Below are 100,951 nucleotides of genomic sequence, written 5' to 3' on the forward strand. Positions count from 1 at the left end.
GGGGGGCGGGCGGGGGGCTTCCCTGGTGGCGCAGTGGTTGAGAATCCGCCTGCCAATGCAGGGGACACGGGTTCGGGCCCTGGTCTGGGAAGATCCCACATGCCGCGGAGCGGCTAGGCCCGTGAGCCACAATTACTGAGCCTGCGCGTCTGGAGCCTGTGCTCCGCAACGGGAGAGGCCGCGATAGTGAGAGGCCCGCGCACCGCGATGAAGAGTGGCCCCCGCTCGCCGCAACTGGAGAAAGCCCTCGCACGGAAACGAAGACCCAACACAGCCATAAATAAATAAATTAAATAAATAAATAAATAAATAAATAAATACTTAAAAAAAAAAAAACAAGGAAAAGGGTACAGTACATGTGGAGAGCCACACGGGCGGGCTCAGAGAGGGAGTCACGCCCTCGTGGCAGTCTGAATCACTTTTATGGGGCATTTCTTCATGGTTTCTTCTGACCAATCATCTTGCTTTGCCTGGTTCTGAGACCGAATTTGGTATATCTCAGGGTCCTCACCTGTGTGGGTGCGCATCTCTTAGCCAAGATGGATTCTAGTGAAGAGGCCTATAGGTAGTCGACGTCACATACTAGGAGGTGGCGCCCCCTCCCTTTTTGACCTCCAAGGAGCCTTTCTGCACATGTGCAGTCGGGGAGGTCTCCTTGACTTTGAGAAGGAGGAATATGTGGTCTTTTATCTCTTATCTGGGCAGGGCCCAGCCTCCTCCATCATCCTGCTTTTATGGAGTTTCTGCTATTATGGAGTTTCTGTCGGCAGGGGAGAAATTGTTCAGCCTGGGGCCTATTTACCTCCTGCCTCAGTTCCAGCCAGACTCAGGAGGGGATGTGTTAATTTCCTTTTTCCTGCAGCCATTCACAGGGGGGCCTGGTCAGGATGTTTCCTGTGAGCTAAACAAAGGTATTTTAGCTTAACACTCAGGCATGGGAGGCAGAATTCCTCGAGTTTGGCCATTATGTATACTTTAAGCTGTAGGCAACATCCCTTTAGTGATTAACTTGAAGCAAAAGCAATAGAATACAAAGGTTAAAGTAAAAGAAACAGATCCAATGTGGAGTCAGATTTATTCTTCTCTTTTACAGAAAGACATAGCTGTTTTTTTTTTTTAACCAAACATTAAGAAAAAATCATTTGCCAAAAATTTGCTTGACTTATTTGAACCTGGATTCCTAGTACTAGAAATTACTGTAAGAAGGATTTTTTTAAATCTAGCACATTAATGTATTAGAAGTTTAATTTCCTAATTTTAGGAATAGTGAATTTTAGGAATAGTTGATTTATGTGACTGTGTAGTTATCTTGATAGGCATTGGGAAGGAAGAAAATTTCCTCCTTCCTTCTAGGTTCTTCTGGCTGGCCTAAGAATTAGATCGACATGAGACAGATTAACAGGAGAAAATGAAACAGAAATTTAGTAACATGTATACATGGGAGAGACCTAGGGAAAATGAGTAACTTGCCAAAATGTTTTAAGTCCTCACCTTAAAAACCATCCTCAGCTAAAGACAAAAGAGGATATTGAGGGTGGGGAGTCAGTTATGGGAAGTCACCAGGAAAAGCACAGTAAACAAGGGTAAGGTTGTTGAGCAGATTTAAGTCACTGGCTTCTCCACTGATAACTTTATAGAGATGTGGTCATCCTCTTCCTGGTACAGAGAGGGAGACAACCTACAAATGGAGATTTCCCTTACAGATGTAAATGTGTCTTACAAAAGGATAATTCCTACTTGGCTAAGAGTTTTTTCCACATCTGCTGTTTCTTAGAAAATAACCAGCTTAAAATAATTAATATGGCAAGAGGCAATGAGAACAAAGCTTCTTTAAAAGATGTAATAATCGAATTTGTTAGAACTCCCTAAAGTTAGTAAACCATTTCACACTCTTACAACAAGAGGTGAAGACCTTTGCGATTACAGCCATGAAGGCATACAGATGCACAAACACAGAGAGTGTGAAACAAAGAATGTTGTCTGCCATCCAGTTCTATAAGGATCAAGTCGTGAGCCACTGCAGCCGCTGACCTACAATACACGCTGAAAGGAATTCAGTACAAAAACCAGGATGAACCATTCAGTGTTTTGGATATAGGGACCCCTAGATATGCTAGTGAACACAAGTTGATGTGCCTGACGCAGAGCGAGGCCAAACAATATTGAAACGTCAGGGTTTAGAGCAGAGAAAGGTTTATTGAAGGGCTGTGCAAGGTAATGGGTGGCTCATGCCCCCCCAAAACCCGGAAATGCCCCGAAGGGTTTCAGCAAAGCCTTTTTTTTTTTTTTTTTTTAAGAACTAGTGTTTGAGTCCTAATTTTCTTTTTGTTTTTTGTTTTGTTTTTTGCCATGCCGCGCTGGTATTGACTGTTATTGGCTGATGTTGACTATTCTATTAAGAACTGTTTTGAAATCAGGAGCCCTCAACAAAGAAAACGGGTTGTGTTCTGCTTCTTTGAAACTAAAACATACTTTTCTATACAAATATCAGTTAGTCTAGGTAAGAGATAACACATTCTGGGCTGTCACAAATAAGGGGGGAAAACGGAAGCGCCAGTAAGAGGCAAGTGAAAGGTGACTTACAGCTGCTGAAAACCCGCAAGGTCTGTCTGCGGCTGCCCTGTGCAATAGGGAACCAGAGGCTCAGTGGGTGCGCGCTTGGCGCTCCGGAACTACAATTCCCAGAATGCCACGGGCAGGTTCCCAGGTCGCGCTCTGAGCGCCTCAGGTCGGCTGCATTCATGGCGGCGCCCTGCAAGGCGGTGATCGTCCCCGGGAACGGGGGCGGGGATGTGGCCACCTACGGCTGGTACGGCTGGGTGAAGAGGAGGCTGGAGCAGGTAGGAGACGCGCCTCGCTGCACTGGGAAGTCGGCCTGGCGCGGGAGAGGCCGGAGGGCTCCCCGCTCCCACCCGCTTGTGCAGAGCCCTGCCGGGAACCCCGTCTTAGACTCTACAAGTAGTGGAGGAAGTTCGGCTTGTGAAGCAGCCCGGAGGGCTCCTCTCAGGGCTCAGAGTACAAGCTCCACCTCTAGAAACTGGAGACCGAGCCCGCTCCCCGTATCTCCTGCGGGTTCAGATCTGGGACTCCCAGATAATTCTACACCAGTCTTCTCTCTGTCTCGGATTTTTAAACATTTTAATATGTAATATTAATATTTACAAAGGATGTATGTAACACGTACGTACATTATGAAGAATAATGTAATCAATACTTGAGGGTCCCTCACCAAACTGAAATCTAGAACATTATCAATACCTTCAGAGCCACCTGTATGTCCCTTCATCCCGTTTCCCTGCCATATGAAATTTTTAAAATTTGTTTCGCTTTTAAAAATTAATGTACTTTTCAATCTATGTATGTATCCTTTAAGCAATATATTGTTAAATTTGGCCTCTTTGTGAGCTTTATAAAAATGGCATCTAACTGCGGGTTGTCTTGTGCATCTTGATTTTTTTTTTTAAACCCTCTTCCATAACTAGGCAATAAGACTGTTTCCTGAGTTGCCAACCTCTAGAGCTCTAGACTGGGTCTCTAGAATAAAATTCCAGGCTTGTGGCTGAGAGCCATGGCTAGAGCTACAAACCAAAAGGTCAGGGCTGCAGCTGTCCAAGAGGATTGGATCTCCAACTTTCTGTACCACGTTTATGAACCACATTTTACCTACTCCCTGGAGCATAGTCTGATTGGCTCCAGGTCAGTTTGTCTAGAATCTATTATGCCCTCTCTATATGTATATGCCAGTGGTGATAAATGTACATGTGCAGATGCACATATAAAGAGATCTACAGATCTGGCTAGATAGAGAACTACAGACAGATGGAGTTGATGAGGAGGGATTGTATATTCATATGGAATCCTGTAGCACTTACTCACTTCATTTCATGATATAATCAACTACTTACTGAATTGATAAAGCTCATATCAGGTGTCTCATTTCTTATTAGCAAAGTATTAGTTGTAATTAAGCTCTTTATTATAGCTTTTTTTCTCCCCCTCATATCATAGATACCTGGTTTCCAGTGTTTGGCTAAAAACATGCCTGACCCAAGTAAGTTTTTTAAACGTGTCTTTAAAAAGCCTCCTCTTATTGGGTTTTGATCTTGCCATTTTCCGGTAGAGAAGAGGAATATCCTAGCAGAGAAGCCTAAGGGAATACGTACCTCAGAGTGAATGATGGCAAGTATTTGGGGGAGGAGGGTGCAAACCAAAAACCATGATAGAAAATTCTAGAAAGGATCAAGAAGAGCACCTGGGCTCAGAAGAATTTAATTTTCAACTTTGTAAGCAACGGATTTTCCCTTCTATAAGTCAAATATTTTCAGGCAAAATTTATGGGTGTTTCATTTGAGGCAGAGGTATGACAAAACTTACAGCATCTCTATGAGATCCTAATATTAGAAAATGTAACATGGCCACTTTTGTTCTGAGTGTGCCTATGACTTGTCTCAGGAATTTCCTTTTTGGGAAGAAAGAATATAGATGGACATGAACTTGAGAGACAATATTGTCAAGAGGATTTTTGTTTTTAAGTTGGAAAGTTTACATTAAACTTCAGAGTTATATTTTATTTCCTTAGTATTTCCTTTCAAGATAATGCTAAAAAATAAAAACAAAACTATTTACCAAAACTACAGATTTCAGTCTTTCAGACAGCAACACATAGAACTTTGGCCCTATTAAAACAGCCGCATCCCACATTGTGGCCCTGCGGTTTGGAGTGGTCCTCTGTTAGAAAGGTGGGCAGCGTTGGACTGAGACTGTCCCTGTTGAGTGACGGACTCTTTCTTTCCCCTGAACCTTAGTCACAGCTCGAGAGAGCATCTGGCTGCCCTTCATGGAGACGGAGCTGCACTGTGACGAGGAGACCATCATCATAGGCCACAGTTCTGGGGCCATTGCAGCCATGAGGTGTGGTCCTTATTGAATTGTCACCATCCCCCCTACCCCTGTGGGCTCCAGTCAAGCTTGCTTGGGAAATACTTCGTGCACATCTTAAGTTTCCACTGCAGAGGGGACAGTGAGTGGTAACATGATCTGTCCTAATTCCTTCCTGGTTTGGTTAGTGGATTAAAAAGATACTTTGCTCTTACTGGGATACAGTGACCCTTTTAAAACACAAGTGCCTCCAAACCCCAGCGGCTCCCGTCACCCTCAGGAGAACTTCTCGGCCTTCAAGCCCCCCGCCCGCCGTGTCGTCTCCGCCGTCTCCCCTTCGCTGTCCCCAGCCTGGTTTACAGACCTCAGTGCAGTTCCTTGAACACGCCGAGCGTGTGCCTTCCTTAGGCCTGTGCTTGCCGCTGTTCTCCCTGGACTCTCTGTCCCCAGACACCTGCATGGCCTTCTCCTCTCTAGGTCTCTGCTCCAGTCGAATGTAAGCTCCATGAGGGTGGGGCTTTGCTCACTCTGACACGAAACCCCGGTGCCTGGCAGAGTGTCTGGCATATGGTAGGCGCTGATAACTCCCCGTTGGAGGGTGGAGGCTGTTACCCGCACTGCCCTCCACCCCCCTCCCCCCTGGCTGGCCCCAGCCCCCAGGGGTCATGGGCGCCTCCCTGCTGCTCCCCATTAGAACGTCACCCTGCAGGCTTATAAGGCCTGGAGTGTAAGGATGGAGCTAGCTGAATAGCCTGTTAGGGTTGGGTTTCCTCTGTATTTGTGGGACTGGATGACAAAGGATTATGGGTTTTTTTGTTTCTTTTTTTAAAATTAATTAATTTTTGGCTGCGTTGGGTCTTCGTAGCGGTGTGCGGGCTTCTCATTGCAGTGGCTTCTCTTGTTGCAGAGCATGGGCTCTGGGCATGCAGGCTTCAGTAGTTGTGGTGCGTGGGCTTCAGTAGTTGTGGCACTTGGGCTCAGTAGTTGTGGCACACAGGCTTAGTTGCTCTGGGGCATGTGGGATCTTCCTGGACCAGGACTCGAACCTGTGTCCCCTGCATTGGCAAGCGGATTCTTAACCACCGTGCCACCAGGGAAGTCCCAGGATTATGGTTTTTGTGTGGCTTCTTGTCCCCAGCAGCCCCTCAGGATGTCACATGAATCGATAGAGAAATCTTGCCAAGTTCCATAACCTTTCAGCCACACCTGTGGAAGCTACAAGAATAATGCTTTACGATGTGGACCTACAGAATTATGGTACATAGTGTTTACAAGCTGCCAGGGGTTGTCTGGAAAATGAAGAAAGCCCTTTATGCTGAAATCTGTGCTAACCCAAGGCCAACTGAATTTTTCGCAGGCCGCTGGCTAATAACGATGTAGCTTCTTTTAAAGACTCCTGAAATTTACTGTAGGATTGTCAGGAACCTTCTAAAAATTAACTTCTAAAGTTAAGGTGGGCAAGGAGAAAACCAGATGCTAAAGCCATGGGACCTAAGATCATAGGGGAACAGGATACAGAGGACTACCCCACAGTTACTTATTAATCACAAGGGGGAATTGTGTCTTTACAGTGGAGGGATCTGAGGGGTATCACCCTAGGGAATCTGACAGTCTCAGCAGTAATGGGACAAACTGGCATCGTGTGCCCATCATTGTGGAGGAGTGGGAAGGACACAACTTTGCCAACATAATGGTCTTGCCAAAACTGTTTCACCTCAGCCTAATCATGAGGAAACAAGTTCAGTTTAGGGGATAACGTACAAGAAAATGGGCCTCGAATTCTTAAAAGTCATCAATCTCATTTAAAACAAATTTAAAAGTGATTGAAGAGTCATGAAACCAAACGCATGATCTTTGACCAGATCTAGGATTGAAAAGATGTTTTAAAGAACAGTTTGGTACAACTAGGGAAAAATGAATACAGGTAATGTTACTGTCTTGGTGCTAAATTTATTAGGTGTAAGAATGATACTGTCGTTACATAAGAGCACAGCCGTGTTCTTAGGGGATACGTGCTCAAGTATTTAGGGGTGAACTGTAGCAAAATTAACGAATCTGGGTGCTTGTTGTTCTCACTTTCCGGTAAATTTGACATTTTTCAAAGCAAAAGATTGGGGAAAAAGTTTAGGCACAAGAACAAAATACCAACCCTAAATCTTGCCTGGCACCAAGGCCTCCTAGAGCTCTTACCTTTCTAGGTCCTTCCTTAGCCTGGCCTTTGCTCAGTGAGGGAACTGTCAACAGGTAGCTGAGTGTCTGTTTGCGGGGCACTGTTCTAGGGAACAGGGTCACAAAAATCGAGAAGGCTCGGACCTGCCCTTGAGGGATGACCTTGGGGGACAGAGGTAAGACAGGGCAAACAAGCGTGTGTGAGAGAGGCACAGTTCTGGGATGGTACAGTCACAGACCACTTGCGTCTGTCATCTGGGTTGGGGAGGTGTCACGCCTTAGAATGCAGATTCCTGTGCCTCACTCACAATCCTCTGAATCAGATGCTCTGGGCTGAGCCTGGGAATCCACATGTTAACCAACCAAGTAATGCCGACGAATGCACACATCAAAGGGAATGATTACACTTTTAAGTTGATTCAGAAAGAATTACGGAAGAGGTTTGCACTACCTTGAAAACAGAGTAGAAACTCAGGTAGCCCAGGTGAGGTGATTAACCACCAGGCTCATATTTCTGCATTTTCCTTGCTCTTTTTCATACTAACCTCAGCAGCCTCTAGCACGTGCTTTCTGTAAGCTAAATCAAATGAGTTTTGGGTGGCTTACTGACTTTCTGGGACCAGATTTAACATTAAACATCAGCTACACCCTTCCTCTCTCTCCAGGTATGCAGAGACCCACCGGGTGTATGCTATCGTGTTAGTGTCTGCGTACACGTCTGACCTGGGGGATGACAATGAACGGGCAAGTGGTAAGTCTGAAGGCAGAAACCAGAAGAGCCGTTCCTGTAGCCACGGGGCTGCACGCTCAGGTAGTAAAACAGCACTGTCTTCCGACAGGCTAACACAAAATCTAACAGCACATGAGGAATATTTACCACCCATCTTGAGGTGTAAGTTAGGCACTTAGAGAGGGCGGTGAGCCACTATCTAACCCGTAGTCTAGAACTGAACCCCTGAGCCCTATCCTCCCCCTTCACCAGTAGCTATGGTATCAAGCCCTATGGATCTGAAAACTGAAGAAGGGCTTCTAACTCACACTTGGGCTCTGACTCTCTGCGTCTCTGCCATGGTCCTCACTAGAGTGGCGAGAACGGAAAGCATCCACGACACTGACAGTTTGTGTGTTCCTCTCATAGGATACTTCAGCCGCCCCTGGCAGTGGGAGAAGATCAAAGCCAACTGCCCTCACATTGTGCAGTTTGGCTCCACCGACGATCCTTTCCTTCCTTGGAAGGAACAACAAGAAGTGGCCAACAGGTTGGAAGCCAAATTGTACAGATTCACTGACCGTGGCCATTTCCAGAACACAGAGTTTCATGAACTGGTTAGTGTGGTCAAGTCCATGCTGGAAGTGCCAGGATAGCCAGGGTGGTTCCTGCTGTTCTACGTAACAACATGGGAGTAGGGCCACAATCAGATTATTAACAGATGATGATCATCTATTATCAGATGAATAGCGGGCATGCAAACCAGATCAAATTAAGGTCCAAAAAACACACACGTTTCAATGTTCAAACTAAATTACAAACAGTATTTTCATTTTCCATAGAATCTACATCTCAAATTACTCTGACCTAAAACAGTATTTTTCCCATTTGATAAGGGACATGGGACAGCTTAACCACCCTTACCTATCCAAAGTGAATAAGACAGAAACGAAACCCAGGTTTCCTGATCCCTAGTCCAGACTAAAACTAAACAGGTTTCATGTTATGCTGTAGGAGTTGCAGCATAACATGTCCTTAAACATGTTGGGAGAGTGACACACAAGGAGGTTGAAGCAGGGGTCTGCGGGGTCAGGCAGGGATCGGTCTAAGACCAGACTGGCAAGGATTAGGGCGACGGGGAGAACTCCTGCTGGGCCCTGTCTGGATTGTTGCCATGTGGGAATTTGGCAAGGCATTGCCAGTTTTCTGATTTTCAAGGAAAGAAATTAATACACTTTGTATTTAGGGACCATAAGTGTATGTATATATAATCCACATGTACATGAATTACGTTCAGTCTACAGACATATGGGTTATGTTAGTTGGCAACTACAGTGTAAATAAAAAATCTGCAAACACGGCAAGACACAAAGTCCAAGCCATCCATGTGTGACCTCTGCTGTAAGTATTCACTTAGCCAGTGCTTTGGAGCTTGAGAAAAGCCTGAGAAATAGACATGACGTCAAAGGATGAAATCATGGGAACAGTTTGGATTTTGTTACAAAGTCTTAAATATTTTTAAAAATGATCTTTCCATATCTCAAATTTTGTTCTGTAAAGTGTTCTACCTTTTAATTTCCATGGTCCTTTATATCTCTTTCAGCATCATTCCATGATTTTTCTTCTAATCATACTCCCTCAAAAAAACCCTTTTTCATTTTCCAACGTTTTTTGGCTATTATTATCCCCAAGTAACATCTCAAAACAATTTCCAGTAAATGCACACCTGATATTTGCTGCAATAATGTGAATTCCCACACTGTTCATACCTAACGAAAATTCAAAGCCATCATTTGAACCTGAAAAGGCTTTTGATTTCTAAATGTGCTCAAAGAGTGTCAGGAGAGATTCGCTAAATTTTTAGCAGCAATTATCTTAGGGGATGGGAATTTTGGTAGTTATGGTGTGGTGGACATCTCCTTTTTACATTATACACCTGGGGATTATTTGAATTTGTGCACTGTGTCTTACTTTTATAATTAAAAATAAAGATTAAAAACAGTTTGACAAGTTAGTGAAAAACAAAGTAGATAAATCCATTGAATACTTTTCTTAGAGAAGCTGTTTAGCATTGACTTGACCAAGCCTATAATCAAAGCTTGATTCTATTTGAATTATTTGGAAGTAGTCATTGTTCTACGTATTCTCTGCCTTGTTTTCTGAAGTCCTTTCTTAAAAAAATTTACAAACTTATACAAATAACAGTTCATAATACTTTATTGTCCTCTTCCTCTGTAGAAAAAACCAAATATATACAATTGAGAAGTAATTTGATATTCTTCATTCCTATAAAAATAACTTGAATATAGAGGCATACGATGGTTGAGTTGGGCTGATAGTACGGTAACCAGTAACCACAGGGCACCAGCAAAGAAAACGTTCAGTTCTTCATTCACAGAAGCCACGGTTCAGGTGCTCACCAGCCACGGCTGACTAGTGGCTTCCTTACTGGACACAGATATAGAGCATTTCCATCCTGATAGAAGGTTCTATTGGACAGCATTGCGCTAGAGCGCGTGTTACGTGCTTCCCTCACCCACCACCAACGTAGAAGTGACTCAACTTGAAGTTACTTTTGAAGTTACTTTTGTTTGACTAGTTTGCTTAGTTGATCACCATAAAGATTATGATCCCATACAACTTACTCATCACCAAACTAAGAGATAGAGGAGTTTCAGGGAAGAATCCCACATGGACTATTCATTTAAACCGTCAAATTATGGCCTTTCATGATTCTCTGACTCTCTACAGATCTTTATAAAGCAGAGAGGGGCCTTGATAGACTCTAGGGAATATCTATTTTCAGGTGAGCAAAATACCTTACACTAAATGGAAATCAAGTGTAAGGTTAGGACTTCACTTACAATATGATTTTTTGGTGGTGTTGTGAGTCTAGAGCACCACAATTTGTTTCGGTCAAAATTTACTCCTGTAGGGTAAGTACCCATTTAATGGTCAGCAGAGGTGCTGTATTTTAAAATTATTGTCTCGGGGCTTCCCTAGTGGCTCAGTGGTTAAGAATCCGCCTGCCAATGCAGGGAACACGGGTTCGAGCCCTGGTCTGGGAAGATCCCACATGCCGCGGAGCAACTAAGCCCGTGCGCCACAGCTACTGAGCCTGCGCTCTAGAGCCCGCGAGCCACAACTACTGAAGCCCACGCGCCTAGAGCCCATGCTCCGCAACAAAGAGAAGCCACCACAATGAGAAGCCCGCGCACCACAACGAAGAGTAGCCCCCGCTCGCTGCAACTAGAGAAAGCCCGCACGCAGCGACGAAGACCCAACGCAGCTAAAAATAATTTTTTTAATTTAAAAAATAAATGAATTTTTAAAAAATTATTGTCTCTATTCTTCTTTAGTTAATATTCAGAATGAAAAACATGCTAAGGGAAAAAAGTTTATAGGGGCTCTTTATTCTGGTAGGCAAGGAATACTTTTGTTTTAGCCACTGATTGTAAACTTTTTAAAAAAATCTCTGGCTGTCAAGATATAGTACAAGTCTGTATTTAAAACACAAACTGCTTCCTTCGTTCCACTTCTAAGTCTCCTCCAAGCTCAGTTTTGTCATTAAATAAGACGAGCGCCCCTGTGACAGGCCAGGTCCCAGGAAGGGCAGATATTGTTCTTAGCATTCCAGCTCTCACTGAGAGTGGATCAGAAACCCTCTGTAGTTTCAGGCTCCCAGATTCTTCTGGATCTTACACATATTAGTACTTGAAATGATCTTTGTTTCAAAGCACTAGTGTCATCAAATGCTAATTCTGTACAGCTGGCCACAGAATTTATCTGGTTCTTAAAAATTGGATACTGAGCCGAATTTTATTTTACTGTTCATCTCAAAATAACCCTTGTGTTGGTTCTCCAAACCTGGTGTTTGAACTCAGGCCCCAGAAGAGCTTTCCTTTCCCTCGGTCCCCCGCTTTTGGCCTGGACACAGAAACTTTTAAGTGGTGCTACAAAGTGAAAATATGACAGCTGAGATCCTAAAAAGGTCTATAGCTAACTTCTGTGTAACAATACATCAAGTAACCTATTGTTTTCTGTCTAGCTGAAGATTGGGACTGAAAGTGCTATTAGAACTGAGGACAATTATAATGGCTTCCTGCTTAGTTTAGACCTATTACACCATGAATTTTAGAACAGAATATGGAAAAAAATCTAAAACAGGATAAGGAAAGAAGAATGATAATCCCGCCCCCCCCCCGGCCCAGTAAAATGAATGGAGGGCAATGGATTCTTTTTAGTTTTAATTTTAGTTAAATAAGAATCTAGGGGAAAATTCTAGCAAATAATACAATTGAGCCACAGAGTGAAACTTGTAAGACTTTAACAAAGAAGAACCAGTGAAAATATTCCATTTAGGATGAGAGTAATTAATATTTACGCACTAAAAAGACATCCTTGACAACAGCATCATTCGGGTTTGGGGTAAGTACAGAGGCATAATCCTCTGAAAGAATATTTCGGACATAAAAAGGCATCAATAGTGTGTAGAAAAGGGATGTTCCACTGTGTCCCCCACTCATGCCCCAAGTCTGCGTTCTCCCCTGCTATTCCTGCCTTCACCGCTTTTCATTTCTTCTCAATGAAACCACTGAGAAAACAAAACAGAAATGGTGACACTGGGTCATATATAAAAAATTCCCAATGAAGACCTTAATAAGTAACTTTAAAACAGGCATTTTAAAGCTCTGGCTGTTATCACCGTACTTGGTGAATATGAACATATTTGCTTCTTTTCCCGTGAATCATCAAAAGTCTTGAAAGCTTCAGAAGGTGGTCTCCCAGGAGTTCAAAGTATTTTACTTATGGAAGAATGGATTTCACTACTAACCTTACCTGTTTCATATCCTGTTGCCTACTCTACCAATGTAAATTTAGTCTTCATAGATTAAAAAATTTTTTTTCATAGCAGCAAGTTTGTATCTTGAAGTTTGCTTTCAAGGGAATTTGATGTTCCATCATGAATCAAATTATTTGTTCCCAAAGTAACTTCATTTGTAAAATGTCAGTAAAGTTCATAGCTCTCTATTAAAATTCGAGCCACTCTGTCATGTAAATACAGTTAGATGGTGAAATCTCACCACCTTCATGGCAGTCGTCAAAAACCTTTAAAAAAGAAAAAAGGTTATATTCAAACTGAAGTTTTAAAATTATTACATTATAGGTAATGTCTTAAATATCAACTACAACAAAATTCTAACAAAATATCCAAGACCCAACCATTTATTTAAAGCAATATTAAAAACAAAACTTTCAAAGTGAAACAGGTTAGGACTGTAAATAAGAACATACTGGAATAGGACCTGCTCTGTGATCACAGAGTGAGTGAGAGACCTTTCACTGTAGCACTAAGCCGACCATATCCACCTACCCACTGGGCAGAAGGCAGGTAACAAGAGTCCAGGAAGGGAGGTCTATACACACGAATGACTTAATCTTAACTAACCAAATGTTTCATGTTTAGCCACCTTCCTTTTTGTGAAGGGTGCTAAATAGAATTCCCAACAGGTTAGCCTTTTTTCTAGGAGTTGAAACCAGGGCATAGAGAGCTTAGGCATGTAGATAATAAAACACGGACTAACAGCCCAAGAATATAAATGCCACAAGGGCTGGCATGGTGCCTGCAGCACACAGGTGGCTTTCAGAGACTATCTGGGAACAAAAGAATGAAGAGTGTGGGGCGGGCCTCGAGGGAAAGCACATCACCTCTGGGTGTGAGTCCTGGTTGTCCCGTCTCAGCTGAATGCTTAGGTCTCCCTCAGCCTGAGTTCCCTCACACTTAAAGGGAAGTAACACCACTAGCTCCAAGGGACGTAAGGAGGATTAAATGAGACCACAGAAATCTTCAAGAACATGTCTGGCCCATAGTAGGTTCTCAACAAATCTCATTTCCCTCCCTACTTAGGTGAAATGATTAGCCCTCATCAAAAATCGTCCATTTGGGGACTTCCCTGGCAGTCCAGTGGTCAAGACTCCACGCTTCCACTGCAGGGGGTGCAGGTTCGATCCCTGGTCGGGGAACTAAGATCCCACATGCCATGCGGTGCAGCCAAAAAGAAAAAAAATGTCCATTTTGGGGCCAAGAGCAGAAAACAAATTTCCTTAACATGGTTATTCTAAGAAAGAATACAAGGTGATGATTTGTTCATTAAAGCTCTGTCATCAAGGTTACATGGAGGTTTCAGCAGTTCTTGGTCAACCCTGAGTTTGAGAAAACTAGGGTGTGCTTGCTGGTATCAATACATTATGTGGCAAAGGGCACTTGGTGGCAGTAAAGTGTAAAGGGAAGCCATTGTAACTCACCGGGCAGAGTCCGCAGGGGGCCCGGACCAATCCTGTGGGCGGGATGATCGGATTGACTGCCCTGTACAGTTTCATGTGTCCGTCCACACTGCCTACGGTGCCTTCTTTTGCAGCGATGATAGTCATCTCCACTTTCCCATCATAAATGAGTGTATTCAAGATGGTCTCAATGTCCTCCATGGACAACTCTACCTACAAAAGGGATACGTTAGAAAGGACCCAAAAAGGACAAGGAGACATCCTTTTGGAGGGTGTTAAAAAACGTGACAGGCCACAATTCCTTGGTGAAATGGGGAAGGATTATGCTGGAGAGTAAATGAAAGCACAAAGAGGCTGAACAATGGCCCAAGTGAGCGCAGACCCTCCAATGCCAGGGGCAGGGCTCTGAGCTCGCACTGAGCTTGACACTTGCTGATGTCTTCACCCTCCCAAGGAAAATCAAGACATCTTGTAACATTTCTTTGGCAAGAATTTGATGGAGATTTATAAAATGCTTGAGCAGAAAGGTACTTTAGACAGCAAATAGCCCAAATTCCTGTTTTTTTATGAAAGAGAGATCTGGAGCCCAGGAAATGAAAATGACTTGTCCAAGTGGCCACTTCAGCTTCTTCTCTGATGAGGAAAAGCATCAAGCACAGTGTCTGTCTGTACAGATCTTCAGAGAATGTGCTGACAATGCCACTAACATCTCGTAAGTAGGAAAATACCAATAAATGACAACTGCTATGATGATGGATGTTTGGCACATATAAGGAAATGTCCCCAAGAGAATCAAGAACTTGTCAGAACAGACTTTTGAATCTGGTAGTGAAATGCGCTGCCAGGCCTCCACTCAGCTGCTCTGTAGCCCAAGCTCAAGTACATACAGTTCAGAAAGTGCCCGACGGCAATGACCGCCGTTGCCTGACTGCCTTAGGACAGTACTTCCTCAAAGTGGGTTCTGCAGAATGTACATGGGTATCACCAGAAAAAAGGGTCTGGGTCAGCTGTGTTTGCAATACATTGTAAACTATATCCCTATGATGAAGAATAAGTTTTTAAAAATAAGATGAAAATTAGAAACCGAGTTCCAACCTTACTGATCCCCAATTCACAGATATACTTCCACACTTCATGTGATGAAGCAAATGAACTATTTCTTTGTATCATTGGATTCTGTTTGCTTTCTCGTGCTGTTTCTGCCTATAAGGGTAGAAACATAAATTTCAGGAAGAATACTGGTGCCTTCTGAATACAATTCATATAGAGTGAGAACAACAACAGGACGTATTTTGTTTAGTAAAAATGACCAATTTCAATGTTTTCAATTCCTGTAAGATATGATACACAAGATTAAACATTCCTTATGAAGAAACTTTAAAAAATTGTACTTGGAGTGATGTTTCCTCAATTATGCCTCACCTTGGTTTGTAGGAATTTAAAACACTGTTGGTTAAGCACCTCTACAAATTCAGATTCAAAATCCTGGTCACTGTACCAGGCTCCACCGGTCACAGAGCGGTCTGGCTGCAGGTTATAGAGCATGTACACCTTCTTTTTTGAGGCCTAGGACAAAACACGCACAGTAGATGGTTAAAAGGTAACAAAATAGTCTTCCAAAACTAAGACTTAAAAACCCCCAAAGCTTCATATTTCAGAGCAGTTTGGGATTTACAGAATTACTGTGAAGATGGGACCTTGTGCTCAGCTTCCTCTAGTACTAACACCTGACATTACCAGAGTACATCTGTTACAGCTATGAAACAATATTGATAGGTCAATATTAATTATAAAGCCTATACTTTGTTCAGATTCCCTTCGTTTTTCCCTAATGTCCTTTTAATGGTCCAGGATCCTATCCAGAATACCATATTATTATACATTTATTATACATGAGGCAAATTTTGGTTGTGACAGTTTCTCAGACTTTCCTTGTTATTGGTGAATTTGCCATTTTTTAGAATTACTGGCAAAAAATTCTGTAGGATGTCCCTTAATTGGGATTTGTGCGAGTAGACTGTAAAAAAGACCACAGAGGTAAAGTGCCCTTCTCATCATGTCATATCAAGGGTACCTGATCATCACTAAATGATGACTGATTGTCATCAATATAACTTATCAGCCTTGACATTACAAATCCATCACCTGGTTTGAGGTAGTGTTTCTCAGTTTTCTCCACTGTAAAGTTACTTTTTTTCCCTGCCCTTTCCATATGTGGAAGGAAGCCACCACGCACAGTCCACACTTAAAGACTGGCAGTTCGCTCTACTTCCTTGAGGATAAAGAGTCTACACAAATTATTTGGAATTCTTCTGCATGGAGACTTGTCTATTCTCGTCCATTGATTTATTTATTCAAACATTTATATCAGTATGTTCTCATGAATATTTATTTTATACTTTGGGTTACAATCTAATACTACTTTAGTTTGAAACTTTGAAAACATCATGCTAAGTGAAAGAAGCCAGACACTAAAGACCACATATTGGTAGTTCCCTGGCAGTCCAGTGGTTAGGACTCGGTGCTGTCACTGTCTTGGCCCAGGTTCAATCCCTGGTCAGGGAACTAAGATCCCACAAGCCACACGGCATGGCCAAAAAAACCCAAAACAAAACAAAACACAGCAACATTAAAAAGGTATAATTTAAAAAATTAGAACATTGTGGTGACTGCAGAACTCTGTGAATATACTAAAACCCATTGAATTAAATCTCAATAAAGCTGCTACTAAAAATAAAGATGTAAAGCATGATTGGCAAAATGAAGCTAGGCATGGGTACATGGGGATTCATTTTGTTATTTTCTATACTTTTGTATACATTTGAAATTATCCAATAAAAATGTGGAAGAGAAATAATATTCTAAATGAGGGAGTGGTAGGACATAAATACCATTGATAAATAAAACCACTGATGACTATCAAATTCTTATTTGCTGAATTTTGTGTTCAAGCACACTTTAATCTAGGAGTACCCCAGCTCCTCTGATGCCTCAATCAGTGAAGTCAGCAATGTGTCTGCTGGAGCCAGCTCTGGATCCTGGAGCCCCTGGAGGATGTGACGGGGTGGCTGCCAAGAGGAGGAGGAGAAATACCATGCGCTGGAACAGATGCTCCACCAGGGCCAGGGCAGAGAACTTTCTGTGACTTGCTCACTAACGTATTCCAAGCCCCCAGAACAGTGCCCAGCACATAGCAAATGCATGACAGGTATTTGTGGAATGGGTAATCTCATACACCAGGTTGAAATAAATTATCTTACATACCACAAAATCCAGGAAAAATGTTCGTGATCCCCAAAATTCTTTACTGAAGAGAGTAAAGTAGTTTTAGATTTTTGAGTGGGTAAGACTCTAAGAGTTAACTGGCAGTGACATATCTAAAGCAGCATCTCCAAAGCATCTGATATGGGCTAAAATTTTAAAAATCTTTTTTGACCAGTTGTTTTAAATCATGACATAGCTTAAAGAATAAAAACCTGAAATATACTTGGAGCAATATATGTACAGTGAACATTCAGGGGAAGAAAAGAGATGGTTACTCACTGCCACAGACTTAACAGCTTTAATTAGCTTTTTACTTTCCAAATTCTTTAGAATTTTGTTAATTTCTGTTAATGGCAAGTTGCTTTTGTATCGGATATCTCTGCTCCATATTCCTATAAGAAAGTAAAGTAAAATAAGTTGAACACTATAGGATGTGTGTTTCTTTTCCCATTGCTTATATCTCATTATAAATCTAGCAAAATATGTATATATTCCTAGATCATAGCTATAGGAAAAATGAATTAGAGGTAAGAGTCTCAGCTAAAGTAACAAAAATATGCAAAACAATACGTAAGTTATATGTTCTATTTTCTAACTGGAAATTTCTTGGAATGCCAGTGTGGCACCTTTTAAAAATCACATGAAAAGGACATTTTTGTAATGGAAGAAAAATCTTGAATGTCACTGAATTAACATATATTGCCTTTTCCATGCCCCCCTACATCCCAACCTCTTTTTTTCTATAAATATTACTTTAGACTGTATATGTGAAAAACAAACTTAAGTTTGGGTCAGGGTTGGCTGCCATCCTCGATGAGAGCAAAAAACACTTTATGAGAGCATCTGTGTGCATGTATGTCCATTATTTATACAGCACTATATTTGGAAAATAGAAATATTATAGTTCCCATAGTCACTAAAAGCCTGTGCAGAAAGCTATGATTTTTCTTTCAAAGAAGGAAAGATGTGTTATATGTATAAAAGGAATTTATGTAAAAACATTTTGCTGTATTTTCTTCCCAACATGAAGGCATAATAAGATAGGAAGATTTTTTAAAAATAGAGAATGACTTCTTCATATTTATTTTTAAAATGTTAATTTAACTTCCCAACACATATAAAAATTATATGACTTCAGATTACATTGTAGTTGTTAAAGCTAATATCAATGACTCAAACAGATCTTAAATTGTAATAACAGCAATTTAGATAAAGTTCTTTAAGGGCAACAGGAGAGGAACTAAATAGCTGTTGAGGGAGCTACACCAGACACTGCCACACTGCACTAGGCGTCCCTTGGGTTTTTGCAAAAACCAGAGAGATGTTATTATCCACAATTTACAGTTAAGAGGAAGAAACGAAGCCTTCCAAAATTTAGCAAGTAAGGATTAAAAAAAAAAAAGACTCTTAAGTTCTAATTTATTTATTTTGAATAGATAATACATTCATATGGTCCAGAATTCAGAAGTCTCTTTCCATCCCTGCCCACAGCCATCTAGTTCCTATCTCCCTGAGGCAACAACAGTGTCACTCCTGGGTGTCCTTCAAATGTATGTACATTATATATTTATATATATATATATGTGTGTGTGTGTGTGTTATATTTTCTTCTCCTTTTAACAAATGGCAGCATACTGAACTGACTGATCTATACCCTGGAAAGCCAGGATCTCAGTCCCCACTATCTGGTCCTAAAGACAATGTTGTTTCTGCTGTTCCTCTACATGCTTACCTTTATTTCCTGCATCCTCTATGATTTGATATACTAGTTTTTCCTGGTTATCTGATCCTTTCATTTTACTGCAGGGAAATAAAGTCGAATTAAAAAGGCAAAGAGGTACAGGATAATCTAATAATCTACATGACTACTTAAACGAATGAGCAGACAAGGTCATCACATTGACTTATTTACCAAAAGAAGGGCTTACCTTAAAAAGAATGAGACAGGGCTGTATGTACCAAATGAAAAGATGTCCAAGATATAGTAAGTGAAAAAAAAACAAGTTGCAAAACAGTATGGATAGCATGATCCCATTTTTGTTAAAATAAGAAAAAAAAAAAAGAGAGAGAGATTATATATAAATATATGGTATATAAATATATAATCATCTATATGTATTTATATATACTTATAAGAAAGGATATATACCAAAATATTAACAGCAGCTATCTCTGGGAAATGGAACGCATGTGGGAGGTGAGATGATACACGGGCCTGGTTTACGTGACGCAATTCTGTACTGGCTTTTTTTCCCTAAACATATATTACTTTTATAATATTAAAATTTTCTTAAAATAAAAAATTAGGTGCTTACCCAGCATTCTGAGACTCCTTTATTCTATACAGGAGGCCTGTATTACTCCTTAAGAGATCCAGCTGACCCTAAAGTTTTTTTTTTTAAAAAAGAAAATAACAGTGAATTATTTTGGAGATATATCAAATCCAATGACAAACATTAATGCATTCTTCAATATTTTACACGGACTAAAATAGCCTACCTCGCATAGTTGCCAGTTCTTCACTTGAGTACTTAAGTTTTTTCCTACATGTCACATGTGATGTACTTTTTAAAACTGAGCTCTTTATCTCGCCATTTCCCCAAATATTAATACCTAACAAGTTTCTACATGTTAGATCCTGGCTTGGTTATATGATCAATGTGTAAAGAATTTTAAACAAGCAGCTTTAGAATAATAAATAAAAATCCATACTTAATTCAAATAAATTCAATAAATAGATATAATATAAATAAATATAGTAAAATGTAGTTTGTCTAAAAAAGTTCAAATAAAGGCTACTCATGCAAAAATATTCTATGATACAATGATTAAATGAAATTTACAATGTTAATAGTAACATTTACTGATATGTGCAATTTCTGTAGTGTTACATGAAAATTAGGCAGAAAGGTAAACCAATGAATAAAAGGCCTGTAGTAGTTCTGTTTTTACACAAGTCACAAGTAAAACAAAGCATGTGTGCCATGCTCCTGCATTTCCTTGGGTCTGAACTTAGGAGAACCCAGATGGCTGTACCACTGGGCTTCTGGCAGTTCAGGGAAGCACGGCTAAGAGAGGCCCCATTCCCACGAGTTAAGGCTGGGCAGACCCATGACTTGGAATTAGGTTGATATATGGATGAACAGCAATACTTTCCCTCCCTCCCTCAAACCACGAAGCCCAATTTGGAGGCTCCATTCAGTTGTTCATCTCAGCCTATGAACATTTACTGAACACCTGTACTGTGATATATGTTTGGGGGGGACAAACCTGGATTCTGAAAGAGAATTACACAGCTAACTTCAATACCATCGGGTTGGCATTAAGACAGAGCTAAGTAAAGGGTGGGACAGACTCTCAGAGAAGCAGCTTTGGCCCAGCCTGGGGGGTCAGTGAGGATCCCTGGAGTCGACAGCAGAGATGAGTCTTGAGAATAATGAGGAGTCAGTCTGTGAGGAAAGGGAAAAAGGGCCTGCTAAGCAGGAAGACAACATGAGCAAAGGAACTGAGGCATGAAACAGCGTGATGTGCTAGGGAACCAAAAATTATCTGTTCCTTCTGAAAACTGACTTTTGAGTTGGAGAGGTGGAGGGAGATGAGGTGGGTGCAGAAGGGAGGGGCTCAGTGTGGTAAACCCAGGAGTGTGGACTTGAATCTCTAGAGTTGAGAGAAGGGTTTTTGGTGGGAAAGTGACTTGGTCAGATCTGTATTTAAGACAGAGCAGGCTGGTTGCTCTGAGGCACATGGAGCCAGGAAAGCCCGTTAAGCTGCACTGTAATAGTCCAAGTAAAAGCCAAGAGCCTGAACACATGCAGGGGCAGTAGGAATGGAAACAGTGGAACAAATCTGAGAATTGTTTAAGGCTAAAATCAGCAACACTCGTGATTTATTAATAATTACTCCCTTGCTTAAAATTCTTCAGTAGCTCTACCACTGCCTACAGCCTGTAGCTGACAGAACTGGCAATAGGTGGGGTTGCAGAGGTGGTGAAAGAGAGTGAGGTGCTGAGGATAATTTTCAGACAGAAAGAAAAGGCTAAAAGGGGGGGGTCCGAGAACAAAAACATTTTTAATTGCCACACTTCCCAGCATCCCTTGCTCTATCCATCCTGGAGTTGAAGACCTTCACAATGGTGAACTGACTAGAAAAGACCAACACTCCTTTTTTCCTTTGGCTAGAACAGGGTTCAGCAATCTGGTGCACTGCTTTTTTTTTTTTTTTGAACTGAAGTATAGTTGAGTTACAATATTATATTAGTTTCAGGTGTACAACATAGTGATCTCATATTTATAGATTATACTCCACTTAAAGTTATTATAAAATATTGATTATATTCCCTGTGCTGTACAATATATCCTTGTAGCCAATTTATTTTATACATAGTAGTTTGTACCTCTTAATCCCATACCCTTATCTTGCCCCTCCCTCTCCCCACTTGTAACCACTAGTTTGTTCTCTATATCTGTGAGTCTGTTTTGTTATATTCATTCCTTTGTTTACTTTTTAGATTCCACGTATAAGTGATATCATATGTGTATTTGTCTTTCTCTGTCTGACTTACTTCACTTAGTATGATAATCTCTAGGTCCAACCATGTTGCTGCAAATGGCATAATTTTCTTCTTTTTTATGGCTGAGTAATATTCCATTGTATATATGTACCACATCTTTTTTATCCATTCATCTGTTGATGGACACTTACATTGCTTCCATATCTTGGTTATTGTAAATAATGCTGCCATGAACATTTGGGTGCATATATCTTTTTGAATTAGTGTTTTCATTTTCTTTGGATATATACCCAGGAGTGGAACTGCTGGATCATATATGGTAGTTCTATTTTTAGTATTTTGAGGAACCTCCATACTGTTTTCCACAGTGGTGGCACCAATTTACATTCCCACCAACAGTGTACAAGGATTCCCTTTTCTCCACATCCTCACCAACATTTGTTGTTTGTGGTCTTTTTTATGATAGTCACTCTGACAGGTGTGAGGTGATATCTCATTGTTGTTTTGATTTGCATTTCTCTAAAAATGTTGCTACAATTTATGTCAGTGTCCTGCCTATGTTTTCTTCCAGGAGTTTTATGGTTTCCGGTCTTACAGTTAAGTATTTAATCCTTTTTGAGTTTATTTTTATGTATGTGTGAGAAAGAGTCCTAATTTCATTTCTTACATGTAGCTGTCCATTTTTCCTAGCACCACTTATTGAAGAGACTCTTTTCCCCATTGTATACTGTTGATTCCTTTGTCTTAGATTAATTGACCATAAGTGGATGGGTTTATTTCTGGGCTCTCTATTCTGTTCCATTGATCTATGTATCTCTTTTTGTGCCAGAACCATACCGTTTTGATTACTGTGGCTTTGTAGTATAGTCTGAAGTCAGGAAGCATGACACCTCCAGCTTTGTTCTTTTTTTCTCAAGATTGCTTTGGCTATTCAGGCTCTTTTGTGGCTACGCATACATTTTCGTATTATTTATTCTAGTTCTGTGAAAAATGTCCTGGGTATTTTGATAAGGATCACGTTAGATCTGTAGATTGCTTTGGATAATATGGACATTTAAATAATATTAATATAGTCTTTATTTTTTATTTATTTATTTTATGGCCACACCACACGGCATGCGGGATCTTAGATCCCCAACCAGGAATCAAACCCACGCCCCCTGAAGTGGAAGTGCGTATTCTTAACCACTGGACCGCCAGAGAAGTCCCCATTTTAACAATATTAATTCCTCCAGTCCAAGAACATTGGATATCTTTCTACTTCTTTGTAGCACCTTCAATTTCCTTCATCAGTGTTTTATAATTTTCAAAGTTAGGTCTTTCACCTCCTTGGTTAAGTTCATTCCTAGGTATTTTATCCCTTTTATGTGATTTTTAAACAAGATTGTTTTCTTGCTTCCTCTGATAGTTCATTATTAGTGTATAGAAAAGCAACAGATTTCTGTATATTAATCCTGACCCTGCAACTTTACTGAATTCATTTATTAGTTCTAACAGTTTTTTGATTGAGATTTTAGGGTTTTCTATATATAGTATCATGTCATCTGCAAATAAGGACAGTTTTATTTCTTCCCTTCCCATTTGTATGCCTGGGCCCTGGCAGTGAAAGCACCAAGTTCTAACCACTGGACTGCCAGGGAATTCCCGTCTTCCTGATTTTAGAAGAAAGGCTTTCAGCTTTTCACCACTGAATATGATGTTAGCTGTGGGTCTGTCATAAATGGCTTTTATTATGTTGAAATATGTTCCCTCTATACCAACTGTGATAAGAGTTTTTATCATGAATGGATGTTGAATTTTGCCAAATGCTTTTTCTGCATTGATTGAGATGATCATGTGAATTTTATCCTTCCTTTTGTTACTGTGGTGTATTACACTGATGGATTTGTGCATATTGAACCATTTTTGCCTTCCTGTAATAAATCCCATTTGGTCATGGTGTATGACCCTTTTTGCATATTGTTGAATTTGGTTTGCTAATATTTTGTTGAGGATTTCTACATGTATATTCATCGGAGACACTGGCCTCTAACTTTCTTTTTTTGGTAGTATCTTTGTCTAGTTTTGGTATCAGAGTAATGGGAGCCTCATAGAACGAATTTGGGAGTGCTTCTTCCTCTTCAATTTTTTGGAAGTGTTTGAGAAGGACTGGTATTTGCTCTTCTTTATACGTTTGCTAGAACTCCCCTTTGAAGCCATCCAGTCCTGGACTTCTGTTTGCTGGGAGTTTTTTGATTACTAATTTAATTTTACTACTAGTGACTGGACTGTTCAGATTGTCTATTTCTTCCTGATCGTCACATGTTTATCCCTTAATTGTTTATTGTAGTTATAGTTGATTTTTCCATTTTTGTCTTTTAATCTTCATACTAGCTTATTTAAGTATTTGATCCAAAGCCTTTACTATGTATTTGCCTTTACTAGCAGTAAGAAGCAAACAGAAGGTGTGAATAGACTATGCCCATAGGTAGTTGTGTGCCATTATGTAGCTTAGTGACAATTAAGTTACTAAATATAACAGTTAAAATACAAGTATTTCATTTGTCTTGTAAAATGCATATTACTTCTTCTTTCCTTAATTCAGGCAGTCTGAGCTGTTTCCTGGTTTGGAGTCTTATCAGTCACAACCTAACACACTTTTGAGAATGGTTTCATGACTACATAACAGGAAGTAATGACAACCACAACATTTAAGTAATTACATGAACTAGTTGGATTCACCTTACCATGGACAACAGTCTATTGATGGCCACTGCCCGCTGCTGGGCTTCTATATGCGGCATTTCATTCTGAATTACTTGGTCTGTGATTCCATGAGGGAACTGGTGACATAATTCTATAATCCTAGGAACAAAGGCATTAATGATATTCATGTTTCTACCTATTTCAAGAGGTGGTAGGGGGAAAAAATACAAGCAGAACAGTTTGGAATTGTGCCTTTTTTCACATCTGATAGATAATCTAGGTTTCTACAGTGGTTCTGATTCAAAGCATGTCAAAAATGAGGACGATGCTTTTGAAATACACGTTTACATTTTTATTGTATTTAAGAGAAGCATTTCTTTTCCTTATTCATATGAACTTTAAATTAGAACAAAAGTCAAATGAAAACACAGAAAAACATATTAAAGCTGAGGCTTCAGTTTTCTCAGACGGAACAAGTATGACAAAGGGAAGATACAGTGCCTTGGATAGCCATAAGTCTGTGAGCAGGAGGCAAATCAAACACTTCTGGTGGGAAGTCAAAATTTGTTACGACAATTCACCACAACTGGGACCTGCTTTTAGAATTATCCCTAAAAAACAAAAATAAACCCAAATTTTCACCTTGTCCTAGGATCATCATATGCGTTATTCATAATAGTTTAAGAAAGTTGGGGTCCTTTAAAACTATGTGGTAACCTAAAAATTGCAGTGCACGGTAGAGAATATAAAATAGGCAGAGGCTTTGGGTGCCCTAAAATCTTCACTTAAATACTACACTAAAACCATCTGGCTTGTGTTGCTTCATAACAGAAAACTGCACCCTAACTTCGGCTAAACGTTCTGCCACGGGAGTTCCCCTATTGACAAGGGCGATCCTGGATCAGAACGTGTATCCACAAGTACTACGGGGAAAACGCCGAGTCTTCACCGAGCGTGTATCACCTTAATGTGGGAAAGAAGCGCATCAGTAGAGCTTCCCGAACAGCACCAGGGAAAGGTCAGCTACACAATCTTGCAAACTGTCCGACTCGTTTCGAATTTAAGAGTTCTGTCTTCCGGGGATGGGAGGAGGGTTCCAACACCCGCGATCCCCTCCCTGCGCGTCCACTGAACTTGCGAGGGTCCCGGAGACGGGGTCCAGCGCCTCGCGGGGGCTCCCGAGCCGGGAAACGATTCTCACTCACTGATTTACCTGTTTTCGATTTCGACCGGATCCGCGTCGGGCGGCTGCACCTTCACCTTCACCTCGGCCATGAGGGCGCAGGTCCCGGCCCCCGGGGGAAGAGACGCTCCGGGTGGCCGGACAGCAAGCGGGGGAACCCTGGAACCTATGAAGACAGCGGCTGGCACAGGGGCCTTCTTCCTCGTGTCGCAAGCGGTCCTTCTTTGCCAGTCGCCTTGAGGTGGCCAAGCCACGCCTGCGCCGCTCCAGATTCTTATTCTGGTTTTTCCAGAATGTCAGTGCCTGTCGGACGAACGAGCCTGGTTCCCCTATTCTGAGTTGGGACGCCACCTTGTAGCACTTTCCAACCTCTGTGAGGGCAAGTTCTTGGTCGCCTACGGTGAAGCCTGACGAAAGGAGCTCGAGGCGGGTACCAGTCTCCGGGCCAAGCGCAGGGGCGGGGCTAGTTGCTAGGAAGCCGGGTTCCTGCCAATCACCTGCCCGACTCTCAGTTGGCGGGGCGCGGCTCGCAGCGTCTTTGGTAACCCGGACCGCTGTGAAGGAGAGGACGAAGGGCAGTGAGCGGTGGGCTGCCTGGGTGGGGGCTGCGGAGGTACTCCGGGGTTCCCAATCGGGTCCCGGTGGCCGGAGGAGGAGGAGGAGGAGGACGGCAGCCCTCACTCCAGCTGAAAGGTAGCGGACGTCCTTGGGTGCACCTGAAGGACGGGGACAAGGACCAGACGCGGTTCCGGATGCGGGCGGTGAGGGGGCAGTCTGGATGGAGGGGTTGCGGGGTAGGGGATGCTGTTGACGCCACACTGCCATTTGGGCCTAGCGGATCAGTCTACTGACTGATCCTCTTCGCTCGGGGCCCACTGGCCTACCCACTGGCAGCCTTCCAAGGGCAGCTCCTAGTCGCCGCATGACTTATTCCCTCCCAAATGTTTTTATTTTGAACTAGTTTTTAACTCTTTTTATTTTAACTGTCTCTCACTTAAATGAAAGTGTGAGGATGGGCAAGCTCCAGAGTCCATCCCTTCTGTAGGGGCTGTTGCTCCACTATCTATATATGTATCTGCAATTTAAATTCTTAGCCTCCGAACTGGAACTGTCCAACCAGGCATTAAGTTCACTGCTTAAATTTAGTTATCCCACCTTTGGGTTATATTCTGTGACAAACCTCAAACCACAGAGATGTTATTTATTTAAACATTATTTATTTAACATTATTTATTTAAAAAAAATTTTTTTTTTGGTCGTGCCGCAGACTTCTGGGATCTTAGTTCCCCGACTGGGGATGGAACCTAGGCCCCCTGCAGTGAAAGCGCGGAGTCCTAACCACTAGACCGCCAGGGAATTCCCAGGGCAGCGTTATTTAGAATAGCAAAACCCAAAACTAAAAAGAAACTAGTAAATGCCTAAATGCCCAATCACAAATTGATAAATAAGATTAGATAAGTACTTGGAAAATTGTAAATAATAGTGTAGGGTGCAAGAAGTACACTATAAAATTCGAGTTTTAATATAGATTTTAATTGAGTAAAACCTATGCATCCATTATCATTGAAATTTGAACAGACCATCGGAGATGTAAATGGTTGCTGTATTAAGGTGTGGGGGTTTTTTCCCCCTTAATCCTTTATGTATTAATAATTATGAGGCCCCCCCACCCCCAAGAAAAAGATCACTAAGGCCTCCATACTTGTACTTAATTATTTATAAATACAGTAGATGGAGTGGGAGACTTTTGTGTTTTTTGCTCACTGTTTATATCCATGCCAGCTTTCTTCTGGCTGAGGTGTGATCCTCTGCCATCCTTCTAAAGTTTCTTTTGCAGCTTTCACATGCAAGAACCAATTGGTGACAACTGCAGGGCTTTGAACCTGGAGCTCTCCCAAAGGAGTTGGCTCTAAATTAACATTTCATGCTACATACAGAGTTACTTCTGTTCCTCTTGTGTGCTGACTTGCCTGAAACCAAGAGAGGTGGCAGAAAAGTGTGGTAATGACCCAGGGGTTGCTCAGGTCAGGTCATCAGTGGTGGTCTCTGCTCTGATGAGTTCACTTAATTTGCCCATTTAAAAGAATTTTGTTCCCCCATCCCATACATTCATGCTTTTTCCCCCAAAGTGAGGTAAATATTTAGATAATCAAAACCCCACACAAGATCTCAACAGCAAAAATACAGCTGAAACGATAGTTATTTCAATTAAAAATGATATTTGTATTAACACAACATTGTAAATCAACTATACTTCAATTTAAAAAAGGCAAAAAAAACCAAAGAACTGAGATGAGTCTCCCAAAAAATAAAAAATAAAAACGATATTTGTAGATGATAGATTAACAGTATTCTCTTTAGTTTTTACTGGTCTCACTGTATTTGAACGAGGTGCTTCTCTTCAATGTTTGTGTTCAAATATAGGTGCCCATTGGAATTTATTTTCATCCACTGTTTTTTAATGTAAGGAGGGGAAATGACTGCTGGTTCAGTGTGTGTCCCTCAAATCATTCCCCTGCGGGTGCCTCAGCCTGGAAAAGCCAACCATGAAATTGATAACAATACGCTTTTGGAAATGAAATCAGGTAAGAATCAAATATACATGAAATCATTTAAAATAACAGTGCCATATTCTTTATATTCATCTGGTTGTTGATTTACCTCTTTACATGTTTTCTATAATCAGGATCTTGGGAAGTTTGTAAAACTTCCAAAATTTGAAACAATGGTGGTTTATAGAGTGGTATTTATATAGATTAAAACGGTTGGCTCTTGCCAGCCTTCCATTTGTGTGGGTAATAGTTGTAACAATGCCTTGACTCACCTTAGCCAGGGGAGGATTTCCTGATGCTTCCCCAGACTTTCCCAGGATTCTCATTATTTTTCTGGGATTTCAGTTTGACCTGCTAACACAGGCTTCCCAGTCAGACAGGTTGGAGAGTGAATCCTGGCTTTGAGAACTTCTAGTGACCTTCAATACATTGCTGTGCCTTTATAAGTCTCAGCTTCCTCACTGTAAAAGAGTGATAATATTATCTACTGTTTACAGCCATTGTGAGGTTTAATGAATCGATATGTGATGTGAGGGGCACAGGGTCTGGCACATGGTAATGCCAAAAGAAATCTTAGCTATTTCTGCAGAAATAAAGCAGTGAATGCATTTCCTATTAATGCCAGGAATACACACACACACACACACACACATATACACATATACATATATAATTAACATAAGGAGAAGGAAAAGTTTTATAGATAGAACATATGAACAAATACTTGTTTAAAACAGGCTCTGACTTGCAGCCACATGGATGGACCTAGAGATTATCATATTACATGAAGTAAGTCAGACAGAGAAAGACAAATATCATATGATATCACTTATATGTGGAATCTAAAAAAAGTGATACAGATGAACTTACTTACAAAACAGAAATAGACACACAGACATAGAAAACAAACTTATGGTTACCAAAGGGGATAGCAGGAGGGGGGGAGATAAATTAGGAGTTTGGGATTAACGTATACATACTACTATATATAAAATAGGTAAACAAGAAGGACCTACTATATAGCACAGGGAACTATACTCAGTATCTTGTAATAGTCTATAATGGAAATGAATCTGAAAAAGAAAAAAATAGTATACATATGTATAACTGAATCACTTTGCTGTATATTTGAAACTAATACAACATCGTAAATAAATTATACTTCGATTTAAAAAAACAGGCTCTGAGACTCCAGCTATGTATTTTAATAACTAATGTGCATACAAACTATTTATCTGTATTGATGGTGTGACACCTGGGCTTCCTAGACTAAGAGTTCCAACTAAGAATATATTACTTTATACTGTGTCTCCCTTTATCTTAAAAGCCAATATTATTTTCAAAAATTCTCAAACCAAAATACAAATCTTAGTATATGTGCCCATAACCCTCAGGAGAAGTTGGGTGATTATTGACAAATGATGACAGGATATCCAAATTCTCTAGTATTTAAAATGTCTAATAAATGAAAGATTCTACAATTCAATGACAAAAATAATAATAAACCAATAGAAAAATGGACAAAGGATGTGAAAGAACATTTTATAGGAAAGGAAATACAAATATCTTTTAAACATATGAGAATATGCTTCTACTCACCCCTTCACCAGCTTGCTGAGCAGACCTTTTCCCCTGCTTTTTTTTACTCCCTTACATTTAATCACCACTTAACAGATTATATGTTATTTTTTGTTTGTTTACTGCTTGTGTGTTTTTCCTAAAACGGAAGCTCTATGACAGCGGGGACTTTGGTCATTGGTGTATCCCCGGTGTCTGGAACAGTGTCTGGCGTGTAATAGGTACTTGGTAAATATTTGTTGAATGAATGAGTGAATCTTACTCAAAATGTAAGAAATGTGAGTTAAAACTATGAGATACTTTTTTTTTAACCTAGGAAAATATAAAAGGAATATTGGCAAAAATAAAAGAAAAAATGGTCACACACAATATGGCTGAGATTGTGGGTAAACACGCACTTCCGCGCCTTGCTGATAGCAATGTGAATTGTTTCACTGTCTGTGGAGGGAAGTTTGGCACCGTTAACCAAAATTACAAGTGCCCATAGCTTTTGACTCAACAGTACTAGTTCTACACATTTTACAGATGTACTTATAAAAAGAACTCTTTATAGGGTTATTCATTACAATGCTTGTAATAGCAAAAGAAAAACAAAAAGAAAGAAAGAAAAGGAAAGAAGACAGTTTAGATGTTCATCTGTAGGGATTGGCTGTTTGCCAATGATTCATCCATAGAAAGACAGAATACAGTGCAGTGTAATGAAGAATGGGGATGCTTTTATGTACCAATATAGGGCAATATCCAAGACAGATTGTTAAATGAAAAGAGAAATGTGTAGAACAGGGTATGATAAGCCACCATTTGTATATAAAGAGAGGGGGAAAAAATATGTACATATATGCTTGTGTGGATGTAAACTATTTTTGGAAGGATAGTTGATATTATCGGTTGCCTTTGGGCAGCTTATGTCAGGGGTGGGAGGGAGAGTTTTCATTGTATATCCTTTCTGACCTTTTGAATCTTGGATCATATGAGCTTTTTACCTTTACAAATGTTCTAAGAAGTGTAGGAATCATTTACCTAGTCCAAATAAAATATAACAAAAGCATTTCTTAAACAATGCTCCAAGAATGAAAAATTAGCTTCTGCTTTCTAAGTAGGCATTGTAGTTTTAAAGTTCACCCCTGCTTGATTTGTATCATTGCTGTATTGGGAAGGCAAAATACCATAGTGGTTCAAGAGCATGGCCTATGGAGCCAACCTCCGATAAGTCAAACCACAACTCTGCTGTTATTTAACAAGTTTCTTAACCTCTCTGGGACTCAGTTTCCTCATCTACAATGTGGGTATGAAATAGGACCTATCTCATAAGGTTGTACTGATAAAATTAGCTAATTCATGTAAAGCACAGTGCCTGGCACAAAGAACTCAATTATTGTTAGTTATTGTTATTCATTTCTACAGTACATTAAAAAAAACTCATTAAATAACTGACCCATAGGTGTTATTCAGGGACTTGCTACTTTAATGTTAATTCCAGATATCCTCTTTTGGGTTTTTCAGACACCCCAGATGTCAACATATATTATACCGTGGATGGCAGCAAACCTGAATTCCTAAAGAAAATTGGTTATGGTGAAAACACTACGTTTAAGTATACGAAGCCTATTACTCTGCCTGATGGAAAAATACAAGTTAAAGCTATCGCAGTGTCTAAGTAAGTTAAGAGCATAATGATTAAGATAATTTGTATTTATTATGTTTTAATTTTATTAATTTCAATGAGAATCAGTTCTGGATTAGAAGTACACTAAAGAAAAATTATCTTAATTTCAGCGCATATCTATAACTTTTGTGTTTTGTTTGTCCTCTGTTGAGTTATACTGTAAAGTACACAAATCATAAGGGTACAGCTCAGTGAAGTGCTATGTATATTAATACTGCTTTTAGTTTGAAATCCACATTGGGATTTTGGGAAGGAAGAGCCTTTTCAGGGTTTGGGACCTCCGAAGAGATTCGCCTGGCTCTGAGGAGAATTCTGTTTTTAGTTAATGGTTCTTTTATTTCCCAGGATGTGGCCACTGTGGTTCTCTCTCTGATTTTGTATTGACTTTATTGGCCTTCAAAGCTACTGTCATTTCAGTTTGTTAAACATTAGCTACTTCATTCTTTTCTTTGTCCTTTCTTTCCTAGTCAAGGATTTTTTTTTTCATTTTCAAATATAGAAACACCACTTAATTTGGTAAACTTCACCGTGGGTTGTAGAGAAGAAAACCCTCAAATGCTTTGCAGATTTGTGTGTCTGTGATAGAAGAATTATTTTCTGCAGCAAGACAGGTTTGGCCACATTTTTGGAAGACTTTTAAGCCCCAAACCAATACCTGGCTGGCCCAGGTAATTTAAACGAGACTCCAGGCTCCCCCTGCTGGCTGAACTACTGCGTGGCTTTTTGACAAGAGCTACAAGTTCTACACCAAAGATGATTGCTTAGGCATTAAAAAAAATTTTTTTAATAATAAAATAAAAGTAAAACCAAACAAAACAACCTCTTTACACATTATTATTCTTTACTAAAGATTGGAATCTGTGTCTTTTCCCACTTGCCAAACCATTTCTATTGAAACAAGTCATCTCAATTATTAAAAATTAATAAGCTAATTACTCTGGTGCCCAATGCTGCAAGGCAGGCCCCTTTATAAGCTGCAGGTGGTCATAAAGTGAAGTAGTAGTTAATGACTATGTAGTTCAAAGGAGTTAATAAAGCTTCCAAAAGAGTCTGAAAAATAAGGGCATTGTTAATGCCTCTCACCATCTTGCTCTGTGCCCACTAAGTGTCTGCTCTGAAAAACTGTTAGTATTTCAGATGTGCTCAGCTTAGGGAAAGTATCTATGCAAAAAATTTTTGAGTTTTCAAGGCAGAAAATTAGTGCTTGTATCCATTTGCGATAAAATAGTTCTTGAAAGGAAATGAATAAGAGCTTTGCCATACATGTGCTTTCATGTTCCCATATGTATGTCTATGACTTTCACATCAGAGAATGGTCTGGTAAGGAACACAGGTGGGCAGGAGGGGCCAGGGACTCGGGAACATCTCAGCAAAGGGAGAGGGCTTCAGGTTTGATGGTGTGTGTATTGATGGTCTAATCCAGGGTCTGCAAACTTTCTGACATCTGCCTTGATTCTTTAAAATCCTCCTTTGTGGTCAAGAGCTTTCTATCTCTGATATCATCATTTTGTAGTGTTTTGGCAATGAACTTGCATGGTTCTCCTTTTTCTGTCAATGACCTTATATGGTGGCCAAGAAAAATCAAGCCTGGCTGAGGTAAAAGCTGCTTCAACTGAAGGTAGGTAGCTGGGGGAGTCAGAGACCCCTGAGAACAATCATTTTTCTTCAGCAGAACCAAGAGGGACTTCCCCGTTTGGCAGCAATGATTAATAAAGTAAACGTATCCGCAGGCTACCAGGGCATCTCACAGGCATCCATCTACCGCCCCTGGACCTAAAACCTTGTGTTTGCGTGGATGACAGATCCAAATGCCATCTCCAGAGGCAGCGACAAAGGCAAGAAGACGCTGCTTGGAGTGTGAGAAAGAGGATGGAGTTTGTTGACCTGCAGATCTGGATTTTAATCCCAGTTCTATTGCCTCCTCTTCGTGTGACCTTGGCTAAGTTATGTGGCCTTTGGCATCTCAGTTTTTTCCTTTGTCACATGAGGTTAACAGGACGCCCTTGGAAGCCATTGTGAAGGGCAGAGGTGATACACTTGGGATCAGGCAGGTGGCAGCTGTAGTTATTGTCTTTCAAATTCTTAATGAAGGGCTAACAGATTGCTGTCATGTGACCCACCTCAAAAGGTCAGCCTCGTATTTGAAAAGTTCATGCCTGGGTGAATAAGCGGTTTCTACTCAACCCCTTCATGTTCCTAAACCAGAGGTTCTCAGTTGGGCATAATTTTGCTCCAAAGGGGGCATTTAGTAACGTGGGGAAACATTTTGGTCGTCACACTGGAAATGGGAGTGTGTTAGTGGCAGCTGGTGGGTGGAGGCCAAAGATGCCGCTGAGCGTTTTACAGTGCACAAGACAGCCCCACAGCAGCGATTACCCAGCCGCAAATATCAATAATTTCCAATAGGTTGAGAAAACCTGGCCTGGACAAGTTGCAGAATTCTTCCAGATCCAGTTTTTTTCACTCCCTTGCAATCATTCAAGTAATTATGGTGTTTTATGGAGAGGATAATGATCTTTACAGGGATAGAGCTATGAGTAATTTTTTTTATGTCTAGTGTACCTTATATTGGTATTCCTAAAGATACATATTTATGGCATCTGATTCCAATCCTAGCAAAAATTTATGTGTGTTCAAATGAGATTTGGGCTCTGAGTAGAATTCCTAGCTCCAACCCCAAACCTAAGCCTTTTTTGGATTACCATCAGAAAATCCTTCCACCTAGCAGGCAGTCTGAGCTGGTTTCTGGGTGACAAGGTCTATGGGAGGGAGCCCTGGCTGGGTCCCCAAGGAAAGGGATAGCTATGGTGGGGAGACAACCTAGACCTTAAAAGGGGTAGAGCAAGTGGGTGGGAACCAGGCTTCTGCTCAGAGTAATGGGGCTGGTATGTGCACATTCAGGAAGCCTGGCCATTCGCCAGGATTTGAATGGTCCCTGGATGGAGATGTTTGTGAGGTCCAGGAAGTGTCTAACTAGGAGGACGACTGTATCTTAGATGACAGACCATGGGCCAAAGATGAGCATTCAGATGAGATGGATGTTGAGGTGAATGAGTTAAGCAAGCAGTTCATCTAAAAGACTGTCTCTATCTGCATCCACATATCTGTATCTGTAAATTTGGTTTTGTTATTAAATACAAAACAAAACACATGCTTCCCCAAAGTTTAGCCGCCCATAAGTCACTCCAACCAGTGAACATGCAAGTACCCACTGATCATGTTATTTCTTAAATATTGTCACTCACTGATAGGTAGTGGCCGTTTAGATCAATTGTGTATTTCTGAGAATTTTCTTCTCCTTCTAAAAATGTGGCTTACAACCTCTGCATTGCTTAGTGTTAAACATTTCTCAACTATTTTGGAACTGATGTATATTCATTTCTGAATGTTTACTTAAAGAATTTTAAGCATTTTGGGACACATACTTACTTGAAGCTTCAAGAATTTTAAGAAATATAAAAAACCAACATGTAAGAAATCTGAGAAATTGCAAAAGAAATGATAATGAAACAGATAAAATAAATCAAAAGCCAATATGAAAATCAATGAGCAAAGCAGACAAAGAAACACCAAAGAAAGAAGACAACTGGCGATGTAAACAGTATTAAGTTTCTGGGCCGATCAAACAGAATCACCTGTGTTCCAGCTGTGAGCTTTCAGTGCAAATTAGCGGGAGCGAGAGTTAAACATATCAAACAAATACACCAAAGTGTGTTCACCATGATGCGGCAGGGGCTGCTGGCTCTTCCCAATGTCTGTGTTTCTCTTCTTCAAGAATCATAGAGCCCATGATTTTTAGCCGGACATGTGTTTCCTAGAAGAAAGATATTTCCCAGTCCTCCTTGAAGCTAGCTGGAGCCATGTCACCAGGTGTGGCCAGTGGATGCATGTGGAAGTGATATGGCAACTTCTGGATTGTACCCTAAAGGAAGAGGTGGGCTGTGGTTCCTGCTGGCTGGAATGTGGCTGTGGTGGGCAGCCACATGGGGTCAGAGGACATGTGCAATGTCCTAGATATGGTGGAGCAACACAGTGGAAACTTGACCCCAGACCCTGACACCATGGCTCCTCTGCACAGCTCTGGGTGGATTACAGCCCGTTGCTGCCCTCTTGTTTAAGCCTCTGTTGTTTCGGTTCTGTGTTACAACAGCCAAGCCTGCATCCTAATACACTAGGGACACATCTCAAGCAAATACCTACAGAGAATATATTCAAGAGTACAGGTGATCAAAAAAGGCTGACAACATCAAGTGTTGGCGAGTGTGTGGAGAAACCGGAACCCTCAGATGATGCCGGTGGGAATGCAAGATGGAACAACCAAAAAGTTAAACCCACTGACCATATGACCCAGCAATTCTGCTCCTGTGTATCTATCCACACATGGGGCTGGACCGGGCCTTGTTCTTATTATGATTGCAAGAGGCCCTTAGCAATAATCATCAGGAAGACTTGAAAGAGATGAGGCTTATTACTTACAAGTCCTGGAAATTACATGGCCCACAGCGAGGTCACAGGTAGAGAGAGAGAGAGACAGAGGGAGAGACGGGGATGGAGGGAGGGAGTGAGGAAGGGAGAAATCACAGGCCAGAGGTTCTGCTTTTATTGGGGTTGAGGGAGGGGGCTAGGGTTCCATGGGCTCACTCTTTATTGGTGAATTTTAAACGTAAGAGTGAGAATTTAAAGCAGGAAGAGAAAAAACAAGCAACCCAATTGGTCAGTCATTGAAACCAACCAAGATCTCTAAGATAAAGGAGCCTCCGTGGGGGGAGGTGACCTGGATCTTTATCTAGCCCTGTGGTCGGCAGTGTGTCTACTCAAGATAGCCGCCTTTGAAGTGGATGCCTCAGCAAGCAAAGCTTAAGTCAGGCACTTGTTTGTTACAAACAAGAGAAGATCCAACCTCCAGGGCTTATACTACAAAGACTTATATGTGAATGCTCATAGCAGCATTATTTATAATAATACAAATGTTGGAAAAAATCCAAATGACCATCCACTTGGCAATGGATAAACTATGGTACATCCATAAAATGGAATACTACTCAAGAATAAAGATGAATGAACTATTGATACATGCAACTACATGGGTGAACCTCAAAAAAAAAAAAAAAAAGAAGGATGAATGAAAGCAGCCAGATATGTAAGACTATATTTGTATGATTACATTTACTTTGAATTTCTAGAAAAGGCAAAACTATGGAGACGGGAAGCAGATCAATGGTTGCCTGGAGTAGGAGGTGGAAGCCAGGAATGACTACAAACAGGCACGAGGGAATTTTTTGGTGATGGAGCGTTCTAAAACTGGACTGCGGTGGGAGTTGCACGATTGTGTAAATTTATGAAATATCATCAAATTATATACTTAGAACAGGTGAATTTTATATGATGTACATTATACCTCAATAAAACTGTTTTAAAAAATAAAAAGTATAGATGAGCTTCTGGTTCTGAGATGAAATCACTGCCAGAGTTCAGTTCTGGGCCCCTCTACATTGCTTTCTCAGTGGACTCCTATTGTGTCCGAAAGGAACAAGATTCATTGTGAAATATTATGAATAAAGTGAAAACTTGCTGATATTTGAGGAATAACAGTTAAAATCTCCCAGGGCAGCATACATAGTGCTACCCACAACTGGGGTAAGGAAGATCCCCATGACTCATGTGGAATGAATGATATATAGGTAACCCCATTCTTTGTTTTAGAATAGTTTGAGACTTAACATATGACATCTTTATGGTGAGTGCGGTAGATGGTCCCCCAGAATGGCCCCCCATGAACCACGCCTCCCAGGGCAGCCCTTCCGCTTGGACTTGGGCTGGCCCTGCGACTTACTTTTGACCAAGATAACGCACCAGACATGATGCTAAGGCCAGACCACAAGAAGTGTTGCAGTGTCTGCTCTGGTCTCTCAGAACATAAATGCTGGGGGAAGCCAACCACCGTGTAGGGAGTCTGACCTCCCTGACACTTCTGTACTGTGAGGAAGCCCAAGTTCACCACCTGCAGAGGGAGATGGACAGAGAGGGAAGGAGAGAGCTGAATGGCCAGCCCAGACCAGACTTGGAACATGAGGGGAGAGACCATTTTGGACCTCCGGCTGAGTTGGTCTTTGAATCGACTCCGGCTGACACCTGACTGCAGCCACACGAGAGATGGCAACTGGGAGCACAGATGGCGAACCCACAGCTTTGTGTTTTAAGACATTATGTTTTGGGGCGGTTTGTTACATAGCAAGAGATAACCCAAATAAGAATAAGGTAGGGAAAGATTATAGAAGCTGTATTTTGGTTTCTCCAAATTTAAAATACAATAAATTTAGTCTCTAGACTAAGGGACTTTATAGAGTCATCTTAATTGCTAGGCACCTTGTCTTTGAATCTTTGTGTAACACACAGACCTTTTCTGTTCTGAATAATGTTCAGAGACTGCAGACAGAGTGCCATGGTAACAAAGGTGTTTCAGGTGGACTGTGTACCGCCAGATACGGTCCCTTCAGAAGACGATGTGGAAAATGTTCTCAAAGACCCTCCAGAGCAGGTATGTAATGACGCTCTAAGGCATTCGTATCCTCACTGCATTCTCAGCTCCCATTCTCAGTGGTCGCATCTTCCCTTTCCTTTACCACCACAGTCATTCCACCCATTTTCAGGTCCTTATAGTTGGGGTCAGTATCAACCATTGCAAAGTATCTTTGCTGATTTCCCACCCTTTGGCCAGTCCCTCCTCCACCCTGCCCATTGGAGACTCCTAGCAAGCATCCTTGTCTCCTGTGTCCTTACCTGTCGAAGAAAGCAGGACCCTTTAGCCTGGCATCCTAAGAAGCAGTTTCTGTCCTCAGTCATTCTTTGCCTTGTGACTCCCCTGTTTATATTCCAGCCAAACTAACCTGGGCATCGGTGCTCCGTCTCTGCTCCCCTAGTACCAGGTCTTCTCCTTTTATAAAATGCTTTGATGCTGTGAATACTTTACTCCCTGTCTGTCTCCCTCATGCACTGTAGGCTCCCAGGTGTCAGAGAGCGTGTCTGCCATACTCAGCATCTTGCACGGGGGCAGGTAGGAGAGGGCAGAGGGTGTATATTTGTTGACTAGATGCATCAGAGTAGTAGAAGCCCTCAGTGGGCATGGCCTTCAATTATGTTGAAACCTTCATTGCCAAATAGCTGCAAAGCCTCATCTCTTTGGAGAATAAACTAGACCCGTCTTGAAAGGACGTTTGGGTTCTGGGCGTCAGTGAGCTAGATCCCAGGGTCAGAGGATGCGCCAGCACATGGCAAGGCAGCCAACCAAAACGTCTCAGTCACGGAGGTCTCGCTGGGGGTGACGGGAAGCTTTCTGGGAGTCCCTTCAGTCTAATGATTGACCAGAGGCCGGAGAGGAGGCTGTGGGAGCAGAGCAGTGGGTGCAGGTGTCGTGTGGGGCCCACGTGTGGTCAGGGGTCTGCACTGGGCAGGGGCTGAACCCACGTGTAGCAGCAGGCGCTCAGGCTTCAGCCAAGCACGAGGGACTGAGCCCAAGGAGAAGGAAGTCCAGAGAGAAGCGTGTTTATGTTTCAGGGCCATGTGTGGGCAGGTAGTGGGCAGAACTACTGTCCTGGCCTGACCCCAACCTGTCTTTGCCCCCTGGGTCTGGTGTCCCTCTGTTATTACTCTGACTCCCATGATGGTGACATCCTGCCTGTATATGCAGCCACCTGCTTCTGGTCTTGGCCACTCAACCTGGTGGGGCTTCCCAAGCAGACACGCTGCCCGCCAAGCAGCCCAGGTTCAAAGCTGTGTGTTTCCAGGGAAAGGTGAGACAGAGGTCACTTTGTGAAAACGACTGTAAACCCTTTCCAGTGAGAAGTGCAGGCTATGTCACTGTCTCTACCATGGAACTTTTAATTTTCATATCTAAATGGGCAGAATCAAGGGATTGATATGCAATCTCTTCCCTCCTAGGAACTGAAAAATGGATTTGTTGAATCAAAAGGGAGGAAGAAATATAAGAATGTTGAAAATAAACTGGGTTGGAATGTTAACCTTGGAAAGTTTCCAGGTATGATGTGACAGGACGAAGATAAGATTTAATATTCTAAACCACCAAACAGGTTTAGTGCTTGTGTTCTTGTCTGCAGAAGGGTTGGATAAGAAACACCAGAACAATAAAGTAAGCTATAATTTGACTTTTAATGCTGTCCTAGCCAACAGCTTAAGACCATGAGGGATAGTCCAGCTGTCCAGCAGAGTCAGATTTATCGATTCATTGCAACGTGGGAGACCACACACCAGAGGAACCATGGGATCTCATCAACCAAAGCACAGACTACAGTTATAGGGGGAAGGGTGGAGTTTGGATGAAATTTAAATGAAAGAAGAGTTTTGACAGACTCAAGCAAAGCAGGGCTCGGTGTGAAATGGTCACCATGAGGTATGGACCCGAGAAGGGGACCAGGGTTCTGTTACCTTGGAAACAACAAAGATAAATGTGGAATGTTGTGTTCAGAAACCTTTCTCTGAAGCTCTGCACCAGGGTTGGAAATTGAAGCTGCTTCTCTATGTCAAAGTGACTTGGGTCCTCCAGGCAAGAGTTGGATGTTTCATTCTTACTGATAAGATTTCAAACAGCAAAGTTTCTGATAATCTGATTTCAGAGAACAAGGTTTCTTGGCAAGTAAGAAACAGTAGTCACTCAAAGTGGGGGCTGTTACGACATGTTACAGCTGCAGTGTGTCCTTGGGACACATGATGTTTCCTGCTAACCTTGCAACTGGATTTATCCATTTTCCCGGCCTGGTGTGGAATGTTGTGGAATGTTGCAGGGCAGATTTTAATTTTCTCAGTCTGGGCTAATTCTTTTCTTTATTGCTATTAATTTAACTGAGTGGGAGCTTCTTTTTATAATTCTACTTTAGAGAAAGAATGTGACAACAGTGGTCCCTTATTAAAAGGTTCCTAACTATGAAGACACAGTTGCATGAATGTATATATAATTATAGATATTCACAGAATGACTTTTTGATATAATTGTAGACGTGGGTGAAAGAACTGACCCTAAAACTTTGAAAGATCTTCGGTTCTCAGAAAGCCCACGGGAAACCCCAGCTTTCCGTGAAGAATCAGGCTCTCGACCAGCTACCCAGCAGCCCCAGGTAACTTCTAAAGACAATCTTCAGGGTACTAAATGCCTACTGTGGTTTTTTTTGGGGTTTTTTTTAGTTTTTTTTTTAATGAATTAATTTATTTCTTTTTGGCTATGTTGGGTCTTTGTTGCTGCGCGTGGGCTTTCTCTAGTTGTGGCGAGCAGGGGCTACTCTTTGTTGCGGTGCATGGGCTTCTCATTGCAGTGGCTTCTCTTGTTGCGGAGCATGGGCTCTAGGCACACAGGCTTCAGTAGTTGTGGCGCACGGGCTTAGTTGCTCCACAGCATGTGGGATCTTCCCAGACCAGGGCTCGAACCCATGTCCCCTGCGTTGGCAGGCAGGTTCTTAACCACTGCGCCACCAGGGAAGCCCTTTTTTCTTTTTTTTTAATTTTATTTTTTATTTATATATTTTTGGCTGCCTTGGGTCTTCGTTGCTGTGTGCGGGCTTTCTCTAGTTGTATCGAGCGGGGGCTACTCTTCGTTGCTGTGCGCGGGCTTCTTATTGCCTTGGCTTCTCTTGTTGAGGAGCACAGGCTCTAGGCGTGTGGGCTTCAGTAGTTGTGGCACATGGGCTCAGTAGTTGTGGCTCCCGGGCTCTAGAGTGCAGGCTCAGTAGTTGTGCATGGGCTTAGTTGCTCCGCGGCATGTGGGATCTTCCCGGACCAGGGCTCAAATTCGTGTCCCCTGCATTGGCAGGTGGATTCCCAACCACTGCGCCACCAGGGAAGTCCCACAATCAAATTAAATTTTGATGCACTGTGGGGACCAGTATGTATGGGCCAGGTGAAACTCAGTCAATGGCAGACCAAATTTGGCCAACAGACCGCCACTTTGCGACTTCTGGTCTTGGCCGTGTTAGATCTGACACAAAAGGCAACTGAAAACCCCAGGGTGCTTCCCATTGTCTGCAGCGTCAAGTCTGGCATCCTGAGCTCGGCCCACAGGCATTGTGGTTGGTAGGGAGCCTACTGGGGTCAGATAGGCCTGAGGATGTGACCCCACGCAAGTGACTCAGACTTTCTGAGACTCAGCCTCATCAAAAATGGGGATTATAGGGAACTTCCCTGGCGGTCCAGTGGTTAAGACTCTGCGCTTCCAATGCAGGGGACATGGGTTCCACCCCTGGTCGGGGAACTAAGATCCTATATGCCACGTGGCAAAACAAAAATAATAATAATAATAAAATAAAGTGGGGATTGTATGCACCTCCTAATATGAGAAGGACTTGGTATTTCTCTGGCATTTGTGCCAAAATGCATGACTCACTCCAATCATGAGAAACATCAGACAAAACCAAATTGTGGGAGGTTCTACGAATGAAGATCACGAAAGATAAAGAGAGACTGAGGAGAGATTCCAGATTAAGGGAGACAGAAAAGACATGACCACTAAGAGCAAAGTGTGATACTGAACTGGACCCTAGTCCGGGAGGAAATTATAGCTGGGAAGGCCATTGCCGGCACGACTAACGGAATGTGAACAAAGATATGTGGATTAGATGCTAGTATTGTATCACCGCTGACTTTTCTGGTTTTGATGTTTGCACTGTTGTGTAGGAGGACGCCCCGTTCTTGGGAAATGCTGTAGTGTTTGTGGGGGGAGGAGGGGAGTCATGACTGCAGGTTATTCTCATGCTTCCGAGAGAGAATGGAGCACCTGGGGCAAGATGTCAACACGAACAAAGGGGTTAGTTGTACTATCCCTGCACCTTTTCTCTATGTTGGAAATTATATCAGAAGAAAATGTTACAAAAATAAAATAAAATGGGGATAATGTTGCCTATTGACCTTAGGAGGTCACTGTGAAATGTGCCAGGCACGTTTTCCTACTCTCAGACCCTCCGTAAGTGTTAGCTTCTCTCCCCCAGCCATCCTTTCTGTTCCCTTCCCCTGCCACTCCGACCCCTGGACCATATCCGACAACCAGGATGGGCCATCACTGCCCTGCCTGTGTCTTCACACGTGGGTTTCCTCTACTTGGAATTCCCTTTGTCCTTCTGTCTACTTAACAAACTGTTCTTTACTTTCCCAGGCCCAGCTCAGACATTACAGCCCTGGGGAGCCCTTCTCCCCGAGCAGGTGAATGGGATCATAACCTCCCCAGGTTCTCGTGGGACTCAACACAGATGTGTTATGACACTGAGCCCATGTGTTTCAGTACTTTGTATGTACACCAGTTCAGCTCCTTGAGGGCAGGGACTATGTAATGTTTATCTTTGTCCCCCAACCCTGCATCAGATACAGTGCCTGGTACAAAGACGATGCTCAAATTAAAATATATCTAAGTGAGTTAAATGTTTCTGGATAACAGCAGATGACTGTTCTCTCAGGTGAGTCCTTTTCCTAGGGATTTAATCTTTGACAAATATGGATGATCACTTGGGTTTCTAAATTCTGAAATCTGGTCTGTCTGATGGTAATTCAGATCTCTTTTCTTGTAAACTCTTGTTTTTAATGAAATATACGTGTCTGATGATGAACATCACTTTAATTTTTTAATTAAAATTATTACTTAATAATTCATAATTACTTAAGACTTTCCCCATCATGGTTTTTAAAAGATGGCTGCTGGATATGGTAGGACAAAGCACTGAAATGAACTCTTAATGTAATTTTACTGTACTGTAGCATGATTTTATACATATTCTTAATTTTAGTTCCCTGGTTTTGCACATATAACTGGCCAGAAGAGTTTGACAAGCACAGAGATCATGAGGATTCAAAGGGAGACAGACTTTCTCAAGTAAGTACTGCATTCTCTTTACTGTTTCTTAAGTCCTGCTAAGGCACAGTGTGGTCAAAAAGAATTTGACGATGGGACATAACAGTGGTATTTGCCCCAACTGTTTTTTATTAAATTTTTACAATATTTAAAGGTTCAAATGACATAACAATAAACTGCACTTAAAGAGTACAATTGACATATACATATAATCTTGAAACTGTCACCACAATCAAGAAAATGAACAAATCCATCACCTCCAAAACTGTCCGACATCGCACCCTTTTGAAATCCTCCCAAGTGTCCCTCCCTATCTCCAGGCAACTGTTGGTATGCTTCTTGTCACTGCAGCTTAGTTTGCATTTGATTCCGTATATAAATGGAATGATTCGGTATTTACTCCTTTGCCAGGCTTCTTTCACTCCACCTAATTACTTTGAGGTTCACCCATGTTGTTGCATGCATCAGATGTTTATTTCTTTTTAATGCTGAGTAGTATTCCATGGTACGGATACATCACAGTTTATTTATCCTATTTCCTATTGATGTACATCTAGGTTGTTTTCAGTTTGGGGCCGTTACAGATAAAGCTGCTATGAACATGTGTATACAAGTTGTCCTTGTATATGCAATGAAAGTGCATATATACTTTCATTTCCCTTAGGTAAATAGCTAGGAGTGGAATGGCTGGGTCATATGGTAGGCATATGTTTAACTTTTTAAGAAAACTGTCAAACTGTTTTCCTAAGAGGTTGTACCATTCTACATTCCCACCAGTAGTGTACGATGTAGGAGAGTTCCAGTCTCCCTACATTTTCACTAACACTTTTATTTTTATTTTTGGCCATTCTACTGAGGTGGTAGTTGTGGTTTTAATTTGCATCTCCCTGGGGGTTGGGAGGGTGGGGGAAACAGGTGAAGGTGGCCAAAAGGCACACACTTTCAGTTGTAAAATAAATAAGTCCTGGGGATGGAACGTACAGCATGGTGATGATAGTTAATGATACTCTGTTGCATATTTGAAAGCTGCTAAGAGAGTAGATCTAAGAAGTTCTCAACACAAGAAAAAACATTCTGTAACTATGTATGGTGACGGATGTTAACTAGACATTGTGGTGATCATTTTGCAGTATATACAATTACTGAATCATTATGTTGTACCCCTGAAACTAATACAATGTTGTATTATTTAAGTCTTCTCTATCTTTACTGATTTTGTCTATTGTTTTATCAATTATTGAGAAAATTATGCTGAAATCTGTGACTATAATTATGAATTTGTCTACTTGTCCTTGTATTTCTATCGGCTCTTGCTTTATGTACTTTGAAGCTCTATTATTAAATATATAAACCTCTTGGAATCTTATGTCCTGTTGCTGAATTGACCCCTTTATCATTACAGAATACCTTTTTAAAAAAAAATTAATTTTTATTGGAGTAGAGTTGATTTACAATGTTGTGTTAGTTTCTGCTGTACAGCAAAGTGAATCAGTTATACATATACATATATCCACTCTTTTTTGGATTCTATTCCCATACAGGTCATTACAGAGTATTGAGTAGAGTTCCCTGTGCTATACAGTAGGTTCTTATTAGGTATATATTTTAAATAATAGTAGTCTGTATATGTCAATCCCAATCTCCCAATTTATCCCTCCTCCCCCCCGAAATAACCTTTTTTAACCCTGATAATATTTTTTGCTCAGAAATCAAATTTGTCTGATATTAAAATAGCCATTACTGCTTTCTTTTGATTAGTATTTGCATGATGCATCTTTTTTCATCCTTTTATTTTTAACCTATTTGTGTTTCTCTATTTAAAGTTGGTTTCTTTTAAGCAGCATATGTAATCAGGTCTTGCTTTTAAAAAATCTAACAATCTCTGCACTTTAATTGAGCTGTTGAGAGTATTTATATTTATTCTGATTATTGGTATGTTTGAATTTGTCAGCTGTCATGCTGTTTGTTTTCTGTTTGTCTTATCTATTCTTTGTTGCCTCCCCCCTTTTTTTTGGCTTACTTTTGGATTAATTGGGTATGTTTTATGATTTTATTTTATTTTGTATCCTTTGTTGGCTTATTAGCTATAAGTTTTCTTCTTAGTGGTTGCTTTAGGGTTTATAGCACACATTTTTAACTTATTACAATCTGTCTTCAAGTAGTATCATGCCACTTCATTTATAGCCTAAGAACCTTATGACAGTATACTTCCAATAACCAGATAACTACAGCCTTTGTGCTCTTGTGGTTATTTATTTTACGTCTACAAATATTATGAACCCCACAATACATTATTACTTTTATTTGAAATAATCAATTTTTTTTACAGTCCTTTATACTTCTATTGTGGTAAAATATACATAAATAAAATTTACCATTTTAACAAATTTTTTTTTAATTTTTTTTTTTTTTTAAATTTTTATTTATTTATGGCTGTGTTGGGTCTTCGTTTCTGTGCAAGGGCTTTCTCCAGTTGTGGCAAGCGGGGGCCACTCTTCATCGCGGTGCGCGGGCCTCTCACTATCGCGGCCTCTCTTGTTGCGGAGCACAGGCTCCAGACGCACAGGCTCAGTAATTGTGGCTCACGGGCCCAGTTGCTCCGCGGCATGTGGGATCTTTCCAGACCAGGGCTCGAACCCATGTCCCCTGCATTGGCAGGCAGATTCTCAACCACTGCGCCACCAGGGAAGCCCTACCATTTTAACAATTTTTAAGTGTACAATTCAGTGTGTTAAGTACATTCACAGTGTTGGGCCACCATCACCACCGTCCATTTCCAGAACTTTTTCATCATCCCAAACAGTACTCAGCTCCCATTAAACAATAACTCCCCATCCCCCTATCCCTCCGGCACCTGGTAATCTCTGTTATATTTTCTGTTTCTATGAATTTGCCTGTTCTAGTAACCTCATGTAAGTGGAATCAGACAATATTTAACCTTTTGTGTCTTATTTCACTAGCGTAATATTTTCAAGGTTCATCCATGTTGTAGCATGTATCAGAATTTCATTCCATATTAAAGGTAAAAAACATTCCATTATATATATATATATATACTGCATTTCATTTATCCATTCATCTGTTGATAGACATTTTAATTGTTTCTACCTTTTGACTATTATGAATAATGCTGCTATAAACATTGGTGTACAAGTATCTCTTTGAGTCCCTACTTTCAATTCTTTTGGGTATTTACCTAGGACTGAAATTTTTGGATTATGTGGTAATTTTATGTCTAACTTTTTGAGGAACTGCTAAACTGCTTTCCACAGCAGCTGCGTACTTTACTTTCCCACCAGAAATGTTCAAGGGTTTCAGTTTCTCCACATCCTCACCAATACCTATTTTCTGTTTTTCTAATAGTCATCCTGACGGGTGTAAAGTAGTATTTCATTGTGGTTTTGATTTGCATTTCCCTAATGGCAAGTGATGTTGGGCATCTTCTTTGGAGTAATGTCTATTCAAGTCCTTTGCCCATTTTTGAATTGGGTTGTTTGTTTTTTGGTGTTAGTTGCAAGAATATTTTATATATCTTGGATATTAATCCCTTATCAGATATATGATTTATAAATATTTTCTTCCATCTGTAGGTTGTCTTTTCAGTCTTGATAGTATTTTTTGATATTCAAATTTTTATAAAGTTCAATTTATCTATTTCTTTTGTTGCCTGTGCTTTTGGGATCACATCCAAGAAATCATGGCCAAATCCAGTGTCATGAAGCTTTTTTCTTAGGTGTCCTTCTGGGAGATTTATAAATTTACCTCTTACATTTAGGTCTTTGGTCCATTTTGTATTAGTTTTTGTATATGGCATAAGGTATCAATCAGTCCAACCTCATTCTTTTTCATGTCACTATCCGGTTTGCCCAGCACCATTGCTGAAAAGACTATCCTTTCCCCAAGTAGACTCAACTACACAAGCTAGTGATTGTTGAGAGGCCGTGGTAGAGACTGGTGCAGGCAACCAAGCCATCCATAGCACAGTATGCAAACGTCATAGATGCTGAGCAGTTCAGATAGGTCACAGGATCGGGGCCCCAACCTGCCTGGAAATGCCTGGCAGCAGCAGTGTTATTCACAGGGGAGCCCGGTTCCTGGAGTCCTTTCGCTTTGGCTGATATCCAGAACCAGGTAGGTGGGTGAGGGCTGAAGGATGGGACCCAGCTGCCTAGGAAATGGGGCCAGACGTTGCTGGGGCAGAGCCTCGGACTCCACCCAGGTGAGTGAAGACAAAGGCAGGGCCTGACTGACAGTGACTCCAGAGTGCCAGGTAAGAGGACCTCTCGCTGAGGCTGGGCTCAGTGCTCAGGTGGGGAGTCAGCAAAGTGCAGCGTGGACATGCCTGGAATTCCCGCGGCTCACCCTCACACACGCCAGATCCAAGGTGATGGGACGACTGGGGCCCCACTTGGGAACTGGGGTCAAGGTGGCTGATAAACTGCTGCCACGGCGGGGAAGTGAGATGGGCCTGGCCTGCAGGTGAAGGGCACCGTCGGTCCCAGCTGTACGGCCACTTTGTAATAAAATGACTAGAGAAGCATCTCCCATCTTGAACTTGTTCCACAGGCTTTGAGTGTGTTCTGCTTTCTGTTTTATTTTATTCAAAAAAACGTTTGAATGCTTGTAGATTGACACTTGACTTCTCAATGTACACTCCTCAGAACGTGGCCAGTCAGGACCCTCTTCTGTTGCAGGTGTGCCCACTGCCTTGTGTCCCGCCCGTCTGACCCCTTTGCCCGCTACTGTCTAGAATGTGGCTCTTCTGTCCCGCCCATATTTGGCTGTCGTCTCCCACCCCCAGAAGGAGCTCAGGTGAGCAGCAGAATCCTAAAATCTTCTTCCGTTGGTTTATCTGATCTTTGTTTGCAGCAGGAGCAGAGCACTTGGCACACGTGAACCACAAACATAAATACTTGTTGAAAAAATTACTGGCAAGTGAATCTTGTACTATCCAGACTCCTACTTAGGAATGAAAAACTTGTTTGCAATACCGTCTCTGTTGTGTGGCCTTGAAGAAGCATAGGCTCAGAAAAAGACTGAAATCTTTTTATTTCAATGATTCACATATGGATAAATACATGTTTCCTACTTATATGATATTTCTTTTCATAACCTGGGGACAATAAGGAAATATATTCTAGAAATAAATGACCAGGAGTACTAATTACAAGTCTGTATATCCATAGGATACTTCATTCTGTCCAAAGAAGCTGTTTATATAAGCTATAGATTGATCAGTATATCTAAATTTAAAAGTTTTAGCTAAGTGTAGATAATAATTGATATTATCCTACCATTAAGTTTGTAGTTAGTTAGAAAACATACTTGGCTTACTAAAGATCAAAACCTTCACCAAAATGTGTTCATCTTTTATGCACGTGATACTTTGGGGTTTTTTTGGACTAAGGTTTACAAAATGATATAAAAGGATCTGTGAAGTTGACTGAAAATGACCATTTAAAAAAAATAGTCCCTGAGAAAAAGTCACTATTCAATAAATTCAAAGTCCAGAGTTTTAGGATTGAGTTATGCATTTAAGCAAGTGGCCAGATACTAAATGGATATGCTGTAGAAGTCAGTTTACTTCCATGATATATTTTGAACACCTTGTAAAAGATGGTACAGCAAATAAAACATGAACAGGTCTCATTGGTTTGAATTTTCCCTGCTTATATTCGTTGGTGCGATGTCAAAGTTATTTTTTACTGGCCTGCAAACGGATTTTCAAGACTTTCTTTGTTGTTACAGGGAGAAAAGGTTATCAGGGATTATAAATATTCAAAATTATGACATTTGCAACATCTATACTGCCTGCAAATGATATTTATTAACGTGCTCTAATGTATAAACAGCTTTGTAATTTGACCTATTGAGTTACTGTGTCCTGCTCTCAGCTGGGTTTCTGGTACTCAAAGGGGCAATCCTACTCCTAGGATCCCAGGCCCAAGACACTCAGGGTCTCATTAGAGAGATGCAGAGGGGTGCCTCTTCATCCTGCCTTGTGGATTTCTCCGTTGCCAGCTGGCTTGATGTTAACTTTCGTCAGTAGAGGCTTAATGCTGGGAGGGACACGGCAGGAGAATGGTCTTGACTCCTCATCCTGTTTCTGCTGTGCTTCCCTCTCCCTGTGCTCTGACGGTGCTCAGCTAACCTGCAGGACACCTGGTTGTGCTGAACCCCGGTGAACTGCATGGCATCTCATGAACAGCTTCTCAGTGGGCTCCACGGATACCCAGCCAGCTTCCAGAAAGTCTCTCAGGCATCCCAGGGGGCAGTTTCCCAGCACATTTCATCAGCAGCCTGCACGTGGCTTCCCAGCATGTCCTGCCAGCTCCCCAGGGGGAGAGTCCTCATGAGTTTCACAGGATCCCGCCTGCTCTGGGGCCAGCTCTGGTCTGTGTGTGTCACCCCAGTGAATTCTCTGCCATCCAGTGGGTGACAGCCACACCCAGTTCAGTAAGTGCCTCTTCCAGATTCGATCCTCTTCAGGTCCTCTGCCTCAGCCGGAGCAGCAGTGGCTCTCCCCATCCTGGGTAGTCCTGTATCCTTTAGAGTTCACTTTACCCGCTAGTAGTTAGTCCTCTGTTATTAGTTAATAGCTATTTATATTAAACTTTCCCTGTTTAAATTACCCTGAGGTTTCTGTCTCCTGACTGGACTTTGACTGATACAGAGTTGGTACCAGGAGCGGCCCCAGGAACTAGACCTGCAAAGAAGGGGTTTGGGAAGTGGTTTGGTCCTTCCCTTTGCTCGGGAGCAGTGCTGAGCTCCTTGCCCATGGGAAACAGGATGCTAGTAATTCATAGGATGAAGTGGCATCACAATAAATCAAGCTATCACATGGGTCTGGTACTGAGGAAGCATCACCTAAAGCAAGCCTCTTGGGTGGCCAGGTGGCCGCTGCACTTGACGGTTGTGGCAGCAATGATGATACCAGGGCTGTGGTGTGGACAGTTCTCCTGAGCACCTGGGAGCATCACAGAAGCCGACAAGCTCAGGACCTTTCACTCATAATCCAAGAACCAGAGTGCTCCCATGGCAGCCCCAAAAGAACCTATTTCTTGTAGCTCCAGGGATTTGCTACTGAAAGCAAACACAAACTTTAGTTGAATATGTTGGTGAGTTACAGCATAAGCTGAATTCACTTTATCACCACATTTCTTTTGTGAAAGTTCGGGTTTGTATTGGGACAGAACAGGATCCTGAAACTGGGAATGGAGATGTTGGCTTGGACCCAGATGAAACGCACATTCTTGATTCCCTAAATTACTCTGCCAGTGGATGAGCTGGCCCACCTGTCTGAGGATGCTAGCCTTCCTTTCCTTGAGAGCTCTGTGATAACCTCGCCTGGGGCAGTGGCCTTGAAGGGGGATGTGTATTCTCATCAAGACTCACCGTAGCCATCCTGTAGCATGACTACGGTCCAATCCCAGCTGCTCTAGAGGGACAGGTGTACTCTGTGATCCAGGACAAAAAGCTTACACATGAAAAGAAGAGCACAATCTTGCTAACGTATATTGGCAGAATCTTGGGGGACAAGTCTGGGAGTGGATTTTAAATGAGGGCAGAATATAACACTAAGTTGGGCCTAATTCACTGATATGCATGCCTCTTTTATAGATACTGGATTGATTTAATATGTTAGCTAATGAAGCTGGCGGTGGCTCCAGCTGCTTTTTGGGTTGGCTGACTAAAACTTGGACTCAGTAGTAGCCTATGGTTAGTGAGACTCGATGCTAGGTCTTTCCTGATATCATGTTGGAGTAGGTTTGTCAGGTGTCTCCTGTGTGCCCCCAACTCTCACCTGCGTTTCACAAGAAGGCCCAGAAGACACGTCCTTCACTAAGGCATAGAGTGAGGAGTACATATTAGTGAAAGGAGCGCCTGCATCCTTGAAAAGTTCCATGGCTGCTTTCCTTGGAGGCCAGACATGATCATGGGGCGATGCCACTCTTGAGATGGGCTCCCTGATTTCAGGGAGCTAACGGGATCCCAGAGGTCAAGTGGCAGCACTTAACTGCCAAAGACCAGGTGGGCACATCTACTGTAAAAGGCTGCAGCAACATATCAGTAATCAGAATCTGATCGTGGTCTTCCTAAGAATGAAACAGATGGGCAGCCTACTAGTGTCTTGCTTGATTTATGTAATAGAAAAAAAAAAAAAAATCACATGTTTTGTAGCCAAATACGTGACTTGAGCCACCACAGTGGACCATCCAAAGGTGTCACCCAGTTTTAAGACTTAAGTCGATTTGCAAACCCACAGCTCCCTCACTGAAGGGCGGCTGGGTGTCCTTGAGGATGGACCCTGCATCATTGCAAGTACATGTCATAAGTCCTTGAAGCCTCCTCCAGAGGGACCTGTGCCTTGAGGAAAAGGAAACGCCTAAACCTTTGGGGGATTACTAGATACTAGCTCTGGGTTGATGCTGATTCTTAGAGTTCCAAAATGCCACTGTGGTCCACCAGTAAAAGTTGGGGCTTAGAGTCGTCAGGTGATAGATGGAGCCTTATCTTAAGGCTGACTCATAGTTTTCGCTCCATGTATTCTGGGGACTTGTTGTTATGTTCATGTACACGTATAATTGCTGTGTCTTCCTGATTTATTGACCCTTTCATCATCACAAAATGTCTCTCTTTGTCTCTAGGATTATTTCTTGTTTTTAAAGTCCTTTCTTCCTGATATTTATGCAGTCACTCTAGCTCTCTTACCCTTACTATTTCCATTATATACCTTTCTCTATACTTGTATTTTCAACCTATTTGTATCTTTGAATCTAGAACATGTCTCTAGTCAGGCATGCCTCTCGTTTTTTAATCCCATCTGACAGTCTCTGCCTTTTGAACGTGGTGTTATTGTCTATTCACATTTAATGTCTTTAATGATATGGTTGGATTTACATATGCTGTTTTGCTGTTTGTTTTCTATTTGTCTCACGTCTTTTTTGTTCCTCTGTTCCTCCTTTGCTTCCTTTGTGTTAAATAAATAACTTTTAGTATGCCATTTTCATTCCTATGTTTCCTTTTTTTTTTTTTTTTTTTTTACTATTTTAAAAAGTTCTTCTCTTTTTTAAAGTTATTTTCTAAGAGAACACTCGGGATTACAACATACCCCTTAATTTCTCACAGTCTATTTCAGAATAATTTAACTGAAATCCAGTAATACACAGAAGCTTTGCTCCAATATATCTTCTTTTCCTCCCCTCAGAGACAATTTCTATTGACTGTTTCCCCTGAGTACTGGTCACACTTCCTTGTTTTTTGCACATCTCACAATTCTTTCTTGAATTTTGGACATTTTAGATAGTATAATAAGTCTGGATTCTGACTTTTTCTCCTTGTGTTGTTGTTTTGGTTTTTTTGTTTGTTTACTTGGATTAACTCTTTCAGGCCTGTCTTCCCTGCAGTTTTCAGCCACTACTATCAGGTTTTTCCCCTTGTTTTATTTTTTTTTTTATTTTTTTTTTTTTTTAATTTTAATTTATTTATTTATTTTTGGTTGTGTTGGGTCTTCATTTCTGTGCGAGGGCTTTCTCTAGTTGCGGCAAGCGGGGGCCAGTCTTCATCGCGGTGCGCGGGCCTCTCACTATCACGGCCTCTCTTGTTGCGGAGCACAGGCTCCAGACGCGCAGGCTCAGTAATTGTGGCTCACGGGCCCAGTTGCTCCGCGGCATGTGGGATCTTCCCAGACCAGGGCTCGAACCCGTATCCCCTGCATTGGCAGGCAGATTCTCAACCACTGCGCCACCAGGGAAGCCCCCCTTGTTTTATTTTTAAGCCTGGGATCAGCCCTGGGTGTGCATAGCTTAGAGTTCAACTGAAGGTTGGCCAGAAGTTGTGCTCAAACACCTTGGTCCTCCAGGGCTTCCAGTCTCTGCTGAGGGATCTGTTGTGGGCTGGGCGGAACATTCAAACTTCAGGCTGTTTTCAGGTCTGCCCCAGCTCTTACTTTATGCTGAGCTCCCTTGTACCTTCATGTGCAGCCAAGGATGTGTGGGTGGCTTGGACCCTCTTAGGTCTAACGTTGCACATGCGAACATCCTCCAGTCAACTGAGGGTGTGGGAGGAGTTTATCAAGCCCCCTAGAGATGACCTACCTTCTGGAACTCCCCGTCAAGTCCCTGGCTAGTTGCTGGTTCATCAGTTGCCCCAAACAGGACCGTGAGCTCAGGCTAGTGGATCCACTGTCCTCGCTGTTTGCTTGCCACTGAGATCATCACCTTAACCGCGCTCCAAATCACACGAGCCCTGCCCGTCAGCAGCCGCAAAGCTGCTGCTTTTCACAGCCCTCCCTGCTCTGTGGAGCTTCCACGCTGACGGAGCTGGAGGAGGATGGGGACAGCCCAAGCAAGACCCAACAGACGTGCGGTGTCCTTGCCCGAAGTTCACTACTTTTCAGTTTGTTGTCTGTCTTTGGTTGACTTTCAGAATTTTTTAAGTTTTACCCACCTTTATAATTGCTTTTTGGAGAGAAGATGTGTCGATTTCCTCACTCCATCATGCTGTAAGCTATTTTTTCTTTTCTTTACACCTCTCTTTTCTACAATAAACATGTTTTTACTTTAATAGGAAAGAAATAAGAATAAAAGTGGTAATTATTTAAAAGAAATTTTTACAAAAGCAAATTAAACCTTACATTTTAAGATCTACTTATACCTTGAGTTTTTGCCAACCTGACCTCTTTCTTTGTGCAGATGGGCTTATGTGCAGAATGTGAAAACCTGGTGCCCATGAACACGCCCATCTGTGTGGTCTGTGAGGCTCCTCTCGCTCCACAGCTGCAGCCACAGGCCAACCCCCGCTTGAAGGTAATGAAATGTGGATCTGTAAAAGTGTGAATAAAACACCTAGAAATTAATGTTCGAACCATTAAACATCTTTCTTCAGCTGATGGAATTGGCTAACAATTGATAAGCTAATACCTGTGAACAAAATCCACTCTCACTTTTGGAAAGGCATCTGCCCAAGAGTTTAACTTGCCAGTAGGATCTAAATATCAAGAGATACACAGAAATGTGTTCCCTGAACATGGATTTGGAGGACAAATTGCACTGCAGCTAACACAGACCGTTGTTTACTTCATGTATTTAAACTCGAACATTGTAATTAATATTGACTCCTCATCTTGTCCTTAAAGTCACTTCATGTTTTCGTTTGCTTTGTTTGATTATCGGTCTCTATTACGTAAAAAAGAAGGATTACAGCTAGTCACATGGATGAAAAAGTTAAGTATCATCATGAACATTAAAAAAATCTTGTTAGACAAATGACGTCATGCCATGAAAATTTTTTTGGTAGAATTATTGAACATACAGCTGTATCTTTTCTCCATTTTTCAATTTATGGTCCCATTCACCTCCTTTTTACTTGACCTCAAGTAAAGGTCACTAGAGGATGAAATAGACTTAATAAAGATAACTTTGGGGATTAAAAAAGCAAGAATTTTTATCAGTAAGGGAAGTGCGTGGACTTAACGTACAATTAGAACTGTAACACTCCGAAAATGACCTTGTGGAGTCTATGTGGGCAAAGTTTATGAGAGAAAAGGTAAGTCCACTTTTTCTTGCATGTCCCAGCTCCCCTTCACTGTGAAAAAAATGTTCAAAAGTATCCCAGGCTAAGTAAACCTTCAGAAGTGAGATTTTGAAGAACTGGCTGGGCCAAAGTCAGGTAGATGAAAATTTACTAATCTTTTTGTCTGATGACTATTTTCAATCTTGAGAAACTTTAGAAGTCACTGCAGGAAGCCACCATGCAGCCCTGGAGGCCTGTCTCCAAACTTCTTATACATGAGAATGAGACAACAGCTTCTCTCTTGTTTAAGTCACCATGATTTTGGCTGTTCTGTCAATCACAGCAGCACCTGTTCTCACTAATATTTACATTATCCGGGATATTTGAAGATAATATCATTTCCAACCCTTTGAACCATTCAAAACAGGAGGAATAGGGGTAAGTGTTGGCTGAGAGCCAAGTTCAGTATATATCATGCCACCTTCAGCATTTGAAACCCAGAGTTCTTCCCATGTTGTGGAAAGACAGGGGGTACAAAGGTATAAGTAAGTCCTCTGTTGATGATAAACGTAGGACTTCTATAGTGATTAGGAGCGTCAAATCCAGGAGTGACCCCCTTTTTTTTTTTTTACCTTCTCTCTTTTTTTTTTAACATCTCTATTGGGGTATAATTGCTTTACAATATTGGGTTAGTTTCTGCTGTATAACAAAGTGAATCAACTATATGCATACATATATCCCCATATCCCCTCCCTCTTGCATCTCCCTCCCACCCTCCCTCCCTATCCCATCCCTCAAGGTGGTCACAAAGCACCGAACTGATCTCCCTGTGCTGTGCAGCTGCTTCCCACTAGCTATCTATTTTACATTTGGTAGTGTATATATGTCAGTGCTACTCTCTCACTTCGTCCCAGCTTACCCTTCCCCCTCTCCATGTCCTCAAGTCCATTCTCTACGTCTGCGTCTTTATTCCTGAGAGTGACCCCTTTTTAAAGTACAGTTTTGATGAGAGAGAGACAATCACTTGAAACTGATTTCTACTCTATCAATGGGCCACAGGCAGAACATATACCTTATAATGAGGAAATCAACTGATAATTCAAAGATGAAATTTAGAAAATCAAGCCTATTTGACTTCTGATGTTGAGTTTTCAAAGGGAATCATGAAATTACTGAGTACCCAAGCTTCATATTAGCTAAAAATGCCTCAGATAGGCACAGCTTCAATAAAGGGCTCTCTGAAACATTAACTTTCTCAAGATCTTAGGAAATAATGATTTAGGGTACATTTATCATTATCTCCAGAAGTGAGAATCTCATGACCATTTCTGTTGGCACGGTGTTTTTTTCCCTGGTGTTTTGTCTGTTTTAACATTGGACTCATACGATTTACTATTGTTTTTAATAAAGACATGACTTCAACAGCTGTACGTCTTATACTATTAGTTATACTGCTTTAGTTGTGCTGCTTTTACCAAAGCATTTGGGTCACTCTTGGCACTCCATCCTCTTCTTTTTTTTGTACTTTACCACGTACACAATACATTCTGCACCCTAAGAATTTACTGGAATAAGTCTGAGCTCCCAGCAGTGCCAGGTGGCACAGGCAATGGTGTGAGCCTGAGAAGCAGTCGCTGGACACCTGCTCTAGGGTCACTGAACAGGGACGATTAGGGGAAGGAGCCTGAGGAAGGAGCGAGGTCCCCAGGCAGCTGGCATCCCTCACCCAGGCGCAGCCATAAACCTTCCTTCAGGTTCACCCAGTTTCTCTGGGTTCCACCTTGCCCCTCCCATGCCAGCCCTCAGGTACTGAGGAGCTTTTTCAAAGGCACCTTTTGATGTGGCTTCACCAGCTGCTGCTTCCCGGACCACCCTCTAGGGCTCTGCTCACTGCATTCCCCGGGCTGTGACCCCTGCACCCACTGCCCCAGTGATCTGGGCCCCCGCTTGCCGTGGTGGCAGGGGGCACAGAGGAGGATTCGTCAGCTCTTGTCGGGGGCCAGGGCCAGGGATAGCTTTGAAGAAGGGGTGTCATCTGAACAGAAGTTGTAGGAGGCACAGGCATTTGCCATATGGAGGGTTAAAAGCAAGGACGGCTTTTAATCAGACTTGATTTTTAGAGAGACCTTTGTCACCGTAACATCTGATCTGGTGGGAAATGCCTGATTTTTACGACAGGACATCCAGTATTGCTGCTACACACAGAAGGACCCTGGTTGGAAATCTTCATCCCAGTGGCTTTCCCAGATGTTACAAGGGCGACAGATTTTTAGATCACATTCTCACCCAGAGAGCCTCCTCTAAGGTCAGTGGGAACACCTGTGTAAGCTGCTCACGGAAGCCAGCGTGCCTTCCCTCCCCAAAGCGCCAGCAAGGCCAGTTGATGCCTCCCTCCCATTTCTAGGTTGGTCTCCATCTCACTCCACAAAGTGCACAAAGCACCATCGGGCCTCTTCCTGCTGTGATGCAGACAGACCCACCTGCTGTGGCAGGCTTCTCTCGTGTTGATGTAAAGCCCTTGTCAACGCTGAGGAATTTTGCTGCATCAGATACTTTTTTCTACTGCCAGGATTAGAAGATATAGTAGCAGGAGTTTCTTCTTTTATCCTCTGGCCTGTATTTCAGAATAGGAGAGGATTTTATGTTTTTTGAAATTTTCTAATTTTCAGTAACACGTGAAATAGTCCAAAGATACACAATGAAGTGTGTAATTTCCCCACCCCACCTCTATTTCTTTTTTTTTCTTTTTTTTTTTTTTTAAATTTATTTATTTTATTTATTTTTGTTTTTGGCTGCGTTGGGTCTTTGCTGCTGTGTATGGACTTTCTCTAGTTGTGGCGTGCAGGGGCTACTCTTTGTTGCGGTGCGCGGGCTTCTCATTGCGGTGGCTTCTCTTGTTGTGGAGCACGGGCTCTAGGCTCATGGGCTTCAGTAGTTGTGGCGCACGGGCTTAGTTGCTCCGTGGCATGTGGGATCTTCCTGGACCAGGGATTGAACCCGTGTCCCCTGCATTGGCAGGCGGATTCTTAACCACTGTGCCACCAGGGAAGCCCCCCACCTCTATTTCTATCCCCTGAAATAACCAATGACAGCAGCTTAGTGAGTGTCCTTCTATGTATTTTTCTAGATGCACAGAAACATATTTATGTATATTCACACATTTAAATTTGGTTTTGTTTGTTTGCCTCTTCCTGCCTCCCTCTCTCCCTTTTCTTTCTTTTTATTTTTAAACAAATTTATTTATTTATTTATTTATTTATGGCTGTGTTGGGTCTTCATTGCTGCCCACGGGCTTTCTCTAGTTGCGGAGAGTGGGGGCTACTCTTCGTTGCAGTGCGCGGGCTTCCACTGTGGTGGCTTCTCCCTGTTGCAGAGCACAGGCTCTAGGCACACGGGCTTCAGTAGTTGTGGCTCGCGGGCTCTAGAGTGCAGGCTCAGTAGTTGTGGCTCACAGGCTTAGTTGCTCCAAGGCATGTGGGATCTTCCCAGACCAGGGCTCGAACTTGTGTCCCCTGCATTGGCAGGTGGATTCTTAACCACTGCGCCACCAGGGAAGTCCCTCTTTCGTTCTTTCTTTCTTTCTCTCTTTTACAAAAAACAAAGGCATCCCTTTGGCCATTTTCTACAGTTGAAAACTAATGTCAGCATCTCCCCTTTCACCAGAACACATGAACTCTTTTAGAAAGAGACCTTCAGCTTCCTTCTGGCTCTAACTAGCAACACATGTTTTACCTCCGGGACTCCCCTTGTGTCTGGGGTTCCTGGAATCTGTGAGGCTTAGGGCTGGGATCCTCGTGAAGTCATTACTCTGAAAGAGATCTGGTGACTCACACAGCAAGGGCACAGGTACCTCCTATGAGACCCAGCCCCTCGCCCCATGATTCAGGGCTAATGCCAGTGTAACCACAGCTCTGTGTCAAGTTGACCTTGGCATCTTACAAAATCCGCTTTGAGATTAAGTTTGCCACTACCTACTGGTTTGTGTCAATTAAAGCTTATCATTTGGGAGATTAGAAAATTGTTCTCATCTTCCAGCTGCTTTGTAAGGAAAAGTTTTACCTCAGTGACTAAGCCAGGTCCCCGAAATTGCTTGGAACCGTTCAACTGGTCATTGTGTTGCCAATGCTGTGGGTGTGGCAGCAAATGAGGGTATTGGCTTTTTATAAAGTGCTTGTTGTAAATGTTTAGGATCCTCATTAAGGCTGTCTGGTGGTGGCCTGAGTCCCACATCGTCCCTACGGACATACATGAATCTGTGATGTAGTGATTGTGATACAAGGTTTTTATCTGTGGGTCATGGTCACTGCTCTTCAAGAAGTGAGCCACGTGGTGTCAAAAAGCCACCCCAGAAACCATGAGGAAAGCCTGTCGACCAAGAAGGCTCTGCTTACTGGACCTAATACAGTGAGATAAACCACCACTTTGACCATCTTAGCAGCATCTCAGAGGAGAGAAGATGGGGAAGGGTATTTATAGGGTTTCAGTACTGCGGTTGGGCGATTTTAAAGAGAATTTGACAGGAATGCAGCCTAAGGTAAACTGTGAGCTTTGGGAGATGAGGATGTGCCAGTGTAGGTTCATTGGTTGTGACAAATGCACCATCTGGTGCGGGATGTTCATAGTGGGGGGTTGTGTGTGTGGACAGGGGTGTATATGGGAACTCCCTGTAATGTCTGCTCAGTTTTGACGTGGACCTTAAACTGCTCTAAAAAACAAAGATTATTAAATTCAAAAAAAATTTTTTTGAATTTTACTTTATTTTTTTATACAGCAGGTTCTTATTAGTTATCTATTTTATACATGTTAATGTATATATGTCAATCCCAATCTCCCAATTCATCACACCACCACCACCACCCCCGCTGCTTTCCCCCCTTGGTGTCCATACATTTGTTCTCTATGTCTGTATCTCTATTTCTGCCCTGCAAACCGGTTCATCTGTACCAATTTTCTGGGTTCCACATATATGCATTAATATACGATACTTGTTTTTTTCTTTCTGACTTACTTCACTCTGTTTAAAGAGAGTTTTGCAAGGCAGTATTGGGACTGGGCAGAGTTAGTTTGGATTGGGCAGAGTTATGTCATGCTAGTTGTTTTTTCTTTTAATAAATTTATTCATTTTAGGTTGCATCGGGTCTTTGTTGCTATGTGCAGACTTTCTCTAGTTGCGGTGAGCAGGGGCTACACTTTGTTGCGGTGCACGGGCTTCTCACTGTGGTGGCTTCTCTTGTTGTGGAGCACGGGCTCTAGGCATGCGGGCTCAGTAGTTGTGGCGCACGGGCTCAGTAGTTGTGGCTCGCGGGCTCTAGAGCGCAGGCTCAGTAGTTGTGGCGCACGGGCTTAGTTGCTCCGCGGCATGTGGGATCTTCCCCGACCAGGGCTCGGGCCCGTGTCCCCTGCATTGGCAGGCGGATTCTTAACCACTGAGCCACCAAGGAAGCCCCTATCATGCTAGTTTTCATTATTTATTTATTTATTTATTTATTTTCATAAAAATTTCATCTTTAAGGTGGTGATGTTTTGATATACATATACAGAGTGAAATGATTATTTCAGTCAAGCTAATTAACATATCCATCTTTGTATACTGGAAATTTGCTAAGAGAGTAGATTCCAGGTGCTTTCACCACACACACACACACACACACACACACACACACACACATACACACACACACACGTACACAAATGGCAGCTATGGAGGACATACTAGTTTTATTTATTTTTTTATTTTTTAAAAGTTTACCCATTTATTTATTTATTTATTTATTTATTTATTTATTTATTTATTTATTGGGTTGCACCAGATCTTAGTTGCAGCACGTGGGCTCCTTGGTTGTGGCGAAGTCTTAGTTGCAGCATGCATGTGGGATCTAGTTCCCTGACCAGGGATCGAACCTGGGCCTCCTGCATTGGGTGTGTGGAGTCTTATCTTCTGAGCCACCAGGGAAGTCCCAGGACATACTAGTTTTAGATTGTGGGCCCTGCAAATTGAGGGCCGTTGGACTTAATAAGTAAGCAGTTTTACTTAGTTTATAGTTTTCTCTTTCTAGAATATTTCCTGCACCAAACAGATGGATTATTTTCGTTTGATCTCACTGTATTTTAACTGAGGGACAGGAAATTTGTTTCACTTCTCAGTGGATTCTACCAGATCAGGAAGATCACTGCCTTAAATCTCACAGAAAAGCTCTGATGATTGCAGATTACGCTTTGGGGACCTTAAGCAACTGGGAAGAAAGCTGGAACCAGGGGGTGTCAGGACCCACGGAGAGCAAGTCTATGGTTCTCTGCCATTTTGAGGAGCAGTGAGTCGGCCTCTGCCCTTGAGGCGTTCTCTGGGCTGGGAACTGTGGTTTCCCGAGCTGGCTCTGGTTCCTAGGAAGACCTTGGGGTCTTTTACGTAAGTGGGACTTGAGAAAGACTTGGAAAGGACAGGGGGATTCTGCAGAATAGTCCAGTGACTAAACAGATGTTAGTTGCCAACCTCCCATGGCCGAACTCTGGCTAGGCTGTGTTAACCATCTTTTCTTTTTCTCTTGTTGTTTTCTGTATTGCAACTTATCCCCAGATTCCTGACTCAGAAGGTTTGAACTTATGACCCATTTTCTAAGACGGTCTTTTTACTTTTCCATTTCTAAGTGAGAAACTACAGAGCAAATCTAATTCACATTTAATATAAAGCCCCGTGGGGTAGACCCCAGGCCAAGAACTAGGTTACTTGTAAACATATACTCTTTTGCTGGTCTTGGGCCTTCCTGTTTATTGTTGAAGCCAGGAGATGGAGCCTACCAAGTAACACAGTTTCCACAATGAAAAAAATAATAACTCAGAAGCAGTGCAACATAGTCAATTTGCCTTCCTAAGGCCAGATGAATACTCTTTTTCAGTTTTTTCATTTTGGGGTTTGTTTCTTTCAAAACTATGTTCATTTGTCTGACACTATTTATGTTGTAATAATTCCTAAATCCTAAATCCAATTTCAGGGTCTGGGTGTTAGTGTAGGGTCTCTAGCTGGCTGATCGGCTGGAAAGACTGCTTAGTGATTTCCTTGCACAGCTGTTTGCTCGGAGGAACACCTATTTCTTTCTTTCTTTTTTTTTGAACAGTACTTTGATTTATTGGACTTGAAGAATTTACATACTAAATACTGAATAAGAGAAAGAAAGAAAAAGCATGATTAAATAAATATGAAACTTCTCAATTCTGGCTTTCATGGCTTTCAGAGTATCATGCCTTGAAATAAAACCTTAAACTTGAATCAACCTACAGATGCCACTTCAAATCAGCATAGCTACATATGGTTTCCCTTTTTGCATGGTGTGTGTGTGTGTGTGTGTGTGTGTGTGTGTGTGTGTGTGTGTGTGTATTCAAACTTGTGTTCCATGTAAGTTATTTTGAAAGATAAGTTTTAGATCGTGAAATCATCAGAATATCGACTGCTAATCATCATGGTGGTAGATAAAGTACCTCTTATATTATTACACCTTATTAACACCCTTTTGTCCTAGTATGCTATACTATGCAGATGAATTGGCAGGAAAAATGAATACATTTATCTGTGAAGAAATTAGAGAGCCTCCATGGAAACACATATTTCTCATTCTCTGTTTTCAAGGAGAAAGTGATCTGCCGCACCTGCGGCACAGGGAACCCTGCTCACCTGAGATACTGTGTCACCTGTGAGGGTCCCCTGCCTTCGTCACAAGAGGTAGGTTGACTGCATGTGCCACTCCTGTATTTTAATGGCTGATAAATGTTCAGTGTTAGTGATAAGAAATATAGTCTGCAGAGGGGAGAGGAAGTTTGTCGGGGAGGAGAGGGGAGAGACCAAAATAAGCTGCTCATGGTAAAGTGAAAGCAACATTTCTATGTTCACCAGTACAAAACTGTTTTCAAAGTCTTCAGGGTGATTCAATCAAGTCAGCAATTCCTTACAATTTCATTTAGTGTGACTGCATTGGAAGGCTGGCGGCAGCCAGTGGGGTAGGGGCCGTTCACATTTCACTCACAGGCAGGCACGTCTGTGTGGACTGTGCCTGCTGTGTTTTTTGTTTTTGTTTTGCTTTTTTTTTAAGAAAAAATTTAAGCTGTATTTTGGTAAAACATTTCAGATTCCCTCAGATCACAGCATATCAATAAGCAAACTGTACACATACTGATTTTATACTACATGTCAAGTCCCAAATCCCGGATCCTACGAAAGCAAGTTGCAAAGTACAAGTGCTGGTAACAACTATAGGTAGTATGTTAAACAAAACTAAGTGAGTTTTCAGCACTTAAGTGAAATGAGGCTTTAATCAAAAAGAGACTCAATTCCACAGTGTGCCTGCTGTGTTTTGAAATTGAGAGCATGGTGGGCACCCATCGTTGGGTTTCCTGCCAGCCTAACTTGAGTGTTTAAAATGAAGGAATTTAAATACAGTGAATAGGTTCCGTGTAGCTGATCTGTTTTATGTTTATGAAATGTTCTGATGAAGTTTAAAATTACTTCCTGGGGGCTCTTGCCCTGGCCTAACAATCCCATGAAGAAGTCGGCATTTACTAGCCAATTTAGAAGAAAAATACTTGCTTCCTTGGGGCCGTTGTATAATATTTCTCTCTGTTTGGGGGGCTTGTTCTCATCTCGGAGCAATTACTTGGGAAGCTGGACGAGCATGTGATGATCAGTGTAGTCAGCACGTTAGTATCAGCAGGCAGGGGGTTGCGATCCCGGGGCCGCCAACACAAAGTACCGCAAACCGAGTGGCTGGAAACAGCAGAATTTCATCGTCTCACAGTTTTGGGCACCTGAAGTCCAGAATCAAGGTGCTGCCAGAGCCCTGTCGTCCATGACGCTCTAGGGAAGGAACTCTCTCCAGCTCCCTGTGGAGTGCATCACCCCAGTCACGTGGCCGCCTTCTCCTTGTATGACTTCACACCCTCTTCCCTCTGGGTGTGTGTCTCTCTGTCTCCCTTTTTTATAAGGACACCAGTCATACTGGATTAGGGCCCCCCCTAATGACCTCATTTTATAATAACTTGATTACCTCTGTAAAGACCCTATTTCCAAATAATGTCACATTTTTTTAAGAAAAAATTTAACCACAGGTGCTGGGGTTAGGACTCCTCTTTGGAGGAGACACAATTTACCTTTAAAAAAATCTTTGTTTTTCATATACTTGTAACTTCTTTTCTCTGCTTTTTATTTAAATTTTTCTTTTTAATTGTTGATTTACAACAATTCACCCCTTAACAGGTAGGTTGGCCAAGATATCTTTTTTTTTTTTTTTTTTATTGGCCACACCGTGTGGCTTGTGGGATCTTAGTTCCCCGACCAGGGATGGGACCCATGCACCCCTGCTGTGGAAGCGCAGAGTCTTAACCACTAGATGGCCAGGGAATTCCCCAAGGTATCTGTTAATGCTGTGTCTAATTACTGACAGTCCAAGACTACCTGATCTGAAGGAACTCTTTTTGTTCCAAGTTTTATAGAGGTATTGTTTATAAGCAAGAAAACTCACCTATTTTAATTTTACAGGTTAATGACTGTTGGTAGTTATATACAGTCATTTAAACCACCACCGCCGTAAAGATACAGAACAGTCCTGTTACCGTAAAAAGTTTCCTCATGTTCCTTGGCAGCTGAGCCCCTCCCATAATCACCAGCCCCAGAAAGTACTCATCCCTTTGGACACTGTGGCATTGCCTTTTAAGGAAGTATGTAGCTCTTGTGTGTGTGTGTTTGATTTCCTTCACTTACCGTAATGTTTCGAGGCTCATTCATGTTGTATGTATTAATTTAAAAAAATTTTTGATCATTGAGTACTATTCCACCGTATGGATATGATATGACAAATTCATCCATTCATCAGTTAACAGGGACTTGGGTTGTTTCCAGTTTCAGGCTATTGTGAATAATGCTGCTGTGAACATTCCACGTGCAAGTTTGTGTGTGGACGTAGTTTTCATTTCTCTTGGGTAAATACACAGGACTGGGATTGCTGGTTCCATCTAAGTTCCTCTTTAATTTTATAAGATGTTGCCGTACTTTTTTCCCAAAGTGTCTATACTGTTTTACATTCCTACCAGTGAGATATGGAGGTTCCAGTTTCTCTGCATTGTCACCAACACTTGGTATTATCAGGCATTTTTTCATGACATCCCCTCTGCACCATTTTAATGTCTGTAGGATCTGTAGTGCGACTGCCTCTTTCGTTCCAGATGTTTGTAATTTGTGTTCTCAGTTTCCTCTCTCTCTCTCATCCTCTCTCCCGCCTTTTCTCTCTTTTTCTCAGTCTCTCTCTCCAGCTAGAGACTTATAATTTTTTTAAAATTAATTAATTAATTTATTTTTGGCTGTGTTGGGTCTTTGTTGCGTGTGGGCCTTCTCTAGTTGCGGCGAGGGGGGCTACTCTTCATTGCGGTGCGTGGGCTTCTCGTTGTGGTGGCTTCTCTTGTTGTGGAGCACGGGCTCTAGGTGCACAGGCTTCAGTAGTTGTGGCACATGGGCTCAGTAGTTGTGGCTCACGAGCTCTAGAGCACAGGCTCAGTAGTTGTGGCGCATGGGCTTAGTTGCTCCTTGGCATGTGGGATCTTCCCAGACCAGGGCTCGAACCCGTGTCCCCGGCACTGGCAGGTGGATTCTTAACCACTGCACCACCAGGGAAGTCCTGTAGAGACTTAAAACTTTTATTGATCTTTTCAGAGAACTAGCTTCTGGTTCATTGATTTTCTCCATTTTTTTTGGTTTCATTTTTTGGAATTTTGCTCTTTATTGTTTCCTTTCTTCTCTTTGTTTTAGATTTTATTTAATATTCTTTTTCTGATTTCTTAAGGTGAGAATTCAAATCTTTGATTTAAAGTTTTTCTTCTTTTTAAAAAGAGACTACAAATTTATCTCTAAGAACTTCTTCAGCAATATTCCACAAATTTATGTAAGTTGTATTTTTATTATAATTCAGTTTAGTTTTATTAAAATTTTATTAAAGTATATTTTCTAACATCCCTTGTGATTTCTCCTTTGACCTATGATTTATTTATAGGTTGGTTCTTTAATTTCCAAATATATGGGGTTTCCCTTATCTTATTGTTACTTATTTATAATTTTATTCCATTATAGTCAGAGAACATACCCTGTATGATTTGAGTTATTTTCAGTCAATGAAAATTGTTTTATGGCCCAGTATATAGTCTAACCTGGAAAACATACCAGCTGCACTAAAAAGTGTGTTCTGTCGTTGTGGGTATTCTATAAATATCAATGAAGTCAAAGTGTAATGTTGCACAGATCTTATATGTCTTTGCTGATCATATTCTAATTGTTCTGATAAATGCTGAGAAAGGGGTATTAAAACCTCCAACAATGATTCTGGAATTGTTTACTTGTGTCTTTAATTCTGTCACTATTTGCATCATGTATTTTGTTAAGCACATAAACATTTTCTATTGTTACGTCTTCCTGGTGAATCTAACCTTTATTATTATGAAATTTCCCTCTTTATCTCTTATAATACATTTTTCCCCCTAAACTTGTTTCATCCTATATTGATACAGAACCACTCCAGCCTTCTTTTTTGTTGTTTACATGGAATATTTTTATCTATGTATTTACTTTCAGCCTATATAGTTGGACTTTGTCTGTGGCTTCCATATAGTTGTTTTTCCTTTTTATTTTTTAAATTTTTAAATTTTGTTTTTTTTTTTTGGTTTTTCCTTTTTTAAAAAAAATCCATTGTGATAATTTCTGCCTTTTAAGTGGAATGTTTTATCCATCAAAGGTTAACATAATTATTGATATGTTTGGTTTTTGATCTACCATTTTATTATTGATTATTGATTTTTAGTTTTCCCATCTGTTTTGTTTCCTTTGTTCCTACTTTCTTGCCTTTTGGGGGTTTTTGAATACTTTTTGGAATAATATTTTAATATTCTTGTTGGCTTTTTAGCTGTATTTCTTGGCATTATTTTTTAGTAGTTGCCCTAGTGATTAAAATATACATTTTTAACTTTTTAGTCTAAGTATTTATTATTGTACCACATCAGGTTAAATACAGAAGTCTTGCAACTCTATAGGTTCATATCCTTTCCCCCATCCTTTATGTTACAGTTATACATTTTACACCTTTATATATCATAAACCCTTCAAGAATGTTGTGGTTTATGTTTTAAACAACTGTATGGCTTATAAAGAAATTAAGAGAAAAAAGAATATATATATATATATATATGTATACATATACACACACACACACATATACGTATGAATGTATATATGTATAACTGAATCACTGTGCATTTCAATGAAAGGTCTGAAGGCTTTGTATTTAGAAACCCAGATTAGCAAGTTTTGTATCAAAACCCTGCTTTAATAGCAGGATAAATTTAAGTCTGAAGGAAAAGTTTCCAAAGGGTTTCTCCTTTGATTTTATCCCAAAGAGTCTTCCTTTAATTGCACATAAATGGGGCGAGGATAAGTATATACAAAAGGGGTCTTCTTTCTCGGAATCTGTGGATGTTGGGAGCTGGTGTAGCCTCTTTCTGGATAGATGTCTGTCTTAGGACAACAGAACAGTCCCTGAAGTAAAACAGGATACACTGGGCGCATAGTTTTCTTTGAGGAAAAATTATCCTTAATAAACACTTTCTATAACGTGTGCACACATTCCGTGATCAGTGGAGTCAGTTATTCATTGATCGATTGATTCATTCAGTAACTACTTGAATGGCGCCCAGGTGCCAGTGTCCCAGGTCCTGTGCTTGTGGGGAGAAGTGTGAAATGAGAGTCCTTTCCCTTCAGGAAATCAGGTCTAGTGGGAAGGAAGCTGACACAGGGAGCCTGACCCTGTGCTGAGCCCTCCTGCGGACTGCGCTGCGCCTAACCAGGTGAGATCCCGCCGCAGGAGCGCCCCCGCGAGGAGCCACTGTGTTGAAGGGGGGCTGCATGGAGTCGTGGATGAAAGCCAGGCTATGGCGTAGAGTCGGCTGGCCTGGCTTCAGATCTCGGGGCTCAGCCCCTCGGTGCCTCGCTTTCCCTCATCTGTAAACAGAGCCGACCAGGGCGCCCGCTTGCCAGCTCCGCCGTGGGGTTTAGCAGCGGGAGCAAAGATTCTAGTTCAGGTCCGCCTGCCGGAGTCTCAGAAAGTCTCACGAGACAATCCCAACTCCCTCCCCCAAAGAAAATAATACTTCTTCTCCTGTGTCAGGAGTGGCAAGTAAGTTGACGTTTCCAGATGGAAACCAGAGTCCGAAGGAGAGAGGGTGAGCCTCAGCCGTGACCCCTCAGGCCGCCCCCTCTCCTCGGGCTTTTTCTCAAGTAACATCCTCACAGCGAGGGCGGTGGGCACGCTGCCTTTGGCGTGCCAGGTAACGGGGGCTTCAGGATATGTGAGGTACCAGTTTCATCGACTTTGCGTGAAGGAGCGCATGCTCTTTGTTCTAATTCATTCACTGGTGAAGCTCATCATAGTTTTACTCTTTGGGGCAGAAGTACCGTATTTCCAGGGTTTGCACTGGTTTGGGGCTTCCTTCTCTTCTGGATTGGGAGGGGGATTGGAGTACTGACCCGCCTGTACGGCCCTGTGTCCACCCGTCCACGTGCGAGCAGGGGAAGCTTGCTTCTGAGTTTGATAGGGAGCCTCCATGGGGGTTTTAACACAGCTTCTCTGTGCCTCAGGGCCGCCCCAGAGCCAGGCTCCTCCCTTCCACAGCCTTGCTGAAATCGCTTCTTGGGATTTGGGTCCTAGTACCAATTCGCTAAGAATCTGCAGACAGAGATCATTAGTTCTCTCACATCGAGAGGGTCTCTCATTGCTGTTTTCATCTGCATTTTTTGAGGTTAAACCTTTTCACTCATCTATTGACTCCTGGTGTTTTCTTCTTTTATGAGTTGTCTGCTTTCCTTTTTAACGAAACGCTCAAAATTATTTATGGGTGTAAGGGTCACATGTAAATAATGCAAGAGGTTTCGTGTGAAGGGTTAGTCTCCCTTCCCGTCCTAATCCCACGGCTCCTACCCCCAGAGGTAATCACTGTTACCCACTTTCTGAGGTCTTCTTTCAGCCATTCGATGCCTTAATAAGTAACTGGTAGTTTAATACGAACACAGACCCGGTTCTTTGCTCCTAGCCGTGTATCTCGTTAGTAGCCTCCTCATTTTTTCTGCTGTCTGTATGTCCCGTGGTGCGTTTAGACCATCCCCTGGCGCTGGACGTTTAGGGCTGTTTCCAGTTACTTCCCATAAAACCACAATCCTGCAGGGAATGGTCTTGAATATACTTATTTGTGAATTTGTCCATCTGTAGGATAAATTCTAGAAGGTAGAATTACAGGGTCAGAGGGTATGGGCCTGTGTTCTTTGGATGGCTGCAGATTGTACAGTATGGGCGTAATTTGTATGGGAAAACTGTGTCTCTGATATTCGTGAAAATATAAAAGTATTTTCTATCCTCTAGCCTGGCGTTGCAACTTGCTACTCCGTTTGTTATAAATGTGGAGCCAGCAATCACCCATCTGCACGATTCTGTGGCTCCTGTGGTATTTATGTGAAGTCCTTGGCAAGACCTAGTGTGGAGAACAGCTTGGCTCCAGCTGCTGGAGAACCTGGCCCTTTTGCTGAGGTGAGGCCTCCATGGTACTAAGAACTGGACCCAGGAAGGGGTTGTGACTCTGAATTTGTGTTCTCGACCCTGTGGGCCAACCCAGGGGAAGAGAGCCGAAACACTGAGACCTTTCTCATGGACTTTCAACTGGGTGTGTAAATAACTTCAACCACATTATGTTTTAAACACTCGAGTGATTTCTTCAGAATTCAAAGATGTAAATATGCATTTATCTGTAGTAAATCAAGGTCTAACTGCGTGTGCAAGGTAATAGATGTAATGTCATTAGGGAGCTTTAAAATACATGGGATAGAATGTACTCTCGTCTCGTGAATTTCTTATGTAGCACGCCAAGAACTTTCCCCCTGCTCTTTTATATTTTAGAAAACTTATATTGGGTTCGTAAAATTGCTTTCGCCACTTATAACAACTGGGCATATTTGAGGAAAATCTCACAAGGTTATTTTCAGAAGGACTTAGTCTGTAACCAGCTTTGTGTTAGACTTTTATGAATTTGTCTAAGCTACAGAAAGACTTTTCGGGTTTCTTCTCTCCTTTAGATTCTTCAAATCTCTTCATTAGAAGAATTTGAAGATTGATGATTGTTAGAGAGAATGCACGTGCACTCAGCAACTTTGCATTCATTTTTAGGGAGTTCATGGTTTCTTAACCCAAATGAAAACACTTACAGATCGCGGGACTGCCAATAACCGAGGTGGCACCTTTGTGCAAATGAGACATGGTGTTTTTTTTCTCAAGACAATTGACTGCCATCTGTTGGAAATTGCTTGTAATTTACTAATTTTGTTAGACATTTTCTTTTACCATAAAAATTGTCCTAATAAATATGCAAACATACAATGTCCACTATGTGAATATTACCCCTTTAGATGCAATGCTTTCGTGCAGTGTGCAAAGTACACATCCTTACATGGTGGTCCTCTCAGGTCCCCAGGCCCAGATGCAGGAGAGTGTCTCAGAGAAGATGTTGGTGCCCAGTAGTTGAGTGTGGATGGGTAGTAAAGTCCATGCTCCTCTGGATTGTAGAGCTGAGAGGATAGATTTCCAGACCTCAGGCGGCAGGCCAGGGAGCATCAGTTGATTTGCCGAATTTGAGACAGTCAGTGGACAAGGGGCGGGGCTGGCTTCAGGGCTCAGGCTGGGAGTTGCTGGGAAAAACAAGCAAAGAAGGTGAGGCAAGGCCTGAAAACCCCTTTTAGTTCAAAGTACAGTGTTTTGGAGATACTTTTACTCCTGATTAGAATTGTTTTCTGTGATAAAATGGAGAATTAATTAATTTACGTTATAGTTTTTGGTTTTTTGTTGTTGTTGTTGTTGTTGTTGTTTTTTATGTTTTCTGCCTTGCTCATACAGCCTCGATCTGCCTGGCAGCCCCTAAGTGCTCCTTTGCCCAAGCCTGATGCTGGGCCTAAGAAGGATGTGGGCACACAGACCACTGGCCTGTTCTACCCATCTGGGACCCTCCTGGCAAAAAAAGAACTGGAAATGGCTTCTCAGAAGCAGAGGCAGGAGAAAATGAGTGACCATAAACCTCTCCTCACAGCCGTCAGCCCAGGGAGAGGTGAGACACCCTCTCCTCTCAGAAGGGAACCCACTCTTTCCCTGAAAGAAAATTCCGTTTTTTATCTTCCTTTCGATTCATTTTTATGTACAAGAAGTGCCTTTATTTTTCTTTTTTCAAGTAATTTTGCTTTGTGTGAATAATAGCACTTCCTTAAACTTTTAGCATGTTTTGACTCTCAGCCCCGTTGTCGTGTTGGTAAATGAAGTCGCACATAAGAACGTGTACGACTAACACAGAAATGTGCTTAGTCTGCGTCGTTACTGCTGGCTGCCATAGTCTCTTTTTCTATTGTGGCAAAATTCACATGACATAAAATTCACCATCTTAACCATTTTAAAGGGTACAATTCAGTGGCATTTAGTACATGAGCAGTACAACCATCACCACTGCATTTCTAGAACCTTTTCATCCTCCCAGAAGTAAACCCTGTACATCCCCCTCCCAAGGGTGTAACTATCACTCATCTACTTTCTGTCTTTACGGATTTGCTTATTCTGGACATATAAGTGGAAGCATATAATATGGTCTTCTGTGACCGGCTTCTTTCACTTAGTATGATGTTTTCAAGTTTTGTCCATGTAACGTGTTTTCAGTACCTCATTCTTTTTTTTTTTTTTTTTGTTAATAGCTCAGTGATATTCTACTGTGTGGATATATGACATTTGTTTGTATGTTCATCAGTAACAGACATCTGAGTTGTGTCCAGCTGTGTGTGTGTGTGTGTGTGTGTGTGTGTGTGTGAACAGGTTCGACTGTTAAGAATAATGGTGCTCTGAACATTCACGTAAGACATTTTTCTGTGGCATATGTTTTCACTTCTCTTGGGTATGTACATAGGAGTGCAATTGCTGGGTCAGATGGTAACATGTTTAACTTCCTGAGGAACGTCTGGACTGTTTTCCAACATGGCTGCGCTGTTTTACATCCTGACTGGCAGTGTATGAGGGTATCGATGTTTCCACATCTTTATCAGCACTTGTTATTATCTGACGTTTTCATTACAAGCGTCCTAGTGGGTGTGGAGCAGTGTCTCCTTATGGTTTTGATCAGCGTTTCCCTGATGACTAATGATGCTGAGCCTCATTTCATCTGAGTTACCTGATTTATTAGCATCCAGTTGTCCACAGTGTCCCTTTACAATCCTGTTTATTTCAGTAAGTTTGGCGGTAATGTCCCCTATTTAATTTCTGACTCTAGCAATTTGAGTCACTTCTCTTTTTCTTGGTGAGTCTAGATAAAGATTTGCCGATTTTGCTGATCTCTTCCCAAGAACCAGCTTTGGGTTTTGTTGACTTTTCTTGTATTGCTTTTCTGTTCTGTCTTTTGTTAATTTCCACTCTAATCTTCATTATTTCCTTATCTCTTCTTGCTTTAGGCGGAGTTTGCTCCTTTTCTAGTTTCTCAAGGTCGAAGGTTCAGGTCTTTTTTTTTTTGTTTTTTTAGGTGAGATTATTTATTTATTTATTTATTTCGTGGGGTTCAGGTCTTGATTTGAGACCTTTCTTCTTCTTTAATGTAGGCATTTACAACTATAAATTTCCCTGTGAGTGCTGCTTTCACTGCATCCCATAAGTTTTGGTGCTGTATCTCCATTTTCTTTCAACAATTAATTTTCTAGTTTCCCCTGTGGTTTCTTCTTTGACCCACCGGCTGTTTAAGAATTATTTAATTTCCAAATATTTGTGAGTTCCCCAAATTTCTGTCTGTTATTGATTTCTAGTTTCATTCTGTTGTGATCAGAGACATACTTCGTATGATTTTAACCCTCTTAAATTTATTGAGACTTGACGTGGCCTAACATATGATCGATCTATCCTGGAGAATGTTCCATGTGCCCTTGAGAAGAATATATATTCTCTTGGGGGTGGAATATTCTGCAGATGTCCATTAGGTCCCGCTAGTTTAGAGTGCTGTTCAAGTGTTCTGTCTCTTGCTGACCTTCTGCCTAGTTGTTCTATCCATTTTGAAAATAGGGTATTAAAGTGTCCAACCATTATTGCTGAGTTGTCTATTTCTCCCATCATTTCCCTCAGTTTTTGCTTCATGTATTTTGGTTATCTGTTATTAGGTACATACTTATAATTGTTTATAATTGTTATACCTTCATGATACCCTTTTTCATTATAAAATGTCCCTATTTCTATCTAGTAACATTTTATTTGGTCTTAAAATTTATTTTGTCTGGTATTAGTATAGCCAGTCCAGCTTTCTTGTGGTTGCTGTTTGCATGATATATATATTTCCATATTTTTTACTTTTAATCTCTTTGTATCTTTGAATCTAAAGTGTCTAAAATCTCTGTTTTTTGATTGGGTTGTTAAATTCATTCACATTTAATGTTATTGATAAAGTTGAATTTGTGTCTTCCATTTTACTCATTCTCTTCTAAATGTTCGTGTCCTGTGTATGAATCACAGTTTCTTGTTTCTTTGCATTCTTTTTTTGTCTCTTAATTTTTTCTTTTTTTTTTTTTGGAACATGGACATTTGAAATAACATATTGTAGCAACTCTGGGTACTGACCTCGCCTCCAGGCTTGTTACTGTTATTTGCTTGTCTGTTTGTTTAGTGACCAGCTGGACCAGGTTCCTGAGCTCTGTCTCACCCCCACAGTGGGAAGCCTCTGAAGTTGCTCCTTGGAGAGTGAGGCCTTGGCCATGCACCCTGTCACCCTGGGATGACCATGATTTTGGCGAGGCTCTCTTTGACCATCTCTTTCCCTGACCATAACCAGCCTTTAAGTTCCACTTATTGCTGACTGATTGCTTTATTACTTTCCACCACACTCTGGGGGTGTAAATTGCTCTACAGGCTGATCCAATTAATTTTTTTTTGGGGGGGGGAATGTGGGCAAATCTCACTTTAATTGCAAATGGCTTCATTTACAGCACATTCAGTAATGAACAAGTAGGAGAGCTGTGACTTTTGAACATATGAATATATAAAAGTCCCTTGAAATTCAGGTAGTCAAGATAAGGGCATTTCAAAAGGAAAGCACCCCCGCCACCTCCCATTTTTCTGAAGTCTGTTTTACACTCATTTTAAAAGATGATGAGGCATACTCAGAAATTCAAAGTAGTAGGATGTGCCTTGCAGGGAGAGAAGAAAACCTTTTTTCAGATAGTTGGGTGAATACATATCAGCAATTCCACTTGACAGAAGCTGATGGATGTCCTCCCTGAGTCAGGCTAGGCTCTGAGTGGGGATGGGAAACTCTGAGAAAGGGAGAACCTGATACAACACAGTACCAACCGGTTCCCCTCTAACACACCGTGCTGTGACCCCAGACGTGGGTTTACAAGAGCAGCCACTGGGGTGGTGACTTGACTGTCCTCACTGCCGGGAATTGACAAAGGGTCTCAATTTAGCCCGTGGACAGAATCCTTGACCAGCAAACTCAAATTGTCACTGAATTTAAATCATAAAGGATCTAAGGAAATTCTTGTTTTATTTATGTGTATATATGGACTCCTTACACGATTAACATTCCTTTTCTCCTAAGGGTTTGTTCTATAAACTGGAGTGGCCTAAGAAAAGCATTGTATAATTTTGATTTTATTTTACGCTTTCAAAAGAGAAAGGAGGGAATGGAGAGAAAAGTGTCACAAATCCTTCAGCTCTGGGGCTCAGCACGTACAACAGCCTCCTTGGACAAAAGGTCCACCCGGATTGTTGGTTAGTTTCAATGCTGAGTGAGAAGACTAGGGGAGCCCACCCCAACCCCACAGAAAGAATTCTACAGTTACTCTATCACGGTGCTCTAGCTAAACCATAGGTTTCAAACTACAGAGAGTTTCAACTTACCATCTAAAATTTTTAATTGTAGCCTTTCAGCAACAAATAAGCTCAGAGAGCTCATCTCAGAAGTAAAATTAAAGACCTATTGCTCTGATGTATGAAAGTCAAGCCGTCGCTCCCAGCTATGCCACACTTCCAGGCTTAGGCAGACACAGAAGGTGGTGGCGGCTCCTTGGCGGCGCCATTCACAGTGGCATCATCGTACGGGGGTAACAGCACCGCAGTGTCATTGCTGGTAACATAAACCAGGACATCGGAGGAGTTCCTGCCATTTGATGTATCGGTAGCAGTTTCAAACACAGCTAATCAAGTAACCCTTAAAAGTCAAGATAATGCTGATAAACAGAAGAATAATAAGGACCAAACAGGTAGGATTCACTGACATGATATCATCTGTGTAAGGAAAATCAGGAGGCAGCTGTCGTATGTATTCCTGGATGGAGTTTGGATAAACAAGCACAGTGACTGCAACCAAGGTGTTCAGGGCAAAATCAAAGATCTGGTAACAGAAGAATGGGATGACCCAGGCCGCGTGTTGCTTGTATGCTCCATAGGTAGCCATTGCACAGATCAGGATCATGAGAAGAGAAATCGCGATAGCAATGCACGTGTTGGCATCATCCATGAGCTCCAGGTCACCTCCGAGTTCAGAACTTGAAAAGCGATACTGATCTGGATCAGCCAGGGCGCTCAATAGAATCAGCAGTGCCGTGCATTGATGATCAGGTACCAGACGCCGAGCAGGATGGTGCCAGTGCGGACATGGCAGCACAGGCAGCAGCTGTTGGAGTAGAACCGCGTCCAGGGGGCCACCATCTTCATCGCTCGGGCCGCCGGCGCAGTGGCGCGAGCGCGCGCCCAAGTTTGCAGGAGCTTCGGCCGCGTGGGTCCGGGCCCGCCACGCGGCTGCTGCCAGCTCCCTGATCCAATTAAATTTGAGATTCTTTACAGAGATAGTTTTTGAGATCAGTGTTTGAGATATTTTTCAGACTTCAGGAGAGCTCTTCTTAGCTGTTCTGTGGTTCTCTTTGGTAAGCTGGCCAGCCTATGGTTTAACTCCTATCTCTAGGCTTCTTTTCATTGCTTTTTACCACATCACTCATCGTTATCCTTAGGCCTGAACTTCCTCACACTCTTGCCAAAGGAGTGGGTTCCTATGGAGATTCGGAGCTCTCTGTCTTATCTTCCCTTGTGCAAAATATCTGAGCCAATGCTCTGGATCAGGGGGTGGGGACGATGGTGTGTTTCTCTTCAGCAGCTGGGCACACAGTGAAGGGGGTGCAGCTGTCACCTCTGGTCTTCTTGACTTGCCTCTTCTACTATGAGACCTCTGCTTTACAAATAAGCCAGGACAAGGATGACCTGGACCGCAGTATTCTCAGTGTACCAGACCCAAGGGAGAGCGTCCATCCCATAAATGGTGGCTGGACAGAGGAGGGGGGCCCCCACTCTTGACTGCATTTGCCCAGAATTTGGTCTCTGCAGCAGGTAATTGGGGGCGGGATGAGAAACACTGAATCCCACTTCTTCTGGGAAGATTCCGTAGCTCTCCAGCTGGGAGCTGGGAGGTGGGAGGAGAGGGAGCTGTGTGTTTATGGTTGAACCACATGGAATGAAGTTTTCATTGTGCTCAGCTGAGAGAGGAGAGAAGGGGGTGGGTCATGGTTCAAGCACCACAGACTCTTGCTGTTCTGGGTTTTAGCACAGTTTCTTCTTCAGATGTTTCTGTATTTGCTCTATGTCCCTAGAACCATTTCCAGACACTTTAAATGTTTATTTTATAGTTCCATGGGGATGAGGTCCCCTGAGTTCCTTGGGCTGCAGAGCTGGGAGTCAGTCATTCCCAGCTCTTCTCTTGCCTCGTGGATTTCCCAGCTGGGCGTCAGGACCCAGTCCACTGTCTTCCAGGCATGAGTGTCCTGGTCGATCGTCCGCAGAGATGACCAGAATGACCCCTCCCATCCCTGTATGCTGTTTCCCTTCCTTTGGAATCTAGACTGGCCTTTGCGAGTTGCTTTCATCAGCAGAAGTGGCAGAAGAGACGCCACGACAGTTCCGGGCCTGGACTTAGGAGGGCTGGGAGCTTGCACTTACTCCCCAGGAAGTGAGTGCCGTGTAAAGAGGTCAGGACAGATCGCTGAATGAGGACAGATGCCTCAGGGCCCAGCCAACAGCCACCACAAAGACTGCTGACGTTTGAGCGGGTGCAGGCGGCAGTCACGGGAAGAGAGAGGCCAGGCGGCCCCCAGCCCTGCGCCATCTTAGCCAAGGCCTCAGCCACAGGGATGAGACCATCTCGGACCCCCAGCCTCAGCTGATGGCTCGGCTGATACCATGTGGGGCGGAGATGAGCCATCCCTGCTGGGCACTGGCCACACTCCGGACCCACAGAAGTGTGAGGCCTCAGGTGGCTGACATTTTAAACCACCAGGTTCTGGGGCGCTTAGCTTGGCACCAACAGATAATAGACATGGGACCTCAGTTCCCTATAGCAGAAGGCAGCCCCTGGAACCCCCTCTTTCATCCCGAGCTGGGAGGGAGCAGACCTCACCCCCCAAAAGAGGACTTACGGTCTTGCCAGGACCTTTTCCAGAAGACCCCCCTCACCCCTCCCAGCCTTTCCGTAATGCCCTCCCTGGAGGCTCTTTTGAGAGTTGACATTTGATCTTGGAATTGTACATCTGTTGTAGATTCTCAGTCAGATCTTCGTGTTTAGCATACTCCTGCCTGAGTATTTATTTATTTACCTGTATTTTCTCTGGGTCCACCTGTGAACTCCTCAGGGGCAAGCACTTTGTTCACTGCTGTATCCCCAGCCCTCAGATAGTGCATGGCACACAGGAGGTGCTCGGTGACTGTTTGTGGGATGAATGTGCCTACTTTGTGCCAAACCCTGTGCTGGGCTCAGTGCTCCCTCTGGTGTTATGTCAGCTACTCGCAGCCGACTCTCGTGATGCCCAGACCCCTCTGCCCGCCCGATCCCAGCACAGCGTGGTGCTTGGCTCTGCGCATCTCTGCTCGCGTCCCTCGTCAAACGTGCCACAGCATCTCTTTGCTTTGCTGCCTCAGAGCAGCAGAAGACTGCCGGTCCACAGGCGGGTGCAGTTCAGAAGTGCCGGAGCTCACACACGGGCCCGGGGCGGAGAGTGAATGCCTCGGTCCCTCTGTCCAGTGCACAGACCTGGGGTGTGTTCTGCCGGGTTCCTCTCAGGTCCCAGCAGGACGGAGCCCCGCTGCCCACGGCGTTGACCAGCTTTTAACGGATGCTTAATTGGCTTCCCTTCCTGCCCTGTCCTGCTGTTTCTGCTCCATCATTCGTGCTTCCCAGGGTCACCTTCAAAAGAAACTGCCTGTCCTAAATATTCGTCTCAGGCTCTGCTGTCAGGGGAACCCAAACTAAGACACTGAGGTTCTCTTATTTGGTGTCACAGTAACGTATGAGGTGAGAGGTATGAGTCCCATTTTACAGGTAAGGAAAGTAAGGCTGAGTAAGATTTAGATGTCTGGATGACCTTGCAAAGGCCACCCGATTGCTCTCAGCTTTAGTGTCCTCACTGGTAAAATGATGAGGTGGGATCCGATGCAGGTTTTCATACTCAAGTGGCCACAGGGCAGAGCCAGGAAGTCAAGGCAGGCAGCCAGGCCTGCAAGGGCTGTGGCCGGCTGGAGCGCCCTGCCCCGTCCAAAGCGGGCAGCCACCCCTCGGCCCCAGGCAGCCGGGCCCGGCAGAAGGGCAGGCCCAGTGCTGCTGCATCGCCCACCTGCGCACGAGAAACCAGACTCATGTGAAATCTCTCAAGCCTTAAATGGTGGCAATGAATTCGAATTATTTTAAACCCTGTGCAGACTGAAAGGGGCACAGGAAGCTTTCTGGAGTGATGGGAATGCTCTCCATATCGATGGGATGTATACACTTGCCAAAACTCAAAACGGGGGCACTTGCCTTTAAAATAGGGGCACTTTATTAGTAAGTTGTTTCTCAATATGGTTAATTTTAAAAGAATAAAAGAAAAAGACCCCAGATATGGCAATCAAAATACACTCCTTTGGAATTCTGTAATATTCATGGAACTTATTCTGGTACATAGCCAAGGTTCAGAAAGCAAAAACCATCACAGAGTTTGGCAAAGAGAAATGAGCTCTCTGAAAATGCATGTTGCATGCTGACACTTTGCCTCCTTCACCTCAGAAGAATCATCCGTGTGTTTGGGTTGCTCTCCTTCTTTAGGATACTGGAGAAAACAGGTGGACCATATCTCCGCTCACCTCCGGTCTTATGCTCAGAACAACCCTGAATTCCGGGCCTTGATTGCAGAGCCCAGGATGGGAAAGGTGGGTGGCCTCTGAGCAGGACTTCCTCTCTGGAGCATCCCGTGGGATCAGGCTGAGGTTGCCCCCACGGACTGTCCTGAAATTGCACTTTGCTTGCCCTTTCTCTTTTTCCTGCCCCGCTTTCCATGCCTCCTCACCTTATTTGACATCCAGGAAAACTGGCTCAGAGAGATGTGGTGACCTGCCAGAGACTACACTCTGGGTCTCAGGGGATTCAGGACTTGAAGCAGGTCTGTCAGACCCCAGGGATACTGCTGTTATAAAGACACACATCTGTGAGAAGACGTTTTCCTCTGTCATGAGACTAAAAGAACCTTTCAAAGTTAGCCCATCCACTCCTCTGCCACCAAGTTAGGCCAACATTGGAACTGTGTCATTGTCAAGTGTTGCTCAATTTCCTTTGATAATCTATTTTGGTGGTTTATTAATTCCTTGGCCTAATCTAGGGGTCTCCAAACTGTGGCCTGTGGGGCAAATCTGGCCTGCCACCAGTTTTGTAAATCAAGTTTTATTGGATCACAGCTACACTCATTCATTTACTTATTGTCTGTAGCTGCTTTCGTACTGCAATAGCAAGGACCATATGGCCCACAAAACCTAAAATATTTACTATCTGATCCTTAAAGCATTTGCTGAGCCCCATTGATCTAAATTCCTCCCGCTACTTACAGAGACAGCTGCTCACCTGAATACTTGGCCCTTGATTGCCAAGGCCTGGCCCCCCCAGGTCACCTTTTGCCAGGTGATGACCTGCAGCCATGTGGCTTCATTAAAGTGTGTCTCTTGTAGACAGTATCAATTTGGGTCTTGCTTTCTTAACCAATCTGGCAGTCTCTGCTCTTTGATTGGAGTATTTAGTTCATTTATAATTAATGGGATTATAGAGAAGGCTGGATTTGTGTCTGCCATTTTGCCATTTGTGTCCTATTTCATCTAGTTTTTGTTTCTCTTTTCCTGCCTTCCTTTGTGTTAATTAAATGTTTGATTAAATGTACAGCTTAGCATCTCAGAATTTCTTGGCTGTGGCTCCGAGCTTTGAGTCCCACACTCATGGTTGTGAATTCTCTCTAATACTTTTTTACAAGCTCATCTCTGCTACCGTCCGTGAGGATGGCTATGAAGTTAGCATCAGGCTGAATTATATTCAAGTCTCAAACAAGGTGAGTAAAACCGCCGGAAGTTATTCATTTCAAAATTGACTGACCTAGTAAATGGTAGCTTATGATTTATTGAAATGCTTCTGCATAATCCATAGAAAGGAAGAGTTTAGAATATTATGAGACTTAACTGGAGGCCAGCAATTTCATAGAATTAGATCAATAACTGAGCTAAACCTCAGAGAAGCCAGCTTTCAGGCACATAAAGATGTCGTAAGAACAGAAATTATCACCCACCCTATTGGTCCTGTAGTTCTCAGGTTTATTTACACCCACTGAAGTCTGAGTATAGGCGAAAGACTGGCAGAAATGTTTGCTGATATGTACTTTGACCTATTTGCCTATAACAATAAGCCATACTTTGTGGCCATGTCTCCCTTGATCTTCCCTCTCATTTGGTAACTGGAACATTGCCATGGAGCCCATAAGTGTGTGACAAACATTAACTGATACAGGCAGCTTTAGTTTCATTGGACAAGAAGTCACAACATACAAAAGAATAATTCATGGATTGAGAAGAAAGTGAAGAAGGCAAGGAAAAGGAGGGGAACTCGGGCCTGGCCGTGACCTGGCAGGGTGCTAACGATGTCTCTAAAACTGGGACAGATACCTGGGCCCTGCCTGACCCACAGGGAGGCTGGGAGTGTCCAGTGGGAAGATACACGTGAATGTGCTTTGTAACCAAGGAAAGCACTAAATGCTGTGTTTTCGGTTGTGTGGCTGCAGCAGAGCTTGGGCAGGGAGGTGCTTCAGGAGAATGGGACTGAGGGACGCAGAACACGGCGTCACGCCACACAGTTGTCCCCACTTGAGGCTGGGGGGGAGGGGCATAACCGCTAGGGCAGGTCAGCCCTCACCTACTGAGGGCAGCTGGAGACGGGGGTCAGCTGTGAGCTGTTAGCAGCCAGCGTGGCAGCTGGGATGGTACCTGACTGGTTAAGGGGAACTGGACAGACACAAGAGCATCTGCAATAAGCTGTCCATCACGTAGAAGTCAGGGATGTGTCCCAGGTTCTGTGTGTGTTTTTTCTTAGCCCACGTGTTCTGTGCTCAGGAAGTAGCAGGTGGCTCCCGATGGCAGGAGCAGGGTGCCACGCTGTGGAACCGGTCCAGGTGGATACGGAATCCCGGGTCTGGCCTGTGTATCACCCATCCTCATTTTATAGACATCCATGTAACCTCATTTTGCTTTGACAACATCTCTTTGAGGCTGGTCATAATATTTCCACTTTACGGGTGAGGAAACTGAGGCTCAGAGAAGTTAAGCAACTTGCTCCCTCCAAGGCCCCTAAGCTACTAAGTGACCAAACCAGGATACAGACTCTGCAGCCTGACCCTCCCCGTCAGGCCACCCTGATCCCAAGACACGGAAGGGTTGTAAGCACAGAGGGACACAGTTACGTATACATTCATTGTATAAAGGGGCTGGGGCAGCCACAGGGAAGGTGGGCTGGCAGGAAGCTGTTTGGAGGCTGTTGCAATGATCTCGGTGTGAGAAGAGGGGCCAGAATGAGGAGTTGCGTAAGAGGCAGAATGGACGGAACATCACGGTGAGGTGAGGGAGGTGTCTGCAAGCACGGTCACGCTGCAGGCTTGACTGTCTGGGTAGACAGGGCTGTCGTTAACAGAAAGAGGAGCAGGTGAAAAGGGAGATCATTCTGCTGGGACGCGGCGGCCTCATCTTTCATGGTGCTGGAATTTTTTCATTGGCCAGAACCTTTACCTGAACAAGGAGGTGAATTTCAGCGACCACTTTCTGAGCAGTGTCACCGAGGGAGGGAACGGGCTGTTCGGCAGCGGGTCCAACCTGGGTGAGTTGTCCCCTTCCGGGGACCTTAAAACGGTTGACCAGTTATATATGGATGTTGTTACAGGAAAGTAAATCCTACACGTTCTCATCACGAGGAAAAATATTTTTTTCTGTTTCTTTCATTTTGTTTCTATACGAGATGACGCTGTTCACTAAACTTCTTGTGGTCGTCAGTTCATGGCGTATGTAAGTCAGATCATCATGCTGTGCCCCTGAGACTCATACAGTGCTGGATGTCGGTTACATCTCAGTAAACCTGGATGAAAAAATAGTAATTAAAAAAGAAAAACCTAAAGAACCGTTGACCAAAAACAACACAGTGACTTGGCAAGGATGGAGAGAACTGCTTTAAATTTGCCGGCCCAGCCAGGCCTCTTACTTTCACATTCCACCCATGTTATTCCTCTGGCCTCCCCAGAGTCAGGCGTGAGACCTTTGCAGTCTTTCACAGGAACTGGGGAGATAAATTGGGGCAGGGGGTACTCTTTGGGGCCTGAGAACTGTAGCCCCTTTTATTCCCCTCCCTCCACCCCCATCCTCTGGTTCTGGACCAAGAAGGACAGCCCCAGGAGTCCTTCGGGCCAGGTTTCATCAAATAGAAATTTCAATAAAAGCCTTTTCCTCCTTCCGACCTCTTGAGGGGGGCATGGCAGGAGAGTGGCTCTTTACATGATGGGAGTGGTGGGGGGCTTCACTTTGGTCCTCGACTCCTGTCATTCCAGTGAGTGACTACAGCCAGAGCACCCCAGACACCACGGAGAAAGTCACAAGGACCAAGAATTTCAAGACCAAAACGTTTCAAGAGAAGCAGCAGCAGCTTACGGTATGTGTTCTCCTTGATCCTTAGAGCTGTCTTCTTCAGCTGTGCATCTAATGTTTTATTTTGAGATTGTTTAAAGGGAAGAATACTTTTTCATTTTCTGTTCCCTTTTTTATAGCAGTGTGTTTTTATTTTATGGAGGCAGAACCTTTAAAATCTCTCAAGATTATTCACTGGAATTATTTTAAAGTTCTCCTCAGTCTCCTGAATCACCTGTTTCCTCTGGGGTCAGTTCTATCTGCTCATCTTTCTCTTTCTTGCTTTTGGTTTGTCTCGAACATGTGATGATCCTTTGTTGTTAGGTCACGTTGACAAACGAAGGGCTAGCTTGATTAGCACGGGTGCCCAGCTGGGTCTGTGGGCCTGCGGTCTCTGTGGGTGGAGGGTCCCCGAAGTTGCCAGCGTGGGAAGGCCTTTCCTCTGCTGGTGAGCGTGGTAGTGGGAGTGCCGTGGTGGTTTCCGCTCCTTCCTGGCTCTCCAAACCCGTCCCGTGTCTGGCCTCTGCCCTTCGCCCTTCTCAGGCCCAGTGCTCCCAGGAGAGGCCTCTGTTAGGCAAATTGTGAACTGTATGGAAAATAGTATCAGGGTTTAAGCAGGGAGCAAAAGCTTCCCGCCCTTCTACTCGGGAGAGCAGGGAGGATGCCGGCCATCCCCGTGATTCGTGGTAAAGCCCTTTAATAACACGCTGTGGATTCAGCCACACCCAACGCCCGCCGCCCTGCTGGGCTCCCTGGAGAGAACACGCTCACATGACTGGGGTCTGCAGCTGGTTTTCCTCTTGGCTTTGATTTCCCTGTCAGTCTGATTCCATCTGCTTTCAATCTTTGGGATTCTTCACCATTTCTGATCCATGCACGGTACCCTTTCCTGGTTTCCCTCAGCTGTTAGAGTTTTGTTTTTCACAATTATGGACCATGAATAGTTTTAATGGGAGCTTTGGAGAGACAGTGGGTGCCTTTGCTCACCCACCACCTTGCCCTCCGGTCGGCCTTCTTTGGCTGTGGCAGCGAGCTGGAGGTGGAGGTGGACACAGGGTCAGTTCTCCCCTCCAGCCCCACCACTTCAGTCACGGGGGGCCCCGGGGCCTCCCGGCACGTACACGGACACCCAGCCTGGTCGGGGGCGGGGTTCTCCGCAGGCAGGTGGTCACACTCAGGCTGATTTCGAACACCTTATAAAGCATGCAGCGTAAACTTTAGGATTCACCTGGTTGCTTTTCCTCGAAATGTTCATAATAAAACTAGTGTGTGGTTCCTGGGGTTTTATGAGGTTTCTCATTGCATCCCCGTCCTTAATAACACGAAAAAATGTCAGTGTGGTGTCCTTCCCCCAGGCAAGGCCTCAGAGACTGGCTAGATTTACATTAGATGTGTTTATCTGTGCTGCTGGCCGTTGAAGACCACACACAGACACACGCACACACGCACACACATACACGCACACCCCACACACACATCACACACACACATACACGCTTGTGCTCACACTCACCTGTCCCTGGGACTCAGAACTTATCCAGGAGAGGAAACATTTGCCCTGAGGGTTGAGCCTGGACAAGTGGGACGTGACAGTAAAAAGATTTTGCGGCCGTGGAAACGACCACCTTCTGTGATCCCGCAGCCTGAAAACAGGCTTCTGCTGAAGGAAGTCGGACCAGCAGGGGAAGGAAGAGTGTCTGTGATGGAACAGCTACGTGATGAAGTAAGTGCAGCCCAAGAACACGCCTCCCTGAGGCTCTCAGCCAGGCCTGCCACCCCATCTCTTTCAGACGGAAGTTTTGTTCGATATTGTGATAATCACAGTGCCGCTTAATTTAAAACCATCTGGAAGTGGGCTAAACGGCTAGTCAAAAACTTTACATTAATTGTTACCTGTTGCTAATTTTTATAGCAAAGAAAATAGGCAGAAAGGTGCACAGGAGCCCAAATAAAGTGCAGGAAGGTGGACAGAATCCGTGGTCTGTGACCCTGTGTGACCATGATGTTTCCTAAAGAAGCAAGGCTGTCCCTCCAGGTGCCTGGCCTCCTGCCGGGGGAGCAGAAACACAAGTTTGATCGCCCACATGACTTGGCAGCTCTGTCTTTATAGGCTGGGTCTTGGGGTTCCTGCTTCGTTTGAGTTAAAGCAGTGTAGTTCCATCAAGGGTTTGTTATACTTACTAGGATGGCGAGCAGGTGCCACTGAGCTTAGGCTTTGTGCAAGTTTGTCCTTTTCTACACGCTGCAGGGAGCAGAACCCAACTGCAGTGACAAGGAAGACCAGCCCGTTCTGAGCCTGGCGGTCACGAACAAGCACCATGAAGCGATCCCGGTTCTCGTGCAGAGGGGCGCGGATGTGGACCAGCAGTGGGGCCCGTAAGTGAAACACGAGGAAGGGAGAGTTGTGGGTGAGGTCGCAGCCAGCTGGTACTTGGTGGGGCTCCTCTGAGCGGTCAGTTTGCAGGCCCTGTTCAACCTGAACCACTTAGGAACCATTTCAACCCATTCTGGCCTTAATGAGAGACTTAACTGCTTCTGTTTTCCAAATCTGGGTAAAGCAAAGGTTTTTAAACGGACTACTGGATTGTCTAACTTTTAGGAGCTTTGATAAATGATGGTCCATTTTGTTAACTCATGAATTTATTTATATTTGTGGGCCCGCAAATCCTTAGCCGTTGGGTGTTAAGCAGTGTTTTCATCATGATTTTCATCATGGTGGGAAATGTACCCGCGAAGTTACTGCAGAAAGAAAACCTTATCCAGTCGTCCGTGGATGCGAACAGCCCCGGGGGGAGGCGGTGCATGTAGGTTCATCACGCCGTCTCCTGCTGCCTGTTTCCGCAGCTGGGAAGCGGGATGACGAGATCCCCAGTCACGTGGGATGGTTTTGTTACTTTCCCACCCTTGACCCCACCCGGCCTTGTGAGCCCACTGTTCCCTTGCAAATTACTTTGGAGACGTGGGGTGGACAGTGTTTTGAGTCCAGGTCCTCGCCGTTAGCTGCTTACATCCTGCTGACCAAGCTGTTGAACTGGAAGTCATCTGGGGGAATCGCAGGTCAACCACCCTGCCGCCCGCACTGTTACTGAGGCAGCTGGGGCCCCGCTCTGTGAATCGCGCTGCCGAGGTTGGCAAGGAGCACAGGGGACAAAAGTTAAATAGCTTTGCTTCTATTCTCCTCTGTTTCAAAATTTCCTCTAGCGTTTTTATTCAAAATCTCTCTCTCTTAATTTTTCTATGTGCGTTTTTTGAAGTTTCTGCCCAATAGGACTCCTGTGTCAGTAGACACGACCCCCTTTTTATCAGTAGTTTAATTTTGTAGCAAAGTGTTTGGCCTGTGGGTGTACACACTTGATGGCTGGAATTTACTTTCTCAAGTTCTCTTGGGGTTCACAGGCGTCATACCTTGTCAGCTTCGTCATTTACATTCCTACACTTATCATTATTAATAGAAATAATGACACCTTGTTTTGTGTGAAGGTACGCTTTATATTTGGATAATTCAGATAAGGATTTTTTAATTGCATTTACGTATAATGTTTGTGGTTGATACAAAACTCGCTTGAGCACATTTTGAATTGTTGCTTAAGTGTGATGAGTCCTGGCTTTATGAGGAGTCCGGCTAACAGGATGAACCTAACTCTGGACGTGGAACAGGTGACCTGTCTCTCTTTGGTGTTCCTCAGTTTCCATTGTTGCTTCATTACCATTCTGTAAACTGACATCTATCCACGTGTGATCTCCTTGCATTTCTACTAAGTCTAACGCCGTGGTTATATGGTCTAGCTGAATGGTGTGTAATAGCCCTTTGTCACTCCCCCTGCATTGTCATGGTTACTGTTAGCAGAATATAGCTCACGTGGGGTCAGGGAGGGGCGGGTTCAGAAAGCAGATTTTTCCACTGAGAGCCAGTTCTGCTGAGTGTGGCTTATATTTGTTAGTTCACAGGGTTTGGGCCTGGGTCCACCCGGCCTCTGCCCCACAGCTGGACCTCTGTAGACCCAGGAACATGACCTCAAGGCTCCACTGTCTACAGCTCTTCAGGCACAAGCCATCTGGCGATCTGACTTTCCTGTAAAAGAGGCTCCGTGACTTGTCCTTTGCAAACAAGGATTAACATTCTCTTCTCACCCTGAGCCTGTTTAGCTAATGGCGAGAGGCAGCCCAGGTGGTCTCCATACAGGTAACTTCTGTCCAGCAGCTTGGCAGGTAGCAGAAAGCCCCTCCCTAGGGTTTCTGGTTCCCATGTTTGTGTCTTTCTTACCAGAATAAACTCATACTCAGCAGAAAGGGGATGGCTGAGGAGAAATACACATCTTCCACCAAAGCTGACACCTCTTACCAGCAGACTTCAGAAACACGGATTCAAAAAGTCTTGCGAGGAGAGGGACAGAGAGAGATGCTGTTTGCTTTTGGACAGTAGCTGCCCTTCTTCACTGGCAGTTTCAAATATCGAGCCTCTGAGCTCTGCCCTAGCAGGCAAGTGAGGAAAATGCAACCATCCGTTTACTTAGAGGTTCACCTGTGGAGATTTATTCTGTTAGGTAATTCCGGATTTGCAAAGAGAGAGAGTGTACCTTAATTCACCGTGACACTTAGATTGGAGTAAACAGTTTGCGTTGCTTGTGCATTAGTAGGAAAGTGTCTTTATGATACAAATTCACAGGGCACCACAGTGTACTTGCTGTGCCACCCGCGTTCCGGAAGGTCTGCCGTGACAATGACAAGCTCCTCGGAGGAGGAGACTCACAGCAGGAGTTCTGATGGCAGGACGCGCTCCGTCTCGTGCCCTCGCCGTGTTGCCGTTAACTTGTTTGGGGAGCTAGGTACACAGCTAAGCGTTGGCAGAGTCATGATTCATCATCTTCCAAAACCAAACTGTGGTTATGCAGGAAACCACCAACCCAGAAAATCTAGCCATCAGCGATCCCCGCCCCCAGCCCCATTACTGAGTAAATAGAACACGCACTCTGCTCTCAGTCTGGGGAGAGTTGTGAAGACAGAAGGTCTTGAGTCTACCTAGGAGATGCCGCAACCCTGTGAATATATCTGAGTTCAAATGGTAAATGCGTGATGAAGCCCCAGGAACTCGAGGGGGTGAAGTGACAGTGAAGCCTTATTTATGCCACTGGGGAGGCAGGAAAGATGAAAGATGAGGAGGAGATTGGTGTCTGGTGTGACTGAGACCTCCGTGGTCAGACCCCCGTAGCACACTGTGTACCCCTCCACCCTGAATTTACAGCCAGGTCCTCTGAGCTCCCCGAGAGAGGAACAAGCACTGTGTCACAGGTGACCAGGTGGCCCTGGCACATCTGGGGGCACCAGGCTGGCACTCACACATGTGCTTAGTAGATGAACAAATAATTCAAGTGACTTAGAGCCCAGGAGAGGTCATCTGAAAGACCTCGTGAAAAATGTACACTTTGAATGTGACCACTAGGAATTGTGCTAAAGGAGGGGAAAGTAGAGTCTTCTGTGGTGACAGGGGACAGTGTGGAGGCAGGAGAGAGCAAAATGTGGAGAAAATGAACATATTCCTCTTGCTAGGTCTTCTCGTCTGTAAAATGGGGATAATCGAACTCGGGTCATAGAGTTAGTGGAGGATGAAATGAGATCGTTTGTAGTGCCCAGAGCCTAATGATTGGACTGTAATGGTGGCAGTCGTGAAGCTGTGATTATGAAAAAGGATTATCAGGATTTGAATGGAAAGTATCAACTGCACGTTGATTGACATAGGATATGGGGATGGGGGTGAGTTGGCTCTGGGAGAATAACCATGTGGGGCTTAAATAACAGAAGCCCTGGGTGAAAGGTGTTACAACTGGATTTAAGTTCTAAGTTCTACTTCTGTTAACAGATGTCACCAAGCCTTCCCAAGTCCAAGTTTTCACATTAAGGAAAAGGCATGTGTATTTTTTTAATGCACCAAACTCTAAGAAGATGAACTTGATAAATGCTTCTCATACTTTAATGTGTATGTAAATCAGCCAAGGATCTTGTGAAAATGCACATTTGGTAGGTCTGGGTGGGGCCGGGCCTGAGATCCAGCATCTCTAGCAAGCTCTCAGGAGATGCCAGTGGTCCAGGTGCCACAGTTTGAGTAGCGAGGGTCCACAGGCTGTTCTTACAAACACTGAGACGTTAATAGTCAGCCCAGCATAGTCCGTGGTAAGGAGTGACCTCACAGTGCTGTTGGACACGGGACTCTCCCCCGCGCCTGACAGCTCAGTTATGTTGATCTGATCAAACTAATAACAATAATATCACCACCAACAACAACAATATGAAGCGTGATCCCCAAATCTTAGTTGCTTGCAGGAACTGTTTGTATCAAACCAAAGGCAGATCTTTGGAAAGTCATGGAAATTCTGTCATAAGGCACATGGCCTTGCCATTTTCACTTACTGCCTCTGGAGAAATATGAGGAGAAACTAACCAATCATACCACTCAGATTTAGTTGGCACCAGGAGCCTTGGCCAAATAAGTTAGCTGAAATTACATGAATGATAAGATCTAAACTTAGATAAGGTCTAAGACCATTAGGGTGGTTGGACACTTAGAGTTCTGTTGCAACACAAAACCGGTGAAAGTGCTAAGTTTCTCATTTACTTTGGAAAATGGAAAGCCTTCTCATTACCTGGTCAGTTCTGATCCTGGAGCCCGAATCAGGCAGAGGATTACCCTCCCACAGGTGGATGCAGAGTTCATAGTTATGTTTTCCTGCAATTCACATGGGTTTCAATCTTGGAGGCAATACTCCTTCCCTTAATTTGTTTGTCTATTCATTCTTTTCATTGATGTATTCATTTTACTAGTGGTTTCTGAGCACCTACTGTGTGCTGGTCAGCATTCTAGGTGATGGAGATACAGCAGTGATGAAGACATCACTTCCCTTCCCTCATGGAGCTTACAGTTTAGTGGAGGAGACAGACAATAAACAAGTAAGCAAATGAATGAGTAATTTCAGAGCATGATAAGTGCTACAAAGAAAATAAAGCCAGGTAACAGAATCGAGCGTGGTGAGGTCAGGAAAGGCCCCCACCCCCACCCCCCAGGACCAGAGACTCCCAGAATTAGTCTGGGACAGACGTGATTTAGGTACAGAGCAGTATGGGGAGGTTTAGTCACCAATTTCATCATTCATTTCTGGCCTAGTCGTACTGACGTTGCCTTATTTATGACTAGTCTGGCAGAAAGATTTATTTATTTATTTATTTTTAAATATTTATTTATTTATTTATTTATGGCTGTGTTGGGTTTTCGTTTCTGTGCGAGGTCTTTCTCTAGTTGCGGCAAGCGGGGGCCACTCTTCGTTGCGGTGCGCGGGCCTCTCGCTCTCGCGGCCTCTCTTGTTGCGGAGCACAGGCTCCAGACGCGCAGGCTCAGTAGTTGTGGCTCACGGGCCTAGTTGCTCCGCGGCGTGTGGGATCCTCCCAGACCAGGGCTCGAACCCGTGTCGCCTGCACTGGCAGGCAGACTCTCAACCACTGCGCCACCAGGGAAGCCCAAGATTTCTTAAATTGTGTATGTTTATTGAAAACTATTCATACGCACCAAATCACTTTTTAATTGTGTCGAAGTGAGACGTGGACATAATTGAAAAATCAAATCCTGTGGAAGGGCATGGCGGTCCTCTGCTGCCCTCACCTCTTCACCCCCAATCCTTGTCTCCAAGGACAACTACATGTAAATGTTTTAAAGTTCTCCCAAGTGTCACCTATATCTCTGTCACTAAACAATACACTTAAACCGATCACTCTTGATTTAGCATGCTTAGACAGTATCTGCTGATTCTTGCTGTCATAGGTGATGATTTTGCTTGCTGACTGGACCTTCATGTTTTGATCATTCTGTTCCGGTTTTTGTTCTTTATTAATTACTGTTAAAATATAAATGATATGCCTAAACTCCTCTATTTCAATCATCATCTTTCAATGATGTCAGTGATGTCTCTTGACTCACCTGGATGTAAGTGCATATAAGTGTATATTAGTGCTCTCTACCTTTACCTCTACCTTTCCTTCCCCTTCCATCTCACAACTTCTATTAGTATATGCTTACTTTTTACAACACAGCTATATTTACTTGTGTTAACATAATGAAGACATCCATTCTTCATCCATAGGTTGATTGCAATAGTTGAAAAGCACGAAGAGCAATTGCATTATAACAGCTACATAAATATTGTTCATTGGCATACTCTGATTACATTTTCTTGTTTGTAGGTTCAAGAAAACAACACTTAGGCCACTCAAAGTAAAATTTTCTTACCAGAAATGTCAAGTAGATTCTCCTTACACACCATAAATTATTCAAAATCAGGTCACATTTCATTTTCTTTCATAAGCCATGAACAACTTGTGTGTTTTTGTGTGTGACTTTGATTTTCCTGGACTTTCTGATTGCCTTTGTTTTTTTTTTTTCTGGTTTGAAAAAGAACACGCCTTCACCACATCCATAATCTTACCTGGTTTCTTACTTTTTCAGTGCTTTTTTTCTTAGAGACTTCCCTCTTGGAGTATACTTCCTACTCGGATTTTGCCTGACAGCCCTCTGGCCCTGCTGCACAGTGGTCATCATGGGATTTCTTTTCACTGGAATCCATCTATAGTTATCGTTCACATTTTTTTGCTTTCTTGGTTTTGACCCTCGTCAGGCTAGAGTGTGGCCTTAGGTAACTTCTTCAGAAAGGGTATGTAGAAAAAAACTTTTGAGTCCCTGAATATCAAAAATGACTTTCTTTTCTCTTCACTCTTGACTACTAATACCTTGACATTAATTTCTGTGTTCAAAATAATCAAGCCTTGCTCTCATGATTTCTAGCACCCAGCATAGCCCATGAAAATGCGACAGCAAATTCTTATTCATTTCTGACCTGTTTGTTCCTTCTGGAAGCATTTATCCCTGATGTTCTGAAATTTCAAAGGGGTATTTTTTTCATGTGCTGTTGTTCATTCATCCACTTGGCCCTTTCAGTCTGAAAAGTCATGTGTTTCTTCAGCTCAGGGAAATTTTATCTCTTTGGTATTTTCTCCCCTCCATTTTTTTCGATTCTCTCTTTCTAGAATTCCTATTAGTTAGATGGTGGACCACTTGAATTGACCCCCTCTGTCTGTCTTTTTAATTTTCCCCCCCATATTTTTCATTTCCCTTTTTCTCTCTGTTTTAAGAGAGAGATTTTCTTGACCCTCCTGCTGAATACTTTTTCTTTCAACAGTCATATTTTTACTTTCTAGGAGCTCCTTTTTGTTCTGATTGCTTCTTCTTCATAGCCTTCTCTTTTTGTCTAATATTGTCTTCAGTCATTTTTAATTTCTCACATTTGTGTTTGATTTTTCTTTGATGCTGCAGATTTTTCTCAGATGTGTGTGATCCTTTGACATCCGTCCATGTTTGAGAATGCGGAATGGGCTAGATGAGTGGGAATTCTGTGTGTATGACAGGAGCTTATCAACTGGGGTGGGGGTGGGGTGGGTTGTGGGTGTATGAAGCTGCTCTCAGGCTGGGACAAGTGGAAGGCTTCCCTCTGGGCGTGGAAGTTGCCAGAGGCTCCGCTTATCTCCTTCAGAAAAGAGGCCACCATCCTTTTTCTCTATTGGGATAAATGTATGGCTGCAGGTACATCTGCAGGTGCAGGGGACAGGGTGGGGGTGTTGAGGGAAAGATCAGGGCCAGGAGAATGCAGACCTCCAGTTGCTCATCTCATCTCTGTCTTCAGCCACGACTCCCACCTTCCATCACTCCTGCCACCTCTGGGCAGGAGCCTTTCATGAATTCTAGAATGCAGGTAGCACCCCATCCTCCACTGCAGCATCCACTGCTCACTCACTGGGCCAAAGCTGACCAGGCAAGGTAGAGACAGTCTGGCACATCGCGAAATATGCTGTCTGACCTCTTGGGCCTGCCCTCTGGGTTCTAAGATTGGTGTTTATTTTCATATCACACAAGCCAAACTCACTGAAGCCAAGGTCATTGTCCCTACACAAGAATAGGAGCTGCAGCCCTGAAAGGTTATTGTCATACAGACAGTGCCCAAAGGGTCAAGCCAAGGGTGAGACCGTGTCCAACGCGTTCCATGAACTCTTGCAGGAAATATACTAACATAGTATTTATTAGCATTTGCTAAATTGACTACAAACCAGATCCTTGTGGGGTTTCTCACTTTAAAAAATGAATATGTGTATAGCTTTTCACTTTCTGTCTGATATCAAAGCTTACCCTCCAAATCCTCCAAGGAAAGGAACAGAGAGGGCAGAGTCAAGAGATTTTCCTGGGTTAGTTTAATAGGTCATGGGTGAAACCAAGGCCCCTTTGGTCAACTGCTTCTTCTCCAGTTTCTTGAGGATGCGAACCAAGGATTTAGCCAGGGATTTTTTCCCATCCAAACAGGCTCCAAAATACTGCTCTTCATGAAGCAGCTCTGCTTGGCCTGGCAGGAAGGGAGTGCATCACTGCCTTACTGGGGTATGTTCCTTGGCCTCCGAGGGACACTGATGGCCACAGTGATCCCCCTGTTGGCCTGTGAGGATTTCAGAGGGTCCTGGTTCCAGAACAGCTGACCCAGTAATGGGGCCACCATCCCCCCCATGGCTCCCAGGGCACTAAGGGCTTTTAAAAGCACAATGAAAACGTTGCCCCCTTAAACCCACTTGGTTGTGGGTCATTGATGCAATGGGAACCCACGGCCGGGGTTGGCACTGGACATGTGAGATCACAGCACCCCTCAGGTCTCAGGGTAGAGCCGCCCTTGAGGGCTGGTCACGGTGGCCTCTTGGGGGAAGTTTGGGACAGGGGCCAGGAGCTCCCAGACTGGCCTCCAAGGCAGGGAAGGTTCGGAGACCTGAGTCCGTCCGCTCACCCCCATTTCCTTCGCAGATGCAACACAAGCATTCAGAAGAAGAACACAAGAGACCAGACAGCGTATGACCTGGCCCTGGAAACTGGGGATGACCCCGTCATCTCGCTCTTTGCTGCTAAGCTCAGCCTGGATGACCGTTAGCCCTGAGGGCCCCGCAGGCTTCCTTTAAAGAAACCGCCCAGCTCTGGCTGTGCTTTGTTCTCTTCCTTCCGAAATGCGTATTTGAGGTTTGGAAACTGAGCTGAGAGGCACTCATAAGCTTTTAAAAGTTATGTGACAGTATAAGCCCCCAGCACCCCATGAGTATTTCCCCAAATGCCCTGGAGAGTGATGAATTTAGTGTATGCGTTCGGTGGTGTATTGCTGCTTGTCTTAGAATTTGCTCTTTAATATTATTTCTCAGTAGATAAAATTACACACGGTTCTAAGCCAAAAGGTATAAAATGTTGTGAAGTCTCCCTCTCGTCCCTGCCCCACAACCACCCACGTCCCCTCCACAGAGGCCACCAGTGACATCCGTGTCCGTCGTGTCTTTCCAGAAGCGGTGTAGGATTATATAAGCAAATGTACGTAGTATGTGTATGTGTTCGTACAGAGTACACGTAAAATATCAGTAGAGGTAACACATATATTCTGTCCCCTTGTCTAAGACAAATCGTGGGAAACCACGTACTGTTCTGCATGTTGTTTGCTTAATATCTAGTAAGTGGTTCCAAATTAGTTAGTGCATAAAGATTGAGCTTATTAGAATTTTTCCTTATTAAGCTAAACTCATCAATATTCCTGTTGTTATGGCTTGTTCTTTGGTTGACAAGTAAGCTTTGAATAAACCAATTGCAGGAATGTGTAATTTTGATTCCTCTTTTTTTCAGATCATCATTTCAATCTTTGGGTGCTAACTGCTGCAGTAGGAGTCCCTAAATTGTTTCTGTTAACATCTGTAAACAGGATAGTTGTTAATTTAGAATAATTAACTCACGACAATAAGTAATAGACTCTGCTGGCATCACTGCCTGCACTTTATTTCCCCAGGGTGGGTGACTGTCTGCAGGGGGACAGGTGCAGAGTGGGACCCAAGCCCCAGTGCGGTTGGGCGGTGCCGACACTGGCTTCCCAGGTAGACGCCTGGCCTGGCGGCCTGCAGAAGGGGAGGGAGCGGCTGCCAGGGTAACCGGTGTCCGGAGAGCCCCACCGAGGACAGTCATCTGGTTTGGTGTCTGGGTAGTTTGCACAGTGTCTGCTTCGTGTAGCCAGGACGACCTTTCCAGAATTCTCTTCCTTTAAGGTTGGGCTCGGGGTTGGCTGCAAGAGAAACTGCACAACAAGGCTCTGCGCTAGTCAGTAAGCTTCAGAAAACACTTTCCTTACTTTTCCATATGCGGCCACCTGAAACAGAAGGTTACTCCATAGATAAATATAAAAATATAAAAAGCACACATGAATAAGTATGAAGAGTTAGATGTTAGCTCTTTTATTCGCTATTTTTATTAGCTAGTTTAAGCGGACATCTTTACAACAAATATATCTGGATTTGACTCCTCACGTGAAAAGAAATGAAATTTAGTTTACCCGACTCCCTGCTCCTGCTCCCATCTTTCTACAATCAGCGTTATCCTAGGATGGTAATGGGAAAACAATCACAGCGCCCACTGGGCTCCCCGGTGCCCTCAGGCCTCGGACGATTTCCTCCTCACCAGACAGGCGACCCCAGGCTTTTCTTCCATCCAAGCCCCACCACCACCTGCTATGTGCCCCCGGCCATCCCAGCTCCCAGTTTGGTGGCATCACACGTGGGGATGGGAGTTAACAAGGTGGGGGAAGGGAGAATTCACTCTCTCTGCCCGGCTCTTGAGCTGGGACCGCCGTCTCCTCCTGCCCTCGGACTGGGCCCTACACCACCAGTGCCCCTGGTTCTCCGGCCTTTGGACTCAAACCAGAACTACGTCACCAGCTTTCCGGAGTCTCGGCTGCAGATGGCAGGCGGTGAGAATTCTCAGCCTTCGTGAGAGCACAGGCCAGTTCCGATAACAAATCTCTCTCTCTGTGTTTATCCGACTGGCTTTCTCTGGAGAACGCTGCCTAATACACTTCTGTAATTTACTGTCTTTTTTTCTTTGATATTCATCCCCGTATTCACTCTCTTTTTTCCCTTCAAACTGGGGGTACAAAGTGCTGAGGACCAGGCATGACAGGCAGCTCTATGATGACGCCCAGCGAGTCCCTCTCGTGGACACCGTGGGGTGCCCCTCCTGTCATTGGATGTTACGTGGCGAAGGTGACGTGAGTCTGTAATGTAATTAAAAACCATAATCACTTGATTTAAAGTTAATCAAACAGGAGGTGATCCTGGGTGGGCCTGAGCTTATCAGTGGAGCCCTTTAAAAGAGCGGCTCGAGGTCAGAGACTCGAAACAGCTGAGTCCTTCTTTTGGTTCTGAAGAAGCACACTGCAGGATGTGGGGACCCATGGGCGGCTGCGGGGACCCATGGGCGGCTGCCTGGAGCTCAAGGCCTCCCTGCTGGGAGCTGAACTCTGCCGCGAGCCTGCTGGGGCGGGAGCTGCAGGGGGCCTGTCTCCCCTCGGCCCCTCCTGCCCCCAACACCTCTCCCCACAGTGTCTCCGCCCGCCCAGGGAGGGGGACTGGTGGCAGCGTTCGCTCCTCTGTTCCTCCTCTCAGAAGGTTCACCTTCTGTCTTTTCCCTTTTCTGTGGCCTTTGGCTTTGGCGCTGCTGGGCTTTCAGGTCATCTTGCTCTGCTCTGTCACCGCCCGCCTAGGGCCACCCCAGTGCATCCCCCGTGGGTCCCCCCTGCGGCCGCTGTGTCCAGGATGCCCATACCTGCGGGCTGGGATGAGGCTCGCTCTGGGCTCCCGACCCCGTCTGCCCACCTCCAGACCCTGCCCTTGCTCAGGCCTGGCCTCCCCTCCTCCCCCGGGTCCCCCAGCCTCCTCCTTCCCATCCTGCCCACGTCCTGCCCTTCACCAGGCGGCCTACATCTGTCCTCGTGAGAAAACCAAACCCCCTTCCCGAGTTGACCAGGGACTCCTGGACCAGAGGCTGAGGCCATGATGCAGGCTCTTCTCTGGTTCTGCTCCTGAGATCCTACCTGGGCCCCAAAAAGTTACCAGGCCCCTCAACTCCGGGCCGGGCAGGACTGGCTGCCCTCCTGCCCCTCCACCACTGGCCCCAGCCGCGTGTGCCTCTCCCCGCAGCAGAGATGACCCGTCCAGCTGGTACCTCCCCGGTCACAGGCCCGTCTCCCCGGAGACTAAACACCTGCGGGCGCAGAATCGTGGTGCCTCCTCCCAGTTCCTGGCTCATGGGTGATGAGTCTGATCCATTTCACCTGCCAGCGCTAATCAAGGTCATTTTCAGATTCGCACGTCCTCCAAGCCGCATGGAGCCTGAACAATAAGATGTTTGCCCGAGCTGTTTCCAGGAGCTTGGAGTCAGCTGCGTCTGCGTGAGGTCAGCCAGTTAAGACGCGCCAGCGTCGTGGGGTGACCTTTGGAAGGTGCGGAGCCTGAAGCCTAGTGACACCTGCGCAGAATGACGATTATCACACCTTTTCCCAATCACCTCTCCCCACGCTCCCCACGCTTCAGACTGCCTTGCTGCTTGATTCGTTATGCCATAAAGACCCCAGGCCCTCGCCTTCGGGGAGGTGGATTTGAGATTTGTTCTCCCAGTTCCTCGCTCGGCTGCTTTGTGAATAAATCCTCTCTTTGCTGCAAACCCCGGCGTCTCGGCTCCTGCGTGTCTGGCAAAATGAACATGGTGAGGTAGGTTCTCAGCAAAGAGCTGTGGAGAAAATTCACTGTGGCTTTTGGGTTTGGGCGAAAGAATTTTGTAGCCAAACTGCAGGTTTTGCAGCAGGGGTATCCTGGCTGTGAGGTTTGAAAAACATGTTATTTTTTTTATCAGATAGTTCTGATATAATGTTGTAGATAAAAATAAAAGTACGTGTGTCAGTAGACTAGAAAATGTTTGGGTATCAACTGTTTTATAACCTAAAAAAAAAAACTTCAAAATGTTTTAAATTTCAAATAGCATCCTGGTTACGTGGGTTTATGTGTTGTTATAAAACGGGTAACGTTGCAGTATGTTTTGTCTCTTAGACACGTTTATAATCAAGGTAGATATTTAGGCTTCATCAAATTTTGACAGACTAAATGATTTACTGATTCTCTTACTGAGATAATTTATTGTTTTTGCAAACCATTACATGCTTATTGTAAGAAATTAAAACAATTCAGAAAATTCAAATGAAGAGGGAAAAATTGTACCATCCAGAGAGTTTTCTAAACGTCTCTGTGGATAGACTATTTTATGTTAATATTTTTGCACACTAATAATATTGAAATCGATTTCCTTGTTTAAAAAAACAATATCCTGACTTTTTGCTCCATATACCAAGAAATATGTTACCTGTTGGGAAAGAACACCTGCTTCTCCTACTCTCTTCTTTCCTTAAATTCCTTAAGATCAGGAACAGCTTTTACAAGGGAAGTGAAATTACCCAATCAAAAGGTGTTGAAAGAGCATTTAACGTGTGCCTGCCCTTTGGTGACCGTGACAGTGACAGCTTAGTCCGTGGGTCCCTCCACTTGTCAGGAAGGCAAGTTCCTCAAAGGGCACCAGCTTTGCTCTGTCTTCCTGTCTTCCTTCTGTTCCAGGATCCGTCCCCAGCGAATCCCTGTAGACCTGTAGCTCCGTGTAAACAGCAAGCAGAACCTGAAGGTGTGCAGGATGTGGGTTTACCCACCTCTGATCGCAGTTGTGATCAAATGGAGCTGGTCACAACCAGCGAGAAGAGGAGAAGGCAGATCCAAATCTCTCTTTTGATTTGAGAGAAATCAGAGGCTTCATTCCTTAGCTCTCTTATAATTTGTACTGATTCTCTGGTTTCCAGAAGCTGGGGAGCCACTATGTCTGTGGAGCCGTTTGCTTACTTATCCAAGCCCCGGAGGAGGAGGCTGAGGCTGGGCAGGCTGGTGATAGTGTAGCTGCAGCAAAACCGACATGCTACCAAGCGTCATTGAAATGAGGTTGCGGGTGGCTGGAGGAGGAGGCCTGTATGTGTCAGATTTACTAGAAATAGAAAAAGGAAATCTCTAACAAAGCATTAAATTATTACATGTTCCAAAAATATTTGTGCTAAGCCTCAGGGGTTTTTTGGTTTTCTTTTTTGTGGAATGACTATTGGAATTCCAGCTTTTCTCAGTGGTTGGCACAATTTTAATTATAGCAGGACAGATGCTAGCCTCGTCTGCATTTCTGTGCCCTCTCCTTTTGATTTATACATTCACTCACACATTCATTAACTTTTTTTTTTTAATAAATTTATTTTATTTATTTATTTTTGGCTGCATTGGGTCTTCGTTGCTGCACTCGGGCCCTCTCCAGTTGCTGTGAGCGGGGGGTTGCAGAGCACGGACTCTAGGCGCACGGGCCTCAGCAGTTGTCGCACACGGGCTCAGTAGTTGTGGCTCGCGGGCTCTAGAGCACAGGCTCAGTAGTTGTGGCTCATGGACATAGTTGCTCCGCGGCACATGGGATCTTCCTGGACCAGGCCTCGAACCCGCATCCCCTGCATTGGCAGGCGGATTCTTAACCACTGTGCCACCAGGGAAGCCCTCATTAACTTTTCAAAGTAAATTTTTATAGAGCACATACCAAATGCAATGTGCCATATTGAGTTTTTTTTGGTTTTTTTTGTTTTAATTTTTATTTATTATTTATTTATTTTATTTTTATTTATGGCCGTGTTGGGTCTTCGTCTCTGTGCGAGGGCTTTCTCTAGTTGCAGCAAGTGGGGGCCACTCTTCATCGCGGTGCGCGGGCCTCTCACTATCGTGGCCTCTCTTGTTGCAGAGCACAGGCTCCAGACGGGCAGGTTCAGCAATTGTGGCTCACGGGCCTAGTCGCTCCGCGGCATGTGGGATCTTCCCAGACCAGGGCTCGAACCCGTGTCCCCTGCATTGGCAGGCAGATTCTCAACCACTGCGCCACCAGGGAAGCCCCATATTAAGTTTTTCCAAACAGTTTTCTTGAGGATTTAGAGGTGTTCTGTGATAAAGAATGGAGAAAAGTCTTGATATTATGCTACAGTGACGGGGGTGGGGAAAAAAGCTGCCTGGGTCAAGTTAGATGATCATTCTGATAAGCTTTTTCTCTGAAAACTGTTCAACTGAGGTGCCCAAAGTTATATAAGGATATTGGGTAGAAAACATGTTTAAGGTCTTCACAATTGAGATCCTTAAACCATCTGTAACTTAGAATATTTTTACTTAAAACGGTGTTCGCTGTGGCTGGTTTCCAGGGGACTGTGCCCATGGTGTTCCAGAACCTCCTGTCTGATGTAATAATACACTAAGAGGTCGCTGCATCCTGAGTCCACACGGCAGGGACACCAGGACCACAAACTCGCCAGTCATGGCTTCTGTGGATGGTGGAGCTCTCTCTGGCCTGATCCAGTGACAGTGAAGTCCCTGCCTGGAGCTGGGACCCCAGCTACAGGCATCCTGGCCTTGGGCCATGGAGGTACATCTCTGGTTGGAGTGTGTCCCAAACACCATTTTTCATTTTTCTTTAATTTACTTCTGCAGGGGGTCCCAAGAACTCACTCCAGTTGCTTTTTTCCCCTTGTCTGTTTACAAATGCTCCAGACCCAGGTTCCTGCTTGTCCTTGACCAACTACAAAATTGAAAAGACTTAGTTTCTCCCAACACTCCAGTCAGTCAGCTGCATTCCCAGCAACCCCAGGGGGCTTCCTTTACATCAAAGACACGGACCAGAGACTCCTAACTCTGCTCCCCTCTCCTCCATTTGATCCTGACGTGACAGACAGAAGGGCACAGATGCTTTCAGGCTCGAATTGTACAGAGAGCTGGACCGTCTCCTGCCTTTCCAGGGAAGAACTGGATGCCACAAACTGCTGGTGGTTTTTTCCCAGGAAACGGGTAGGGGGCTCAGGAGAACAGAGCTGGGCCCGGGGAGCAGCTGTGGGCTCCCCGCAAAGGCAGCCCCCTTCTGCTGAGGACCCTTTCCTGGGTGAGTCGGGAGTGGACATTGCATGTGGTGGGGATCCTAGCCTGGGGGTGGCGCAAGGTTCTTGTTGCCCTATGGTTGGGCAGACCAGCGTGTATCTGTGGCGAAAGCTCTTAAATACGTGGATCATCTGATGACAAAGGAATT

The 100,951-nt window shown here is 43.5% G+C and overlaps 3 protein-coding genes and 1 pseudogene across 6 annotated transcripts; 2 read left to right on the plus strand and 2 right to left on the minus strand.

Annotated features, from left to right (window-relative positions):
* The first annotated feature begins 2,723 nt into the window (after window positions 1–2,723).
* RBBP9 (RB binding protein 9, serine hydrolase) lies at window positions 2,724–8,600 on the plus strand. Its single transcript, XM_068524286.1, has 5 exons — window positions 2,724–2,840; window positions 4,009–4,051; window positions 4,806–4,911; window positions 7,713–7,798; window positions 8,186–8,600. The coding sequence occupies exons 1-5, from the start codon at window positions 2,742–2,744 to the stop codon at window positions 8,410–8,412; spliced, it is 561 nt and encodes a 186-aa protein (XP_068380387.1). The 5' UTR covers window positions 2,724–2,741; the 3' UTR covers window positions 8,413–8,600.
* A 3,433-nt stretch (window positions 8,601–12,033) lies between these two features.
* On the minus strand, window positions 12,034–26,026 carry POLR3F (RNA polymerase III subunit F). The gene is made up of 9 exons (XM_068524505.1): window positions 25,714–26,026; window positions 24,542–24,659; window positions 19,621–19,688; window positions 19,038–19,105; window positions 17,585–17,697; window positions 15,464–15,607; window positions 15,137–15,244; window positions 14,063–14,254; window positions 12,034–12,865 (listed from the first exon to the last, which is right to left on the minus strand). Exons 1-9 carry the CDS (start codon window positions 25,773–25,775, stop codon window positions 12,788–12,790), a joined length of 951 nt encoding a protein of 316 aa, XP_068380606.1. The 5' UTR covers window positions 25,776–26,026; the 3' UTR covers window positions 12,034–12,787.
* Window positions 26,027–26,160: 134 nt separating this feature from the next.
* On the plus strand, window positions 26,161–94,546 carry DZANK1 (double zinc ribbon and ankyrin repeat domains 1). Of its 4 annotated transcripts, none has more exons than XM_068524103.1 (20): window positions 26,161–26,444; window positions 28,108–28,268; window positions 31,317–31,470; window positions 33,210–33,422; window positions 37,903–38,017; window positions 39,418–39,514; window positions 40,489–40,607; window positions 43,257–43,342; window positions 48,016–48,133; window positions 54,016–54,129; window positions 62,457–62,549; window positions 69,271–69,435; window positions 70,792–70,999; window positions 79,028–79,131; window positions 80,217–80,291; window positions 82,003–82,099; window positions 82,821–82,921; window positions 84,539–84,619; window positions 85,145–85,272; window positions 93,773–94,546. In XM_068524103.1, the coding sequence occupies exons 2-20, from the start codon at window positions 28,160–28,162 to the stop codon at window positions 93,894–93,896; spliced, it is 2,301 nt and encodes a 766-aa protein (XP_068380204.1). In that variant the 5' UTR covers window positions 26,161–26,444; window positions 28,108–28,159; the 3' UTR covers window positions 93,897–94,546. The 4 variants fall into 4 exon arrangements, with proteins under 4 accessions (XP_068380204.1, XP_068380205.1, XP_068380206.1 ...); XM_068524104.1 differs by having other exon boundaries at window positions 28,152–28,268; XM_068524105.1 differs by having other exon boundaries at window positions 26,161–26,376.
* LOC137749846 (lysosomal-associated transmembrane protein 4B-like) lies at window positions 74,941–75,701 on the minus strand (annotated as a pseudogene).
* Window positions 94,547–100,951: the final 6,405 nt, after the last annotated feature.

Source organism: Eschrichtius robustus, chromosome 16 (genome assembly GCF_028021215.1).
Source record: "Eschrichtius robustus isolate mEscRob2 chromosome 16, mEscRob2.pri, whole genome shotgun sequence".
Classification (NCBI taxonomy): domain Eukaryota; kingdom Metazoa; phylum Chordata; class Mammalia; order Artiodactyla; family Eschrichtiidae; genus Eschrichtius; species Eschrichtius robustus.

Bases quoted from the DNA above. Each gene is read 5' to 3' on its own strand.
- POLR3F (XM_068524505.1), bottom strand. From the start codon at position 25,775: ATGGCCGAGGTGAAGGTGAAGGTGCAGCCGCCCGACGCGGATCCGGTC. The intron at 17,698-19,037 runs GTAAGCATGTAG...ACTTTCTTATAG, and splicing joins AGAGGATGCAGGAAATAAAG to GAATATGGAGCAGAGATATC. The intron at 12,866-14,062 runs GTGAGTTACAAT...TCTTTTTTAAAG, and splicing joins CCCCCTGCGGACTCTGCCCG to GTTTTTGACGACTGCCATGA.
- RBBP9 (XM_068524286.1), top strand. From the start codon at position 2,742: ATGGCGGCGCCCTGCAAGGCGGTGATCGTCCCCGGGAACGGGGGCGGG. The intron at 4,052-4,805 runs GTAAGTTTTTTA...CCTGAACCTTAG, and splicing joins TAAAAACATGCCTGACCCAA to TCACAGCTCGAGAGAGCATC. The intron at 4,912-7,712 runs GTGTGGTCCTTA...CTCTCTCTCCAG, and splicing joins GGGGCCATTGCAGCCATGAG to GTATGCAGAGACCCACCGGG.
- DZANK1 (XM_068524103.1), top strand. From the start codon at position 28,160: ATGACTGCTGGTTCAGTGTGTGTCCCTCAAATCATTCCCCTGCGGGTG. The intron at 39,515-40,488 runs GTATGATGTGAC...ATATAATTGTAG, and splicing joins TAACCTTGGAAAGTTTCCAG to ACGTGGGTGAAAGAACTGAC. The intron at 43,343-48,015 runs GTAAGTACTGCA...CTTCTGTTGCAG, and splicing joins AGGGAGACAGACTTTCTCAA to GTGTGCCCACTGCCTTGTGT.